The sequence below is a fragment of the Thalassophryne amazonica genome, chromosome 3 (assembly GCF_902500255.1).
Source record: "Thalassophryne amazonica chromosome 3, fThaAma1.1, whole genome shotgun sequence".
NCBI classification, from domain to species: Eukaryota; Metazoa; Chordata; class Actinopteri; order Batrachoidiformes; family Batrachoididae; genus Thalassophryne; species Thalassophryne amazonica.
In genome coordinates, this window is record NC_047105.1 from 109,925,540 (window position 1) to 110,043,875 (window position 118,336).

At 42.1% G+C, this 118,336-nt stretch overlaps 1 protein-coding gene across 1 annotated transcript; it reads left to right on the forward strand.

The window, feature by feature from the left end:
- Positions 1–20,447: 20,447 nt before the first annotated feature.
- On the forward strand, positions 20,448–99,408 carry grm6b (glutamate receptor, metabotropic 6b). The gene is made up of 10 exons (XM_034167299.1): positions 20,448–21,021; positions 42,077–42,293; positions 45,118–45,253; positions 54,913–55,067; positions 55,397–55,537; positions 55,631–55,831; positions 56,482–56,621; positions 67,034–67,657; positions 67,739–68,050; positions 97,938–99,408. Exons 1-10 carry the CDS (start codon positions 20,488–20,490, stop codon positions 98,175–98,177), a joined length of 2,700 nt encoding a protein of 899 aa, XP_034023190.1. The 5' UTR covers positions 20,448–20,487; the 3' UTR covers positions 98,178–99,408.
- Positions 99,409–118,336: the final 18,928 nt, after the last annotated feature.

Consider the following 118,336-nt stretch of genomic DNA (forward strand, 5'->3'; position numbering starts at 1 on the left):
TCCGGGGGTAGAGTGATGTACACATGCGCACGCATGCGCAGTAGCGCGACGCACCTCATCTCGACGTTCACCTCATCTCGACGGGACACCGGATCCGGATCCAGATTCTGGATCAAGTTTCAGTTTATATAGGCTTTGAAGGATTATGAACAAAACTACTTCACAGATTCTCACCAAATTTGCACCACAGATAGATATTAGACCATGGAAGACTCCACTGAATTTTGGAGGTGATCTGGATCCGGATTGGTGGACATCACAAATCTGTGATTGCTCTTGTTATTATTTTGTTACATCTTTGGGTCAGACTTGGAATCAGCACATAATCAGCATATGATACGATATACTTTATTGTCCCAAAGGGAAATTTGTCTTGGACTTGTGCTGCATACAATGCACCATAAAGACAATAAAAAAAATACTCCCAATATAAACATATAGCATAAATATAAATATAACACACAACCCCCCCTCCCCGCCACCACCCTATAGCACATATCCCATAATCATAAGTACCATGGAGCCATCACGTAGTTCCTGCCGCCTTATGCAGTCTTATTTAAAAGTATGATAGGCACAAATGACTTTTTAAACGGGTTCAACTTACACTGAGGAACTCTATATCGAAAAAGTTAATATTCTTTATAAAGGATCTGAGACCAGTCAGTCAGTATCCTGTGATCTTGCCTGAGGACAGACTGATCATTTAAAGACTGTAGACCCTGGTACTCCTTCCGTCCCATCACCTTCATAGCAGTGTGGATCAGACGACTGAGTTTGGTTTTTAGTTACACAGTGAGGTTTCCATACCACACTGATACTCTGAACCTTATCAGACTCTCCAGGACAGTTTGGTAGAATATAAACATGATCCTCTGGTCCACACCAAAAAGTCTGAGTCTGCGTAAAAAGTACGGTCTCTGCTGGATTCGAGTACACAGACTGTCAACATGGACCTTCCAGCTAAAAGTATTATCAAAATGAATTCCTAAGTACTCATACTTGTATGAGCAAAACTGGCTTATGTGTGTGCTATGTATGACCACCGGACTGTGGTCCCCTACAGACCTAGGGGCCAAGACCATCTCCTTAGAGACATTTAAGATGAGATGGTTGGTGTCACAACATTGAACAAAGTTCTCGATTTCTGAGCGATAAGCTGATGTACACGTGTCTTTGTGCAATAGGCTCAGGATGGCTGTGTCATCTGAAAATTTAAAAACATATTTTTCTGGATGAATGTGTGAGCATTCGTTTATGTACTGTGTGAAGAGAACTGGTGAGCTAACACAGCCGTGTGGAGCACCTGTGCTGATGGTTCTCACCTTTGACAGAGTGTTACTAACGCTAACACACTGACAGCAGTTAGTTAAAAAAGAAAAATACCATTTGATTATAAAGGGATTCGCATTCAACTGCTTCAGTTTCTCAAGAAGCAGATGAAGCTGGAGTGTGTTAAAAGCTGAACTAAAATCACTCACTCACTCATCTTCAACCGCTTATCAGGGATCGGAGAGAGGGGGGCCAGAAAAATAAAGTACCCAACAAAATGCTCAAATGAAGAACACAAGCAAGACCTGAAGAACAGTCCTGTTCTTCAACAGTCCTGCAAACTGTAATGTGCATGTTCTCATGGAACAAAGAGACCACTGCGAGGAGTTTTGGGGGACAGATAATCTGCTGCAGGAGTCTGAAGCGTCTGCTTTGACTGACCAAGTCGAAAGCCTTGTCAGGTCGATGAAGGTGACGTAGAGTGGCATTTGCTGCTCTTGACACTTCTCCTGCACCTGGCGTATTGAAAGATGTCCACGTTAGACCTCCCAGCTTAAAAGCTGCACTGGGACTCTGGGTAAAGGTTTGTAGATGCATGAAGGCAATACGGGCGAAGGCCTTCCCAACAGTGCTGAGAAGGGAGATGCCTCAGTAATTATTGCAGTCGCTTCTGTCTCCTTTGTTCTGATGCAAGGTGACAATGGTCGCATCTCGCATGTCCTGGGGAATGTGTCCCTCACACCAGTCTGTTGTTTTTGTGTTTGTTTTTCCCATAGGCGTTGATGGCCAAGTTGTACACAGCATCTCGGAGGTGGGACCACTTGGCATCAATGACACCCTCTTTACCTTCCAGTGTATCTTCAACTCCGGGCTTCTTGCAACTGGCTGATGAACTTCTGCGTTTTCTCTGAGCTGCCAACACAACAGGTGTTGATGCGTGGGCAACCCTTCTTCTTGGAGTGGTGCAGCTTCCTTGGAGCTACACGCACCTTGCTGGCCATGAGGGAGTGATCTGCATCACAGTCTGCACTATGGTAGCTGCGGGTGAGGAGAACAGTGGCAAGGTCTGCACACCTGGTAATGACTAGATCCAACTGGTGCCAGTGGCGGGACCGCGAGTGTCTCCAAGACATCCGGTGAATATCCTTGCATTTAAAGAAGGTGTTGGTTATGCATAGGCCATGTAAACAGCACAGTTCCATTGTTGGCCACTGACTATTGCCGTTGATCTTGCCCCTTCCATAGACACCTAGACATGTGGGCCAGTCCTCGTGATCGGCATCCACTCTGGTGTTGAAGTCTTCGAGTAGGTAGAGGCCTTTTGTGCTGGGATTCCCATACATCACTTCGTTTAGGGACTCATAGAACTGGTGTTTTTCCCCTGGGTTGGAGTAGAGGGTTGGGGCATATGCACTGATGATGGTGGCTGGGCCTGAGGATGGTGAAAACCGGAGGACAAGGATTCTCTCGCTGCCACTTGACGGTGGCTCAATGCCCGTGCACGGGGTGTTCTTCACAGCAAAACCAACCCTGTGCTGACAGGATTCGTCCAAGGACTTCCCTTGCCAAAAGAAGGTGTAAGTTGCTTCCTTGATGGTACTGCTGACTCCCAGTCAGGTTTCCTGGAGGCAGGCAATGTCAACATTTAGTCAAGAGAGTTTCTTGTCAATGACAACAGTTTTGCGGGCATTCTCAATTTGCTGCAGATCAGCAGAGAGGCCAGGGCACATGGTCCTGACATTCCAACTTGCAAAACAAAGAGCTGGAGTCTTCTTTCTTCTTTTGTTCTTGTTGCCTGGTGCAGAAGTTGTGGCCTGCCTTTTAAGGTTTACTCTAAGCATCACGGACCCAGTAGAGGAAGCAGGCCATGGCGAGACAGCATCTTACTGGCTGGGGGCTGCCCAGCTTGAGACAGGCTGTGGCTGTCTAATGACATGATGATCCCTCCCACTGTCAGATGTGACCCTGTCGCTCATTTCCTTCGCCAAACAGATGAGCTTATAACCGGTAAACTGCCACTTCTAGTGTTGTGCTTTCATCTTGTGATGACATTGGCGTGTCCTCTCCAGTGGAGCTACAAAGCCTGGGCAGGCTAAAATTGAAGATGCGCTGTTGTCCATGCAGCTGGTCCCCCCTCTCCATGCTGTCACTGCGGTCCAAAGGAAAGGCAGAAGCCTACGCAGTTAGGCAGTGGCAGCGTTGCAGGAGTTGCTGAGAAAGTGCTGAAGTTCAGCAGCAGACCACCTTAGGGGCTCCGACTCTGGATTGTTCCTCGAGGTTTACTCCTGATAGCCTTGTCCAAGGATATGGATCAGAGTTTCCTTCTCTTAGATGAACTGCCTTTCTAGGCTGACGAGTTTCATCTACCCAAGGCAACTGGTTTTGAGGCACCAGAGACCCGCCTTCGCCCATTCTCCTGTCAGTAGAAGCAGTTCCACCAGGATTAGTAGCTATGGCATACGAGCAGGTCAGGAGCTGGACTTGGTTGCCAAAGGTTATTTGACACACATGCATATTGGAGCACGTTTTAGGTAGTGGGAGATTGTCCCCACTACCACCCCTGGCTGTAACAACCTTGGAACCCCTTCACTATAGTGAAATATTAAAACAGTATAAAAACACAGCAAGGAATAAAAATGAGGCAGCATGTTAGAAACCAGCTACACATTATTGAAGAGTCCATTAAAACAAATAAATTCTGAGAAAATTGGAACAGCCGAAATACACAAAAGCATGAAGATCTACCCATACAAAATGGAGATGTGTGGGTAAACCACTTCACCAAGCTGTTTGGTCCAATAGAGAAAAACAAAGAGAAACAACACATACAAGACAAACTACAAAGCTTAGAGTCAGCCATAAAAGATTACCGGAACCCACTAGATTACCTCATTACCCTAAAAGAACTGCAGGACAAAATGAAAGCACTTGAAACCAAGAAGGCCTGTGGTTTTGACAACATCCTAAATGAAATGATCAAATTCACAGATTTCAAATTCCAACTGGCCATATTAAAGCTCTTTAACATTGTCCTTAGCTCTGGGATATTCCACAATATTTTGAACCAAGGACTGATAACGCTGCTGCACAAAAGTGCAGACAATCTTGACCTTAATAACTACCGTGGAGTCTGTGTCAGCAGCAACCTCTGGAAAATCTTCTGCATGATAATCAACCACAGACTCCTACATATCCTTACTGAAAACAATGCCCTGAGCAAATCCCAAATAGTTATTTTTTTGTTACCAAATTACCATACAACAGACCATATTTTCACCCTCAGCACACTGACTGACTACCAAATAAACAAAAACAAAGGCAAGCTATTCTCCTGTTTTGTAGACTTCAAAAAAGCATCCGATTCAATTTGGCATAAGAGTCTGCGGTAGAAACTGTTGGAAAGTAGGGTTGGAGGAAAAAGATATGATATCATAAACTCAATGTATACAAACAACATGTGTGCCATTAAGGACCCCTTCACACATAACACAAAGCTGGGCAAATGACGCCAAAACCTGCCAAAAAATGACAAAACAAACAAACAAACAAACAAAAAACCAAATGGGAGAACCTCAAAAAATTTCAGCTGCTGTCGGGAGGGACAGACGGGCAACAGCCATGTACGGGTGTTGTACGATCCCGCAGCAACAGTTTTGTCCACATGAGTGTGCACGAGCACAAACAGTGCGACCACATGAGAGATGTGAACCACATTTTAGAGCTTTGCACATTCAAACGCCATTTTACATCAGTGAACTCTTGCACATGTATGTGACAAGCATGTCTCTGAGATCCTCAGATCAGAACCTGTTAGTTGTACCCAGATCAATGCTGAAGACCAAAGGAGGCTGTATATTTAAGGTTGTGGCACCCAAACTGTGGAATGCACTGCCACTACACCTACGTTCCGTGGATTCCGTTCAAGACCTATTTGTACAGGCTTGCTTTTAACTAGTTTTGTTATTGCTGTTTTTAGTTTCTGCATTTTTATTTCTGTGTTTCTTATATAACTGTAAAGTACTTTGTGATTTTATTTTGAAAGGTGCTATACAAATAAACTTTACTTACTTACACAATGCACTCATATAGCAGCAACAGCAATTAAATTTTGGGCAAACATACATAAATGAACGAAAATATGTAAGGACAAAATAGTAAGAGAGCACAGAACATTATAAAAACAACAAATGTTCTGTTTAAATGTAAGCCAATCATGTTATTGGTAATGATGTGTAATTGATGCCTGATGACTTGATGATCTGTGCTGGAAATGATGAAACAAATGGATTTAATTTTGCCTGTCAAAAAATTCATTCCTGTTTGCATTCCTGTTATAATACAATATACAATAATTGACCCATGGCCATGGATGTAAACAAGGAATTCATGAACTGACATGAATGAATTGATGTGCTCATATCATGAACACATCAGCCAGCCCTGTGCATCCAGCTGTTCAGCGCACAGCGATCCAAAGGACATCGTGTCATGCGGACTATAACTCATGTGGTGGACGCGACATTTGGATGGCCAGCCATTCACATGATCAGACAGATAGTTTCACATGGGCCAGCATGGCTGATGGTGTCCAGTGCGTACTGAACATGTTGCAAAGGCACTCTGTGTTTTTATTTTTTACCATGTCAGGAGAACATGCTGACACATGTGCCTCACGTGTTGCACATGTTGAGAGGCGATGTTCTTCATTGCACGATATGTGTTCTCCAGCTGTGAATAGCTACGACACAGCAGTCAGCTGCAGCGGCTTGCCAGAGACACGCCCACCTGTCCAAAGCAGCAAAGTGCTCACATAAATGGGCTCACGGCTCCAGCATGTGGGGCAAAAGAAGCTGCCCATGCTGATCTGTCAGTGAGACTGTCACTCAGGCTGTCACATGATGGATGGAACATGTGGACAATGCGATCGCATGATACATGAGGCGCAGTTGGCTATTGAGCTGTTTTATGTTTGATGATAAGCCTGCCCACACATATGCATCGTGGTGGCATGTTGAGGGGTGATGTTCTTCATGGCACGATATGTGTTCCTCAGCTTTGCATTGTGGATACGGCAGCTGCGATGTGGAGCGGTGCAAGCTGTAGGAAGGCAGTCACTGGACCGCGGGACACTCCCTCCCTGCTTGATTTCTAATGACATCCAACCTATGACATAATTACATGTCAACCACAGTCCCCTGACAAACGCATAACTGTCGTGGGTGTGAGCGCATGTGATCATGTCAATATGGAGATATGGAGATCACATCACCGACAAGCAACATGGGCTCACAGTTTCAGGATGCTGCCGATCTGTTAGTTAGGCTGTCACATGACCATGCGGACATTGCAATCGCATATCATGTGATGTGTGAAGGCACTGTGACACACAGCCGGAGCGGTGGGGTTTTTATTTTCATCTCTGTTGTAGTGGTGTGGAAATGCTACTGGCCGGTGATTCCACCTCCAGCAGGACATGCTGGACATACCACGATGGGTGTTCCACAGCTCTCAGCTGTCCCATCATGGACAAGACAGCCGTCCAGATGTGCACGCTGTGTTGGCAGTGATGGCACTGTACTCCGGCCACCGTTCGAGCCTTCACCACATCAGCTGCACCATGACAATGCAGGCTCGTGGTGTGGGTGGGGTGGCACACTTGCATGCCATTTGTTCTGGGGGGGATGGCACATTTGCACATTTTTTGTGTTGTGGGGTGGCACCGCACACTCACACACCATTCGTATTGCTCGGGGAGAAATGGCACACTTGCAGGGCACATAGAAAATTCATGGCCATTCGCGCAGCCACCTCAAAAGTGGTCGCCTGCACTCTACTTTCGTGCTGGCTGTGCGAATGGCCACACCTTTAATAAGTGCCCTGCAAGTGGTGTTAGATGTTTGTGAGTGGCACCCACTCTTGGCTGGAGACGGCCGGAGTCCAGGTGCCCCTCACAAACATCTAACACCACTTGCAGGGCACATAGAAAATGTGTGGGCATTCGCGCAGCCACCTCGAAAGTGGTCACCTGCACTCTACGTTTGTGCTGGCTGCGCGAATGGCCACACCGTTAATAAGTGCCCCGGAGTGGTGTTAGATGTTTGTGAGTGGTACCTGGATTCCGGCGGTCTCCGGCCGAGAGTGGGTTGAATGGGCACTCAGCCACTGGTGTGAAGACTGCCTCGATTGCGCCATTCGGCCTCAACTTTGTTATGTGTGAATGCACCATAAGATTGGCAAAAACACACATAATTCATTCCCCAAAGCAGGGGAGTTAGACAGGAATGCAATTTGAGCACAATCCTCTTCAACATATATATCAATGAATTGGGCAATGCAGTCTTGTTTGAGGACAGGTGCTAAAGGGGAAAAAACAAAAGAGTACACCATTTATCCGTGTGAAGTTATGCTGTGTATACATTGCACAATGGAGCGCAGGTCCCCATAAGTGGTCCTGCTTGCTAACCAAGTTTTTGCAAAATGAGACAAACACCAGATTGAGACTCTGCGTCTAGAATTCTGCAAATCCATCCTCCATGTCCAACAGAAAACACCAAACAATGCATGCAGAGCAGAATTAAGATGATACCTACTAATTATTAAAGTTCAAAAGAGAGCATTTAAATGACCACCTTAAAAATAGTGGCCCCCAATACGCTCCACAACAAAGCCCTGATCCAGAGAGAGACTGTAGAGCCCCCTCAGCCAGCTGGTCCTGGGGCTCTGTACACAAACACAAGCAGAGCCACCAAACACAAACTCAATTAGACTAAACAAATTTTAAGAGACAAAAAGAAAACTATGTGACACAATCAAAAATATTAACCAAAAACCAGAGTAAACTGGAATGGTATTTGGCCCTAAACAGAGAGTACCCCATGGCAGAATACCTGAGCATTGTGACCAACTCAGAGTTTAGGAAATCCTTGACCATGTACAGACTCAGTGAGCTCAGCCTTGCCGTGGAGAAAGGTTGCCACAGACAGACCTGGTTGGAGAAAACAGGCTATGCAGGCGAGGTGGGGGTCTAGTGGCTAAGAGTTGGACTTGAGACCAGAGGATCCTCGGTTCCAATCCCAGCCTGACTAGAAAATTACCAAGGGCCCTTGGGCAAGGTCCTTAATCCCCTAGTTGCTCCCGGTGTGTAGTGAGTATCTTGTATGGCAGCACCCTGATATCGGGGTGAATGTGAAGCATTATTGTGTGAAGCACTTTGAGCGTCTGTTGCAGATGGAAAAGTGCTATATAAATGCAGTCCATTTACCATTTATGCACCTACTGCTCACAACACGAGGTGGAGACCGAGCTGCACTTCCCAACCACCTGCCCACTGTACCAAGACATCAGAGACATGTACGTCCCACAGAGCATGATCATCATTTAAAACTTCTATATCTGTTGGGTGAAGTCCAGCAATGTGCAAACACAGCAGCAAGGTTTGTGAGCTGCTGTGATAAGAAAAGAAGGAGCAATGGACATAACCCACCCTAAACCCAAGATAGGAGATTAAACCTCTATGTCACTTTATCTATGTATAATAAAACACATTTTATAGGATAGTATACTCTTACACAGAAAGCACAATTTTTACTAATATTTCAATCCCATATCTCCTGTTTACACATTTATTTACTGTAGAATATTGTTAATTGTATGTCTTCTTCTTCTTCTTTGTCTTTTGGCTGTTCCCGTTAGGGGTCACCACAGCAGATCAATCGTTTCCATCTCACCCTGTCCTCTGTATCTTCCTCTGTCACACCAACCACTTGCATGCCCTCCCTCAGCACATCCATAAACCTCCTCTTTGGCCTCCCTCTTCTACTCCTGCCTGGTGGCTCCATCCTCAGCATCCTTCTCCCTATATACCCTGGGTCCCTCCTCTGCACATGTCCAAACTATCTCAGTCTCGCCTCTCTGACTTTGTCTCTAAACCGTCCCACCTGAGCTGTCCCTCTGATATGTTCATTTCTAATTTTGTCAATTCTTGTCACTCCCAAAGAGAATCTCAACATCTTCAGCTCTGCCACCTCCAGTTCTGCCTCCTGTCTTTTTGTTAGTGCTACGTCTCTAAACTATACAACATAGCTGGTCTCAATACTGTCATGTAAACTCTCCCCTTCACTCTTGCTGATATTTTTTGGTCACAAATCACTTCTGCCACCTTTCTCCACCCACTCCACCCTGCCTGCACTCTCTTCTTCACCTCTTTACCACACTCTCCGTTACTTTGAACAGTTGACCCCAAATATTTAAACTCATCTGCTTTCACCACTTCTACTCCTTGTAACTGCACTATTCCACTGGGTTCCCTCCCATTCACACACATGTACTCAGTCTTGCTTCTACTGACTTTCATTCCCCTCCTCTCCAAAGCATATGTCCATCTCTCCAGACTAGACTCCACTTGCTCTCTACTCTCACTACAGATCACAATGTCATCTGCAAACATCATAGTCCATGGGGACCCCTGTCTGATCTCATCCGTCAACCTGTCCATCATCACTGCAAACAAGAAAGGACTCAGAGTTGATCCTTGGTGTAATCCCACCTCCACCTTGAATAGGTCTGTCATTCCGACTGCGGATCTCACCGCTGTCACACTATTCTTGTACATGTCCTGCACTACCCTAACATATGTCTCTGCCACTCCAGACTTTCTCATACAATACCACAGCTCTTCTCTTGGCACCCTATCATAAGCTTTTTCTAAGTCCACAAACACACAATGTAACTCTTTCTGGCCTTCTCTGTATTTCTCTAACCGTATTCTCAGAGCAAACATTGCATCTGTAGTGCTCTTTCTCGGCATGAAACCATATTGCTGCTCACAGATCTTCACCTGTTTTCTAAGCCTAGCGTCTACTACTCTTTCCCATAACTTCATGCTGTGGCTGATCAACTTTATGCCTCTGTAGTTACTGCAGCTATGCACATCACCCTTATTCTTGAAAATAGGAACCAGCACACTTCGTCTCCACTCCTCAGGCATCCTCTCACTTTCCAAGATTTTATTAAACAATCTGGTTAGAAACTCTACTGCCATCTCTCCTGTCCTCACCATGGTAAAACAACTTGTACCCACCGCCAATGCTCCTGCTCTTACTTCCCTTCCACTTGGTCTCTTGCACACACAATACAAGGTCTGTCCATAAAGTATCGTACCTTTTTGTTTTTTTTTTAAACTATATGGATTTGATTCATATGTTTTCACGTCAGACAAGCTTGAACCCTTGTGCGCATGCGTGAGTTTTTCCACGCCTGTCGTTGACGTCATTCGCCTGTGAGCACGCCTTGTGGAAGGAGTGGTCCCGCCCCGTTGTCGGATTTTCATTGTCTGGAAATGGCGGAATGATATGGGGTTTTTTTCCAACAGAATTTTTTCAGAAGCTGTTAGAGACTGGCACCTGGAAACCATTCGAAAAATTTATCTGGCTTTCGGTGAAAATTTTACGGGCTTCACAGAGAATAAGGTCTGTTAGTACAGCTTTAAGGACCCCTTTAAGGATGCTCAGCGCGCCGCGCTCCGAGCTGCGATGACACGGCACAAGCCACTGGACCATTTCTAAACGGATGGCTCTGTGGATACGAGACCGTCGTGTGCTCTTTCTGTGGTTATCACAAGAGCTGGACATCAGCCATTTTCCGGCAGATTTCACTTTTAACAAGAGATTTTGTCATGGAAAGCCGCGCGGAGGCTTCGCGCGTAAAGACCGATTCGCTTTGGAAGCGAGACCAAGGAACACCTCCGTTTCGGCGTGTCAGTGGACAAGTTTGGACATGTCCAGCTCTCCACAATTTCACTGATACTTACTGGACTGGTAAGCATTGAAAGCCGAGATAGACATGTCCGGTGGCTTGTGCTGCGTCGTCGCAGCTCGGAGCGCGGTTCTCTGTGAAGCCTGTAAAATTTTCACCGAAAGCCAGATAATTTTTCGAATGGTTTCCAGGTGCCAGTCTCTAACAGCTTCTGAAAAAATTCTGATGGAAAAAAAGTCCAAATCATTCCGCCATTTCCAGACAATGAAAATTCGACGACGGGGCGGGACCACTCCTTCCACAAGGCGTGCTCACAGGCGAATGACGTCACCGACAGGCGTGGAAAAACTCATGCATGCGCACAAGGGTTCAAGCTTGTGTGACGTGAAAACATATGAATCAAATCCATATAGTTTAAAAAAAAAAATTAAAAGGTACGATACTTTATGGACAGACCTCGTATGTCTACCTTTCTCCTCTCCATCATATCAGTCAGCTCTCTCCCTTTACCAGTCATACTACCAACATTCAAAGTCCCCACTCTCATTTCCACCCTTCTAGTTTTCTTCTTCTCCCGCTGTTTGTGGAGACGTTCTCCTCCTGTTCTTCATCGTCTTCGCCCAGCAGTAGCCCAATTTCCACCGTCACCCTGTTGGGCAACAGCACTGGCGGAAGACCCGGTAGACGTTGTTAAATCAGGCTGCGACGGATCCAGTATGGAAATTCGACTCTTAATCTTCATAGTTGCGTTGGCTTGTTTTACGCCGGATGCCCTTCCTGATGCAACCCTCCTCATTTATCCGGGCTTGGGACCGAAACTCAGAATGTACTGGCTGCACACCCCATGTGGCTGAGTTAATTGTATGTACATCTTCTTAAATTTTATTTTTTGCTCTATGTAACACTTGCTTTGACAATGTAAACATGTTTCCCATGTCAATAAAGCTTCAATGAAATTGAGAGAGAGAGAGAGAGTATGTTTAAGAGCAGTATGATTCAAATTGCTGCTCATCTAATCTCCCAAAGTGACAGAAGTCCACCATAGTGCCATGGGGGAGGATGTTAGTCCATCTGTATATAAAAAAAAGAGGCTGGTCCTCTTCGTGGTTTCTTCACAAACATTTGCATCATAATCCCAATCTGTGGCCAGTACCGTGTGTGTGTGTGTGTGTGTGTGAGAGTGAGAGAGAGAGAGAAAGGGGGAAATAGAGAGTTGGAGCAAGGCAGAAGTAATGATAGAGACACAGGAGGGGGAGTGCACACACACACACACACAGAGAGGAGAGAGAGAGAGAGGTAGAGAGAGAGGAGAGGAGAGGACGAGAGATAGAGAGGAGAGAGAGAGAGAGAGAGAGAGAGAGCTTTTAAAGGATTTGGCTCTAATTTGTACGTAGACCCTCCCTGAGCTTTATTCCACCTTCTTTCATTCTGCAGTGATGCTGTAACTTCAAGCTTCATGAATCAGTGTCATTATAAACAAAAAATCTTAATTTATTTTTCCAGCACTGTTTCAGTCTGCTGTGTGACATGAGTGAGGATTTGTTATTTGTGATGACAGGAGAGAACTGCCTGCACATACAAACACCTTTTGGACTGGAATGACGGCTTGTTTGGAAGTTTTTGTGTAATGGATAAAATCAGGAACGGTTGCTGAAGGATGGGCAGGTAAGAAGTGCGGCTGCATGACAAACCTCTCTGACACACATCGCTTATCAAAATGCAGAAACCCTGCTGCAGATGTATACGCAACGCATCTTACATTCAAAGCTGCTTCTTTTTTCTTTCCTTTTTGTGCTTTTGATCATGAACATACCTTTTAAACTGACAAATTTTAAAGTTTTTTTTTTTTTTTTGCTTTTGCATGCAATTTTTTTTTATTTCCATTATAGTTCACATTTCAATAAATTACAATGAGGTCATAAGAAGAAAAGTGTTAAATTATTCCCAAATTCTTTACAGTGAGCTGACTGTTTTAGGGGTTCTGAGTGACTTCTCATTAATTACTGTGGTTTTAGTGAACGATGTGCAGACAACATAAACCAGTTCCAGCTTTTGGAGCATGAAATGTGATGGTTCACTGGATGTTTTCTTTTTTGAAAAATTTATATCGTTTTCCATCATCATCTCTCTCTGCTCTCAGAACTCCATGATACAAGCTTCACTGTTATGTGTCGACGCGGGTTGAGGAGCGGACCTGCGTCTGACGGAACCCAGCGCTAAAATAACCAGAAAGCGGTTCCAATAACAAAAACAATTTATTTATTCACCCTCTGGTGCATAATAAAGTGTAAAAACTAAAATAGCGTCATTATGGTGGAGTGAAGGCTGGCACGCTCTCCAGCGCCCAAAAGGATCGAAGCCCGGCACTTCTGGACTCACAATTACCGCCAAACACCCCCAGGTGGACACGACAAACCGACTCTCTGCTAAGGATAGAAGAGGTGAGGTAAGTCAGCAGTTACAACTAATATCCTTCAAAAGACACACACCATCAGCAACACATTCAGGTCTGTATTTTAAGCTTTATGCAAATGAGCAGCTTCTCACAACAGGTGGAGGATCACTTGTCCGCACGCCACAGCAGAGAGAAGCAAGCTGCACAATTCTCATCACAATTCAAATATACTGCGTAACAAAATACCAAGTTACTATCAACAAGTAGTCAAACAATTAATCACCTCTGATGTGTGCTGACGGCATGTGTCCCTCACCCTTCCTGCTTCACAGGCTCGATGTGTCAAACCCAGGCGCGGTCCTCAGCGTCTCACAAACGAACATCACAAGGTCGAGTTCCCGGCAATTCTGCTTGAATCACACATGACTTAAATGCAGAACGCCATCCAATTATCTGCTTCAGCTGAAAGTCTTTAAGGCTGCACGTGAGCACCATTCACAGGTGCTGCACATGATGTTGATGAGGGTGAAGGACTCTTCAGCCAGCACCATCTCCACAAACAAATCAGTTTTCATGCCACCTGGAGAGCAAAGAAAAGAAAAGAACACCAAAATGTCCAGCCACACCCCCCAACACACAACATTCACATTATTTAAAATGTTCTCTAAAGCCTTTTATTTTGTCTCCTTTCCCCATCAAATGGAAACAGTTAAGATTTAAGAAATGTACAGTTCTTACTGTAAGATACTCATCTTACAGTAAAACCTTTCACAGCTCTATTAGTACTGTCTGTGCTGTGCATACATATAATGCAGAAAAAAGTTGTGCACTTTAAAAACCACAAAAAAGTTAACATTCCAGGTCAGATCGTGAAGATTTAATGATGTTAAGTATGCTTTTAGGAATTCTGGAAAGTATTCACAGCGCTTCACTTTGTCCACATTTTGTTATGTTACAGCCTTATTCCAAAATGGATGAAATTAATTTTTTTTCCTCAAAATTGTACACACAGTACCCCATAATGACAATGTGAAAAAAGGGTTTGTCTTTTTTTGATTTTTGCTAATTTATTAAAAAATTTTAAAAACTAAGAAATCACATGTGTATAAGCATGCGTAGTCTTTGCCATGAAAAATTGAGCTCAGGTGCATCCTGTTTCCACTGATCATCCTTGAGTTGTTTCTACAGCTTAACTGGAGTCCACTGTGGTAATTCAGTTGATTGGACATGATTTGGAAAGACACACACACAGACACCTGTCTACATATGATGTCAGAGCACAAACTAAGCATGAAGTCAAAGGAATTGTCTGTAGACCTCCGAGACAGGATTGTCTCAAGACACAAATCTGGGGAAGGGTACAGAAACATTTATGCTGCTTTATAGGTTCCAATGAGCACAGTGGCCTCCATCATCTGTAAATGGAAGAAATTTGGATCCACCAGGATTCTTCCTAAAGCAGGCCACCCATCTTAACTGAGTGATCGAGGGAGAAGGGCCTTAGTCAGGGAGGTGACCAAGAACCCGATGGTCAATCTGTCAGAGCTCCAGCATTCCTCTATGCAGAGAGGAGAACCTTCCAGAAAGATAACCATCTCTGCAGCAATCCACCAATCAGTGGTGGGCACAGATAACCAAAAAATTAACTTTGATAACAGATAATAAGATAACTGAAAAGTTATCTTTGATAAAGCTAAACCAATAAACCGCCCAAAAATGTCGGAAGTTACAGATAATAACTGATAAATTCCGGTGTTCTCTATGGGACATCTGCAGTTACTAAAGAGCTGAAATTGATTTTTGACACAATTGCTTTTGAAAGCATAAAAGACCTAAAGAATAACCAAGAATGTTTGACTATGCTGCTCCCTGCAGGTAACAGCACAGACAAATCCTAGGAACACCCACAAAATCAATTCTTTACTAACCATAATAATTTTTCTTTCAACATTATGTCCCTGCTGGAAGCTCTTGTTTACCACAGCGCTCCCACCACAAAGGCATACAAAGAGCAACCATAAAGCCAGCTACCATTCAATTTCAACACTCCGGTCAGGCGGAGGTCTTGAAAAATAAAGTCATACTAACATGTTTTTTTAAAAAAATACTGATAGAATAACTCCATTAATGTCAATTCGGTCATTTGTACAAAGTTAAAATATAACATATATCTTTTAATGTTGAATAAGGCACTAATTCTGAGGTTTTGTAACAAACACAGACCGCAAAGCATTCTGGGTAAAAGTGCTAAACAGTGATTGGTTCAGTAATCCCTTATGTAAACCAACACGTTAATGTGACGTGTGTCGTGTGTTGGTTTAAAGAGAAATGTGCTTTTGTAAAATATTCCATTCTTATTTGTAAAAACAGGCATTTTTACGGAGCCCTGGAAGTGTCATCGCAATTGTATGTTTTAAAACTTTTATGATGTTGTAAAACGTGCACTCAATATTAGTAAGTAAGTAAGTAAATTTATTTATATGGTGCCTTTCACAGACATAAGGCCATGTACACACGTTGTCGGGTATTTGTAAAACCGAATATCTTACCCTTTCAGTTTGGGGAAAAAACTTCATCCACACTACGTCACTAAAAAAAAAAAAAAAATCCATCCACATCGAACCGTATAAATGTGTTGTAATTAGTCTGCCAAACCTTTGGATGGCGGTACTGATTAAAATTCTATCCAATCAGGAGCCTTATTCTCTTGTCGTCACTTCCACAAAAACTAAAAACATGGCGCCAACCTCGTTCGTGTGGACCGATAAGGAGTCGGAATTACTTCTAACCGTAGTTTTAGAATACAAAGTTAACAAATATATGCACACAAAAAGCGCCTGGACAATGGACAATACCAACACTTTGAGAGCAGCCAGGTACCCAGACGTTTAATACTGCCATGAACACTCCTGGCCAGTAGATGGCAGTAGCGGCCTTGAAAAAATGTCAAACAAAATTCCAGATAATCCTTGTCTGCTACATTTAAGATGTGTGGAATTTAACAAACGCAAATACACTAATGTCTATAAACCCAGAGAATATATTCACGAGAGTTTTAGGCACTAGAATTTAATGCTGTTATCTGTGGACCCTGAACAGAGTGTCTGAAATGCATTTGTCCTGTCGTGAACGTCTGAGATTACCTTATGCTACCCATAATGCATTGCTGCCTGGCACAGCATGTGCTCACAAAACCTTAAAAATTAGCACATTACTTTAAAACGAAAACATATATCTGATAGTTTCACTTTATAAACTTCAGACATGACAATAATTTTAAATAACTTGTCTAAAATGAGTGGTTAAAATTTGAACCATAAGTTAAACATGTATGCCTCTGGATGACTTGGTGACATTGGGAGTATATTAATATAGTGTTAAAGGAAATGACTTTTTTTGGTCACCAGTTCTCCTTTACTTACAGATGATAGAGTGGTTTCTGTTTGCAGAGAGTAGAACAACATTCCTATTAGGAAACTTTTAACAGGTAGGTCTCAACAGCTTCAACAGTTTTGAAAATGTTTTTCACTGTTTAGTTTAGTACGTTATCGGTCTAAAAGTTATCGGACGGTAGTTCATTGGAAGATAATTAGTCCGATGATGGTTTTAAAATTTATCTAAAAAGATAATCCGATAATGAAAACATTATCTTTGATAATTATCTGTTATCGGATTATCGGAAGTGTGCCCACCACTGCCACCAATCAGGCCTGTGTGGCAGAGTGGCCAGACGGAAGTCACTCCTTAGTAAAAGGCACATGGCAGCACACGTAGAGTTTGCCAAAAGGCACCTGAAGGACTCTCAGACCATGAAAGACAAAATTCTCTAGTCTGATGAAACAAAGATTAAACTCTCTGGTGTGAATGCCAGGAGTTATGTTTGTAGGAAACCAGGCACCATCCCTACAGTGAAGCATGGTGGTGGCAGCATCATGCTGTGGGGATGTTTTTCAGTGGCAGGAACTGGGAGACTATTCAGGGTTGAGGGAAAGATCAATGCTGCAATGTACAGAGACATCCTGGATGAAAACCTGCTCCAGAGCGCTCTTGACCAAAGATACCTATCTTTGGGCACCAAGCTGGCAAAATTTTGAGGAGCAAAAAAAAAAAAAATTAATTAATTAATTAATTAATTAATTAATTTACTCCATTTTGAAATAAGGTTGTAACTTAACAAAATGTGAAAAAGTGAAGTGCTGTGAATAGTGTGAATACTTTCTGGATGCACTTATGCCCCATATGCCCACACCGATGCTTTCTTTATTTGCCTTTTGTTGACACATGCACACAGAAAAAAAAAAAAAACATCTTTAAGAAATACAACAGTGTGGTATATCTTTCTGGAGCAGACAGTTCTCAAAAGGAGTGGCTGTGCAACAAGGAGACTGGTGAGGGAAGCCACCCTTTTCCTCTTTTCTCCTCTCTTTTCCCCTCCACCATACAGCTATGAGTCATTATGCAACAGACAGAAGTTGCACTATGCACAGTCTCACCAATCACAGCCACAGGATTCCATAAAGCCTTCAGAGATGTCTGAGTGTCTTGGTGACTTCCCTCACTAGTCTCCCAGTCTTGCAGTCAGTGCCTATGCCAGACAGATGTAGTTCCCAACACTGTCTGAGTTATTTTCATTAGTTACTTCATCCAAACCATCAACATGTCTATTAGACCCCATTCCTACCAGGCTGCTCAAGGAAGCCCTACCATTATTTAATGCTTCGATCTTAAATATGATCAATCTATCTTTATTAGTTGGCTATGTACCACAGGCTTTTAAGGTGGCAGTAATTAAACCATTACTTAAAAAGCCATCACTTGACCCAGCTATCTTAGCTAATTATAGGCCAATCTCCAACCTTCCTTTTCTCTCAAAAATTCTTGAAAGGGTAGTTGTTAAACAGCTAACTGATCATCTGCAGAGGAATGGTCTATTTGAAGAGTTTCAGTCAGGTTTTAGAATTCATCATAGTACAGAAACAGCATTAGTGAAGGTTACAAATGATCTTCTTATGGCCTCAGACAGTGGACTTATCTCTGTGCTTGATCTGTTAGACCTCAGTGCTGCTTTTGATACTGTTGACCATAAAATTTTATTACAGAGATTAGAGCATGCCATAGGTATTAAAGGCACTGCGCTGCGGTGGTTTGAATCATATTTATCTAATAGATTACAATTTGTTCATGTAAATGGGGAATCTTCTTCACAGACTAAGGTTAATTATGGAGTTCCACAAGGTTCTGTGCTAGGACCAATTTTATTCACTTTATACATGCTTCCCTTAGGCAGTATTATTAGACGGCATTGCTTAAATTTTCATTGTTACGCAGATGATACCCAGCTTTATCTATCCATGAAGCCAGAGGACACACACCAATTAGCTAAACTGCAGGATTGTCTTACAGACATAAAGACATGGATAACCTCTAATTTCCTGCTTTTAAACTCAGATAAAACTGAAGTTATTGTACTTGGCCCCACAAATCTTAGAAACATGGTGTCTAACCAGATCCTTACTCTGGATGGCATTACCCTGACCTCTCGTAATACTGTGAGAAATCTTGGAGTCATTTTTGATCAGGATATGTCATTCAAAGCGCATATTAAACAAATATGTAAGACTGCTTTTTTGCATTTGCGCAATATCTCTAAAATTAGAAAGGTCTTGTCTCAGAGTGATGCTGAAAAACTAATTCATGCATTTATTTCCTCTAGGCTGGACTATTGTAATTCATTATTATCAGGTTGTCCTAAAAGTTCCCTGAAAAGCCTTCAGTTAATTCAAAATGCTGCAGCTAGAGTACTGACAGGGACTAGAAGGAGAGAACATATCTCACCCATATTGGCCTCTCTTCATTGGCTTCCTGTTAATTCTAGAATATAATTTAAAATTCTTCTTCTTACTTATAAGGTTTTGAATAGTCAGGTCCCTTCTTATCTTAGGGACCTCATAGTACCATATCACCCCAATAGAGCGCTTCGCTCTCAGAATGCAGGCTTACTTGTAGTTCCTAGGGTTTGTAAGAGTAGAATGGGAGGCAGAGCCTTCAGCTTTCAGGCTCCTCTCCTGTGGAACCAGCTCCCAATTCGGATCAGGGAGACAGACACCCTCTCTACTTTTAAGATTAGGCTTAAAACTTTCCTTTTTGCTAAAGCTTATAGTTAGGGCTGGATCAGGTGACCCTGAACCATCCCTTAGTTATGCTGCTATAGACTTAGACTGCTGGGGGGTTCCCATAATGCATTGAGTGTTTCTTTCTCTTTTTGCTCTGTATGCACCACTCTGCATTTAATCATTAGTGATTGATCTCTGCTCTCTTCCACAGCATGTCTTTTTCCCGGTTCTCTCCCTCAGCCCCAACCAGTCCCAGCAGAAGACTGCCCCTCCCTGAGCCTGGTTCTGCTGGAGGTTTCTTCCTGTTAAAAGGGAGTTTTTCCTTCCCACTGTTGCCAAGTGCTTGCTCACAGGGGGTCGTTTTGACCGTTGGGGTTTTTCCGTAATTATTGTATGGCTTTGCCTTACAATATAAAGCGCCTTGGGGCAACTGTTTGTTGTGATTTGGTGCTATATAAATAAAATTAATTTGATTTGATTTGATTTGACTGCTCCTCAACCCATGACCTGCACATTTTCCATCTCTCCCTGCTTTGCCAACTACTGATTGGCTCCTTCAGCTGACTGTTAGCTCATGATTGGCTGAGCATGCTAAATGAGCTAATAAGCTATTGGCAGAGGAAGGAGCGATAGAAAATCTGAGGACCAGGATTGGGGACCAACACGATTTGTATTTCTTAATGATTAATGGAAATAAAATCCAAGATGTATTTGGTGACCTGAAAATGGTCATGTGTCCATCTCCTGAGTTGTCTAAAGAAAACTGGCCCTGAAAGTGATGCTTTAATTGTTTTATTGTCATTTTTAGGAGTTTCAAAGCAAAGTGAGCAAATACTTTTGCTGTGTGTTTCAAATGTCAGAGAAGATGATGGGATGTGAATCAGTGAGATCTTTTCTGGCTGTGTCCAGGTGTCAGAGGTAGATGGGCTGTCAGTACCTCCACTGCTCATCGTCATGGCCTTACCATTCCATCCATCCGATCAGCGGCGCTGGTACAGTGCAACTGCATCCCGGTGGATGTCTGGGTTTCTGTGGGTCCTGCTCCTCTGCATCGATCCGGGTTCATTGTCACAGCAGAACACTCAGCCCCAATCCATCAAAATAGAAGGCGATATCACCCTGGGAGGACTGTTTCCAGTGCATTCACGGGGCCCTGCTGGGGTTCCCTGTGGCGAGATCAAAAAAGAAAAAGGGATCCATCGATTAGAGGCAATGCTGTACGCTTTGGACCAGATCAACAACGACCCAGACCTGCTGCCCAACATCACCCTCGGGGCACGGATCCTGGACACCTGCTCCAGGGACACCTATGCTCTGGAGCAGTCGCTCACATTTGTCCAAGCTCTTATCCAGAAAGACAACTCGGATGTGCGTTGCTCAAATGGAGAACCTCCTATCATCCCCAAACCAGAGCGGGTGGTTGGAGTGATCGGGGCGTCTGGTAGCGCCGTGTCCATCATGGTGGCAAATGTTCTCAGACTGTTTGCGGTGAGAAATCTCCAAACATCAGTTTTTTTGTGGCCATTTTCACAATCCATACACACGTATAAAAGAAGGCTCACTTCCTTTGTTGACGTGGATCCACATTAAAGGATTACTGCTTGAAAAATTGTATGTAAAACATTCAGAAAAAAGGAAATGGAGACATGATGTGTCACATCTCAGTGAGTACCCTGTAAAATAGATAGATAGATATATAGATAGATAGATAGCTAGATAGATAGATAAAGTATTTATATAATTAAATATTATACATATAATGAGGACAAACATGAAATTTGATGAGCTTTGATGCACCAAATTAATCTTAAAAGCAACTTTATTTTACTTTTGTAATGTCAGCACGGTGGCTTAGTGGTTAGCACTGTTGCCTCACAGTGAGAAGGTTGTGGGTTCAATTCCCATGGCCTTTCTGTGTGGAGTTTGCATGTTCTCCCCGTGTTTGCGTGGGTTTCCTCCAGGTGCTCCGGTTTCCTCCCACATCCAAAGACATGTGGGTTAGGTGGATTGGAATCTTTAAAATTGTCCATAGGTGTGTGTGTGTGTGTCTGTGTTTGTTTGTGTATGTGTGGCCCTGCGACAGACTAGCGTCCTGTCCTGGGTGTACCCCGCCTCGCGCTCTATGACTGCTGGGATAGGCTCCAGCCCCCCGCGACCCTTAATTGGACTTAGCGGTAGAAGATGGATGGATGGGTGGATGTCATATTAACATGTCTCTCACCTGCTGGATGGTGTGTGGATGCTGAATTGATGATGGATTAGGATCATGTGTGGTTGTCAGTGAGACAAAACTGTTTCTGCACAGAAATGAACTAAATCAGAGTCACCAGCTGTTACTTGCTGTTTCACGGTAGTCTCATTCTAAAAATACAAATTCCACAGTAATACCTGCACACAACCCAGCAGAAAGTGTTTTGTATTAATACTTCCACAAAAGAAATAGAGAGCAAAGATGATGGTTGAGCAAGATACATGCATTTACATGGATTTCATGTGACACAGAGAGAGAGAGAGAGAAAGAGAGAGAGGGAGGTAGAGAGGGAAAACTGGCACCATAAAGATATTTACTATGTCAGAGACACAAACCATTATTTTGCGATTGTTTAACAGAGGTTACATTCTAAAATAGAGATAACAGTCACAAGTCCACACAACCCTGCAGAAAGGATTTTGTGTGACTGTAGCCAAAGCAGATACCTCTTCCTTCACTTTCCGTCTCTATCAACATACAGGTAGGTGTGCTTATGATGTCACATGCAGCTTGAAATTATTCTTGTCAGTTTCTTTCACTGTCAAAGTTTAGGTCTGTATTTTATTTTCTGCTTGTCAGACACACTATTGTCAGCATGTGTCTGAACACACATTTGACCATTATAATTCATTTCTTGCTGAATATGGGAACATCCTGTGGGGTGTTGGAGATGCATCAGGCCTGTGGTGAGAACTTTGATGCATGTTGTGAATTTAAGGATCAATCTTGCATCAATACAATTACTGACTTCCTAAGCATTCTATTTGACTGGGACTCAAAACTTCACCTTCTGGTTGTTCAGCTGTTGTGATCTCTGGATTACACGTGGTTGTTTTGCTGCAGTTTTTCTGTTATTGAATGAGGTGACAATTTTGTGTTGTGCTATGCTCTGTTTTGTTAGTATGGCCACAGTAGATGGTCACCCCACTGACTCTGCTTGTGGTTTCTTCCTATAATCAAAAAACACCTAATGGAGTTTTTGTTGACCACTGTCACCAGTGTGCTTGGTTATGGATTTGGTGAAGGTTTTGACCTTGCTCGTTAGATCTGTTCAAAATATCAAATGTTCCAAAATCTTTTGGGCCACATGTTGTTCTTGTTCCACTAATAAAATAAAAGATCTGTGCCAAATTTTATTGTAATCGGACACTGTTTAGGGGTCCCCCACAAAGCAACAATTTTCCCCAAACACAAAATGTAGTAATCCAGTAATTCCAGTAACTGTTCTCCTCTGGGTGACCAATCAGCCACCACTTTTTGCAATTAGAAGCCATCACATGTACCTGTAAAAGAAAAATAATGTCATCAGAGGCCCTGTCCCAATACCCGCACTTCCACCCTTGTGCCCCTCAAATGCGCGTTCGTTGAGGACAAAATGTTTATTTTCTACCTAATAATATTCCACTCATTGATAGGCTTCATTGTAATGAGACAATGGCTGTTATTCATTCGACCTGTCAGTGGTCACAATGTTATGGCTGATTGGTGTAGTGCACACTGGCCCACTGAATGTGTCAACTCAGTACATACTGTACCTGCTGCTATTTTCTTGTAGAAAACTGAACTCCCAGTGGGAATACTTTAATTTGATCATTGTAGATTAATGACACATATCATGTCATTGCTGTTGTGTTGAGACAGACACAATGTACTTTACAGGTCTATAATTAAATTATTTGAGTTAACAGTTAACATTTAATAGGATTGTGTCTTAATTAGTCAATCAATCTCATGGTGCACAGACAGATTTTGTTTTAGACTGTTGATCTATAACAGCTGATTCCACCGCTTACCTTGATGACTGGACACTCAGATTGAGTAAATCCTGCATTATTTCACACTCATAGCAACATACAGCCAGAATACTTTCAGTATCTATCAAAAAATAGTCTTGCACTGAACAAATTAGCCAAATATTTGATACCATTTTCATACTGGTTGCTACTTGTAGCTTTGCTGTTCATGATGTGAACTAAGAGCCAACGCTGCAGCCTGCACAGAGGGCAGATGTTAACTATAGGATTATGGATGCCAACCTCAGCTAAGCCCCTCTCAGCAGCTCAGGACCCTTGTCTGAAAATAGACCATCACAGCAGCAGGATGACATTAGTTCTAGGCTAACAGCAACTTGTGGCCTGGCAGGTGTAGCGTAGCATTAACTTCTCTCTGGACTGCAGATGTTCTAGAGGAGATGTTTCATTATCTGCCACACACGTGATTATTATAGTCTTTGTCCATCGCATAAAACAAGCACAAACTTTGCACCCATGCCTGGGCCATTTTATATAATCAGTAGTCTATTGGTAATCTGATTAATGAGTTGCATTAGTTTCATGTTTTATGATGCAGCTGAAGTTGGTAGGTTGCATGAATTTCACTAGAGCCAACCACTGCCTTTGTTGAACATTACTAATGGCATCACCAGTAGCATTTAAGAATGTACATGGTTGACTAACTTTTGCCTTCATTGCCCGTTTTCTATACAGCAACTGTTCAAACTGAATGGACCATTACTTTTAAAATTTTAAGTCTCCTGCTGCAAGTAAATAGACACGGTGGCCATTAAGGTCAGGGGAACTTTAGACCATTTTGTTTGAATTTTTTTAACCACACTAAACATTGTACAGAGACCACATCTCCACTAACATAACAAAACGAACCCAACTCTTTCTCCCAACTCAATTTCCATCTTCTTTCTCTTAAAAAAAATACTGTATTGTAATGTGTTCTGTGTTCTTAGACTGTTCAGTGCTTACATATTTAACATCTGCATTACGTATGTTGTCTCTCACTCTGTTGCTCCACTCTCAGGGTGACTCCTGCTAGCCTCCGCAACACATGGACTGGCAGTTTCCATAACAACCAGACCATGCAGTAGATACCTTTGTCAATGAGGAAAGGTTTACAGACCTTGACATCATGGACAATGCCATGATCTTACTGGAATCAAAGGACGCCGTTTTTGTAGCACTTGAGAAGATGAACAATGAATCAGAGTGCCTGGACTTGAGATTGTTCTGGATCATGACTAAGGTCTAGGCTTTCAATGACTTCCTGGACTTAGCCATCAGAAATGTATCTGTATGTGGTAAAAGTGCTGAATTTGTAGAGACATTCACTTATCTTGGCAGTGAATCTTTGGTCTTTGAGATCGAGAGATGCCTGGAAAGAGCTTATGTCATTGGAAAGAGGTATTTGGCAATGCTGATGTTTTTGCTGGAGAGAGAAGGTCCAAGTCTTAAGGTTCCAGGTGATGTCTGTCATACCGAGTATGGTTGTGAGAACTAGCTGTTAAACAGTGACAAAAGGTGATGCCTGGATGTCTTTGGTATGAGATGAGTTTAAAAGATCCTTGGGTACCACTGGAATCACTTTGCGTCAAACAAGCAGTTACTTACGGTGACTCAGATGAGGAGTATCAGTGACATTGTGAAAGAGCATCAGTCAGCTAGGATATTTTGGACATGTGGCATGGTTTCTCGGTGCATGATCCAGCATCCAGGTGCCTACATGTTGAGCATCCCAGGGATGGGAAAACCTTAATGTAAGGAGATGCCCCTGTTTCACATGGCTGCAGCAAGTGGATTTTTACCTTCGAGTTGTGATGATGGGTCATCATGTCTTTTACTGACAAACTGGAGCTCCTTCACCCAGCTTTGCTCCTCAGTGTCACAGCCTTGGAAATTGGACAGTGTGTACCATAGTGCTTTGCGTTTTATCACTGGTTGTGGAACCCGTATTCACCACTGTACACTGTATTCTACAGCCGAGTATCCATCTCTGTCTGCTCGTAGATTGTCACACTGGTTTTTATTTGTCTATAAATGTATTCTTGGGCTCCTGCCATCTTATCTGTGTGTATCTATGTTTAAAAATCAACCATCCTACGGCCTACGTTCCCAACAAACATTTCAGATGTCAGTTCCTCAGGTGAGAACTGAACTGGGAAAAACTGCTTTCAGATATGCTGCCCCCGCTTCTTGGAACAAACTCCAAAAGGATCTGAAATTAACAGATCCTGTGACTTTGGGTGAATTTAAATCTCTTTTGAAGGAACGTGAAACTAACACTATTGGACATTGTGACTGCTTCTAGTACATGCTGAATTTCACTGTGGTTTTTAATGGTCTTAATGGTTTTAATTGTTTTACTCTTGTGTGAAATTGTGTTTGATTGTTGTCTTGTCTCATCGCTGTAACAATGTTTTGGCTGCTGTCTTGGCCAGGTCACTCTTGGAAAAGAGATGTCAATCTCAATGAGTTTTTTACCTGGGTAAATAAAGGAAATGAATGAAATGAATGTCTGAAATTCGTTCCCCATAAACAGATGAGGTAAATGGGAATTCCTTGACTGCATGTGAGACTGATCTGCTTGCCTCACATATAATAAGCAACCAAACAAACCAATAAATAAATAAAATGTGACACACACACACACACCCCTATACAGTGCACCTGGAAAGTATTCAGAGCGCTTCACTTTTTCCACATCTTATGTTCCAGCTTTATTCCAAAATGGAATAAATTCATTTTTCCCCTCAAAATTCTCACAACACCCCATAATGACAACGTGAAATTTTTTTATTTTTTTTTATTTTTGCAAATTTAACAAAAATAAAAAAAAACCTATGAAATCACATGCACATAATTATTCACAGCCTTTGCTCAGTACTGTGTTGATGCACCTTTGGCAGAAATCACAACCTTGTCTTGTTGAACATGACGCCACAATCTTGGTGCACCTATCTTTAGACAGTTTTGTCCATTCCTTTTTGCAGCACCTCTCAAGGTCCATCAGGTTGGATGGGGAGTGTCGGTGCACAGACATTTTCAGATCTCTCCAGAGATGTTCAATCAGATTCAGGTCTGGGCTCTGGCTAGGCCACTCAAGGACATTCACAGAGTTGTCCTGAAGCCACTCCTTTGATTTCTTGGCTGTGTGCTTAGGGTCACTGTGTTGCTGAAAGATGAACCTTCGCCCAAAACTGAGGTCAAGAGCGCTCTGGAGCAGGTTTTCATCCATGGTGTCTCTGTACTTTGCTGCATTCATCTTTCCCTCAATCCTGACTAGTCTCCCAGTTCCTGCTGCTGAAAAACTTCCCCCACAGCATGATGCTGCCACCATTATGCTTCACTGTAGGGATGGTGCCTAGTTTTCTCCAAACATGACTCCTGGCATTCACGCCAAAGAGTTCAATCTTTGCCGCATCAGACCAGAGAATTTTGTTTCTCATGGTCTGAGAGTCCTTCAGGTGCCTTTTGGCAAAGTCCAGGTGGTCTGCCATGTGCCTTTTACTAAGGAGTGGCTTCCATCTCGCCACTCTACCATACAGACCTGATTGGTGGACTGCTGCAGAGATGGTTGCGCTTCTGTTAGATTCTTCTCTCTCCACAGAGGAATGCTGGAGCTCTGACAGTGACCACCAGGTTCTTGGTCACCTCGATGACTAAGGCCCTTCTCCCTCGATCGCTCAGTTTAGACAGGCGGCCAGCTCTAGGAAGAGTCCTGGTGGATCGGAACTTCTTCCATTTATGGATGATAGAGGCCTTTGCACTCATTGGGACCTTCGAAGCAGCTGAAATGTTTCTGTACCCTTCCCCAGTTTTGTGCCTCAAGACAATCCTGTGTCAGAGGTCTACAGATAATTCCTTTGACTTCATGCTTGGTTTGTGCTCTAACATGTGCTGTCAAGTGTGGGACCTTATATGTCAGGGGTATTCAGCTTGTTCCAGAAGAGCTGAGAGGATGCAGGTTTTCTTTGCAACCACTGACTCCACCGTGTGATTTCACAGATTAACGTCACTTTGAGCAGATGGAATCAGTTAATCAGTGAAATCATTTGGCTGAGTCTGGTTGCAAAGAAAACCTGCACCCTCTCAGCCCTTCAGCAACAAGCTGAATACCCTGACATATAAGGTCCCATAACTGTGGGACCTTACGTATGTGTAGACAGGTGTGTGCCTTTCCAAATGATGCCTAATCAACTGAATTTACCACAGCTGGACTCCAGTTAAGCTGAAGAAACATCTCAAGGGATGATTAGTGGAAACAGGATCCACCTGAGCTAAATTTTGAGCTTCATGGCAAAGGCTGTGAATACTTACGTACATGTGATTTCTTTTTTCTTTTTTTAAATTTATAATAAATTTACAAAAAAAAATTTCACATTGTCATTATGGGGTATTGTGTATAGAATTTTGAGGGGAAAAATGAATTTCATCCATTTTGGAATAACACTGTAAGATAACAAAACATGGAAAAAGTGAAGTGCTGTGAATACTTTCTGGATGCACCGCACATGCACAAATGCACAAAGTCTGAATATCTTTCATTTTAGGTCTTCAAAAATCATTCATTAGGGACACCTGCATGTGTGCTTCATAATACACACATCTACCCATCAAAGGGCAGCAACAACATTGTAAGCATGGTCAAAAATATTCAGTTGTTTAAGAGGCTCTTGCTTGCCTCTACTGGTGGTTGGCTCTCACTGTGGTATTGTATCACTTCCTGTTCCGGAGCACAGCGGTGTTTTGCTGTATCTGTTAGCTGTTTATTCTGCGCAGTTAGATTGATCTAGTTAACTAGATAACGATTTGTTTCACAGTGTAATCTTCACGTGCATTAACTAAAGCACTCCCGCCGGTATTTGGTTAGACTCTCTCTCTCCGATTGTTCTGTCTGAGTTATTTTCATTAGTTACTTCCTCCAAACCATCAACATGTCTATTAGACCCCATTCCTACCAGGCTGCTCAAGGAAGCCCTACCATTAATTAATGCTTCGATCTTAAATATGATCAATCTATCTTTATTAGTTGGCTATGTACCACAGGCTTTTAAGATGGCAGTTATTAAACCATTACTTAAAAAGCCATCACTTGACCCAGCTATCTTAGCTAATTATAGGCCAATCTCCAACCTTCCTTTTCTCTCAAAAATTCTTGAAAGGGTAGTTGTAAAACAGCTAACTGATCATCTGCAGAGGAATGGTCTATTTGAAGAGTTTCAGTCAGGTTTTAGAATTCATCATAGTACAGAAACAGCATTAGTGAAGGTTACAAATGATCTTCTTATGGCCTCAGACAGTGGACTCATCTCTGTGCTTGTTCTGTTAGACCTCAGTGCTGCTTTTGATACTGTTGACCATAAAATTTTATTACAGAGATTAGAGCATGCCATAGGTATTAAAGGCACTAAGCTGCGGTGGTTTGAATCATATTTATCTAATAGATTACAATTTGTTTATGTAAATGGGGAATCTTCTTCACAGACTAAGGTTAATTATGGAGTTCCACAAGGTTCTGTGCTAGGACCAATTTTATTCACTTTATACGTTTCCCTTAGGCAGTATTATTAGACGGCATTGCTTAAATTTTCATTGTTACGCAGATGATACCCAGCTTTATCTATCCATGAAGCCAGAGGACACACACCAATTAGCTAAACTGCAGGATTGTCTTACAGACATAAAGACATGGATGACCTCTAATTTCTTGCTTTTAAACTCAGATAAAACTGAAGTTATTGTACTTGGCCCCACAAATCTTAGAAACATGCTGTCTAACCAGATCCTTACTCTGGATGGCATTACCCTGACCTCTAGTAATACTGTGAGAAATCTTGGAGTCATTTTTGATCAGGATATGTCATTCAATGCGCATATTAAACAAATATGTAGGACTGCTTTTTTGCATTTGCGCAAGATCTCTAAAATTAGAAAGGTCTTGTCTCAGAGTGATGCTGAAAAACTAATTCATGCATTTATTTCCTCTAGGCTGGACTATTGTAATTCATTATTATCAGGTTGTCCTAAAAGTTCCCTGAAAAGCCTTCAGTTAATTCAAAATGCTGCAGCTAGAGTGCTAACAGGGACTAGAAGGAGAGAGCATATCTCACCCATATTGGCCTCTCTTCATTGGCTTCCTGTTAATTCTAGAATAGAATTTAAAATTCTTCTTCTTACTTATAAGGTTTTGAATAATCAGGTCCCATCTTATCTTAGGGACCTCATAGTACCATATCACCCCAATAGAGCGCTTCGCTCTCAGAATGCAGGCTTACTTGTAGTTCCTAGTGTTTGTAAGAGTAGAATGGGAGGCAGAGCCTTCAGCTTTCAGGCTCCTCTCCTGTGGAACCAGCTCCCAATTTGGATCAGGGAGACAGACACCCTCTCTACTTTTAAGATTAGGCTTAAAACTTTCCTTTTTGCTAAAGCTTATAGTTAGGGCTGGATCAGGTGACCCTGAACCATCCCTTAGTTATGCTGCTATAGACTGCTGGGGGGTTCCCATGATGCACTGAGTGTTTCTTTCTCTTTTTGCTCTGTATGCACCACTCTGCATTTAATCATTAGTGATTGATCTCTGCTCCCCTCCACAGCATGTCTTTTTCCTGGTTCTCTCCCTCAGCCCCAACCAGTCCCAGCAGAAGACTGCCCCTCCCTGAGCCTGGTTCTGCTGGAGGTTTCTTCCTGTTAAAAGGGAGTTTTTCCTTCCCACTGTTGCCAAGTGCTTGCTCACAGGGGGTCGTTTTGACCATTGGGGTTTTTCCGTAAATATTGTATGGCCTTGCCTTACAATATAAAGCGCCTTGGGGCAACTGTTTGTTGTGATTTGGCGCTATATAAATAAAATTGATTTGATTTGATTTGATTTAAATATAATATTTTATTATACATTGCTAACTTAGTTTCTGGACAGTCTGAGGTGCAACTGAATGGCATCTGAACGGCGCTGAAACATAATGTCCCAGAGAGGTGTCTATTGGATTTAGTTCAGGTGAGTGTAGGGGATAGTCAGTGGTATCAATTCCTTCATCCTGCAGGAACTGCCTGCATATTCTCGCCACATGAAGCTGGGCATTGTCATTATCTCCAGATCCTTTCATGCCTGTCACATGTGCTCAGGTTGAACCTGCTCTCATCTGTGAAACGCATAGGGAGCCAGTGGCGGACCTGCTAATTTTGGTGTTCTATTGCAAATGCCAAAGCAGCTGAAACTGATTAACAACCCCCTCTGCTACTTAACGCATCAGATGAATATTCCATAAGTTGAATTGACTTGACGCTATATATAGGATGTCTAAAAAAAAATGTACCCAAAAGTACTCTGAAATATGAATACCAGGAAATGGTTTTACTGGGAAATAATGGTGTTTTTCTCAATTCAGGAACCCTAAAGTTTGTTCTCCAACACATTAAAGTCCAGGAAAAATGCTGCAGTTGACCCTAATTCAGAGAACAAATATTGCCGGGTTCTGTCCAACACATCCTAAGGGCTGACTTGCATCTTTTTCCACACAAAATTCAGTCTCAGAGCAAACGAACTCCCCAGCAAATGGCAGGGAGACCTGAATTTGCTAGGTGGTTTTCCAGAAAACTCGAGACACATGATTTGTTTCTTAGGAAACTTCAGACGAGGAGGTTACATTGATGATGATGTGTAAAAGATAAAGGGTTAAAACATCAAAAAGAAAAGACTGAACTAAAAACTGAGCATTGGGGAGAAACATTACATGCTTCAGCCACATGGTCATGCAGAAAACATCTGATAATATTGATTAGTTTTTCTGTGCTGTCAAAATACTTTTGGGTACATTTTTTAGACACTCAGTGAGGAAAATAAGTATTTGAACACCCTGCAATTTTGCATGTTCTCCCACTTAGAAACCATGGAGGGGTCTGAAATTTTCATTTTAGGTGCATGTCCACTGTGAGAGACATAATCTAAAAAAAAATAAAAATATCTGGAAATCACAATGTATGATTTTTTTAAATAGTTTATTTGTATGTTACTGCTGCAAATAAGTATTTGAACACCTACCAACCAGCAAGAATTCTGGCTCTCACAGACATATTAATTTTTCTTTAAGAAGCCCGTTTATTCTGCACTCTTTTCCTGTATTAATTGCACCTGTTTGAACTTGTTACCTGTATAAAAGACACCTGTTCACACACTCAATCAATCACACTCCAACCTGTCCACCATAGCCAAGACCAAAGAGCTGTCTAAGGACACCAGGGACAAAACTGTAGACCTGCACAAGGCTGGGATGGACTACAGGACAACAGGCAAGCAGCTTGGTAGAACAACAACTGTTATGATTATTTATTAGAAAGTGGAAGAAACACAAGATGACTGTCAATCTCCCTCAGTCTGGGATTCCATGCAAGATCTCACTTTGTGGGGTAAGGATGATACTGAGAAAGCTCAGAACTACACAGGAGGACCTGGTCAATGACCTGAAGAGAGCTGGGACCACAGTCACAAAGATTACATTATAACACATGATGCTGTCATGGTTTAAAATCCTGCAGGGCAGCAAGGTCCCCCTGCTCAAGCCAGCACATGTCCAGGCCTGTCTGAAGTTCACCAGTGACCATCTGGATGATCCAGAGGAGGCATGGGAGAAGGTCATGTGGTCAGATGAGACCAGAATAGGGCTTTTTGGAATTAACTCCACTTACCATGTTTAGAGGATGAGAACAACCCCAAGAAAACCATCCCAACCGTGAAGCATGGGGTGGAAACATCATACTCTGGGGGTGCTCTTCTGCAAAGGGGACAGGATGACTGCATCATATTGAAGAGAGGATGGATGGGTCATTTATTGCAAGATTTTGGCAAACAACCTCCTTCCCTCAGTAAGAGCATTGAAGATGGGTCATGATTGGGTCTTCCAGCATGACAATGACCCCAAACACACAGCCAGGGCAACTAAGGAGGGGCTCCGTAAGAAGCATTTCAAGGTCCTGGAGTGGCCTGGCCAGTCTCCAGACCTGAACTCAATAGAAAATCTTTGGAGGGAGCTAAAACTCCAAACCTGAAAGATTTGGAGACGATCTCTATGGAGGAGTGGACCAAAATCCCTGCTGCAGTGTGTGAAAACCTGGTGAAAAACTACAGGAAACGTTTGACCTCTGTAATTGCAAACAAAGGCTACTGTACCAAATATTAACATTGATTTTCGCAGGTGTTGAAATACTTATTTGCAGCAGTAACATACAAATAAATTATTTAAAAATCATACATCATTGTGATTTCCGATTTTTTTTTTTTTTTTTTTAGATTATGTCTCACAGTGGACATGCACCTAAGATGAAAATTTCATACCCCACCATGATTTCCAAGTGGGAGAACTTGCAAAATCGCAGGGTGTTCAAATACTTATTTTCCTCACTCTATATACTGTGTTTTAAAGTGTTCCTTTAATTTTTTTTAGCAATATAATTTATAAAATTATGGTGTTAGCCTTTTCTACTTATTTACCAATGGAGGTGCTCATGACCTCTTGTGATATTTATTTTAAAAAGCTGAATTGTTATCTCTTTTTCTAGCTTTTATTTCTTGGTATATATTCATTTTGATTATTTATTAATTTATTTTTTCTATGTACTTCAGTGGACCTGGTGTTTGAAATAAGCTGACTGAGTTGAATTTCATGTTAATGTCTGTAGAAGGGTGGTTGTTGGTGATGATGAGACGATGTAGTTTGGTTAATCACTTCTTATTGAAGCATTTTCCCCCAAATGTAACAGGCTCTTCAACAGGGTGCAAGAAATGCCAATCTAAGCACACTGAATAATTAATCTAAGTCTGTGTTAAACCCCAGTTTTATTTGGTTGGTGTGAGTGGTTTTGAGAACACATGTTCAGCACAACTCACCTGCAATGACACTTCTGTAACTGATGTGGCTCATTGATTTTAAACATGCATGGGCAAAAATTACAGTCTGAAGAGGTGATTATAGATATCTTATACACACATTTCACTCTTCTGTTATCATTTGCTATTGACAGTCAACCGTCAGTCACGTGCTAAATAAAGAGTTCATATTTGAAAACAAAACCACTGGTAAAAAAATGTTTCAGCTGAACCTGCTATGGGGTCGCCACACCAGATCATCTGTTTTCATCTCACCTTGTTCTCTGCATCTTCTTCTGTCATACCAACCACCTGCATGTCATCCCTCACCACATCCACAAACCTCCTCTGCACGCCCAACCACTTCAAACTCACCTCTGTCAGTTTGTCTCCATTCCATCCAACATGTGCTGTCCCTCTGATATGCTCATTCCTACGTAATCCTGTTTGCTATCGCTATCAGGAAAAATTTCAGCATTTTCAGCTGTGTCTCCTGTCTTTTTTTTATTAGTGTCACCACCGTGAAGCCATAAAACATAGTTGGTCTCACAACTACCCCGTAATCTTTCCCTTTCAGTCTTTCAGATACCCTTCTATCAAAAATCATTCCTGCCACCTTTCTCCACCCTGCCTGCACTCTATTCTTCACCTGTCTACCACACTCTCCATTACTTTGGACAGCTGACCCAAGTTTTTAAACTCATCTACCTTCACCTCATCTACTCTTGTAACTTGTAACCACACTATTCCACTCATTCATACACATGTACTCAGGCTTGCTCCAACTGACTTTCATTCCCGTTTCCTCCAGTGCATATCTCCACTTCTTCACATTCGCTTCAACCTGCTTCTTTTCACTATAGATTATAATGTCTGCAAACATCATAGTCCTTTGATCTCTTGGCTGTGTGCTTAGGGTCACTGTGCTGCTGAAAGATGAACCTTCGCCCCAATCTGAGGTCAAGAGCGCTCTGGAGCAGGTTTTCATCCAGGATGTCTCTGTACTTTGCTGCATTCATCATTCCCTCAATCCTGAATAGTCTCCCAGTTCTTGCCGCTGAAAAACCTCCCCACAGCATGATGCTGCCACCACCATGCTTCACTGTAGGGATGGTGCCTAGTTTTCTCCAAACATGATGCACCTCTTGTCTGATCTTGTCAAATCTGTCCATCATCACAGCAAAAAAGAAAGGACTCAGAGGCAATGCTTGATGCACTCTTACCTCTACCTTGAACCCATCTGTCATTCCTACAGCACACCTCACTGCTGTTATGCTGTCCTCATACATACTCTGCACCACCTGCACATACTTCCCTGTCACTTCTGACGTCCTGATACAATACAATAACACCTCTCTCAACACTCTGTCATAAACTTTCTCTCACCTGGCAGCCACACAATACAGTTCCTTCTGGTCTTCTCTATACTTCTTCATCAGCACTCTGAAAGCAACCATTGCATCTACGGTATTCTTTCTCAGCACAAAAACATATTCCTGCTCATAGATCTTCACCTATCATCTCAACGTAGCTTCCACTACTCTTTCCCATAAAACCACATTCTGTGACAGATCATTTGTATGGCTCTGGAGTTACTGCAGCTCTGCACATCAACCCCTGGTCAAAAATGTGGAGCTGAACAGTAAATTTGACCCTGAAGAGATACAACAAATTTAACCTGTGTGTGGATATCTAAATTAAATATATTGTATGGCTTACAGATGAGAAATACATTTTTTGAGTCATTTTATCTCCCACTGTGCTTCATGTAATTTGACTAAAACCTTTATAATCCTTCTGTATAATCTGTGAAATGGTACTCTTGCTCCTCTCTCCTCTCCCCTTGTCTACCTTTTGCTCCTAATGTCTCTAGAGGACTGAACTTTAAACTGGAGGAACCTGTGTTAGATTTGTCAGGGCGGTAAATGTCAACATTTAACTGTCATTAAAGAAGAAGCATACTCAAAAAATTAATCTCCTCATCCTTTTGTTCAAAATAAATGCTTTTACAGATGACCGTCTGTGTCCCACTGTGATGATGGTTATGTCAACACAAACCAGCTCAGGGCAGAACGAAATGCCAAAGTTCCAAGATCAGAGCTACTTGTTGTAGGTGGCAGTGGCTGCTTTTGCAGATTGAAATATTTTAACTTCATTTTAATATAGATCTGTAGTAGCTGACATAGTAAATACATACTGATGTGGACATTAAATTTTAATGAAAAACAATAAAAAAAATACTGACCTTTGCAATTTTTGAATCAGGAAACATGGCCTTCATCAAGTCTGTAAAATGATCTGCTGCAGTGGGAGTGTCATGGTTTGGCCCTGTTCAAGGCTTTGATTCCTTCTTTCTTTACATCCCCTTCGGCTCCTGCTTTGTTTTATTAGTGGATTATTTTCATCATGTGTTTATTCTGTGTTCCATTTTGCTTTATTACTTGGTCTCTTTGTCACTTTGTATTTCTTTGTCATGATTCAGTTCCATTCTAGTGTTGTCCTGCCAGTTTGTTTTCATCATGAGTTTATCACATTTATTGTATATGCTTAGTCTCATGTTATTTTTTTTTACTTTGGTGTTGCTCATCAGATTATGTTCCATTTGTTATTCATGGCATTTTCTGTTCATCAGTTATCTTGTATTATTTATTGCATTATTCTGTATTCTCTGGGTTTTGGTTATTTGCAGTTCAACCCATAGTCGTTGTGCCTTCATCAGTTGTTGTATTCTCTTGTCTGCCAGTATCTGTTTCATCCTAGTTTGTTTTAATTCAGAGGTCCTTGTTTTTTCTCTCTTTAGACTTGCCACCGTATTTCTTAGTTCTGCCCCTTTTGGTTTCACTCACGCATTATTGTTTGTCTAGAACATGTCAGGTTATTCAGTTAGTTTTTCTGTCACCTACTTATCTTGCTTAGCACCGGCTTGTTTTGCCCTCCTGCACTTTCTTGCCTTTCTTCCCTCTTCTTTGTTCACTAAACCGCACCTCCTTCCATACACCTGCTCCACATCAACCTGATTAGTTTGCTCCTCTTTAAAACCCTCACAGTTCTACAGCTCATGGCCTGATTGTTGACTTTGTACACTTTCTCGCCTCACGTTCTTTTCCAGTTTGCTCTTGTGTGTTTTGACCTTGCTTTTGCGCTCCAATCTCCGCCTTGCCGTATCCTGAACTCTGCTTGTATTTTGACTCTGCCTTTGCTTTGCCTGCTATATTCCTCGACGCCGTGTGAACGACCCCGGCCTGGTTTATGGACCACGTCCCAGCCTATACCATGTCTGACTACCAGTGTACTGTACCTAATGCCTGGTTTCAAGATAAAGCCAATTATTCATCTAAACCAACCATGCCTGTGAGTCTGCATTGGTCTCCTACTACGTCTTGCATCAAACCAGCACCCGTCCAACAGGGAGGAATATTGTGCTCCACGAGAAACTGGCAAAACATCACTTCTGCTGTAGTCACATTACATCTACTTGAAAGGTCTTTAACCTGACTTACTAAATATTCATCCAGTATTTTCTGCTTCTTGCAACATTTTCCTTTCCTTTGAGAGTTTCCCACTCCTTGTGATGTTTTCCATTACTAGTAACCTTTCTTGTCTTTGCTCGTGGTTCCATTTACACACAGACAATCTGAGACCGGTGTCACAGACTGAACGGCCCCCCCCCTAAAAATTGGTCCGCCTTTCCTTCACTGCGCGTCATTAGCCACGGTTCACCAATTATCACCTCGTTTCTGCTTAAAACTGCACTCCAGTCATCATCTATCTCAGTGACAGATATCTGAATGTAGCAGGATGAAGGTCCTGGGTCCTGATTGATAAAACGTTCCCGCCAGCTTGGCTAACAGGGGAATTCCCCTTTGGCTGACCTGGGAGAGGAATGGTCTTGAGTGCGAGCCATCCGGAGTTCGGTCCAACTGCCGTCCTGGCCACAAAAGGTCCTACAGTCACAATTGGCATTGTCGGCAGGATGTGGGTTGTCACGGAACATGCTTAAATGAACCTGTGACTTTGGGACAAAGTCATAAATGGTGGGGAGATATGTAGCAGGAAGAAGGTCCTGGGTCCTGATTGAAAAGACGTACCTGCTAGCTTGGCTAATGGGGAATTCCCCTTTGGCTGACCTGGGAGAAGAATGGTCTCGAGTGCGAGCCATCCGGGGTTCGGTCCCACTGCCGTCCTGGCCACAAAAGGTCCTACAGTCACAATTGGCATTGTCAGCAGGATGTGGGTTGTCACGGAACATGCTTAAATGCACCTGTGACTTCGGGACAAACTCAAAAATGGTGGGGAGATATGTAGCAGGAAGACGCATGCGCCTATGTAGCATGCTCCTTTTCATTCTTGTATTGTGGTGCTTTGTTTTTGCTTTTCTGTTTTTCTTTTAAATGAATTAAATAAATATTAAAGAAAGAAAGAAAAGGTCCTGGGTCCTGATTGAAAAGACCTACCTGCTAGCTTGGCTAATGGGGAATTCCCCTTTGGCTGACCTGGTAGAGGAATGGTCTTGAGTGTGAGCCAACCGGGGTTCAATCCCACCGCCGTCCCGGCCACAAAGGTCCTATGGTCACAAAGCTAGTGGGAACGTCTTTTCAATCGGGACCCAGGACCTTCATCCTGCTACATATCTCCCCACCATTTTTGACTTTGTCCCAAAGTCACAGGTGCATTTAAGCATGTTCTGTGACTACCCACATCCTGTTCATGACGCCAGTTGAGACCGTAGGACCATTGTGGCTGAGATGGCGGTGAGATCGAACCCCGGACGGCTCACACTCGAGGCCATTCCTCTACCAGCTCAGCCAAAGGGGAATTCCCTGTTAGCCGAGCTAGTGGAAACGTCTTTTCAATCAGGACCCAGGACCTTCATCCTACTACATGAAGCTTTTGTACAACAATCATTTCCACATAAATTCAGCATTATTTCATAATAAAAGATGGAGGAAGCGATCAGAGCACCGCAGCTACATGAGCTGCTGGTGCTGCATTCACTGCGTCTCCGTCATTTCAAAGCCTCAGTAGTGACTCACCTATTATTCCCTCTTTTCTGCTTAAAAAGGGCTTTGTTTCTGCTTAAAACTGACTTTACAATTATTTAAGAGGTTAAATAATCACATTACTCCCTTTGATTGCTTTGGGTGAAGAGAGTCAGACTAAGACAAGCTGCTGTGGTCCCAAATGATGCATGCGCAGTGAAGATAGGGCGGACCGTTCAGTCTGCGACACTGGTAAAAAAACCCCCACAAAATGTTTAGAAATAAACACACAATTTTTCAATAGTATTTGTTGGTGGCAGGCAGCTGCTTGAATTCTTATTCTTCTTTCACTGAGTTTGGCAGTTGACAAACAACACAGTGCAACACCGCCACCAACTGTTTGGGTCTGGAACAAGGAAGTCTCGGGGGGCATTTCACTGTACACCTTACACATATAAAATAGGCAATTTTCTGTACAAATTACAGGTAAAACATACAGGTTTACAGGCATGGATGTATGATGTTAGACATATAACGTAATTTGTGGCAAAACATTTATTTTCAGGTAAAGTGCAAACATAATTTTTTCGGAAATAACATTGGAACAACAACAACAAAACAACTTCATCATCATTAAACAATGCAACAATCTCTTCTTTGTTTCTGAAAATAACAGAGAAAGGAAAAATGCACTGCCACCTGCTGGTCGCACAGAATAATGCTAGTGCAGGTTTTTTGATTGCTTCTAGGCTCCTGCAGCCAGTGCACTAAAATCTACTTCAACACATCACGGGTGGCACATTCTGTTGATGATTTTCGTGTATTCATCAAATTTATATTTATTTCATCAAAATTTGCTTGAAACTCAAAGGGGCTCATCTTGTGTGCAGGGGTGAAAGTTGCTTTTCCGAGGCATAGAGGACAACAGGAGTCACAGTCTCAGCGCTCCCCCAGTCTGAGCAATCCCATTTATGAGTGTGTATGGCATACCGCTGCGTTTCGGCTGTATAGTTGTAGCGGCTGCACTCTGCGTTGTTGTTATGACTCCGCCCATTCGCTCCCCTCGGGACGTGAACTCACGAGCTCCGGCATGGGAGTCGGACTCTCTAACCAGAAGGCTAACACCCAGAGCTCTGGCCTTGTGACCAGAGAATCCTTTTGAGCTGTTGGGAGTGAGGTTTACTAACTACATCTGCACAGTGACACCTGCTGGCCTCCGTTATATAGGACTGTATAACCTGGCAGTGTTTTTTCATGGTGACGCTTTCAGTACAGAAAGCGATTTAGGACAGAACAGTTCAGTAGCAGGTTGTTAGCCTGACACCACTCTGACAGGTGCTAGACCTCCTCCCTGTAGGCGGTTTCATCTCCCCTCAAGATGAATCCGATCACCGTCATGTCATCTGCGAACCTGATGATGGTGTTTGTGGAATGACAGGGGACAGTCATGAGTGTACAAGAGTGGACTCAGCACACAGCCCTGTGGTGAGACTGTGCTGAGTGTGAGGGGGGAGGAAAGGTGAGGGCTGAGCTTCACACATTGTGGTCTGTTTGAGAAGAAGTCTTTAATCCAGGCACAGGTGGAAGGTGGAAGGCGCAGGTCCAGTAGTTTGATTATCAGAATATCCAGAGTGATAGTGTTGAAGGCTGAGCTACAGTCTATGAAGGGTAATCTTACATAGCTGTCAGGATGTTCCAGGTGGCTCAGCATGGTATGTAAGGTGATGGCAATGGCATCATCAGTGGAGTGATTGCTCCTGTAGGCGAAGTGGTGGGGCTCAAATACAACAGGGACACAGGCCTTGATGTCCTGCAGGAGCAGCCTCTCAAAGCATTTAATCACCACTGATGTTAGGGAGATGGGCCTGTAGTTGTTGAGGTCACTGTTACCTAATGCCTTGGGTATAGGGATGATGGTGGCTGTTTTCAGGCAGGTCGGGGCAGTGGCTTGAGTCAGGGAGAGGTTGAAGATTGTAGTGAGGATCCCTGAGAGATGACTGGCACAGTCAGCGAGTACCTTTCCAGTTACACTGTCGGGTCCAATGGCTTTCCTCTGGTTAGTACTCTTCTCACATCATGTTGTTCAAGAGTCAGTGAGATGGTGCTGTAGGCAGGTGAGGGCATCAGTTGTCTGCAAGAATCAAAGTGTGCCAGCGAGGCATCAGCACTGATGGTGGGGGCGTTGGTGCCCTTGTACTTTGTGATGCTCTGGATTCCCCGCCACACCTGCCATAAGTTGTTGTCCATGAGGTGTCTCTCTTTTCCTCTTGTATGCATCCTTTACAGCCCTGATGCCTCTGTTTAGATCTGCTCTGGCCCTGGAGTACAGCTCTTTGTCCCCTAATCTGAAAGCACTGTCGCGGCCTCTGATGAGGACCTTCACGTCATTCATCATCCAGGGTTTCTGGTTTGCAAAAACCCAAGAGCGTTTTTTCACGGTGATGCTTTCAGTACAGAAAGAGATGTAGGACAGAACAGTTTGTGTGTACTCCTCTACATTTTGACTCTCAAACAGGGACCAGTCAGTCGTCTCAAAACAGTCCTACAATTGAGAGTCAGCATGTTCTGGCCAGGTGTTGATGTATTTAATGAGGGGTTTGGATCTCCTCCTAAAGGGGATGTAGACTGGAACAAGGTGGAGTGAGAGGTAGTGTGATAGTCCTACATGAGGCTGAGGGACTGCTCTGTATGCCTGTTTGATGCTGCACGGTCTAGTATGTTGTTTTTCTCCATAGAGAATTTGGGAAGGAGTGACTTTAGGCAGGCTTGATTAAAATCACCAGCAATTACATGCACACCACCTGTAGTTTCATGGCTCGCTTGTGTTTCCTGTCCCTCCACCGTCTGTGCCTTTTGTTGGGGATGACAAAAGACAGACGCGAAGAGCTGAAGCATGCAGCATCTACGTGCACCACCATCATGGCAGCAGACATGCAAGTTAGGTGAATTGGATGCTTTAAATTGACTGTGAATGTGAATGAGTTTGCCTCTCTATATGTGGCTCTGATGGACTGGTGGCCTGTCCAGTGTCCAGTGGCGGCGCCAAGGTGGGACTTGGAGGGGCTTAAGCCCCCCAATAATGAGCCAAGCTCCCCCTCAGCCCCCCCAATAATTCTGCCAATAACATGAATAGCGAATGACATATTTGTGGATCTCAACTGCAGTTTTGTGCTGAGAATGTCTCAACATTGCGTAACTGAGCAAAGTGATGAATGCAATCATTCTAAGTGATGTGTGTGTGCATTGATACCACATTTTAGAGGAGCACAGGTGACTAAAACATATACCTTGGTATTTATAAAGCAATTTACTATATATTGTTCATTTCAACGACATTTTGTGGAGCCCCTCCAACTTTTACCTCAGCCCCCCCTCAGACCCCCCAACAAAAATTTCCTGGCGATGCCACTGCCAGGGTCTACCCTTACCTCTTGCCCTGTGACTGCTGGGATAGGCTCTGACCCCTCTGTGGGTCTTGATTGGAGCAAGCATGTATTGAAAATTAATGAACATCTGAGTGTTCACAGTATTAAAACAGAAGGCCTTTAGGCTTTTGTAAATGTTGCATCATTATCCAACATGGCTGCCTACTAATGTGTCATTTACAGTTGACCTAATAATCAGTGCTTGTTTTAAACTTCATCACATTTGATTCATTGTTGTCTCTCAGATCCCACAGATCAGCTATGCCTCCACTGCCCCAGAGCTGAGCGACAAAAGCCGCTATGAATTTTTCTCCAGGGTGGTACCGCCTGATTCCTACCAGGCCCAGACCATGGTGGACATTGTCAAAGCCATGGGCTGGAACTACGTCTCCACCCTGGCCTCTGAGGGAAACTATGGAGAAAGCGGTGTGGACGCCTTCCTCCAGATATCTAGAGAAGCAGGTTGTGTATCTGACTGATTTATGGAGCCACACTGTCTTCTTTTGCATATTATGCAGATCTATTTGGGAAAGGAAAAAAAATGAAATCCTTTAATACACAAGGCCTGAAGGGGCAACACAAGTATCCACCTCAACTTAGTTTAAATAAAACAGTTCAAATGTCATTACAGTACAGTATTTAGATTTCATAATGTAAAGTCAGTGGTGGAAAGAGTACTAAAAAATTGTACTTAAGTACAAGTACTATCACTTTGCAGTGCTGGTGTTAAAAAGTAGTTAGGTAAAAGTACATAGTGCTCTTCCCAAAGACTACATAGAGTACTAGTTACTTATTAGCCATTGTCATTTAATGAATTAATAACTAATTAAATAAATAAATAAATAAATAAATAAAAGATCCGTGCAGAAAATAGTTACTTTTAACTAAACACATTTCTACCTCATTGATGAAGTTATGACAGTTGGGCACCACAGTCTCGTTTGAGGGCGGGCGCTAAAGGGGTAAAACATGATGCATATGATGTAATTTCTCTTTTTCTGGGGACAAAAACAGTATTTTCTCTGAGTTTTTGGGCAAATTGCACGCAAACAAAGTGAAAATGGAGCACAAACATGTCGAGGCGGTTCTGCAGGCAAGAGAACGTAGCTACTCTGGTTAGGTGTGTAGGCTAACACTTACCGACTCAACGTCTCCCATTTGCCTCCTCTTCCCTTCTCCACTGGGAACTGAAAAAACAAACAAACAAAAAAAACACTTTTCGCAACTGCTTCTGTGATTGCAGCTGAAAACAAAACAGTACACCATTTTTCCATGTGAAGTTATGCTGTGTAAACGTATATTGCACAACAGGAGTGGCTGTCCCCATAAGTGGTCAAATCCCACCATATCACACAGGGTTCAAACGAGACTGTGCTGCCCTGTTCACTGTTAGAAGATCAAACTCAATTTGTGTTTTGACAAAAAAAACACATTAAACAGGACTTTTTTCTGATTATGGAAGCTAAAAATATTTATGAACCTGCATAAACAGAATGAACTGTTCCCAGTGCAATGCAACCATGGAGCGCGACACAGGCCTTAACCTCTTGGATATGCTAAGACGTCTTATGCTAACACATTTCTTCGACTGGACTGGGTTGATTGACGAAGAAATTTCTTCTCGAGAAGAACTTTCTTCTCTACAAGAGTCAAGACAGAAATCAGACTACCAGTGCAAGAAATTTAGCTGAGGAAGCTTCTGCGATTAGAAGCGAAATGTCCTCGCGTCAAGCAACCCAGTCCAGTTGAAGATTCAAGCTTCTCTACTATGTTTCCTGGTTCTTCAGCTTGGTAAAAACTGCATAAAACCTTGTAACTGTTAGAATGGCCTAAGCAGTGGGTCACCCCTTTGAGTCTGGTCTGCTTGAGGTTTCTTCCTCAACATCATCAGAGGGAGTTTTTCCTTAACACTGTCAGCTGTGTGCTTGCTCTATGGGTTGCTAAGGTTAGACCTTACTTGTGTGAAGCGCCTTGACGTAACTTTGTTGTGATTTGGCGCTATATAAATACATGAATTTGAATATTATTGTATTACACTCTGTAAATACAGTTCCGTTTTTCCCCCACAGCAAAAATATTTTCATACTCCCCTGTACACTCATTAAAATATTTAATATAACAGTAACTAACAGATTAAAGAAATTCTTATTTTATTTATCAAATAGATATTTATTCTCAAATGCCAATTGCCAACAGAGACATTATTCAACACTAACTGAAGAATTGAAAAATGACTGTCTTCAGAAATTACTTCAGAGCTGCTACTTTGCCGTATTTGATGACTTGTAGAGAATTTTCTCCATCCATTGTACAAGTGACATTTGACTGTGAACATCTTAAGATTAAATCACATGAATAATATAGAGATGTGCTGAGTGTTGTTGATGAGTTTCTGCCAGCTGGTGCAGTTTTGCCACCCAGAAGTAGGTGCGCCGTCAAGATGAGGAACTGGTGTATTCAGTAATTTGCTGTGATTTTAATTTTAATTTATACTAAGGTACAAGTAAATTTACAGACTTAAAATATACTCAGAAAAGTACAAGTACCTCCAAAAATTCCTAATTACAGTAACTTGAGTAGTTGCAATTAGCTACTTCCACCGCAGTATTAAATTACAAGTACACTAGTTGGACTCCTCACCTCTGTCAACACCTACCACATCCTTATTTCCTGGTTCCTTTGAATAGATCTGCCCCTAAATTTAATATTGTATATTCCAAACCAGATCAAACCTTTCACTTTTCTTTCTATATTTTTATCACGTTTTTTGAGGGGTCAAAAGGGCGGTGATATGGACAAGGATAGAGCGTTTTTACGGGCTCAGTGTCTCCATCAGTGTCTCACCCACTATGATGACCAAACTACAGTATAGCCACCCCAACACCTGCCATTTCTATAAATTGTATTGCCATTTATTACTTCCATCAAGAAAGTTACATTATACTTGTATTTTCACCACTTGTTTGCTGCAAAATTTAGTGATACTCAAGCATCTCATTAAACTGTACACAAATCTGCTAACACTCCAACCACAAAATAACCACTGGAAGCATAACCATCTTTATGAAGGTAATAAATCTTAGTTTAGCACCAGAGTTTTACACACAAAAGACAACTTTCCATCATCACTAAAGGATGAAATAATATAATGTGCACTAATGTTTTTAATCTCATCGCTGTGTAATCTGCTTTTTTAAACAGTGTTTGGTAAAATTAAGAAGTACTGTATACGCAAAGTAAAACTGTAATGCACACAAACTTTATGTTTCCAATGTGTCTGCCACAGGAGGGTTGTGCATCGCACAGTCCATAAAGATACCCAGAGAGCCAAGACCAGGGGAATTCGACAAGATCATCAAGAGATTGATGGAGACCTCTAATGCTCGTGGGGTCATCATCTTTGCCAATGAGGATGACATAAAGTGAGTTACACACCGCTGCCCTGAAAGCCACATGAATGACTACCCTAAAGTGGCAAGCCCAGATAATCTTGTTTTTTTTTTTTTTTTTGGCCAAAACACTGAAGGTGTGTAATCAAGACATTTTAAAATTTACATCAAGATGTGTTAACAGAAAACAGTGTTTTGTGTGTGTGTGTGTGTGTGTGTGTGTGTGTGTGTGTGTGTGTCAGGCTACCCACTTTTTGAATGAGCAAACGTGCCTGACAGGTGTTTCTTGTGTCTCAGGTGTGAATTGACAGATTGGTTAAATGTTAAAAAGCTTTAAACAGCTACTCTAGATTATATTCTTGGGTTCACCTATGAAGATGCCAGGCATTGCTAAAAAGGATGAAGACCATAGAGCTGTCGAAAAAGTAATTTTGAAGCTGAGAAAGGAGTGAAAATCAACCAGGAGCATTGCACTAACACTGGACAATTTGGAATGTTCTGAAAAAGAAAGAGACCACTTACGTATGTGCGCAGTAACATACATCTAGGGCAGGGGTGGGCAACCTGTTTCAGAAAGAGCCATGAGGGTGCAGGTTTTCTTTGCAGCCACTGACTCCACCAGGTGATTTCACTGATTAACTGATTCCATCTGCTCAAAGTGATATTAATCAGTAAAATCACCTGGTGGAGTCAGTGGCTGCAAAGAAAACCTGCACCCTCATGGCTCTTTCTAGAACAGGTTGCCCACCCCTGATCTAGGGCTTCGGCCAAAGAAAACAACTGATAACAGAATATTTGTTATAAGTATATATATAAGTTACTCTCACAAAGAAGGTGTGTTAGTGGCAACCACTGGCATGCTATATTCACTGAGCTCTCGGCAACTGCTGCCGTGTGTCCACTGCATTTGCATGGCACTCAGTGTTGTTGAACATGAGTCGTCTGCTGCTTCCTAGCTAGTGTTTTATCAACTTTGTCACTATTTTCTGCCATTTTATTGCAGATGTGGCATTTCTGAAGAAGCTGGTGGTTTCTAGCCTGTCACACTGATGCTGTGTGTGTGTGTGTGTGTGTGTGTGTGTGTGTGTGTGTGTGTGTGTGTGTGTGTGTGTGTGTGTGTGTGTGTGTGTGTGTGTGTGTGTAAAGCGGCAACCATGTGACAAGTAAAGTTGAGTGGCGAGTGTTTTGAACCAAAACACAAGTATTGGACGTGTTTGTGGCAGATAGTTGATAGTTCAGTGGCGAGTGCTACAGGCCCCCCTAAATGCCATGCAGCTTTAGTGTGGGAGTGGCTAAAGAACTGTGAAGATAAACCCCACAACAAATGTCAGTGATGTTAACAACTTCCACAAGGCAGGAGTGAAGTTGTCACAATTCAGTTTGAAGAAGCTTTGAGATTAGGAGTACAGAGGCCACACCACAAGATGTGAACCAGAAGCCCAGAGTGGAATTTGCAGAAGAGTGCAAAAATGAGCCACTGTGACTCTGAAAGAAAGTTTTATGGACTGGTGAGGCCAAGATTCACCTTAAGCAAAGTGAAGGAAAGTCTAAAGTGTGAACAAACAATTGATCTGCTCATGATCCAAAACATTACATTCTTAAGTTAGTGTTATGATTTGGGGCTGTATACGGCTGCTTCTGGAACAGGTTCACTCATTTATAACTATCAATCACCAGACCAAAGCTCAATTCATCAAGCATCTCACCTCCTGAAAAGTACACCAAAAAGAGAAACCCCTTGAAAACAAACAACAACTGAAAGAGGCTAATGTCAAAGAATAAATGAATTATAATGAAACCGACTTAGTGATGCCAGTGAGTCACAGTCACAGGTTTGGTGCACTTATTCAGAGGAGGGGACACAGAAACAAATATTAAGTGTCATTTACTTTAAGACTTACTGTATCTTTTCCAGAAATGTTCATGTTAAATCAAGGAGTATGCACAGGCATTGCTGTATCCAAAACACCACAGAGCCACCTTAGGTCCTGGATCTCAACTACCCAGACAAACAACCTGCCCATCCCCACCTCTCAAAAGTATCCATCTATCAACTGCAGCCTGGTGAAATGGAGGTGTACCCTTGGACTTCTCACCTTCTGGTGTCCTCAACACTGAGGCAACTATGTGCTGGATTCATGCACTGAGATACATGCCAAATGACCAAAATGTCATACCTGACACTCCCTCACAAAGAAAGTGCATTGTGGTAATCCCTCGAAGGCGAGGAACATTGTCTGTTAGTTGTTTCCTGGATGGGATGGTAAAAATCTACATCCAGAGTCATTCCAGAGACATCTGTGCTTGGGACTGTTTAATGTAGGAATGTCGTTGCACACTTACAAACACACTGTCCTTGATGGATCCTGACGCTGGTCTTATTGTCTGGGAAGTCCCAAACAATCAGGGTCTGAGGACCTACTGCAGCCAACATCCACCTGCACAGCCATTGGGTTACAAGCCATACTTCCTCCACCTGACCCACAGTTAAGGCTGTCTTGTTTCTCCACAGTCTTGTTAGCGATCTCGTGTTCAGGATTCCTGTTGGGCCTTCATGGCTACTGTAGCGGCCAAGGGGTACACAAGGTCACCACTGTATTTCACCTCAACAATCAATCCCATACTTGATCCGTTACCCAGAGGTCACAATGCAGACAGGAGGTTGGATTTTGAGGTCCAAATGCAAGAATGACGCATCATCTGAGCCTCCATAAGTAAGCATCTGACACAAGTCATTCCATCCCTAGGATCTTACCAAGACACCTAGCACCAACGACATCCAATTGTCACATTATGTCACTGATTAGCATCCAAGTCTCATGACCATACAGTAAGACAAAAATTTGCTCACCCAAAAATTGGTGATATGGTCTTCAATAGCTAAAATATTTAGATGTAAATGCCAGAAAATTAAAGGCAAACTTCTACACTACATCCTCATATTCATCTTTTATCGTGACACCTCAAACTCAAGCATCTTCAGTCTATGTTGTGAAAAAAGGGAGAATTGATTACACTCTAAAAAATAATGTACTGAGTCTACTCAAAAAAGTGTGTTAACTATTTCCATGGATCTTTTTAACTTGTCCCAACTTCAGTATTATTAAATAACTGTTACTAGCATATCACTATTACACCAACATTAAATACACTGAAAGCTATATTAAGTTAAATCTACTTGATATTCAGTGGGTACTGTTTGAATTTTCACATTGGCTGTACTTAATACCTGTGTTAGTTACACCATTAAATTAAGTATACTAAACATGTTTTACTTATATATATCCAAAAGCTAAATTAAGTAATACCTACTTAATATTAATTTAATATGCATTGAAATATTAACTTGTCCCATCATTCAAATAAAGCTGCTCTAACTTAATTTGTTTCTTGTTTTCTACTCAGAAATGTCCATGCAAATAGTTAACATACCTTCTTTAGTACACTCAACAAAAATATAAATGCAACACTTTTGGTTTTGCTCCCATTTTGTATGAGATGAACTCAGGAATCTAAAACTTTTTCCACATACACAATATCACCATTTCCCTCAAATATTGTTCACAAACCAGTCTAAATCTGTGTTAGTGAGCATTTCTCCTTTGCTGAGATAATCCATCCCACCTCACAGGTGTGCCATATCAAGATGCTGATTAGACACCATGATTAGTGCACAGGTGTGCCTTAGACTGCCCACAATAAAAGGCCACTTTGAAAGGTGCAGTTTTATCACACAGCACAATGCCACAGATGTCGCAAGATTTGAGGGAGCGTGCAATTGGCATGCTGACAGCAGGTATGTCAACCAGAGCTGTTGCTCGTGTATTGAATGTTCATTTCTCTACCATAAGCCGTCTCCAAAGGCGTTTCAGATAATTTGGCAGTACATCCAACCAGCCTCACAACCGCAGACCACATGTAACCACACCAGCCCAGGACCTCCACATCCAGCATGTTCACCTCCAAGATCGTCTGAGACCAGCCACTCGGACAGCTGCTGAAACAATCGGTTTGCATAACCAAAGAATTTCTGCACAAACTGTCAGAAACTGTCTCAGGGAAGCTCATCTGCATGCTTGTCGTCCTCATCAGGGTCTCGACCTGACTCCAGTTCGTCGTCGTAACCGACTTGAGTGGGCAAATGCTCACATTCGCTGGCATTTGGCACATTGGAGAGGTGTTCTCTTCACGGATGAATCCCGGTTCACACTGTTCAGGGCAGATGGCAGACAGCGTGTGTGGCGTCGTGTGGGTGAGCGGTTTTCTGATGTCAGTGTTGTGGATCGAGTGGCCCATGGTGGCGGTGGAGTTATGGTATGGGCAGGCATCTGTTATGGACGAAGAACACAGGTGCATTTTATTGATGGCATTTTGAATGCACAGAGATACCGTGACGAGATCCTGAGGCCCATTGTTGTGCCATACATCCAAGAACATCACCTCATGTTGCAGCAGGATAATGCACGGCCCCATGTTGCAAGGATCTGTACACAATTCTTGGAAGCTGAAAATGTCCCAGTTCTTGCATGGCCGGCATACTCACCGGACATGTCACCCACTGAGCATGTTTGGGATGCTCTGGACCGGCGTATACGACAGCGTGTACCAGTTCCTGCCAATATCCAGCAACTTCGCACAGCCATTGAAGAGGAGTGGACCAACATTCCGCAGGCCACAATTGACAACCTGATCAACTCTATGCAAAGGAGATGTGTTGCACTGCATGAGACAAATGGTGGTCACACCAGATACTGACTGGTATCCCCCCCCCCAATAAAACAAAACTGCACCTTTCAGAGTGGCCTTTTATTGTGGGCAGTCTAAGGCACACCTGTGCACTAATCATGGTGTCTAATCAGCATCTTGGTATGGCACACCTGTGAGGTGGGATGGATTATCTCAGCAAAGGAGAAGTGCTCACTATCACAGATTTAGACTGGTTTGTGAACAATATTTGAGGGAAATGGTGATATTGTGTATGTGGAAAAAGTTTTAGATCTTTGAGTTCATCTCATACAAAATGGGAGCAAAACCAAAAGTGTTGCGTTTATATTTTTGTTGAGTGTATTAATACCTTAATTTACTTAAGTCAGGGGAAATAAAAAAGAAGAACCATATTTCACAAATCAACATTTAACAACATTTAAACAAATGTCAAGACAGCTTCAGTTATGGTGTTGCTTCAAAATAATAGCATGCGACAGGGTTTGCCTTTTAGAATAAATAGTTGTGTGCCTTAAGGGCACCAAAATCTGAAAAGTTTGGTGCCCCTCAGAAAAGTTCGGTGCCAAACCATCCCTGACTGACAAACTTTCTTGGGGTCCAGATTCCCATACTCGGCTCGGTAGATCTTGCAGAACATCTGTTCACCATCATACAATAGCCATTTAAATTCCCTCCTACCAGCGCTGTTTGAAATTTGTCCGTCGGATCTTCTCGTATTCCTTTTGTTTCTCCTTCTTTTCCTCTTCTGTTCTAGCGAGTTTTTTGGGCGATAGCTGACCCCCTGTGTCCACATTTTGCAGATTTTCTGCCCACAATTTACCGGTTTTCAGCCACGCACCCAACATGTTTGAACGTCTCTACGGAAGTAATTCCTTTCAAACTGCCTTTCATACACAGGTGCTGATTGGCCGATTCACGCTCACTGGAGCGGCTGCAGCCAATAAAGTCGCGTGTTAGAAGCAGAGGAGAAGAACATTTTTTGATGATGTTTTGTGTATGTGTAGGTCTCAGAAAGTCAAATTCTGTGCAAATTTTGTCCAAATTTGATAGATTTCTGTACAGTTATCGAATAAAAAAGGTGGATTCCAGTCAGGAATGCAAGTCTAGAGAGTTGTGTGCCCGCCCCCAAAGTAGGGTGCCATGGGTTCCCAGGTAACCGCTAAAATCGAACCCTGGTGTGCGAGCTTATATACGATAAGAAAATACTCTATTACCTTTTTTCACTGGAAGCTAAGAGCTGTGCCTTTCCAGTGTACGGCCTGATCGCTAGTCTGATGTTCAGAGGCTTCACAATACAGCCTACAGATTTTATAGCCTAGAAACTGGCGGTAAATATGCCATTTGCAGGCGTCTTGCATTTATTGGTGCATCGCATTGTTGCCCGAGTTAAAAAAAAATTCTCATCTCCTTAACTTGATGTAATAAACAACCACAGAAAACACACAAATTGTGTACTTTACATAGCATGTGTGTGGATGAGCGAGCGAGAGAGAGAGAGAGGCTCAACAGCTGATCAGAGAAAAAAGTTAGCAGTTTGTAGGCAGTGCAGCAGACTGTATGTCGGAGTTTATAGCTACATGTTGTCAGTGTGACAGCGAAGGTTACATTGTGTCAGTTAATAAATACTGCAACTCTCGAAGCCAGGAAAAGTTTTATCTGTTGTTTCCAAACTGCTGGAAAAGTGAAATGATTAGTACTTCTGAACAACCCCATTCTACATTTAAGGTTATTAGGCCTCATGTATCAATGTTGCGCACTTGTGGTGTAAATTTACGGCGTAAACTTGAAATACACCAAAGTTGCCGTGACATGTATCAAGCAGTGCGCACCTGACCATTTCTGGCGTACGCCTTACGTGATATTGATAAATGCGGCGGGTGGAAACGATCGTAATTATAATAAACGCTCATAAATATTCAGGCTCCGCTTCAGACACAACCTCATTTTACGACATGGAAGCCGGGAAGACGGCAATGAAAAAGAACTTCACCAATCACGACGCGTGCCAATAGAGCGCCAAAAGCGGCTGTCGTATCAATTGTTTTGTAGTATATAATCAATAAAGTGTTACAGTGGTCCCTCATTAATCGCTGGAGTTACGTTCTAAAAAATAGCCCGTAATACGCGAAACTGCGACGTAGTTAGCATTATTTTTTACAATTATTATAGACATTTCAAAGCTGTAAAACCCCTCACTACACAGTTTATACACTTTCTCAATCAGGCATGAACATTTTCTCACTTTTCTCTCATGTGTAAACACTCTCAAAGTTCAAACCTTAGTTGGAAAATAATACCAAACTGTTTTCAGGCCCAAACATTTGTTTGAGAAATAAAAATAGAACGTTTTCCTATAAATAATTATGATGGCATTTAGAACTAACAAATTAATTTTAACGATCAACGAACGAGGTCGGACACATAAGAAATTATTAATAGTGACTCACCAGTATGTCACAGATCGGGCCTCTGCGTCCTGACGCTGCGCCTTTTCCCACTCACATCTTGCTGCAGCAGGTGTTTGTTTCTGTGTGACAAACACAGTTATGAGTAGTTGTTTGGCACCCTTTTCTCTTCTGGGCAACAAGATTCTTCTAAACAGATACGCAGAACACAGAACACTGTAAAAAAAAAAGGCATGCAAAATTGGACTAAATACTCCGCGAGACTCCGAGGCCACGACAGGTGAACGGAGTTATAGCGAGGGACCACTGTATTCTCTTTTCACATGTCAATAATTCTTGACATGTGGATATTTGCTCGCTCAATTAATAAGACACTCCTAATCTGTCAGATTTCTTTATTTTTTAAATGTATTTCTGTATTTATTTTATTGTGACAACCGAATGGAGACGAGAAAACCTGGTTGCAACACAGGCGAATTAAGGGAATGACGAAACTACAGTTGTTATTATCAATTTCATAGTCTACAACAATCACACCACATGAAGTTAAGCTCAGTGCTGCTCTGGCTCCAGGCTCAAAGTCTGGAGAAAAAGGCGAGCAGCGCTTTCTTTGCAGTCAGCGCTGTGACCACGGATCGTGCTCCATAACAATCCCGCAAAGGCAGGATTTGTATTGATTATTATATAGTATAATCAGGAAAGTGTTATTTATGTAACATATGCATTGATTTGTATAATGGCACTGTTTATCATGTTGATCATCTTCATTTTTATGTGGATTCCAGCGCTGGTTCCTTTTGGTGTATAATTTACGCCACCTCTTGACCTGGTGTATATTTTCAGCGCAGCGTATGCCAACAACCGCATTGATAAATGCCAAGTAGCGCAGCCGTTTTGGCGTACACCCCATACACACTCAAATATCGCCGTACGCAACGTTGATACATGAGGCCCACTGTCTGCGGTGGAAACTCAAGGGGTTAAGTACATTAAAATACTGTTAAAATAACAAACTAAGCATTTAGATTGAGAGAACATTTTAAGCAGTAAGAAAAAAAAAACAGTAAGAATTTTTTTTTAAATAGTCTGTTTATTTTGCATAAAACATTTTTTTCTCATTTAAATTGAGAAACCATTTGAAATGGTAATGAAAAACAGAAATTGTAGGTATAAATAGCGAAAATAAAGGCCCACGCATCTAAAATACAGATGTGTAATGTAGGGCGACAGAGTGCAAGACTGGTCAAGAAGAGGATGCACTGAATGCCAGTCATTTCAATAAGACTCATGAAGGTCCCCACAAGTGCTCAGAACATACTGTAGATATTGTAGTTGAGCCAGCACAATATTATGACTTGTTGAGTTGACACAACATTGTGCGCTTAAATTACATTTAAAAATAAGTAAGGACTTTTTAAAATGTTTGAGTTGGTTTGACTTGCTGAATTAAGTAGATGTACCAAACGTAAACGTTTAAACTAGAATTGCATATTTATTTTAAGCTGGAATTACTACCCCCTTGCATGATTTTTCAGAGTGTAGGATTGAAGATGCAGTGAGGCAGAGAGCTAATGTAAAAGAAATACACATTTACTATCCAATTGGTATATGCAGTCAATGGTGGAGGCCATGAAGGAGGACACTGGAGGGCTGGAAGGTAGGGAGTGAAACCAGGTGGACCAGTGGAGCTGGTGGTGGCTGTAAATCTGCAAGGTAACAAAGTATCAAACAAGATAATGATTTAAGGAATGAATGGATGGAACAAGACACTAGAGGCCAACTGTACCACACAGAGTGGAATAATCTGGCGGCATCCTCCTGCTCAGCCAGGTTTTAAGAAGACGCCGCTAATTACAGACAGACGTGTCGCAGCAGCTAAGTGTTTCTCAGATCCACTGGAGGAAAGGAAAGAAAAAACAACACAGGAGGGAGGAAAGGAAAACCGACTACAACAACTACCCCCAACTCTCCAATACTAGACGTAACTGTATGCCATCTTTTTAAAACCTTTTTTTTTTTACCCACCGCAGTCTTGTTTGAGGCCGGATGCTAAAGGGCTAATATATGACGCATATGAAGTAATTTCTCTACTTCTGGGTTTTTGGGCAAATTACACATAAAAAAAATTAAAATACAAAGAAAAAGTGATGATGTAGTGGTTAAATGGACATGTGTTGTGGTTTGTTTATGACCCGGAGCCCAAACAAGTTGAGGCGGTTTTGCAGGTGAGAGAACGGAGCTACTCTGGTTAGCTGTGTAGGCTAACACTTAGCGCCAGGACGTCTCCCACTCGCTTTGTCTTCCCTTCTCCACTAGGAACCGGAAAAAATACTTTTTGCGACTACTTTGGTGATTGCAGCCAAAAACAAAACAGTACACCATTTATCCGTGTAATGTTACGCTGTGCATTGCACAACGGAGCGGAGGTTCCCTGTAAGTGGTCAAATCCTGCGATATCACTCAGGGTTCAGACGAGACTGCGGTGCCGTATTTCATAAAAATCCACCAGCAAATGTGTAAATTTGAAATGGTTCTGACGCACAGTTCTCATATGTCTTCCAGGCGAGTGTTGCAGGCTGCCAAAACAGCCAATCTGACAGGTCACTTCCTGTTTGTTGGCTCTGACAGCTGGGGGTCCAAAATTTCTCCCATTCAAGACCAGGAGGAGGTTGCCGAGGGAGCAGTTACCATCTTGCCTAAAAGAGCCTCTATTGATGGTAGGCCATTGTGGCTGATTCAGTGGGTCTAATTGTGACAGTTGTTATGGGGATGTATGCCACCCGGTATGACAGTGACAAATGAGTATAATAACACAAAATGAAGGCAGTTAATGTTGCTTGACGAGTCTGGTGGTGATAATTTCACTCTGTCACTGTTGTTTTACAGGGTTAGTCTTGTAAATGAAAAAGGTGTATGACAGCCGTAACTTGATTCTTAACAGCTTCTGATGATAATGCTACACTAATACCACAATCCCTGTTCTCTCACTGGCTGCATGACATTTCCATAAACAATGCAATAAAACCTGATCTGTGCAACAACAAAGGGTTCGACGAATACTTCACAACAAGATCTCTAGAAAACAACCGCCGGAACATCTGGTTTGCAGAATTCTGGGAGGACGATTTCAAGTGCAAATTAACCCGGACTGGTATAAAGTCTGAACCCGGTCGAAGAAAATGCACAGGTGAGTAAGTGTAACAAACGGAGGAGCGTTTGTAGAAAGTCCATTTGTAACATGGTTTGTTTCTGTAATCACTGAACCTTCTGTCTCTGACAGGCGAGGAGAGAATCAGTCGAGATGCTCAGTATGAGCAGGAGGGCAAGGTGCAGTTTGTGATTGATGCTGTGTACGCCATAGCCCATGCCTTACACAACATGCACGTGGACCTGTGTCCTGGCTCCATGAGTGTCTGTGAGCAGATGGACCCTGTGGAAGGAAGGATGCTCCTCCAATACATTCGTTCTGTCAACTTCAACGGTAAGCACTTATAAAATCACCTGACTTCCACCTGACAGCTAAATTGCTGCTGTGTTGCAGAGGGCTTAAAATGAGATGTTTGCAAATGCAACAGCAGGGAAACCAGCTTGAAGACAACACTGAGCCCTGAGATGCTTCTGCTAATGCACCCAGTTATAGAATCTAGTGCATTTCTTCAAAGCACGTCGCCTCCTTCAGGCTGCCTCTTTTACGCTTCTCTGTATCTGACATTGCTGCTTTTCATCCTCGTCTTTCATAAAAAACATCATGGTTATGGTGGGGAGAAAAGTGTTCTCTGAAAGAATCTGCTGGATGACATTGGTTTGTAAGGAAGATATTTATTTATTTATTTATTTTGAGCACCTGAAGGGACTGCAGAGGAATCACGTTAGGGTAACAGAGTAGAGTGCACTGAAAGAGTGTGCACACTGAGGAAAACACACTGGAATCAGCTTTCACATGACTGCACAAGTCTGGAGAAAGCAAAGACCAGCTGTACTCAAGAGTGTGGGGATTTTTTTCATTGCTATTATGATGGAGGATGCAAAACTCCAGCTTAGAATGCTTGTTTTGTCATTCTCACTGACCATGTTTGTGCTTTTTTGACTGCATATTCTACAGGTATTTAAAATTCTCTATGCTCCAAACAGGCAGTGCAGGAACTGGAGTGATGTTCAACGAGAATGGAGATGCTCCCGGTCGTTATGATATATTCCAGTACCAATTTGCCAATGCCACCAACCCAGGCTACAAGGTCATCGGCCAATGGACAAACCACCTCCGACTCAATGTAAATATTTGTTTGTTGTCCACTTGAGGTCCAAAGTCAACAAAACATCCATCTTTACATGACTTCTCCATGTTTATGTGGTGGTTGTAGGACAGTACTGACAATCTTGATGTTTTTGCGCTGTACAGTTACCACAGACAGTATTCCTAATGGATTGATGGATGGATTGATGATGGATTAAGAGCAGGTGTGGTTATCAATGACAGAGAAATATCGCTTCCAAAGAGAAATGTACTAAATCAGAGAAGTAAACTGTTGCTTTCTGACTGTTCCACAGTGGTTATGTTCTAAAACTCAAATAACATAGTAATAAGGCCACACAACCCTGCGGAAAGGATTTTATAGGAATGTAGCCAAAGCAGACACGTCTTCCTTCTTGCTCTGTCTCTCTCAACATATGTGTGGTTTTGAGTTTAGATGGCACTTGAAATGAGCTCATGTGTCAGACTCTTTCATTCCCAAAGCTTAGTTCTGCTGGACACCAAAAGCCACTGATTGTATGACTGGTGGCAATCATTAGTCAAAACATATAATTGTAATGGTGATGTTAAAGGACAGATATTATATCTCTTTTACACAACTTCACATTTCTTGAGGCTTTACTTAATGTCTCTGACATGCATTGTTGAAAATACCACAAGGTTCATGCTCCACGGCATCCTTCTTGCCCTGTAAACAGCCCTGTTCAGAAAGGCCTGTTTTTGAGCATGTTCCTCAATCTACAAAGTGAACCATGACACGGCTGCTATTTGTTTGCTGAATCACACTTAAACAGAATTTTCAGTTTTGCAAATGCTTTTTGTTTACAAATGAAAAAATGACATATTTACAAATACACATTTATTTGTAAAAAACAACACACACATTACAGTAACTTGTGTGTTGTTTTTACAAATAAATTAACCAACCAACCAACCAACCAGTGATGAGTGGAGGCTCATTTTCCCATAATGCCTTTTGGCATCTGTGTGTGTTAATGATCAAACCTTCAGAATTAGCACATTACTTTAAAACTAAAACATATGTGCAATATTATTCACTTTGTAAAAATGACAGAGTTGACGTTAATTCAATAAACTTTCTGGAATTAGTTTGGTTTATAAATCAAACCATAAGTGAAAACTACTTTGCTTTTGATGTCTCCTGCCACACATCTGGGTCACTGTATGTAAATGATTTATTTTCTTTTTTTTGCAGTCTCGTAGTCAGGCTCCTTCTGCTGGGGTAGCATTGAGCTCAGCTCCTCACAGTTGCCTGATTGCTACAAAACACATAAGACAGGAATTAACATGTATGATTTCAAGGTTTAAAATGTTTTTGATTGTTCGGCTTTACTAATTATTCCAGCAAAAAAAAAAAGAACCCCTTAGCAGACTAAAAGTTTGCGGAACTAAATTTATCGGAAGCTAATTGGTCCGATGATGGTTTTCGAAGTTAGCTGAAAAGCTTATCCACTAACAAGAAAGTTAGTTTTGCTAATTAGCAGTTAGAGGAACTGTGCAATCCCAACACTGGTATCAGGATTGTGCATCCGTAATCTTTATATTAAATGTGTGAGTGCATGCATGCCTGCGTGCATGATTTTATTTAGTAAGTTCAATGTAAGTACATAATATAACTGGAAATATTTTAAAAATACAACCCCAATTCCAATGAAGTTGGGATGTTTTGTGAAATGTAAATAAAAATAGAATGCAATGATTTGCAAATCCTCTTCAACCTACATTCAATTGAATACACCACAAATACAAGATACCTAATGTTCAAACTGATAAACCTTATTGTTTTTGTACAAAAATTTGCTCATTTTGAAATGGATGCCTATAACACATTTCAAAAAGGTGGGACAGTGATATGTTTACCACTGTGTTACATCACCTTTCCTTCTAACAACACTCAATAAGCATTTGGGAACTGAGGACACTAATTGTTGAAGCTTTGTAGGTGGAATTCTTTCCCATTCTTGCATGATATACGACTTCAGTTGTTCAACCATCCAGCGTCTCCGGTGTCAAATTTTGCGCTTCATAATGCACCACACATTTTCAATGGGCAACAGGTCTGGACCGCAGGCAGGCAACAGTCTAGTACCCATACTCTTTTACTATGAAGCCACGCTGTTAAAGAATGTGCAGAATGTGGCTTTGCATTGTCTTGCTGAAATATGCAGGGATGTCCCTGAAAAAGATGTTGCTTGGATGACAGCATGTGTTACTCCAAAACCTGGATGCACCTTTCAGCATTGATGGTGCTATCAGGGATGTGTAAGTTGCCCATCTCATGGGCACGAACACAACCCCCATACCATCACAGATGCTGGCTTTTGAACTTTGCGCTGGTAACAATCTGGATGGTCTTTTTCCTCTTTTGTCTGGAGGAAACAATGTCCATGATTTCCAAAAACAATTTGAAATGTGGACTCATCAGACCACAGCACACTTTTCCACTTTGTGTCTGTCCATCTCAAATGAGCTCGGGCCCAGAGAAGGCAGCAGCGTTTCTGGATGTTGTTGATATATGGCTTTCGCTTTGCATGGTAGAGTTTTAACTTGCACTTGTAGATGTAGCGACGAACTGTGTTAACTGACAATGGTTTTCTGAAGTGTTCCTGAGCCCACGCGGTAAGACACACTGATGTCAGTTTTTAATGTAGGGCTGCCTGAGGGATTGAAGGTCACAGGCATTCAGTGTTGGTTTTCGGCCTTGCCGCTTACGTGTAGATAGTTTTTCAGATTCTCAGAATCTTCTGATTACATTACGGACTGCAGATGATGGAATCCCTAAATTCCTTGCAATTGAATGTTGAGAAACACTGTTCTTAAACTGTTTTTTTGACGCAGTTGTTCACAAAGTGGTGATCCTCGCCCCATCTTTGCTTGTAAACAGCTGAGCCTTTTGGGGATGCTCCTTTTATACTCAGTCATGACACTCAACAATTAGTTTCCTCAGTTCCCAAATGCTTATTGAGTGTTGTTAGAAGGGAAGGTGATGTAATACAGTGGTAAACATACCACTGTCCCAGCTTTTTTGAAACGTGTTGCAGCATCCATTTTAAAATGAGCAAATATTTGCACAAAAACAATAACGTTTATCAGTTTGAACATTAAATATCTTGTCTTTGTGTTGTATTCAACTGAATATAGGTTGAAAAGGATTTGCAAATCATTGTATTTTGTTTTTATTTACATTTCACACAACGTCCCAACTTCATTGGAATTGGGGTTGTACATGGATGGCACAAGAACGTGAAAACACTTATTTCCATTGTGGTCCATTTAAAAATCAAATGACAAAATAGAAGTAAAAATAATATAATAATACTAATAATAATAATAATAATAATAATGCAAGTGAAGCTTCGCGCAACAACGCGAAGCTCGCTTATGGTATGGTTAAGTGCCAAATTTTGAATCCACAGTAAAACAGGAAATGTTCAAATGTCAAACACATCCTGGATTGACAGACGAAATCCCATGGAATCTCGCAGGAACTCAGTGGCAAGCTCACACTCAAACAGTAAGTGCCAAATTTTCAGTCACAGTTAAACAGGAAATGTCAAATGTTGAACACTTCCTGGCATGGGTGGAACTAAAGTGGAGGCCAGGGTTTCACTGGACTCCCCTGAAATCTGATTGGACACAGATGATTGACATGTCACGGCAGTTGGTGCTGTGTACCACAAAAAGGTATAATCCACCTTAGTAAAAGAATGTTTGCCTCAGATTTGAACTGAACACATCGTTTGAACTATGGACTTCTAATCACACCAAAGTTATATTGGTGAGTAAATGACCATATTTTATGCCAGAAATGAGGTCCAGGTTGTTAAAAGCAGAATTTCTCCTTTAATTTGGGTTGCCTCATATATACATGGATATGAGGATATGGTGGATTAACTCGACACTCTGCAGCACTCTTGGATGTCTTCAAGTCTCACATTGTGGTTTGTGCTCGTCAACAACCAGTCAGTATTTTAGTTTGAGGCTGTACGATTTTTTTTAAACTTGTCAGTTTGCGACGAACCCGTGAGAGGCCCCAGCCGGGACCGGAGTTCGGCAGAGGTTGCTATTAGCCTGCGGCTCGTTGGAGGCCTCCAGCTAGGGCCAGATCTCGACATCAGTCCACAGTTTGTGGGAAGTTCCAGCAAGGACCACTTTGTCGGTGGGCGACAACGGCCCGCAGCTTGTTGAAGGCCCTTGCCATGACGGTGACCCGTCGAGGGCCCCAGCCAGGACTGGAGTTGAAGGAGGTCGCCATTAGCTTAGTCTAGCCTAGCCTGCAGAAGCAGGCCTTCAGCTTACGCCAGAGGAGGGAGTAGCAAGATGGCTACCAAGGAACCATACAGTTTCGCAGATACTGTGCATGCACCTCACAAACTGTTGAAATCCATTAAAAATCCAACAATCCCTAACAGAATATGGATTTTGGGGGTTATCTTAGCAATTTTTCAGCTTTTTTTTAATCAATGCGGGGTCGGTTTACAGCCATAAACTCATACCGGCCTTCTTTATGTACAAGAAGTCATTATCTCCTGCATTCAGCTTTGCTTGACTATGAATCTGAAAAGATTCCGTCGAAGCCAGCCAAGTCAAAACATGTAAGTGCTTCTACAAACTTGCTTTACCTGGCTGTTATTGTACTGCTGGCGGGGGATGTTGAGATCAACCCTGGACCGGAGTCACAACTGTCTAGGCTTGATCTCGATATGCAGTTAGCCAGAAATTTACAGCCATTTCAAGCATTCCACTTTCCAGCAGTGCAGTTCCCACTGGCTGCTCCGTGGGTGCCGAGACTGTTGCCGGAACTGCCGGGCCTGTTACGATTCGCTTTGATGGTGTGCGCCAGTTTTACAGCGCGTGTGGTTACCAGGACTGATGTTGGGAGCCTTGCTGGGTCAGGGGGAGATCATCTATGCCCTGGCTCTCCCTGTGTCAGCGGGGACGGTGTGTCCCGAAGGGCCTGTGCTGGGAGTCCACCCCTCTGCTTTACGAAGGAGTGGTGTTGCTCTTTTGTGTGCAAAGTGTGCATGTCCTGCACTGCCTGTGGAAGGACCTTGACCGGCGGGATGGATCTCGTTTGTCGCTTCGAGTGACAGCACAGTGGACGTGAGCCTTGTGGAGTCCATTCCAGAGAGCTACACACAAGCAGTAACAGCGCTCTCAATGAAGATAGACCTCAGACAAGTGCATAGTCTTTCGAACTGTACTAATATAGCAACAACTGCTGGACCTCAACCAGACCCCATAACATCTACGTGCAGAAATCCAGTATTCAAGAAGCATAGGCGTTCAAAATTGTTTACTACTCTGAACCACGCCGGGATTATGTGGGATCCAAGTTATAAGAAAACTGGCATGCTCGGAGGTCACTTAAATGTGCGTAGTATGGTATCAAAACACGAACAATTAGAATATTTAATGTGTGATTCAAATCTTGATTTTTTTTTTGGTTTATCAGAAACATGGCTTACTAGTGCCTCACCAGATTCAGCGGTACTGATACCAGGCTATAATATTTTTATAAAAGACAGAGATCAAGGAAAATTGGGTGGGGTACTGCTAAATGTCAGGAGTAAATTTAAATGTAATCAAATGGTATGGCCCAATAAGATTACACTAGAAGGCACTGGAGTAAACATTTCTCTTTCTGTGGAAATGTCACTGACTGTAATCTGTCTCTACCGTAAACTCTCTTCCACAAACGAGTTTTATGATCAACTGCGGGATTTACTTAAAACATGTGATCATAAAAAAGAAATGATCATATTAGGAGACTTCAATGTAAATTGGGATGACAAAAAACACAGGAAAAATCTGAAATTAGTTACTGATCAATTTAATTTTACACAATTAATTGAGAATCCGACCAGAATTACAAATCGTTCAGAATCCCGAATTGACTTGCTTTTCTCAAATAGGCCTGAAAGGATTACCAAAACATATAATTTATTGACTGGTCTCTCAGACCATAATGTTATTCTTTGTACAAGAAAATTAACTAAGCAACGTTTTGAGCATTCATACTCCAATCATGTTAGGAAACAAATGTCTAAAGTTATACCAAAGAATCAACAACAAAACGTGGGAAAAGCATTAAAGGATCTCACTTGGGAAAGTGTAACCTCATGTGACAATATTAAAATATGCTCTGATATATTTCTTAAAATTCAAAATGTATGTAGTTCTTTTACAAAAAACATGAATTATAGGAAAAAAAAAATCTTACTCTGTCCCATGGGTAGATTCAAATTGTATAAATTTAATGAAAAAAAGAGACCAGTTATTGAAAAACTCAATAAAATCCAGGTTGACAACAGACAGACAGAAATATACTTCAATGTGAAATAGAGTAATATCAGAAATGCAAAGAGCAAAAGCAAATTTTTTTTATCACAATAATGCAAAACGCAAGCAGAAATGGAAAACAAATATGGCAGAATATTAACAAACTTTTAGTGAGGCAGAAAAAGAAAGATGCAAATGATTTGGAATTGAAAATTAATAACCAGCTTGTGAATGATCCTATGATCTTAGCAAAAGAGCTGAATTTATAATTTCTACGCTCTGTTGAAGAGATGGCAGCAAGTTTCAAATCGCCTGAAATAACCTACAATATTCCAGTACACAGTCAAACTTTTAATATAGAACTAATATCAGAGGTTGAAACTTTAAAAATTATAAATGCCATGAAGGAGTCCAAAAAATAAAGATCATCATGGCTTTGATGTTGGATTCCTAAAAACACATAAAATGGCTCTAGTACATCCAGTTACACATTTAATAAATTTGTCAGTTGAGCATTCCATTGTACCACAGATATGGAAGATGGCCACAGTTACCCCAATTTTTAAGGGGGGTGACAAAAATAATATTAATAACTACAGACCAATTAGCATACTGTCAGTCTTTTCTAAAGTCCTTGAAAAGTGGGTTGCCAAGCAACTGATTCAACATCTATAAAGTGGCCAAACTACTCTGCATCCCATGCAATTTGGTTTTTGTACGTTGCCAAGCAACTGATTCAACATCTACAAAGTGGCCAAACTACTCTGCATCCCATGCAATTTGGTTTTCGTACCTACCATTCAACTGAGACTGCCATAACAATGTTCATGGAAAAAGTGAAAAGTCTTTTGGATAAAAACAATTGTGTAGGAGCAGTTTTCTTAGATTTGCGTAAAGCATTTGATCTAGTGAATCATAATATTTTATTATTAAAGTTGCAATCTTATAATTTTTCTGAGCATGCCATAAAATGGATGGCATCTTATTTATCAAATAGAAAACAAGCCACCATGGTAAATGGTATTAAATCCCCCTACTTAGATTGTGCACTAGGAGTCCCCCAAGGATCTATCTTGGGGCCCATTTTATTTTCATTATTCATTAATGACCTACCAAGTGTTTGTGAAGATGTGGACATACAACTTTACGCTGATGATGCGGTAATCTACAAAAGTGCAAGATCACCTGAGGCAGCAGCTCAAACTCTTACATCAGCCCTAAAGTATATTTCAGATTGGCTTAACGGATCATGTCTGAAATTAAACATACAGAAAACTGTCTGTATGTATTTTTCAAAAAAGGCTCCCAATATAGAGCGCTCCAATGTGTACATCGGAGATGATGAACTGCAGTTAGTTAAAGAATTCAAATATTTGGGAGTGTTGCTGGACTCGACACTCTCCTTTAAAAAATCATATTAAAATGATAACTAAAATAATCAAATGCAATGTGTTTAACTTCAACCAAATAAGGAGATCAATGACAGATCAAGCGGCTATGATGTTCTTGCACTGTATGATTTTTTCTCATGTAGGTTACTGCATAACCAGCTGGTCTCTCACAGGTGTGACAATTTTAAAATCGATTAAAAGGCTTTATAAAAGAGCACTGAAAATTTTAGATAAAAGACCATTTTCATATCATCACTGCAAAATTTTAACAAAGTATAACTTTAGTTTTGAAAATTTTATAAAATTTAAAAATGATTGTCTAATATATAAAATTTTACATGGGTTGGCTCCTCCACCTCTTACAAACTATATTAAATATAGAACAGTTGGTCTGAGGGTCACCAGGGCTATGAGTAGAGGGGACTGTGAAGTGTCTGTGCGAAAAACAGCTTTTGCACAAAATGTTCTGTCGTACAAAGGCAGTGCCCAGTGGAATGCTTTGCCAACTACAGTGAGAGAGGCTCCAAGCTTTAAAGCCTTCAAAGTCACTTAAAGGAGTGGCTCAAATCAAATAAAAAAATGTGAGCATTATGAACTCAATTGTAGAAACTAAGAAGAACTGTAGGGAATGTGCAATGCACTACAGCACTTTATAAATTATTGTTTTTAAAGTTATGGTTTTTAAAATATATAAATGTATGAAATTAGACTTGCAATTTTAATTAACTTATTCTAATTGAATTGTACATATAGTTTTTTTTTTTTTTTTTTTAACTGTGTCCTCCTTTGACTGAATTTGTGTAAGCTAACCTTCATGCTCAGATCATGTTAGTATCCTTTTGTTTCCTGTTTTTTGTCTAGTTAGTGTCTTGTTGTAGTAGTTGGTGACCCCTATGTAATGTAGTCTGTTGTATTGTAAGCTCCTGTGATGTTTGTGTGTTTTTACTGTAAATTGTTTAATTCTTAGAGTCTTTCAGGGACTACAGATGGAAATTAGCCCATGGCTATAATCTGACATATTTACACTTTATGTGTTCATTAATATATTAATATTATATAATATTATATTAATATGTGTTGTCCCTTTTAAATAAATAAATAAATAAATGAAACATGTATAAGCTAACAGACAGCAGCTGGTTGATGCTCTGTTGGCTTATTAGTGCAGCAGATAACTGAAACAATCCATCGGTATTGTTTTTTTGGATTGGTTTATTCTGTAGAATCTGTGATAGTTTGATCATTTCAATGCCTTTGTTGTGAAAAGAAATTGTCAAGAAAGAGTTATTGCTATCTTTGGTTATTGTAGTTTTTTTCTGTTTTATTTAAACCAGAGGTCTCAAACCAGTTCCAGAAAGGGCCGAGAGGGTGCAGGCTTTCTGTGCAACCACCCACTCCAGCAGGTTATTTCACTGATTAACGTCACTTTGAGCAGGTGAAATCAGTTAATCAGTGAAATCACCTGCTGGAGTGGGTGGTTGCACAGAAAGCCTGCACCCTCTCAGCCCTTTCTGGAACCGGTTTGAGACCTCTGATTTAAACCAAACCTAAATCTAGCTAAATCATTTATGACAAAAGGAATATATATGGGTAATTTTTGTTCTAAAAGTATTGTGTTTGCTAAAGCTATTAGAATGCCCAGTTTTCGTTGTAAAACTGAAAAAATTAGTGTGATAAGTTCGTGTATCTACTGTGATTGTTAACTAGATCTCTCAGTCTAAGTTCTAAACCTGTCTTTGTGGTAGTATGTCCTCTATTGCGCTTACCTGATCTTTTTGAACTTATGTTGTTTTTTGTTAAAGTATGCCCATATTACAATACTTTCAATATCTTTTTAGAAACATTACCTAGTTTTTTTACATTGTCATTAAGTGCATACGGATAACTTGTGGCTAGTTCCTTGTACCAATATTCCTCCGTTTGTAATCGTTTTGAAACTAAGCTCAGACATTCACCTTCTTCCAAAAATACTTCCTCTGTAGGCATTACAGCTATGTCATCTACACTATGACCATTTGAGCAAAAGTGTTGGTATAAAAATAAATCACACATTTTACTAAGCCGCTGTCTATGGTTGTTCACTCTACTCCTAAGGGTTTGGCTAGTTTCTCCCACATATTTGATTCCACATTTTTTACAGCTAATCAAGTAAATTATATTTTTTGTGGTGCATGTCATTTCTGTTTCACATGAGCTAACCTAGTATTGTCTACCTGTGGTGTTACTACTGAAGTTATTCCCTTCTACTATGTATTTGCAAGTTTTATGTCAGGTTTGCAATGACGGATTACTTATCCAAAGGACATTTAAATCATCAACACGTAACTTAAATAGCACACAAGAATAAATATAACCCAGTGACACCCAGCAAAAGCAGGGAAAATGAGTTTTGTCATCATTGGTCCACTAATATGATTTTAAAAATTATTGGTAATAATTTAATATGTATGGTAAGTATTTGTGTGTTTTGAGTTACAACATCAAAATGGCCAGTCTGGTCATATATATAGTAAAATCACCAGTGTAAAACGAACACTGACCGTGTTAAATTAACACTGCCAGTGTACATATGGTCCTACTCTGGTAGGACCATATGTACACTGGCAGTGTTAAATTAACACTGGTGATTTTACTGTGTAATGACAACGGTTTCATCCATTTGATATGTTATAAAATGATGTTGGTCCTTCTCATACTTCTTCAGTCATACAACTGTTTGTTTATGTGTTCATCCCAGCCAGAGGAGATGCTGTGGTCAGGGGGCGAACACAGGATCCCTGATTCGGTGTGCAGTCTCCCCTGTGAGTCTGGTGAGAGGAAGAAGATGGTGAAAGGCGTACCCTGCTGCTGGCACTGTGAGCTCTGTGATGGTTACCAGTATGTGATGGATGAATTCACCTGTGACACTTGTCCCTTCAACATGAGGCCCTTCAAAAACCGCACTGGCTGCCGACCCACACCAATCATTAAACTGGAGTGGAGCTCTCCCTGGGCCATTATCCCCGTCTTTCTGGCCATCCTGGGCATCCTCGCCACCTCCGGGGTCATCGTCACCTTTGTCCGCTTCAATGACACGCCCATTGTCCGAGCTTCAGGCAGGGAACTCAGTTATGTGCTGCTGACGGGCATCTTCCTCATCTACCTCATTACTTTCTTCATGATCGCTGAGCCCAGTATAGTGGTGTGTGCCTTCCGCAGGCTGCTGCTGGGGCTCGGCATGAGCATCAGCAACTCAGCTATGCTCACCAAGACCAACCGGATCTACCGCATCTTTGAACAGGGGAAGAAATCAGTCACAGCGCCAAAGTTCATCAGTCCCACCTCTCAGCTCATCATCACTTTTATACTCATCTCTGTGCAGGTAAGCAGACAAATTCCTTTCACACAGATCAATGGGATTCTTCCTGCTGTGATAGGTCCACTAATGCTGCCATCTCGGCAGGTACTTGGGGTAATCATCTGGTTTGGTGTAGTGCCACCTCACACCATCATCGACTACGAGGAGCAGAAACCACCAAACCCAGAGTTTGCCCGAGGAATCCTCAAGTGTGACATGTCCGACCTGTCCCTCATCTTATGTCTGAGCTACAGTATCCTCCTAATGATCACTTGCACTGTGTACGCCATCAAAAGCAAAGGGGTTCCTGAGACCTTCAACGAGGCCAAGCCCATTGGCTTCACCATGTACACCACCTGCATCATCTGGCTGGCCTTTGTACCCATCTTCTTTGGCACAGCACAGTCAACAGAAAAGGTGAGATATCAAATATGTGTGTGTGGTTTAATGCACCTTTATCCTATTACTGGATCACATGCAGAGCCTTTGTAGTGATTGTAAAGCAGCAAGTAACAGGTAAACTTGTGGCATGCATGGATTTTTGAATTGTACTTTTTGCTATTAGTTATTAATTATACAATAACATGATTTTGGAGGGTGTGATGGTTGATTATCAGCCCTCTATTTATGGGTAGTTACTAAAAATTCATTATGGACACCAGTAATCAACCACGGGGTCTGGAATAAATCATGTTATTTTCATTATTGTCACTTACACCATATGACCACACAGAAAACACGCTGAACGATGGAACACGGCGACTGCCAAGTCATTTAAAGGTGTGAAGGCAGCGTGACAACAGGGTGATGTTCGTTGGCTGATTGCTCAAAAAATAATCCAAGATAGAAGAATATGCTCTGAAACAGTTGAATTTCTGCAGACGATGGTATGATCAGCCCACCCTTCGAGAGCCATTATAGAATGTCAGTGTTTATGCAAAATAATGGGAACCTCCAGGGAACACCCTAGTAAGTGACAATAATAATAAGGCATGGAATAAATTCATTTTAAATTACAAAGGACTACACCATATACATAAGGGACATTCTACCAGAAATGCATCTTTCCACTTCCAAAAATCTTGAGGAAAAAACAAACAAACAAACTTTATTTTTAGATCTGAACATCAAGTCATATGGAGGACATATTACACTGTGAGAAATGCCTATTGTGCCATCTCAGCACGTTTTTGCATTCATATAAAATACATTTTTATGCATGTTTCACTGCTAAAATGTCAGGCCCCGTCACAGACAAATTTGTGTATGGTAATGGAATGTCCTTGTAAATTTCTTTGTCATAAACAACATTTTCTTATGTGTCATGTGTCCCTGATTGTATTTAACATAGTTTTGTAAACCCCATAAAATATATATACGATTTTGAAAGATAACCACATCATACCCATTGGGCAGTCATGATTGTGAAGAAACACCCAGTACTTGGGAGATTGTTACAAACATATCACATAATCATGAATATATATATAAATGCAACACTTTTGGTTTTGCTCCCATTTTGTATGAGATGAACTCAAAGATCTAAAACTTTTTCCACATACACAATATCACCATTTCTCTCAAATATTGTTCACAAACCAGTCTAAATCTGTGATAGTGAGCATTTCTCCTTTGCTGAGATAATCCATCCCACCTCACAGGTGTGCCATATCAAGATGCTGATTAGACACCATGATTAGTGCACAGGTGTGCCTTAGACTGCCCACAATAAAAGGCCACTCTGAAAGGTGCAGTTTTATCACACAGCACAATGCCACAGATGTTGCAAGATTTGAGGGAGCGTGCAATTGGCATGCTGACAGCAGGAATGTCAACCAGAGCTGTTGCTCGTGTATTGAATGTTCATGTCTCTACCATAAGCCGTCTCCAAAGTCGTTTCAGAGAATTTGGCAGTACATCCAACCAGCCTCACAACCGCAGACCACGTGTAACCACACCAGCCCAGGACCTCCACATCCAGCATGTCCACCTCCAAGATCGTCTGAGACCAGCCACTCGGACAGCTGCTGAAACAATCGGTTTGCATAACCAAAGAATTTCTGCACAAACTGTCAGAAATCGTCTCAGGGAAGCTCATCTGCATGCTCGTCGTCCTCATCGGGGTCTCGACCTGACTCCAGTTCGTTGTCGTAACCGACTTGAGTGGGCAAATGCTCACATTCGCTGGCATTTGGCATGTTGGAGAGGTGTTCTCTTCACGGATGATGCGAAGGAGATGTGTTGCACTGCATGAGGCAAATGGTGGTCACACCAGATACTGACTGGTATCCCCCCCCAATAAAACAAAACTGCACCTTTCAGAGTGGCCTTTTATTGTGGACAGTCTAAGGCACACCTGTGCACTAATCATGGTGTCTAATCAGCATCTTGATATGGCACACCTGTGAGGTGGGATGGATTATCTCAGCAAAGGAGAAGTGCTCACTATCACAGATTTAGACTGGTTTGTGAACAATATTTGAGGGAAATGGTGATATTGTGTATGTGGAAAAAGTGTTAGATCTTTGAGTTCATCTCATACAAAATGGGAGCAAAACCAAAAGTGTTGCGTTTATATTTTTGTTGAATATATATATATATATATATATATATATATATATATATATATATATATATATATATATATATATATATATATATATATATATATATATATATATATATATATATATATATATATATATATATATATATCTCACCACCTTGATCTACACACTTGAGGAGAGCAATTCTTATGAAAAATGTCAAATAGTTATCTTTTTATTCATAATACCTTGTGCGGCAGGATGGACTGTGCTGTGACAGGACTGACAGTGTTGTGACAGAGCTGATGTGTTTTTTGTTACAAGGAATTTTTATTTATTTATGCTCTTTACACAGGTTTTGATAAATATTCCTGATTACATTTCTTATTTTGATTTTATTTTCAAGTAGAATAATGCTAAAACTCAACCAAAGACTTTATTAGAATAGGACTGACAAGTGATATTGCCCAATGAAATGTGTTTAAAATATTGCAAAATAAATAAATAAATAAATAAAAAATAAATAAATAAATACTTTTATGGTCCATTTAAATCATTTCCACTCAACATTAACGTGGTCACCGGTGTTGGGGAAAGTAACTTTGGAAAGTTACTTCATTAGTTAATCTATACAGTTATATTTTACAGTTACTTCTTACATTTACTTCATTAGCAGCTGCGGACACCTTGTCGGCAGCTGCTGAATGTAATTAATAAAGTTACACATAATCTAATTTGGTTATTTTTAAGATTTAGTACTCAGAAAAGTAACTATTAGTTACTTTGCTGATTAGTTACTTTTCTGAGTTAGATTACTTGTTACCTTATTAGTTACATTACTAATGTGTAACCTGTAACCAGTGTAACCTACATTAGCTACATTTTATGAAAAGTAACTATTAGTTACTTTGCTGATTAGTTACTTTTCTGAGTTAGATTACTTGTTACCTTATTAGTTACATTACTAATGTGTAACCTGTAACCAGTGTAACCTACATTAGCTACATTTTATGCAAGTTGGTGAGTTGGAATCAACTATCGGGGAGAGATTGTACGGTTTGTACGGCGTCAGTCACAATCAGTCAGCGCTGCGTGTCGTCAGAGCGAGCTGCAAAAAGTTTGTACCTGAGTTTTCAGAGGTGGTGTTTGTGGTTGCCATCTGCCACGCCGGTGTTTGCCAACCCGGACACCTCAACCGGCAACTTAGCCCCGCGACTGGACAGCAACAACGTCCGAGGCCCAACGTGGTGAATTCACTGAGGCCGCGCGCTGCGTCATTAGAGCCGCGCGTCACGAGTGCCGCTTCCCCGAGCCCTCGTGCAGCCACCGCGGATCCATCAGCGCGGAAACACCGAGGCCGCGCGGCACCAGCGCACTGCAGATCCATCCCGGTGACAAACAACGCAGGCTGTTAACATCGGCGATCGACAAGCTGCTCATAAGCCGACCATGGGGCCTAAGAAGGTTCTGACAGCGGAGGAAGGTGACGATATTAAAAAATCTCTGGACTTTCTATCAGAGGAGATTTCTGTTGTGAAGCAGCAACAGAAATCAATTATGGATCTGGTGGAGGAGGTGAAGGCATTACGGCTCCAGAATGCCGAGAAAGACCGGCATCTGGTGCAGCTGGAAAATAGAGTAGCTGAATTGGAGCAGTACACCAGAATTAACGACGTCATCATCACAGGTCTTCACATCAAACCACGGTCCTACGCACGGGCGGTAACAGATGAGAGCGGAGGGGAGCCCAGTGAACAGGAGGTCAGCTCTGTGGAAAAACAGGTTGCTGATTTCCTCCTATCTAAAGGTATAGAAATGGATTTAAATAACATTGAAGCGTGCCACCCTCTGCCCGGGAGAAATGACGGTGATAAACGAACCGTCATCATGAGATTCATCAACAGAAAACACAAAACAGCACTGTTAAAACAAGGAAGAAAACTGAAAGGGACAAATGTATTCATCAATGAACATCTCACCAAACGGAATGCCAACATCGCCAGGAAAGCACGCTTCTTGAAGAAACAGGGAAAAATCCAGCACACATGGACTTCAAACTGTAAAATATTCATCAAACTGAACGGATCACCAGAACAAGCAAAAGTCATGGCAATAAGGAACATCGAGGAGCTGGACAAATATGAACAATAGTGTTTCTTAAAGCGAGGATCTGGACAAATATGACCAATAAGGTATTAGGACATAAACACATCACAACACCATGACACAGACCAGAGGAACCTATTCATCTACTACCTATTCATCTACATCTGGAGACAAGAAGGATATAACTCAAAGGATTGCTGATCATGGAAAAGTAGAACTGAGAACATTTAAATACACAGACCACAATGTACTGGACTTGGAGCACGATATAGACCCGGACAATAATTTCTTCTCAAATATCAATGACAGTTGTTGCTATTATACAGATGAACAGTTTAATCGGATCATTAGAACGGATAACAAATTATCAATAATCCATTTCAACAGCAGAAGTCTATATGCAAACTTTAACAACATTAAAGAATATTTAAGTCAGTTTAAAAAAATATTTAACATAATTGCTATATCAGAAACATGGATCAATGAAGATAAAGGAATGGATTTTGAACTGGATGGATATGAATTTAATTGTGTAAACAGAAAAAATAAGAGTGGAGGAGGAGTGGCTGTGTATGTGGATAAGAACATGGATTATAAAATAGTAGACAATATGACAACTGTGATTGATAACTTATTAGAATGTATAACTATTGAAATATGTGAAGAAAAAAGCAAAAATGTATTAGTCAGCTGTATATATAGAGCACCAGGATCTAGTATTGAAACATTCACTGACTGTATGGGAAAAATGTTCTCAAAAACTAATCAAAAAACTGTGTTCATTTGTGGTGACTTAAATATTGATCTGCTCAATCCAAATAAGCATAAAATAACAGATGAATTTATCAGTATAATGTACAGTATGAGTTTATATCCAAAAATCACCAGGCCAAGCAGAATTACATCCCATAGTGCTACCTTAATTGATAATATATTCAGCAATGATACTGAGAATAACACTGTGAGTGGATTATTAATCAATGACATTAGTGATCATCTACCAGTTTTCATAGTTTATAATAGAAACCATCGGCGGAATCAGCCAGAGGACAAAATAAAATACAGGCGAGTGCGGACAGAGGAAAACATGAACACACTAAAGAAGGATTTACAGGAGCAAAACTGGGAAAAGGTATACAGTGAAAGTGATGTTGATAGTGCATATGAAACTTTTTTACAAATATTTATATCATTATATGATAAAAATTGTCCAATTAAACAAGACTACAGAAAACAAAAAATCCAAGCTCGACCATGGATGACGAAAGGGTTACGAAATGCATGTAATAAGAAAAATACACTGTATAGAGAATTCATAAAACTAAAGACTAAAGAGGCAGAAAATAGATATAAGAAATACAAAAATAGATTAACTAATATTATACGGGTATGTAGGAAGGAATATTATAGTAACATATTATATAATAACAAAAACAATATTAAAGGAATATGGGATATATTAAATAGCATTATCAAAAATGGTAATAAAAAACAGAGTTACCCTCAGTATTTCATTGATAATAATGTCAAGAAGGAAAATAAGGATGAGGTAGTCAACGGTTTTAATAATTTTTTTGTAAATATTGGACCAAGCTTGGCAGAAAAAATTCCTGATTCCCAATCTGAGGATTGGGATAATAATCTTATAGAAAGAAATCCCTGTTCAATGTTCCTCACAGCAGTGGATGGAAATGAAATTATAGACATTGTGAATAATTGTAAATATAAAACATCTACCGATTTAAATGAAATTGATATGGTGGTGGTAAAACAGGTCATTGAATGGATTGTAGAACCATTAACATACATCTGTAACTTATCATTTCAAACCGGTAAATTTCCCAATCAAATGAAAATAGCTAAGGTTGTGCCGCTGTATAAGACTGGGGATAGACACCACTTCACAAATTATAGACCTGTTTCTTTGCTTCCACAATTTTCCAAATTATTAGAAAAGTTATTCAATAATAGATTAGACAAATTCATAAATAAACATAAATTACTTACTGATAGTCAATATGGATTCAGAGCACATAGTTCAACATCACTTGCATTAATAGAATCAGTTGAGGAGATTACAAACGCCATAGACCACAAATTACATTCAGTTGGAATATTTATAGACCTTAAAAGGCTTTTGATACAATTAATCATGACATATTAATCAATAAACTTGAACAGTATGGGATTAGGGGGTTGGTGTTGCACTGGGTGAGAAGCTACTTAAGTAACAGAAAACAGTTTGTGAAGTTGGGGGAATATACATCATCATGCTTGGACAATGCTTGTGGCGTCCCACAGGGGTCAGTATTGGGTCCAAAACTGTTTCTAATTTATATAAATGATATTGTCAATGTTTCCAAAATATTAAAATTAGTATTATTTGCAGATGACACAAGCATTTTTTGTTCAGGGGGGGATTTGCAGGAGTTACTGAGGAGGATCAGTATAGAAATGGGAAAATTGAAAATATGGTTTGACAGAAACAAATTATCATTAAACTTAAGTAAAACAAAATACATGTTATTTGGCTATTGTAATACAGACATACAGGTTCAGTTACAAGTCGAGGGGGTAGATATTGAAAGGGTACATGAAAATAAGTTTCTGGGGGTGATAATAGATGATAAGATAAACTGGAAGACTCATATAAAACATATACAAAGTAAACTGTCAAGAAGCATTTCAGTTCTAAACAAAGCGAAACATATTCTGGACCACAACTCACTCCGCATTCTTTACTGCTCACTGGTTTTACCATATTTACAGTACTGTGCAGAGGTATGGGGCAATACTTATAAAGGTACAACACAATCACTATCAGTAATGCAGAAAAGAGCTATAAGAATTATTCCATAATACTGGCTATAGAGATCATACAAATCCACTATTTTTACAATCCAAATTCTTAAAATTCACAGACTTGGTTCATTTTCAAACAGTACAAATTGTGTATAAAGCAATAAACAATTTACTTCCAGCAAATATTAAAAATATGTTTAACAGATCAGGGGATTACAGTCTGAGGGGGAAATTTAATTTAAAGCATCAGTGGGCACGAACAACATTAAAAGGTTTCTGTATTTCTGTCTGTGGGGTGAGGATGTGGAACAGATTGGGAGTGGGGCTCAAGCAATGTCCAAGCATGACCCAGTTCAAACAGCGGTACAAAAATATGTTTTTTTCTGGGTATAGGGAGGAGGAAGGGTAATGAGGGTTAGGGTGTTTTTGTTTTTTGCTTCGGCTTGTAAATATATAGTATTTTGTATGTAAGTAGGTATGTGTAGGTGTATATTTATGTTTGTGTATATATATGTGTATATATGTATATGTGTATATATGTGTATGTATATGTATATATATATATATTGATATCGGTTTAGGTGTGTAGGAATCTATGTGTATATGTGGCAAAGGGTATTACTGGTTGTGGGGAAGAAGGGGTAGGGATAAATAAGCTGATGCTTCACCCTACCCCTTTTCGAACATGTTGGGTACACAGTAGGAACTTTTTTGTTGTTGTCTTTACTGATCTATCTTGTAATTGTTGTTGTATCAAATGTTCGAAATAAACAGTTTTCATTCATTCATTCATTCATAAAGGCAGTGACAGGGCCTGACAGTCGCAGTGTTGCCAACTCCTCAGTAAGAAAAGTAGCTATTGGCTGCCCTAAAAGTCCCCAGAAGTCACAAAATGACATCATCATCATCTAATTTGCATATTATTTACATACTATGATGTCGTCACAGATGCTATAGAGAAAAAAAAAACGTGGGAGAGACCATTGAATACATTATCAACGTTTTAATATTGTTTGTTAAATTCCATATTCTTAAGAGTATTGAAAAGGAATTTACACGGACTTCTGGCTGAATTTGAACAATATATAAGCAGTATTAAGCTTATTACTCTCCCAAATGTCAGAAAACTGTCACACTCTATAAGGAACTTTTTGAAAAGAATTAATGTTGAAAAATGCCTTTACATTTGTGATTGTACAATTTATTTTTTTCTATCTCTTTCTCTTTAAAAAAAAAGTTGTGACAGACAAAAAAAGTGAGTAAAAACACCTTAATAATATTGAACTGCAAATAAACTTGATTGTTGATTTGTTTGTTTATTTTGCCATTAAAATTGGCTGTCACTTTTCAAAAAAGCATAACTTCTCAAGACCAGGAATCCTCAGTTTGGAGACTAATTCGACAGCGCAGCAAACAAGGTAAGTACGCTGAGCAAGTCAGAGTCAGGTTTGTCATTCAATGTGGGAACAGCCGCGGAGGCATCGCGCGTGCATGTTTGGACGCGGAGGATTGTAGATATCCCTCCGCTCAGAGCCGGTGTCCCATCGAGATGAGGTGAACGTCGAGATGAGGTGCATCGCGCTACTGCGCATGCATGCGCACATCGCTCTACCCCAGATTTGAAGACATCACCCGTCGAGATGAGGTGCGTCACACAATTGCACATGTGGAGATGATGCAACTCGCTCGATGTGCAACTGCGCATGCGCATTTTGTTTTTTTTTTCCCCCTCTACCCACCACGGAGAAGTGCGCTTCATCTGCGGAGGTGAACAGCCAGTGGAGCAAACAACGTTTTTAAAAAATATATATAGAAACACACTGCTTCACTTTAAATGCACAAGTCCGTTTCAGACGATCAGCACAGACCCTTTCTCTTAAAAGGCTTTATTTTACTCAGCATGTGGCTTTGTAAACTTGTAGCATCACCTGCTACATTGATTAGCGCTTACATTAGTTATGGACATGCTCAGATAAGTCTGTCGAGATGAGGTGCACCGTCAAGATGAGGTGCCTCACGTAACTGCACATGCATGCGCTGAAAAAATTACTTGATGAAGTTCGCTTATTTTGGGTGACGTCTTCAAATCTGGGGTGGAGTGATGTGCGCATGCACACGCATGCGCAGTTGCGCGACGCACCTCATCTCGACGTTCACCTCATCTCGACGGGACACCGGTGTTCCGTCGAGATGAGGTGCGCCGTCGAGATGAGGTGCATCGTCGAAATGAGGTGCGTCGCGTAACTGCATATGTGTGCACTGAAAAAATTACTTGACAAAGTTCGCTTATTTTGATGGGCAAGTTAATGTATAAATTGTTCATCCGAATGTAGTAATGTATAAAATCTACTCACTATAAAACGATAAGTATTTTTAACCTGGAGTTAGCTTATTTTGACAGGCAAAATATACATATACATACATTTATGCACCTAACATAAAATACAGAAAATGTTTTACTTACTACGTTATAAATACACTGAATACAATTAAAAAAAAACTTTGACAGAAAAAACAAAAAAAAACAAAATGCGCATGCGCAGTTGCACGTCGAACGAATTACATCATCTCCCCATGTGTAGTTGCGCGAGGCACCTCATCTCGACGGGTGACATCTTCAAGTCCTGGGTAGAGCATACTGCGCATGCGCACCTCATTTTGACGTTCACCTCATCTCGACGGGACTCCGGCCCAAGGCATACGCCAACTATGCGGTCGCTTAGGGCCTCCACGCCACCAGGAGGCCCCGAGAGCTGAGCATCCACAGACTTCAATAGCGACACAAAGCATGCAGTGAAACGAGACGAGTCATTGGATAAATGCTGGGCTTTGTTCCACCCATCGGACGCTCAGCGTCTTTGGGGGTCTATGGGGCAGTGGGCGGGCCTCAGCTGGCCCGGATGCTCAGCTTCTGCATGATGATTGGATGATCTGTCTGAGGCTGAATCCCTTTTTGATTGACAGCGAAATGAGCGAATCAGCGATCTTTTGGTGTAAACATCCGTGGGAGCATTTTCATTCTGTTCTGAGTTGAACCGGAGACTTTCCTAATCCTCTTAGCGGCATTTTCTTTGTTTAAAAACGACTAGCGACAAATCGAGCTTCTATTTCTGGTGGGGGTTTTTTGTAGCTGCTTGTGTTTGGAGACTGACTTCTATCACTCTTTCTGACTTCTATCGCAGTTTCTGTCCCTACCGAGCAGCGGGTGCTGCTGAGCTCCTCCACCGTCACAAAGCACTCAGAGGTGGACACACTTCACACTAGCCTCGCGCCAGTCCCAGCTAGCGAGCTAGCTAGGTAGCAAGCTGCACATAATGGCAGACAATTTGAATGTTGTGGACCGGATTTTGGCGAAGCCATTTGATAGTCTTCCTTACGAAGAAAAACAGAGTTAAACAGCAGGGCAGATAAACTCAGATTAATTTGGTGCAAAAGGTGGGGAAAAGTAGCTCAGCTCTCAATGGTTTGCAGGCCAAAGTTAAAGCAATAGCCCCAGTGCAATTTTTGTGCATTGCTATGCACACAGACTGAATCTGGTTCTGTCTCAGGGGGCTAAATGCTTATCTGAGTGCAGAATATTTTTTGCATCACTCTCTGGGTTTGCCACATTTTTCTCAAAATCCACAAAGAGAATGTCTTTTCTTGAGTCTGCAGGCTGCTCAAGGTTGCCCAGAAATGCTCCTACTCGATGGAATTTCACATCACAGATAGTGAGCACTGTGGCAAACAGTTATGATGCCCTCCTGCAAACTTTTGAGATGATCATTGCAGATAAGTCCATGGATGATGACACAGAATGACAGACATGACATGACTGTGCCAAAGGCCTTCTGATGAAAATGGAGGATTTTGAGTTTGTGTTCATGTTGTACACATATGAACAAATCTCTGAGACTGATGTGGTGTTTGACATTGTCCAGCAGAGAGCTATGGATGCTCTGTACTGTACTGTTGGATATTGAACATTTTGCACACCATTGCACATCTGAAAGAAATTAAACTATTTAACGTGTTTACTATAAATGCAGTCTCCTGCCTGCTGATGTTATTTTCAAATAGTTAAATTAATGAGCCATACTTATACATCACTCTGTATGTAGAAGTTAATTAAAACATATTTATGAGTTTGCTACCCCTTTAAGGTTAAAAACAAGAATGACACCTGTATGATGTAAGATAATTACAAATAATGCTAATGATTGTGGGTACGTTACACACATAACAGTGTAGCCTATGGAATAATGAGGCATCTGGTGCTGAGGTGATGGTAGGGGGGCCCCCAAATGAAATTCTGCTTAAGGCCCAATAAAGGCTTGGGCCGGCCCTGCCTCCGCTCAGTGCTTTGGGCTCTGTGGTTTTGCAGCAGCAGTGGAGGTGTGGAGACCTGCTGCCGAGGAGCCGCCAGGAAAAGTAACTAGATTTGTCGCTAGTCGCTTTTGAGAAAATAAGTCGTCAAAAGGATTTGGAAAGTCCCAAGATTTAGCGAGAAAGTCACCAAGTTGGCAACAATGGACACTCGGCCATTTTAACTTCCATTTCTCTGTTTGCTAATCTGCTACCATCAAAAGTGTTTGCATGCTGACAGGAATTTTAGCAAGCTTTTTTTTTTTTTTTTAATATAAACCAATCCATTCTTGTTGCGGACAAATTAGTGTGACAGGACCTGATCCTTAGCTTGTCCTCCTTAAATTAAGTGTTGTGTGGGCCGCCTGAAGGAGCACCTGGTGGCTAAGGAGGAACTGCGGGATTTGGCTGAGCTTATCGATTTGGTTATACGATTGGACAATCGGTTAGAAGAACGCCGACGGGAGCGAGGCGAAGGGCGTGGTCAGGTACAAGCCGTCCCTCTTCCTCCCAGGTCCAAAAGGGAGCCGTCTTCCCCACGCTCCACAGCCACAGCACTCCGTGTGGCTACAGCTCCCCCTGCTGACGATACTAAAGACACGAGCAGGGCCACATTCAGACAGAGGAGGCTGGTCCGTGGGGAGTGCTTTGTCTGCGGCTCGAGTGAGCATCAGCAGAGAGACTGCCTCAAATGGTCAAAACACAAACGTCCGCCCTTAGAGACTGGGCTGACGGGGGGTCAAAACATTCACGTGGGTCATACACATCTTTCAACACGACTCCCAGTTACAATCCTGAGCGGGGATTTAACCCTTCAAGCCCCAGCACTGGTGGACACGGGGTCAGAAGGGAATCTGCTGGACAGCAGATGGGCAAGGGAGGTAGGGCTCCCTCTGGTGGCGCTTTCTTCGCCAGTGAGGGTGCGAGCACTAGATGGCACTCTTCTCCCTTTTATCACACACAAGACACTACCTGTAACCCTGGTAGTGTCTGGGAATCACCGGGAGCAGATTGAGTTTTTTGTAACTCCTACCTCCCGCGTGATTTTGGGCTTCCCATGGATGATTAAACACAATCCCCGGATTGATTGGCCGTCTGGGGTTGTGACTCAGTGGAGCGAAACCTGCCACCGGAATTGTTTATGATCCTCGGTTCCTCCTGGTGTAAAAGCTAATGAGGAGGTTAAAGTCCCTCCCAATCTGACGGCGGTGCCGGTTGAGTACCACGATCTTGCTGATGTCTTCAGCAAGGATCTGGCGCTCACCCTTCCCCCGCACCGTCCGTACGACTGTGCCATTGATTTGGTCCCGGGCGTTGAGTTCCCGTCCAGCAGGCTGTACAATCTCTCACGTCCTGAGCGCGAATCAATGGAGACCTACATCCGGGACTCATTAGCTGCCGGGCTGATCCAGAATTCCACCTCTCCGATGGGTGCAGGTTTCGTTTTTGTGGGCAAGAAAGATGGCGGACTCCGTCCATGCATTGATTACAGGGGACTGAACGACATAACGGTTCATGATCGGTACCCTTTACCCCTGTTGGATTCAGTGTTCACGCCCCTGCATGGAGCCCAAATTTTCACCAAACTGGACCTTAGGAATGCGTATCACCTGGTTCGGATCCAGAAGGGAGACGAATGGAAGACGGCATTTAACACCCCATTAGGTCATTTTGAGTACCTGGTCATGCCGTTCTGCCTCACTAACGCCCCCGCGACGTTCCAAGCTTTGGTAAACGACGTCTTGTGGGACTTCCTGCACCGATTCGTCTTCGTATATCTAGATGATATACTCATCTTTTCCCCGGATCCTGAGACTCATGTCCAGCATGTACGTCAGGTCCTGCAGCGGTTGTTGGAGAACCGGCTGTTTGTGAAGGGCGAGAAGTGTGAGTTTCACTGCACCTCTTTGTCCTTCCTGGGGTTTATCATCTCCTCCAACTCCATCGCCCCTGATCCGGCCAAGGTTGCGGCAGTGAGAGATTGGCCCCAACCAACAAGCCATAGGAAGCTGCAACAGTTCCTTGGCTTTGCAAATTTCTACAGGAGGTTCATTAAGGGCTACAGTCAGGTAGTTAGCCCCCTGACAGCCCTGACCTCTCCAAAAGTCCCCTTCACCTGGTCGGATCGGTGCGAAGCCGCGTTCAAGGAGTTGAAATGCCGGTTCTCGTCTGCACCAGTTCTGGTGCAGCCCGACCCTAGCCGCCAGTTTGTGGTTGAAGTGGACGCCTCTGACTCAGGGATAGGAGCCGTGCTATCCCAGAGCGGAGAGACCGATAAGGTTCTTCACCCGTGTGCCTACTTTTCTCGCAGGTTGATCCCAGCTGAACGGAACTATGACGTCGGCAATCGAGAACTCCTTGTGGTGAAAGAGGCTCTTGAGGAGTGGAGACACCTGTTGGAGGGAGCGTCTGTGCCATTCACGGTTTTCACTGACCATCGGAACCTGGAGTATATCAGGACCGCCAAGCGGCTGAACCCCAGGCAAGCCCGCTGGTCACTGTTCTTCGGGCGTTTTGACTTCCGGATCACCTATCGCCGCGGGACCAAGAACCAGAGATCGGATGCCTTGTCCTGGGTACACGAAGATGAAGTCAAGACGGAGCTGTCGGATCCACGGGAGTCCATCATTCCTGAGTCCACTATCGTGGCCACCCTCACCTGGGACGTGGAGAAGACCGTCCGGGAGGCCCTGGCACGGAGCCCGGACCCAGGAACCGGTCCGAAGAACCGTTTATACGTCCCACCAGAGGCCAGAGCTGCAGTCTTGGACTTCTGTCATGGTTCCAAGCTCTCCTGTCATCCGGGGGTGCGAAGGACCGTGGCAGTTGTCCGGCAGCGCGTCTGGTGGGTGTCTATGGAGGCCGACGTCCAGGAGTATGTCCAGGCCTGTACCACCTGTGCCAGGGGCAAGGCAGACCACACGAAGACACAAGGACTTCTGCAGCCTCTACCGGTGCCTTGTCGCCCCTGGTCCCACATTGGCCTGGACTTTGTCACGGGTCTCCCACCGTCCCAGGGCATGACGACCATCTTCACGATAGTAGACCGATTCTCCAAGGCGGCCCACTTCGTGGCCCTCCCGAAGCTCCCAACGGCCCAGGAGACAGCAGACCTCCTGGTCCGCCACATCGTGAGTCTGCATGGGATACCAGCGGACATCGTCTCGGACCGTGGTCCTCAGTTCTCCTCACAGGTGTGGAGGAGTTTCTGCAAGGAACTGGGGGCCAGCGTGAGCCTCTCGTCCGGGTATCATCCTCAGACGAACGGACAGGCAGAGCGGGCCAACCAAGAACTTGAACAGGCCCTCCGCTGCGTCACGTCCGCACACCCGTCGGCCTGGAGTGACCATCTGGCCTGGATCAAGTACGCCCATAACAGCCAGGTGTCCTCTGCCACCGGCCTCTCCCCATTGGAAGTGTGTCTGGGGTATCAGCCCCCGCTGTTCCCCGTGGTGGAGGGAGAGGTCGGTGTGCCCTCGGCCCAGGCCCACCTGCGAAGATGCCGACGGGTGTGGCGCACCGCCTGCTCTGCCTTGTTGAAGGCCCGGATGAGGGCTAAGGCCCATGCAGACCGCCGGCGTTCCCCGGCCCCTGCTTACCAGCCCGGCCAGGAGGTATGGCTATCAACGAAGGACATCCCCTTACAAGTGGACTCCCCTAAGCTGAAGGAACGTTACATTGGACCATTCCAGATCCTCAAAGTCCTCAGTCCGGCCGCAGTGAAGCTGAAGCTACCAGCTTCACTGCGGATCCACCCGGTCTTTCATGTCTCACGTGTCAAGCCATACCACACCTCCACCCTCTGCACGCCTGGACCGGCGCTGCCTCCTGCCCGGATCATCGACGGGGAGCCTGCATGGACAGTGCACAGGCTCCTGGACGTCCGTCGTAAGGGCCAGGGGTTTCAGTATTTGGTGGACTGGGAGGGGTATGGACCAGAGGAACGCTCCTGGGTGAAGAGGAGCTTCATCCTGGACCCGGCCCTCCTGGCCGACTTCTACCACCGTCACCCGAACAAGCCTGGTCGGGTGCCAGGAGGCGCCTGTTGAGGGGGGGGTCCTGTTGTGTGGGCCGCCAGATGAGGAGGTACTGCTGGCCCACCTCCAGAGGGCACCCTGCCTGAAGTGCGGGCTTCAGGCACGAGAGTGCGCTGCCGCCACGGACACAGCCCGGGTTGACAGCTGTCACTCATCAACTCATGACAGCTGTCACCCATCTCCACTTCATCAATCCACTCCATAAAAGCCGAACGTCATCTCCACCTCGCTGCCGAGATATCATCTACCTGTGAAGGTAATTGTCTCTGCTGACTTAAACATTGAGTAATAATAAATGAACTTCTTTGCAGCCATATTCCTGTGGCATTTCCTTATCTGTGGGATTGGCGTCAAGTGTGATCAGCGACGGCTTAGCTTCACACTCCAGCCAGATAAGTGATTTAACAGGAGCTGCACGAGTGTGTGATTAGAGGTGGAGGTGACTTTCCACCTTCGGACTGTTTTTGTTACTGGGTGTGCACACACCCACATCTCACTTTTTGCGCTCCTCGCCAGCAGTATCAGATCCGACAGTCGGGGACGGTGACCACCTGGGAATTCGGGACTTGGCGGCTCCAGTATTCACCAGGTTCGGTGGCGGTGAAAATCGTGTGGTTCCGGCTCTTCTCAGGACAGACGTCTTCTATCCTCGAGCCTGCCCACACGTCACCTTTGTGTATTGACTGCTACCAGATTCTGTGATTGTCTGTATGATCATTGTGCACATTCACAACATTAAATTGTTACCTTTTGGCTCATCTATTGACCGTTCATTTGCGCCTCCTGTTGTGGGTCCGTGTCACTACACTTTCCACAACATTAAGGATGAATAAAACAGTTTAAAGTCAAATAATTCAATGAAAGGACTTAGTGTTGATCAATATCACCTTCGCCTTGGTCAAAGGGTGTCACTTCCTGAGAATAATATACTTAATTTTATTTTTTATGTTGTGTTTAATATAAATTTGACAGGGCATGATTAAAATGTGGGGACAGTTATAAAATACGTCCATCCATCCATCCATTTTCTTCCGCTTTATCCGGAGTCGGGTTGCGGGGGCAGCAGCTCAAGCAAAGCCGCCCAGACCTCCCGATCCACACACACCTCCCCCAGCTGCTCTGGGGGAACCCCAAGGCGTTCCCAAGCCAGCCGAGAGATGTAGTCCTTCCAGCGTGTCCTGGGTCTTCCCCGGGGCCTCCTCCCAATGGGACGTGCCCGGAACACCTCTCCAGCGAAGCGTCCAGGGGGCATCCGGAAAAGATGCCCGAGCCACCTCAACTGACTCCTTTCGACGTGGAGGAGCAGCGGCTTGACTCCGAGCTCCTCCCGAGTGACAGAGCTCCTCACCCTATCTCTAAGGGAGCGCTCAGCCACGCTGCGGAGGAAACTCATCTCGGCCGCTTGTACCCGCGATCTTGTTCTTTCGGTCATGAGCCAAATCTCATGACCATAGGTGAGGATCGGAACGTAGATCGATTGGTAAATCGAGAGCTTTGCCCCCCTACTCAGCTCTCTCTTTACCACGACGGTCCGATACAGCGACTGCATCACTGCAGACATTGCACCGATCCGTCTATCGATCTCACGCTCCATCCGTCCCTCACTCGTGAATAAGACTCCGAGATACTTAAACTCCTCCACTTGAGGCAAGGACACTCCACCGACCTGAAGAGGGCAAAGCACCTTTTTCCGGTCGAGAACCATGGCCTTGGATTTGGAGGTGCTGATTTTCATCCCGGACGCCTCACACTCGGCTGCAAACCGCCCCAGTGCACGCTGAAGGTCCTGATTTGACGAAGCCAACAGAACCACATCATCCGCAAACAGCAGAGACGAGATTCTGTGGTTCCCAAACCAGACCCCCTCTACACCCTGGCTGCGCCTAGAAATTCTGTCCATAAAAATAATGAACAGAACCAGTGACAAAGGGCAGCCCTGGCGGAGGCCAACGTGCACTGGAAACAGGTTTGACTTACTACCGGCAATGCGAACCAAGCTCCTGCTGCGGTCGTACAGGGACCGGAAAGCCCTTAGCAAAGGACCCCGGACCCCGTACTCCCGGAGCACTCCCCACAGGGTGCCCCGAGGGACACGGTCGAACGCCTTCTCCAGATCCACAAAACACATGTGGACTGGTTGGGCGAACTCCCATGAACCCTCAAGCACCCGATGGAGCGTGTAGAGCTGGTCCAGTGTGCTGCAACCAGGACAAAAACTACACTGCTCCTCCTGAATCCGAGGTTCGACCATCCGTCGAATTCTCCTCTCCAGTACTCTGGAATAGACCTTACCGGGGAGGCTGAGGAGTGTGATCCTCCTATAGTTGGAACACACCCTCTGGTCCCCCTTCTTAAACAGAGGGACCACCACCCCGGTCTGCCAATCCAGAGGCACTGTCCTCGATCGCCACGCGATGTTGCAGAGGCGTGTCAGCCAAGACAGTCCCACAACATCCAGAGACTTAAGGTACTCAGGACGGATTTCATCCACCCCAGGAGCCTTGCCACCGAGGAGCTTTCCAACCACCTCGGTGACTTCTGCCTGGGTAATGGATGAGTCCGCCTCTGGGTCCCCAGTCTCTGCTTCCTCTTCGGAAGACATGACGATGGGATTGAGGAGATCCTCGAAGTACTCCTTCCACCGCCCAACAACATCCCCAGTCAGAGTCAACAGCTCCCCACCCGCACCGTAAACAGTGCCGGTGGAGAGCTGCTTCCACCTCCTGAGGCGTCGGACAGTTTGCCAGAATCTCTTCGAGGCCGACCGATAGTCCTCCTCCATAGCCTCCCCAAACTCCTCCCAGACCCGAGTTTTTGCCTCTGCGACTGCACGGGCTGTGGCACGCTTGGCCTGCCGGTACCTGTCAGCTGCCTCTGGGGTCCCACCTACCAACAAAGATAAGTAGGACTCCTTCTTCAGCTTGACGGCATCCCTTACTTCCGGTGTCCACCACCAGGTTCAGGGATTGCCACCGCGACAGGCACCAGAGACCTTGCAACCACAGCTACAAGTGGCCACATCAGCAATGGAGGTGGAGAACATGGTCCACTCGGACTCCATGTCTCCAACCTCCCCCGGGATCTGGGAGAAGCTCTCCCGGAGGTGGGAGTTGAAGACCTCCCTAACAGAGGGTTCTGCCAGTCATTCCCAGCAGACCCTCACGATACGTTTGGGCCTGCCAGGTCTGACCAGCTTCCTCCCATCCCAGCGGCTCCAACTCACCATCAGGTGGTGATCGGTCGACAGCTCTGCCCCTCTCTTTACTCGAGTGTCCAAGACACGTGGCTGAAGGTCAGATGATATGACTACAAAGTCGATCATCGACCTCCAGCTCAGGGTGTCCTGGTGCCACGTGCACTTATGGACACCCTTGTGCTCGAACATGATGTTCGTGATGGACAAACTGTGACTAGCACAGAAGTCCAACAACTGAACACCACTCGGGTTCAGATTGGGGAGGCCGTGCTTCCCGATCACCCCCCTCCAGGTCTCACTGTCGCCGCCCACGTGGGCATTGAAATCCCCGAGGAGAACAATGGAGTCCCCATTCGGAGTGCTATCTAGTACCCCTTCCCGGGGACTCCAGGAAGGTCGGGTACTCTGCACTGTTGCTCGGCCCGTAGGCCGAGACAATGGTGAGAAACCTGTCCCCGACCCGTAGGGACGCGACCCTCTCGTTCACCAGAGTGAACTCCAACACATGGCGACTGAGCTGGGGAAAAATAAGCAATGCAACCCCAGCTCTCCGCCTCTCCCCGTGGGCAACGCCAGAAAAATGAAGCGTCCAGCCCCTCTCCAGGAGTTGGGTACCAGAGCCCATGCTGTACGTGGAGGTGAGCCCGACTATCTCTAGTCGGTATCTCTCAACCTCCCGCACAAGCTCAGGCTCCTTGCCCCGCAGCGAGGTGACATTCCACGTCCCAACAGCCAGGGGCTGTGAGCATGGACCAGGCCGCCGGGCCACCCGCCCTCGACCGCCACCCAATCCTCTCTGCACCCGACCCCCATGGCCCCCTCTGCAGGTGGTGAACCCACAGGAGGGTGGACCCACGTTGCTCCTTCGGGGCTAAGGCCCGACCACCAGGCGAGCCCCAACCCCAGGCCTGGCTCCAGGGTGGGACCCCGGCTCCGCCATACCGGGCGACGTCTCGGTCCTTGATCTTTCACTGGTCATGGAGGAGTTAGAAAATACGATTTATTTAAAAACATCTTGCATATAGTGAAGAAAATAAGTATTTGAACACTCTGTGATTTTGCAAGTTCTCCCATTTAGAAATCATAGAGGGGTCTGAAATTTTCATCTTAGGTGCATGTCCACTGTGAGAGACATAATCTAAAAAAAAAAAATCTGGAAATCACAATGTATGATTTTTTAATAATTTATTTGTATGTTACTGCTGCAAATGCACCTGTGAAAATCAATGTTAATATTTGGTACAGTGGCCTTTGTTTGCAATTACAGAGGTCAAATGTTTCCTGTAGTTTTTCACTAGGTTTGCACACACTGCAGCAGGGATTTTGGTCCACTCCTCCATACAGATCTCCAAATCTTTCAGGTTTGGAGTTTCAGCTCCCTCCAAAGATTTTCTATTGAGTTCAGGTCTGGAGACTGGCCAGGCCACTCCAGGACCTTGAAATGCTTCTTACGGAGCCCCTCCTTAGTTGCCCTGGCTGTGTGTTTGGGGTCATTATCATGCTGGAAGACAGAGCCATGACCCATCTTCAATGCTCTTACTGAGGGAAGGAGGTTGTTTGCCAAAATCTCGCAATAGATGACCCCATCCATTCTCCCTTCAATATGGTGTAGTCGTCCTGTCTCCTTTGCAGAAGAGCACCCCCAGAGTATGATGTTTCCACCCCCGTACTTCACAGTTGGGATGGTTTTCTTGGGGTTGTTCTCATCCTCTAAACATGGTAAGTGGAGTTGATTCCAAAAAGCTCTATTCTGATCTCATCTGACCACATGACCTTCTCCCATGCCTCCTCTGGATCATCCAGATGGTCACTGGTGAACTACAAACGGGCCTGGACATGTGCTGGCTTGAGCAGGGGGACCTTGCTGCCCTGCAGGATTTTAAACCATGACAGCATTATGTGTTACTAATGTAATCTTTGTGACTGTGGTCCCAGCTCTCTTTGGGTCATTGACCAGGTCCTCCTGTGTAGTGCTGAGCTTTCTCAGAATCATCCTTACCCCACAAAGTGAGATCTTGCATGGAATCCCAGACCGAGGGAGATTGACAGTCATCTTGTGTTTCTTTCACTTTCTAATAAATAATCATAACAGTTCTTCTACCAAGCTGCTTGCTTGTTGTCCTGTAGTCCATCCCAGCCTTGTGCAGGTCTACAGTTGGTCTTGGCTGTGGTGGACAGGTTGGAGTGTGATTGATTGAGTGCGTGAACAGATGTCTTTTATACAGGTAACAAGTTCAAACAGGTGCAATTAATACAGGTCAAGAGTGCAGAATAAGAGGGCTTCTTAAAGAAAAATTAACAGGTCTGTGTGAGCCAGAATTCTTGCTGGTTGGTAGGGGGTCAAATACGTATTTGCAGCACTATCATACAAATAAATTATTAAAAAAATCATACATTGTGATTTCCGGATTATTATTTTTTTTAGATTATGTCTCTCACAGTGGAGATGCACCTAAGATGAAAATTTCAGACCCCTCCCTGATTTCTAAGTGGGAGAACTTGCAAAATCGCAGGGTGTTCAAATACTTATTTTCCTCACTGTATGTTCATGTTTTAACACGTACTTTTATGAATGACAACATATCCATCCATCCATTTTCTATACCCGCTTACTCCAATTAAGGGTCACGGGGGTGGGGGTGGAGCCTATTCCAGCAGTCATAGAGCATGTGGCATGGTACACACTGGACAGGACACCAGCTTATCGCAGGGATGAGAACATATTGAAGGTTAAATTTTGTTTATTTGTTTTGGGTTTTTTTTTATCACTTTTTATTTTGACACAACTGAGAAAAATGAAGTTGTGCTTTGTTAAGGGACAGCCCATTTTCCAGTATTTAAAATTTAGAAAAATGCTTTTAATAAAGAAAAAAAAAAAACATCTGATAACTTAATAACTGGTATATTCCTTTTCAAAACATCTCTAATAGTGTGGTCATCTAGCCATTTTTAAAGATTTTTGGGTTGTACCCACTTTATTCATCAAAACAAAACAATTCAACGACAGGTTATACATATCTCTGGGAGAAAGTGTCATAAGTGAATGGAATGTGTCATACTTTTAAACACTGTGTAAAAGATTATGAAGAAATAATTATTTTTAAAGGGTAAAATGGCTAGTTGCCTGAGAAATAACCTCACTTTATTCATATACGAGATCTAATAGAAAAGTATCCGACCTTATTATTTTTTTCAAAAACCATATGGATTTGAATCACGTGTGATTACATCAGACATGCTTGAACCCTCGTGGGCATGCAAGAGTTTTTTCACGCCTGTCGGTTACGTCATTCGCCTGTGGGCAGTCTTTGAGTGAGGAGTGGCCCACCCTCTTGTCGTTTTTTTCATTGTTTAGGAATGGCTCAGAGACTGCTGCTTTGTTTGATCAAATTTTTTTCAAAACTGTAAGGCACAACTGAGTGGACACCATTCGATAAATTCAGCTGGTTGTCGGTAAAAATTTTAACGGCTGATGAGAGATTTTGGTCTGGTAGTGTCGCCGTAAGGACGGCCCACGGTGCCTGACGGCGATCTGCGCTTTGAGGCGGCAGCGTCTCGCCGTTTCAAGTTGAAAACTTCCACATTTCAGGCTCTGTTGACCCAGTAAGTCGTCAGAGAACAGAGAACTTTCAGAAGAAGTCGGCATGAGGAGTTTATTCGGACATTCCATTGTTAACGGACATTTTGTAATGAAAGAACGTGCGGGCAGAGTCGCATGTCGGGCTGGACCCGACCGCAGGGGGTCGCAACAGGAAAAACACCTCCGTTGGAAACCTTAACGGGCAAGTTGGAACATGCCCAAGCTGTGAAACAATTTCTCAGTTACTCACTTGTTGAAAGCCATCAAAAGCCGCCTGAATTTTACAAATGGTTTTCAACACGGAGGTGTTTTCCTGTCGCGGCGCACACAGATTTGACGAGTCGTCATGGAAACGACTCGGCGAATTTGCGCACACGTCTTTCATTACAAAATGTCCTTAAACAGTGGAATATCCGCATAAAGTCCTCATGCCGGCCTCTTCTGAACCTTCTCTGTTCTCTCACGATGTCCTGGGTGAATTAAGCCTTAAATTAGGATGTTTTCAGGTCAAAACAGGCCGACGACGGCGCCTGGAAGCGCTGCATGACGTCCCGCTCCGTGGGAAGTCCTTACACCGACAGAAACACCCCATAATCTCTCATCAGCCGTTAAACTTTTCACCGAAAACCAGCTTAATTTCTCAAATAGTGTCCACTCGGATATTCCTCACAGGTCCAGAAAAAATTTTGATAAAGCAACGCGCGCCGTCTCGAGCAGCGTGTGAAACAAAGGAATTCAGCCGAGAGGGCGGGACCACATCTCACTCAAGGCCTGCCCACAGGGAAATGACGTCACCGACACGTGTGAAAAAACTCACGCATGCGCACGAGGGTTCAAGCATGATTGGTGTAATCGCATGTCATTCAAATCCATATAATTAAAAAAAAATAAAAGGGTCGGTTTATTATCTAATAGACCTCGTATGAGTGCATACCCAGATTACATCATGCTTTCACTGTCACATCATAATGAATTATTGATGTCTCCAAACCATGAAGAACACTTCTTGCAAGTGAGGAAGGGTCAGGTGTGGGAACAATGCTCTGCTGCAGTGCATTGCCACATCCACCACAGTCTGGAAAGTAATGAAAGTAACCAGCTATTTGCCACCACCACATGTGAGTGGTCCCTTTTCCAGCTGTTGGATCCTCACGTAGCTTGTTGAATCATGTCCAAAAGAAACACGCCACATGGGCAAAAGGCTGCAGCTGAATTTCCCTCACTAACAAACGATTACTGTAGGAGAGTATCACTTGCCTTGTGAGGGAACGTCAACAACAATATTTTGGCCGTGTGGCTCATTCTCTGTCCACAATTCAACAAGAATTTGATCGGACTGGTCTGCATGTGTGGTTGCCATCCAGGATCCTAGGTGGTTCCATGGCGTAGTGGATGTGGAGACAACAAATGCTCCTAGACTTGACTTAATAATATCAACAGCAATGTTTTAAATACTATGCTGAATTAACAGATTATGAGTGAAATTTCAGATTATTGCCTGTCATCTTACATTTTCTTCCCGCCGTCTTACCTTCATCCTCGAAGCCTGAAGCTCTTTCTGCTCATGGGTTATTTCTGCTATTACAAGGTCTGAGCCTAATGGGGGAATATGAAAAATATAGATATGCTTTGACTAAAAGAGAGCTGTATTATGAATCGCTCAGGCTGAAACAATTGAGCCCTGCGGTGCTTTCAAAGTCTTTTCACCTCCTTTAAATGTACCAAAGTGAATTAAGAAAGCGAGGAAGGAAAAGAGGTCATAAGGGACAGTCAAAACCCCTAATGGACTAATTCAGCTATCTCATTCAATTAATCATCACTTTGGCAAAGATTTAAATATAGCCAGAAACTTTTTCGTGCCACATCAGTATGGCATGGATACATGACCATGTGTAAGAAAGTGACAGATTACCTGAGTGTCTTCAGCAGATCTTCTGAATCTGAATGGAGAACAACATAGTACATATACAACCCACTTTTAACGTGCTCATAATTTAGCACAGCTCGTTTTAGAAATGGAGAGATCACTGATTAAGGTATCAGTATTAGCTACCGAGCTACCAGGATGTGCTGCTGCTAAGGAAACAGTCTTGGTTGTGTGGTTTCCAAGTCATTGTTTATTTATGGTACAAATATCTTATTTATTGCACATATGGGCTGATTTATTCATGCACAGTTTGACTGAACAAGGTTGGAATTTGGAAGAAGCAAATCTCGGAAGTCAGTTTTTGTTTTAAGGGAAGTGGGGGCACAGTGGATCAGAAATGTTGTTTTGTGGCAGCATAAACACATTTTGTGTAGGTTTAGGTCATTCTATTGTGGATTTAATACAGCAAGTTATTGTTTATAAGGCTGTGTTATTTATGTCTCCCCAAGTGTAATTTACAGGTGTTTAAAATCAATTTTAAAATTTTTGATTCACTGTGCCCCGGACACTAATTCACGAGGCACAGTGAATCAACTAAGAATATAATAAAAAAAAAACACATGATTATGAAGATTTCTTCAAAATTATTAAATATATGCTGATGCATATACAAATTACAATCCAGCAAAGCAGCTATGTAATGTGTGAGTGTCTTATATAGTGATATAAGTCCTTTACAAACTATTATAAATACAACTGTCAGAATTTCTGTTCAAACGTGAAAACACTTGCTTATATACACAAATTATATAAATAATTCATGGAAAAATAAATGTATAAACTTCAACAAGTAATATTTGTCATCCACTTGATACTGGGGCTTAGTAATTCACTTTCTAGACTGATTCATTGTGCCCCAATTCACTGTGCCTCAGGTGCATGTGACACACGAGTCATGTTATCAAATAGCTGATAGTCTGGAGAAGACATAACACATGCTCATCAGTTAGACGGGGTAGTCTTCTAACTAATAATTTTTTTGGGCCACCTTTCCTCTGTTGTGAGAAATAAATATTTGTAAGATTTTACAATACAAAATTTACTTTTGATAGAAAAAACTGACTTCACTTGCCTCTTAGTTTTACCCTTAATGTATCCAAAAACAAAACTTATTTATAAGGGGATGTTTTTATGCATAAAAATATGGCATAACTGTTGCAAATACAACCCCAATTCCAATGAAGTTGGGACATTGTGTAAAATGTAAATAAAAACAGAATACAAAGATCTGAAAATCCTCTTCAACCTATATTCATTTGAAGACACCACAAAGACAAGATATTTAATGTTCAAACTTTATTGTTTTTGTGCAAATATTTGCTCCTTTTCAAATGGATGCCTGCAACACATTTCAAAAAAGTTGGGACGGGGCAACAAAAGACTGGGAAAGTTGATGAATGCTCAAAGAACACCTAATTGGAAACAGGTGAGTGTCATGATTGGGTATAAAAGGAGCATCCCCAAAAGGCTCAGCCATTCACAAGCAAAGATGGGGCGAAGATCACCACTTTGTGAACAACTGCACAAAAAATAGTCCAACAGTTTAAGAACAATTTTTCTCAATGTTCAGTTGCAAGGAATTTAGACATTCCATCATCTACAGTACATAATATAATCAGAAGATTCAGAGAATCTGGAGAACTTTCTACATGTAAGCAGCAAGCCCGAAAACCAACATTGAATGCCCGTAACCTTTGATCCCTCAGGCAGCACTGTATTAAAAACCGACATCATTGTGTAAAGGATTTTACTGAGTGGGCTCAGGAACACTTCAGAAAACCATTGTCAGTTAACACAGTTCATTGCTACATCTACAAGTGCAAGTTAAAACTCTATCATGCAAAGCAAAAGCCATACATCAACAACATCCAGAAATGCCGCCGCCATCTCTGGGCTCAAGCTCATTTGAAATGGACAGACGCAAAGTGGAAAAGTGTGCTGTGGTCTGATGAGTCCAGATTTCAAATTGTTTTTGGAAATCATGGACGTTGTGTCCTCCAGACAAAAGATGAAACAGACCATCCAGACTGTTACCTGTGCAAACTTTAAAAGCCAGCATCTGTGATGGTATGGGGGTGTGTTAGTGCCCATCGCATGGGCAACATACACATCTGTGATGGCACCATCAATACTGAAAGGTACATCCAGGTTTTGGAGCAACACATGCTGCCATCCAAGCAACGTCTTTTCAGGGACGTCCCTCCTTATTTCAGCAAGACAATGCCAAGCCACATTCTGCATGTGTTACAACAGCGTGGCTTTGTAGTAAAAGAGTGTGGGTACTAGACTGGCCTGCCTGCAGTCCAGACCTGTCGCCCATTGAAAATGTGTGGCACATTATGAAGCTCAAAATACCACAATGGAGACCACGGACTGTTGAACAACTGAAGTCGTACATCAAGCAAGAATGGGAAAGAATTCCACCTACAAAGCTTCAACAATTAGTGTCCTCAGTTCCCAAGTGCTTATTGAGTGTTGTTAGAAGGAAAGGTGATGTAACACAGTGGTAAACATATCACTGTCCCAGCTTTTTTGAAACGTGTTGCAGGCATCCATTTCAAAATGAGCAAATATTTGTACAAAAACAATAAAATGTATCAGTTTGAGCATTAAATGTCTTGTCTTTGTGGTGTATTCAATTGAATATAGGTTGAAGAGGATTTGCAAATTATTGTATTCTGTTTTTATTTACATTTTACACAAACTCCCAACTTCACTGTAATTGGGGTTGTATATTTGTAGTTTTGCAGATATTGCTACTGATTCACTGTGCCCTGTTTCCCCTACTGTTGCATTTGAGTTAAAAGATGAGCAACAAGGAGCACATATGTTCAGAGCCCATAAATAGAGCCCTATTCCAGGAATATACACCAAGCCATAAATCATTCATCACAGGAAAACACTGCCTCATGTGCTTTGAAATTAAAATGGTAAAACGCCTTAAGGATTTCCTTATACTACATTTTCTTGAATATCTGCACAGTGAGCACAGGCTCGAGATGGTGTGCAGGTGTAAATATCATCATAACTTTGTTAAGTTCATCAACACTTTAAGAACCACAGGTCCACAAATACAGAGTGGGAAATTTGTTGAAATGTGAAGACCTGGAAATGGCAAGATCTCTGTGGATGGATACACCAATTTTTGGTCTGGTCATCCCAATGGTCGGTGTATGGAGCCAGTGGCAGTTGTTGTAGCAGACCAGCTTTTTCCAATGGTGTTTGATGTCATTCGTGTCAATGAGCATATTATGAGGCTCAGACTCAAGCATTCACTGGGTGTTATGTCTGGTCTCTCAGTCTATATTCCAACTGCAGTGAGCGATGTCTTGGTGAGGGAGACCATTTATTTGCAGCATCAATTGGTGATTGACTACTGCTCCAGAGATGACATGGGTGATTTCAGTATGACCAGTGCCACCAACAGGGCTGACTAGGAGAATTGCATGGTCAAAATGGCTCAATGCTCCTCATCTTTGCAAAACATCAGGGGCTATGAGTTGCTGAATCCTAGTGTCTGTGTCCAGATGCACTCCACTGGACATTCTAACATCGGCAGTGTTGCAAAGGGGATTGACCGTGTCCTTGTGGGAAAATGCTGGAGAATTCTGCAGAACTGGTGAGTTCGTAGAAGTGCCCACTCTGTGAATACTGGCCACAGACTTACTGTGGCCTCCTTGAGGATACAGGTGAAGACTAACTCTGAACAGACCAGTTCTATGGAATTTGCATGCAAGCTGAGGACTTGCAGACATGGACACAACTCACAATCCAAATGGATTGTGGGATTTCTTTGACAACCATGCCATGAAAGTTACTGAGGATTGCATTAGAGTCAATAGTGCCCATAGGTGGATGTGTTTCATATCTGAGGGCACTCTAAATATTATCCGTAGGAGTTGTAGTGCACGGCTTGATAGAAACTCTAGGTTGTACAAAGCAGCTAAGAAAGCGGCCTGTGATTGCCCTGAGATTGGACAAGGAGGTGTTAGAAGAAGCTGTGATCAGGTGACTCACCATCTGTAGTCTAGTGACCTTCAACCTGCCTAAAGAGGAATCAAAGTACTTTGTTCTCTCTCCCCTCTCAACACATGTGGCCTGCGTGTGTATTGCACATGTGCGCATGTGTTGCGCCTCGCCCCCCCCCGCAACACATGTGGCATGCGTGTCTATTGCACCCCCTCACAACACATGTAACGTGCAATTCTTTTGCGCCCCCCCCCCCGCAACACATGTGGCATGCAGGGGGGGAGCACGCTTGCATGAAATGCTGATATGTATGTACAGACATGATCGCATGGAGACCGGCCAGCACACACAGCACAGCAAGGCGCCTCTCACTTGATCGCGGGCCAGCGACTCACTGACAGCTGGAAATGATGGCTCAGTGCACGCGATGTGTTACATTACAAACACAAACACCAGACAGATGCAGGACAAACCCATAATAATACATACATACAATAAAAAAATCACAGAATGAAGGTACAGAGAGTAAGCTTTTCTTTCTGTGAGCTGCCGAGGTCCGCTGACAGAGATCGGCGTGTCCCCCTATGACATTCAGCTGTTCAGATATCTGTGCTCGCAAGTCACAGCTTGGGAACACCTGTCATGGCTTGTAGGATATGAAGTTGCATAACTACAGCGTGAAGCACAGACGTCGGCATGCTGTCCTCAGGTGGAAATAAATTAAAACACATATTACCTCAGATGTTTTGTACAGATGAATGCAAATTAAGCCTTTGTGATTTGATGTTACCATAATACATGCTGGTGTGTGGCCTTGACATTTGATCCATTTGCTCCCAAATTTAACCACTTTATGCTTAACTAACACACTACTATTCCTTAATTCTTACTGGCTCTAAACTGAGTTATAAAGTTATAATCTTGAGATTTACCTTTCAGTTTGCCCCAAGGCCATATGATCAAGAAAAAGGTCGTATATGACTTCAAATTAGTATGCATGAGCAACCATAGTAATTTCTGCAACCATTTGCACAAAATACCAAACCTTCCATATATTCCCTATATATAAGCACTGGGCCAAAAGTTGACTTTTACCTATGACACTGATTTTTCTACATGACTTTGGCCTTGGCTGATCAGTCTTTTCAACAAGTTTCATCAACAGAACTAAAAACAATGTTCCCACCCCATGCACCATCACTGGATGTTGGGAGGTATACATGCAAAAATGAAATTACTTGGTGAATACCTACAAACCTGTGCTATATGTGTGCTGGGGCAGCAGACTGAATGCAGCTGACATGAACAGACTCAACAAGCTCATCAGGAGAGCTGGCTCTGTTCTGGGGGTTGAGCTGGAGTCTGTGGTGGAGGAGTCAGAGAGGAAGATGCTGAGGAAAATGCTCAGCATTTTAGACAACACCCCCCACTCCCTGCATGCCACACTTACGTCCTGTGAGAGTACCTTCAGCAATAGACAGATTACCGAGGTGCACCACAGAATGCCACAGGAGGTCTTCCTACCTGTGGCAATCAGACTGTGTAATTCCTCTCCCTTCTGCAGGATGAATACATACATACAGAGTTATTCAGTTATTCAGAGTTTTGTAATATTGTTGAACATCTTGTGTGAATGTCTTCCAGTCATTTTGCATAAATTTGTTGTACTTATTGTAAAAATAAAATAATAAATGTTCACGGTTTACTGATTCTATACTCTTGCAAGATAATTTCCTTTGGGATAAATACAGTTGATCTTATTTGATCTTAAAGTGTCCTACCTTGTGACTGTTGCAGATGTTCATCCAGACCACCACCCTGACGGTGTCTTTGAGCCTGAGCGCCACTGTGTCCCTGGGCATGCTCTACATCCCAAAGGTCTATGTGATCATCTTCCACCCAGAGCAGAATGTCCAGAAGAGGAAGCGCAGCTTCAAAGCTGTGGTCCAGGCGGCCACTGTGTCCACACGCCTGTCGCAGAAGGTCAGCGAGAAACAGAACGGAGAATCCAAGACTGAACCTGAGAGAGTGGAATGAAATGACACAAATGGCATGAGTCTGTGTACTCCACACATCTTCACAAGTGGACAAACAAACATTAACATCTGGTTTGGCTGGAGTGCCCTTTTCTCTCCTTTAATAAAGATGGTCAGAAGACTCAGCGATCACACATGTAGGTTACTCAAAACTGCTGAATCTGGAATGAAGCATGAAAGCACCTAAATATGGGCCTCTTTTGAAAACGCTTACACAACTACAATGATGGTGCACCAAGCAGGCTTCAAGGAATGTTAAAGTTGTTTGTTTTGTTTTTAAATGACATTCATGTATATATTTCCAACTGACTGACAATGTGAATTTAGCAGAAGAAGAAGAAAAAAAAAAAAGGGCACACGTTATTCTCCGTGTGCTTCCCAAACTGTCAGGAAAAGTGGAGCTCTTACAGGAGGACAGAAGAAAAATGTGAAGCAGAAATGAAGGTGAATGAATCTTTCATGAGAGGGATAGTGAAGAAACAAGATGCTTTATGACTGCCAGAATGATCAAACAGCAACATAAGGCTCAGAAAGCAAACGCGTCCATTATAACCAAAGTACAGTAACACTTTACTCTCAGGTTCAACATATGTGGTTACGAAAATCTCAGGCAGGTTGACCAAGTTGTGCCAATAACTCATTTATTGAACATACACTTCGGTAAAATTGTTGTGAGCCTTCGACCTCACGGAGCCGAGCGTAAACAAGCCACTACAAATAATACCAGTAAGAACTGTCCTCTAATCAGTCCCTATTGGTGCAAATTCATTTTATATTCTCTCACAGCAGAAGATGAAAGGTTTAGGACAACAACTACAATGTCTGGAATTGAAATCCACGCTAAATAGACATTTAATACTGAGGCACTAGCTTGTATCAGATTGTGATTTCTACATGACGTGATGTTTGAAGCTTTGGTCTTCACTGAAACGCTGATTAAGGTTTGATTGATTTGATGTAAAAAAAAAAAAAAAAAAAAAAAAGAGTATATGCAAATCAGACAAGCAAAATGACTTCCAAGAATGGTACATCTGTGATTACAAGCAAAAAACAAACCCAAGAAGCAAGAAAATAAAAGCAAAACAAAGCACAACACAGGAAAAAAGCAAGATCTACATTTATCAATTTCTGCCAGGGGTCCAAACAAATGATACAACAGATATTCACACAATAAAGAGACAGTAACACACACAGGGTGATTTTCAGGAATTTACATTTCTAAATGGAGAATGGACTGCATTTATATAGTGCTTTTCCATCTGCATCAGGCGCTCAAAGCGCTTTACAATAATGCCTCAGATTCATTTATGTAGGACGTTTTTTTTCCTATAATCAAATTATTGTAGAACAACTTCATTTTTTTTGTCCTCCATTATTTGACCAATTATAATATTACTATAATTCAGTTTGTGGAAAAAGAAAAATTATTTATCAAAGCCCACTTGTGAAAATCCATCCATCCATTTTCTGGACCTGCTTATTCCAGTTAAACGTCAAGGGGGTCCCAGCAGTTATTAGGCAAGTCTGATTTATCCTACAGTCCAATGAAATAGAAGTCAACATAAATCTATAAATCACTGGGGATATTTTTTATTTTTTTTCTACTCGTCCCAACTTTTTCTGCTTTGTAATGTGTACACTGTAGGTTGTACATGCAACTGAACTCATCATAGTCCAAAATATTACCTCTGTTAGATGTTGACCAAACCATATCCTGTCCTCCATTGATTATTTTAAATAAAAAAAATTATCAGTATATATCTATTGTTCCAAATGGCACAAATCCAATCCAATCCAGAATTATTCTGTCAACTTGCAAAAACAGTCTGATAGTTCAAAAACAATCCTGACAATGCAGTCTGTAGCTGATACTGTGCATTGACTTCTCCGCGTACAGACTGTCGTCTGCTGTCCTGAGTCCAACAAAAAATCTCGACATATTTGTTGAGCTTTTCATCCGAGAGCTCTTGCAGTTCAGCTACAGGCGTCCCAGCAAATACTGCAAATAACTGTAGATGGTTTACGGTGTACTGATAAAAATAATAACAAGCTTGTTCAAATCATCATCTTTGAACCCAGTCTCACATTTTTTTGTGCTCCTGTCACGGAATTATTCAAATTTTTGTGACAGGTTTTTTTTGCAACTCACTATTACGAACCCTACCCCTACCCCCAACCCTAACATTAACCTTAACCTATCCCTACTCCTTCCCTTAACCCTAACCATAACCACCCTGACCCCCACTTCACTTTTAATTTTGTGCAGCTGTCACTGAATGTATTAGAATAAATTTGTGCTCCCATGATGAACATTTTGTACTTTTTGTGACAATATCACGAACCAGTAGAATAGGGGGCAGTAAATATTTTAAAAAATTGATTTTTGAGGACCAAAAAAAAACAAAAAAAAAACAACATGAAAGTTTGCCAAATATCCGCATCAGACTTACAGAGTTGTTATTTAGCACTGACCGATTAATTACACCAAATACCACTTTCCACTCCCTGATTTTCTACTAGTGCACAAAGTGGCACCCTGCTGAATTCGGCTCAATGGAGTTGATGGCTCTCAACAAAATAAATTCAAATTGGTTTTTTTTATTTTTTTTAATAGTTTATCTATTATTATGATTAATAACATATAACTAGTTTTGGGAAAATCTACACATTAGTAACATTTACAAAAGCAAAGCTGTCTCTTGAGGATCCTGTCTGAAAAATTTATGGTTTCAGTTAGAGACTATGGACTTAAAAATCAAACAAATAAACAAAGCTAACTTGCTTGTTAACAAACCAACAGACACAAGCGAAACAATAACCTTGTCTGAGGTAAAAGTAAAATTATTTATGGAAAATGATGAAGGGGCATGTCAGAAAATACTTCTGGAACCACAGACTTTCAGAAAGGTGCACAGGAAATGTGGAATCTGCTGAGATTAAGGTTTTACTTACTGGCATTGCATGTGTGTTTTATGTATATGTGAATGTTTTTAAATGTTAATATACGCTCTTTCAAAGTTTTCTGTCAGCTTTTCCTTCTGATGGCATTGGAAGGATGAACCTTTGAATAGATAAGTCCAGTTTTTACAAACCTAGTCACATTAAAACATTGCTAATCAGTTAGCACTCGACTCACCTTTGATTAGTGCTTCCTCTGTCAGAATTCTTTCTGGTATATTTGATGAGGAAGGAAGGAATGACAGTGAATGGACCAGCTGAAAAATAATTCACTCTAAACCAGTTTGTTCTAAAGTTAGTAGCACTCATGTGGTAATTGGGAGTAAGTACTGGTGACTATAAGTGCAAAGTATCGTAACTGAGTAAATTCTATGCACTTTTAAATTCAGAATATTTTGTGATTTACACAATTTTGCTTACAAAGACATTCCAGAAAGGGCCAATTAACTCAACACCTATCTACTCAAAGTGATGTTAATCAGTGAAATCACCTGTTGGAGTCAGTGGCTGCAAAGACAACCTGCACCTTGTTGGCCCTTTCTGGAATGTCTTTGGACACCACTGGCTTACATGTTGCAAGAACGGTTGAGCATATTTTTTAAAAGTCTTTATTCCAACAGAACGAAGCCAAACCCAATCAGTATTTACATGCAGAAGAGTAAAATGATGAAAACACACACAGGTCATCTCAAGGCACTTCAAAAGTGCAAGGTCAAATAGCATGGACCCAATTCAGTTGGGTGACCATCCATTCTGGCAACCACAACAATATACGAGGTCTGTGAGAAAACTATCCGACATTTTTATTTTTTTCAAAAACTATATGGATTTGAATCATGTGCGCTTGCATCAGACAAGCTTGAACCTTCATGCGCATGCGTGAGTTTTTTCACGCCTGTCGGTTGCGTCATTCGCCTGTGGGCAGGCTTTGAGTGAGCACTGGTCCACCCCCCTCATCAGATTTTTATTGTCAGGGAAATGGCTGAGAGGCTGCCGCTTTGCTCCATGAATTTTTTTTCAGAAACTGTTAGAGACAGCCAGTTGGAAACCATTCAAAAGATTCAGATGGATTTCGGTGAAGATTCTGTCGGCGTCACACGGATTAAGGAGTGTTAAAACCTTTTTAAACACGGCCCACAGCGGCGGAGGGCGCGTGGCGCACCGAGTGGCCATCAACAGGCTGGAACGACCAGATCATTTCTAAACTGAACGCTGTGTTGATCCGGGACATCGTGTGACTACCACAGAAATGGCAAGAGAGCTGGACATAGCACTTTTGCGGCACATTCCACTGTTACAGGAGATTTTGTAATGAAAGACTTGCGGAGGATTTCGCGCATCAGCATGGAGCCGACGCGCTCAACAAAAAAAAAACGCTCAACAAAAAAACACCTCTGTGTTGGAAACCATTCATAAGATTCAGACAGCTTTCGGTGGCTTTGCAGTTGAGTGAGTATCGGACGCGCGAATCCGTCCACATGTCTTTCATTACAAAATCTCCTTTAACAGTGGAATGTGCCGATAAAGTGCTGATCCCGACCTCTTCTGAAACTTCTCTGCTAGTCACACGACGTCCTGCATCAACAGAGCCTTAAATTTGGAAGTGATCTGCTCGTTCCAGCCTGTCGTTGGCCGCTCAGGGTGCGGTGCGCCCTCCGCCGCCGTGGGCCGTTTTTAATCCAGTTTTAATGGTCCTTAATCCGTGTGATACCGATAGAATCTTCACTGGAATCCATCTGAATCTTCCAAATGGTTTCCATCTGGCTGTCTGGCAGAGTTTCTGAAAAAATTTTCATGGAACAAAGCGGCAGTCGCTCCGCCATTCCTAAACAATAAAAATCCGACGAGGGGGGTGGACCAGTGCTCACTCAAAGCCTGCCCACAGGTGAATGACGCAACCGACAGGCGTGAAAAAACTCACACATGCGCACGAAGGTTCAAGCTTGTCTGATGCAAGCGCACATGATTCAAATCCATATAGTTTTTGAAAAAGATACAAAGGTCGGACACTTTTCTCACAGACCTCGTAAAACAGAAACAGAAAGCAATACAAAATACAAGACATTTGATTACAACTAAATGGAGTAAAAATTTGATAAAACAAATTTTATTGAAATTCAATAAAATACAATTCAAACAATTACAATGGGTAAAAGTACAAATCAAAATGACTAAATCAGTAACAAATGTAAGAAACAGAAAACAGTTAAGTCTTTAATCTAGATTTAAATGAGTCCACAGAATCAGTCGGTCTTATCACAATTGGCAAACTATTCCATAAAAAAGGTGCTCAATAAGAAAAGGCCCCATAACCAGCTTACTTCTTTTTCACCGTCGGGACACACAGCAAACTGAGATCCCAAGAACGGACAACACAACCAGATACATATGGTGTAAGTAAATCAACCAAATATGAGGGTCCTAGTCCATGAAGAATGTTATATGTTAATAACAAAACCTTAAAGTCAGACCTCACATGAACAAAAGGTTAGTCAGTGGCGGCTGGTGAAAAAAATCTTGGTGGGGCTGGTGTGCCAATAGATTTCCCTGCCTAGTCCAGTACAAGCATTCAAATGAACACCTGGAAAATTACTACAATTCCACAATAATCATTTAATGTCCTTCTCAAAATCAGCAGTTTCACAGATAAAGTTAACCATTTACAGCTATATTAGGCCTCATTTATACTTTGGAAAGGAACAGTATCAAATACAACACAACACTCAAGTTCTTGAGCAAGCAACATTTTACCATTTAAAACCAACAGATAACGGGTTTCACAGTGACACCCCCTGAACAGAATAGAAAATTTCACCAAATTTAGACTCTTTCAAAATATGGAAAAATTCCTCAGTTGACAAAAGAACATTACATACTAAAATGTTCACACCACCTTCCAAAAAAGAGAGGGAGAGAGAAAGAGTGTGTGTGTGTGTGTGTGTGTGAGGGATTGAAAGAGAGAGAGAGAGAGAGAGTGTATGTTATGTGTTTGTGTGTGAATGAATAAGTTGGGGGGGTCTAAGATGAGTGGGGGTCTGGGGGGCTGAGTGATTGTATGAAAAGAGAGAGAGAGAGTGTGTGTGTGTGTGTGTGTAATAGGGCTAAAATGATTAGTCGAGTAACTTGAATAATTCGGTTACAAAAAATGTTTAAGGCAAATTCTGTACCTCGAAGCTCCGTTTAACATTGTAGTACATATGCCAGGCCTGTGTGTGGTGCTGTAACGTCCCCAGAAAAAAACAAGACTAGCGCATGCACATCACACTCTCACGAGCGGCACTAGCTTAGCTTATGGCAAGCTAAAAGTGGACGCTCTTGTTATCAGTTTCTGAGTATTCTGTGCTAGTACGCACCCACGCCCGACCTGCTTGATGAATTCCTGCGCAAAAAGTAGTTCCCAGATAATTGATAATGAGTATATCTCATCTACATGAATTCTAAAACTTACCAGTAATAAAATTAGAAGATAACTGAAGTTTTAAGAGTGGCTGTAATAAATATTTAAGAAACTTAAACTTTATGAGCAACTTCACCTGTTATTATTGTGAACATTGACACGATGGAGTCTGATGCGGAACAGTTCAGAAGGATGCGATTGGAATGTTTTGATTATCATTTACAGTTGGCACTGAAAGACTTGGGTGTTAACTTCGTGTTAAAGTCAGAACAAGAAGCTGCACTGAAAGAGATCTATTTGGGAAGAGACACATTCTGTGTGTTGTCGCTCCATTGAGAGCAGCACGCTGAGCAGGGTGGAGAAAGTAGTCCGGCAAGGTCAATCTGTGGGCGAGGAGCTATCCTACAGTTCCATAATAGCAGAGATGTCGGTCCAGTGAGCGCGGCACTCTGAGCAGGGTGCATGCAGTAAGCCGTGTAAGAGCTAATCAATGTAGCGCCAAAACCTGCAGCTTTCCAATGCGACACACAGAGTACAATAAAGCCTTTTAAGAGAAAGAGGGTCCACGCTTATTATCTGAAATAGACTGAATGTGCATTTAAAGCGAAGCAGTGTGTTTGTCTATTTTTAAAAAACACGGTCTGGTCCGCTGGCTGCTCTCCGCTCTACGTGCACTTTAAGTCAAGTTTATTCAAAATCCGCCTTTATTTGGAGTTGATCAGAGTTTTCTTCGACAGGGTGCTGAGCAGATTTATCGATGTGGCTTTTGTGGAAAAGCTGCACTCCAGAGCCCAGTTTTTCATAGGCTGTGCTCACATTCACATGCAGCCTGACTGAGGATTACACCAACTGCCTGCGCTTACGGTCCGGACACCGGGAAAGATCCAAACTTTGTAAAGATGTGAAAAAATAAATAAGGGATACACTAAATTTGACAATCTGCGTGATTGCTTAGGGAGATCACTGGACTGCTGATGTTTAAAAACGCAAAAGTACTTTCTTTCCGATTAATTGATTAAAAAATTGCTAGAATACTCGATTTCAAAAATATTTTACAGCTGCAGCCCTAGTGTGTGTGAGAGAGAGAGAGAGAGCGAGAGGAAAATCGAGAGAAGTGACTCACCTTAAAGAGGCAAAGAGCTGCCAAACAGTCTAATCTACAGCTGTGACTCGATCCAGAAAACTTTTCTCCAAATCCTCACACCTTGTCCCCATTACAACAGTCGTCCAGCTTCGAACTATTCCATGAAGCAGTTTGTGTATTTTTTTCTTCGCAGACTTGAGCACAATGTGCGACCACACGCCTCCTTAAAAAAATAAACTCAAAACTCAAACAGACTTGGCTCCAATTGTAAGAAGTGAGGCTGGGAGCTGGTTTTAGTTGATATCGTGCTGCTTCTTTTCCACCTACCAAACTCCAAGTTGGAGCCACCTACGCGAGTGCAGCCAGTGTGCGGCAGTTTGTGGTCACTCCTTTATCCCAGGTTCCCCTCACCTCCAAAAAACTGCGCCCCAAAGTTCTTCAAATTACTCCAGCAAAACACACGGAGACAAAAAACAAAAGCAAACAAAAAAACAAATGTTGGTGGGGTTTTTGTTTCCGCCAAAAACAGCAGCATTCTCAGGGGCGACCCAAGTGATTCAATTTGGCAATGCTGATTGGCCAAATATTTATTATTTTTCCTTAGCAACCATACATAATTGGTCCAGGGGTGAAAAATTCTATTGGCCCCAAGCCATTAAATTTAACAATGCTGATTGGCCAAATATTTATTATTTTTCCTTAGCAATCATACACAATTGGTCATTTCATTGCACTTTAAGGGGCTCTCTGAGTGATTTTGAATAGAGAACTGATGCATTCTGTCTGTGGAAATGCACTGTTGAATGAGAGTCAGTTGGTGGAAATGTTGTTTTAATAATTCAGATTACATGTAGCCACATACTATTAAGTAAAACTAACTGACAATGATAATACTTTAAAAAATATATATTTTATAATTTTTTTCCCCTCCACATCTGGGAGGGCAGCGCCCGAGTGCCCCCATGGGCTAGCCGCCACTGAGACTAGTGAAGGAAAAATAGCACTGGAATAATATAATTAAACTTTCTTCCCCTAGCAGCAGTATTCTGAGCTAGCTGGAGACCCTTGATGCTTGAATGAAGCAAGACAGAAAACAAACCATTGCAACAGTCAATTCTTGACAAAACCATGGCATGAATCAGTGTCTCTCCCTCCTCCACTGACAGCATGGGTCGAATCCTTGCAGTATTATGTAGATGAAAGTAAGCAGTCTCAGTAATCTCTCTAATGTGCAAATCAAAGGACAAGCTAGGATCAAAAATCACCCAATTTTTTTTTAACCTTATTACTCTGTTTAATGACATATGCATCCAGATTCAAAGATGAATGGTTAAACTGACTTTTGTGCCTCAAGCGCCCAACGACTACTAGACAACTTAGTAGATGTCCCACTGATGCTAAACAATCTAAAAGTCCTAATTTGACATGGATTATCAGCACTAATCAGCATATAAAGATGGGTGTCATCAACATAACAACAAAAAGTAATTCTGTAGCTTTGAAAAATTTGTCCAAGAGAGAATCTAGAGAGAAAACAACAAAGGTGCCCAACACAGAACCCTGCGGGACCCCATATTTTGGAACAAGTTTTGAAGTGACATTGTACGAAACACACTGATATCTTGTGGATGTATATGTATGATATCTGTGTCCTGAGTGTACAACAAATGTTTCACTTGGTTACAAAAATCACACAGAGTATCACTTGAAGAAAAAATATGATGAGCCTAAATTGCACTTGATGCTAAATAAAACAAACAAACAAAAAATATAGATAAAATAAAAAAGTTGGACAGCAACTCTTTTCATACCCGGAATGAAAACATTACACCAAGGAGATTTTATTTTTAGTAACATCCGCCAACTCATTTCATATTTCAATACTTAAAACAAGTTCAATTTTATGTCGAAGTTGTGGTGTATTTTGAAACACCGTAGCAATAATATTTATTTCACTGCATGTTGTTTTTTGTTTTAACATGTTAATATGGCCATAACAGGTGGCCATCCCACAGAGTCTGGTGTGGTTGAGGTTTCTTCCTACAATCAAAATATACTGACAGTTTTCCCTCTGCCACTGTTAAAACACTGCTTGGGGTTGGTAAGGCTGAGAACTAACTCACCATGTATTGCGCTTTCTGGTAATTTATGATTTGGTACAGTGTAAATAAATTCAGTTGAACTGACTGATACGAAATCTGCTTTCATATGTACATAACTGCAAAGTAAGCCAGAACATGGTAGACATGCACTATAGTAACCAACAGAATAAAATAACAGGAAAAACAACAAAATATTTGCAAACCTCTTTGGTAAACTACCCAAGAAGAAGTGATACATCTTTACTATTAGCCAAAGTAGTTAACATCCTTTTTTCGTCAAACTTACAATGAACAATAGGTTTTGCCTATACTGATGTCACATACCCACAATTCCATGGGCAACATACAGTGGCTTGCAAAAGTATTGGGCCCCTTGGTATTTCATGCATTTTAATTTGTTTATGGCATTTCAAATACAAAAGGTAAATCAGGCTTCTCAGTATATTATCTTCCTTAGATTCAAACTGAAAGTAAAGCTCTAAAACTTGATATAAATTACATACAGTGAGGAAAATAAGTATTTGAACACTCTGCGATTCTGCAAGTTCTCCCACTTAGAAATCATGGAGAGGTCTGAAATTTTCATCTTAGGTGCATGTCCACTGTGAGAGACGTAATCTAAAAAAATAAAAAATCCAGAAATCACAATGTATGATTTTTTAATAATTTATTTGTTTGTTACTGCTGCAAATACAGTAGTGTTCAGAATAACAGTAGTGCTATGTGACGAAAAAGATTAAGCACTCCATGATTTCTAAGTGGGAGAACTTGCAAAATTGCAGGGTGTTCAAATACTTATTTTCCTCACTGTGTATATATATATATATATATATATATATATATATATATATATATATATATATATGAGGTCTGTTAGAAAACTATCCGACCTTTTTATTTTTTGCAAAAACCATATGGATTTGAATCACGTGTGATTGCATCAGCTAAGCTTGAACCTTCGTGTGCATGCGTGAGTTATTTCACGCCTGTCAGTTGCGTCATTCGCCTGTGAGCAGGCTTTGTGTGAGCAGTGGTCCACCCCTCTCGTCGGATTTTTATTGGGAATAAAATGTCTGAACGATTTGGAGCTTTGCTGCATCAAATTTTTCCAGAAACTGTGAGAGACCTCCAGGTGGACACCATTCGGAAAATTCAGATGGCTTTCAGTGACGATTTTATGGGGATTACACAGATTAAGGAGTGCTCCAGCCGGTTTAAAGACCACCCACAGTGGCTGAGAGCGCGGTGCACTCCGAGCGCCGATCGACAGGCTCAAACCCCGCTGAAACAACCAGATCATTTCCAAAGTGAAGGCTTTGTTGATCCAGGACGTCATCTGACTTACACAGTAATGGCAGAAGACGTGGACATCAGCACTTTTTCGGCACATTCCACTGTTCCACTATGTGACTTAAAAGATTAATCCAGGTTTTGAGTATATTTCTTATTGTTACATGGGAAACAAGGTACCAGTAGATTCAGTAGATTCTCACAAATCCAACAAGATCAAGCATTCATGATATGCACACTCTTAAGGCTATGAAATTGGGCTATTAGTAAAAAAAAGTAGAAAAGGGGGTGTTCACAATAATAGACACGTGGAAGAAAACAGAAAACAACCATCAAAATGTAGAAGAATAACCAGAATGGCAAAGGCTCACCCATTGATCAGCTCCAGGATGATCAAAGACAGTCTGGAGTTACCTGTAAGTGCTGTGACAGTTAGAAGACACGTGTGTGAAGCTAATTTATTTGCAAGAATCCCCCGCAAAGTCCCTCTGTTAAATAAAAGACATGTGCAGAAGAGGTTACAATTTGCCAAAGAACACATAAACTGGCCTAAAGAGAAATGGAGGAATATTTTGTGGACTGGTGAGAGTAAAATTGTTCTTTTTGGGTCCAAGGGCTGCAGACAGTTTGTGAGATGACCCCCAAACTCTGAATTCAAGCCACAGTTCACAGTGAAGCATGGTGGTGCAAGCATCATGATAATGGGCATGTTTCTCCTACTATGGTGTTGGGCCTATATATCGCATACCAGGTATCATGGATCAGTTTGGATATGTCAAAATACTTGAAGAGGTCATGTTACCTTATGCTGAAGAGGACATGTCCTTGAAATGGGTGTTTTAACAAGACAATGACCCCAAGCACTTGTCATGGTCTTTTTCTGGTCGTCTCAGGATGTCTTCGTTAGATAATACAAACTAATTGCAAGCGATTTGCTAGAAAAGGACACAACACTTTGGAATAATTCAGCATTAAGCAAGATAAAATGCACAGAGTTTTTAAGTTTATTTAAGCCTTTGACACAGAGCTTATACAAACTGAGTCCTCTAGAGAGACTGAATATGTGACGACCGCGCTCATCTATTTATTGGAGACCCGCGGGCATCGCTCCTCCTTCGACTTTTTTATTTATTTTATTCCCAAAACATGGTTTTCTATTGGAAGCGTCCTCTAGTGAACCCTAAGCAGGTGTTAGGCCATTATTTCAATGTGACAAACGCTCCGATTAAAACGTGAAGGATTTACAACTGATTTTTTTTAAAAGACCTTCGGCCACAGGTGCAGCTGGCCTGAGGCCCCCTGCACCTGGCCTGCGGGAAAGCACCTAAAAGGCCTTGGAAAGCCCCTGACAGACCGAATGACTAATAGAGCCCCTTTTTTGGGTTGAACACCTGCTAGTTCAGCCAGAGGACATACAGTTCAGATCAGGACACTTGATAGTTCATCACAGTTCAAATAAGGACCTAAAAATTCTTCTACACACTCTAGTAAGCCAGCAAAATCTTAGTTCCAAACCAACAAAATTAATGCCTCGCAGATGTAAAGAAATCATGAAAAACTGTGGTTATACAACTAAATACTAGTTTAGTGATTCACAGGATTGCTACAAAAGTAGTTTGAACATAATAGTTTTGAGTTTGTAGCGTCAACGGCAGATGCTACTATTATTGTGAACACTCCCTTTTCTACTTTTTTTTTTACTAATAGCCCAATTTCATAGCCTTAAGAGTGTGCATATCATGAATGCTTGGTCTTGTTGGATTTGTGAGAATCTACTGAATCTACTGGTACCTCGTTTCCCATGTAACAATAAGAAATATACTCAAAACCTGGATTAATCTTTTTAGTCACATAGCACTACTATTATTCTGAACACTAGTGTAAGTATTTCAACACCTGTGAAAATCAATGTTAATATTTGGTACAGTAGCCTTTGTTTGCAATTACAGAGGTCAAACATTTCCTGTAGTTTTTCCACCAGGTTTGCACACACTGCAGCAGGGATTTTGGCCCACTCCTTCATACAGATCTTCTCCAGATCTTTCTGGTTTGGAGTTGCAGCTCCCCCCAAAGATTTTCTATTGAGTTCAGGTCTGGAGACTGGCCAGGCCACTCCAGGACCTTGAAATGCTTCTTACAGAGCCCCTCCTTAGTTGCCCTGGCCGGTTTGTTTGGGGTCATTGTCATGCTGGAAGACCCAGCCATGACCAATCTTCAATGCTTTTTTTTTTTTTTTTTTGACAAAGTTTTTTTATTCGGCACACAAAATATTCAAATAGAAAAAAAAATGAACAATTCCACAAACAAACACAGACAAAACTAGTGAGTCCGAAAGGGTGTGGGCTGAAGCAAAGCTTATTAGCGCCCACCCCTGCTAGTACAAGTCCAACAATTCTAATCAGTCATATTTACATAAATACAAATTCACTACTACATGTCGACACACAGACATACACATCAATATACTATTCACTTATAATTATATTTATATAGTACCAGATCACAAGAAAGTCGAATCAAGGCACTTTACGCCAGTAAGGACTAACCTTACCAACCCCCAGAGCAAGCACTAGGCAACTGTGGTGAGGAAAAACTCCCTATAAGGAAGAAACCTCAAGCAGACCAGGCTGTTGGGGGTGACCCTCTGCTTGGGCTGTGCCATATATACCTATATACATACGTATATACTTTACAAACATAAATATATACATACAAATACACAGTCACTTATATACATATACATATACACCTACCCATATCTATATATCTACATACGCATATACATACCCACACATTCAAATATACAATAAGTCCCACTTGTAAATTGAACATTCCATATAAATCAAATTATATTTGCTTCTTTATGATACTTAGACATAATGTTCTTTTTGAGTAGTTTCTTAAATCTTACTAAGGTACTACTCATTCTAACCTCTGTTGAACATTTGTTCCATTTCCTCACCCCAACCACAGACACACAAAAACCCTTTACATTTGTTCTTACTGGTGGTTTCATAAAAATTGCACAACCTCTTAAACTATATCTGGATTCCCTCAATCGGAACAGACTCTGGACATGTCTCGGTAAGGCTTGGTTTTTCGCTCGAAATAAAGTTTGAATTGTAATGTAATCGACCAAATCTATGAATTTTAATAAATTTAAAGACACAAATAGAGAATGAGTTGGTTCACGATATTGTTTATTGCAGATGATTCGTATGGCTCGTTTTTGCAAAAGGAATATTGGATTGGTATTTGATTTGTAAGTGTTTCCCCATGACTCAACACAATATGTCATATATGGTACCATCAGAGAATGATATAAAGTAAGTAACCCTTCTTGCGGCAGTAGGTCTTTGGCTTTATACAAAATGGCTATAGTTTTTGACAATTTTGATTTCACATAATTTATATGTGGTTTCCAGCTAAGTTTATTATCAATTATAACACCTAAAAATGTATTCTCTGTTACTAACTCAATTTCCTTATTGTTTATAGTTAAATTTTTACATTTGGGTGCCTGTTTATTTCCAAATATAATACATTTAGTTTTCCCAAGGTTGAGTGACAACTTATTAGCATCAAACCAAACCTTAAATTTTTCCAGTTCTTTCTCCACTATGTCCAGAAGCTGTTCAAGATTTTCACCGCTACAGAACACAGTTGTATCATCCGCAAAAAGGACACATCTCAGTGAACTCGACACCCAACTTATATCATTTATATAGATTATAAACAACAAAGGACCCAGCACTGAGCCCTGCGGCACCCCACATGTGACATCCCTGAGTTCAGAATTTGTATTATTGAATTGAACATACGGAAATCTGCCTTGTAAATAACTAGCTATCCATTCATATGCCAGACCTCTGATTCCATATTTCTGCAGTTTAATTAATAGTATTCCATGGTTAATTGTGTCAAATGCTTTCTGTAAATCAAAAAAAACAAAAAACACCTATTGTGTATTGTTTATTGTCAATTGCAGTTGCTATACTTTCTACAAAGTCCATCAAAGCATGTGATGTAGTTCGAGACCTTCTGAATCCATATTGTTCTTCACAAATGATGTTATGCTTCAGTAAATAATCATTTAATCTTTTAGCAAATATTTTTTCCAAAATTTTGGAAAATTGTGGCAGGAGTGATATAGGTCTATAATTAGAAAATGTGTGTTTGTCACCAGTTTTAAACAGAGGAATTACTTTGGCTATTTTCATTTGAGAAGGAAATTTACCAGTCCTTTTACTGAAGGAAGGAGGTTGTTTACCAAAATCTCGCAATACATGACCCCATCCATCCTCCCTTCAATACGGTGCAGTCGTCCTGTCCCATTTGCAGAAGAACACCCCCAGAGTATGATGTTTCCACCCCCATGCTTCATGGTTGGGATGGTTTTCTTGGGGTTGTTCTCATCCTCTAAACATGGTAAGTGGAGTTGATTCCAAAAGGCTCTATTCTGGTCTCATCTGACCACATGACCTTCTCCCATGCCTCCTCTGGATCATCCAGATGGTCACTGGTGAACTTCAAATGGGCATGGACATGTGCTGGCTTGAGCAGGGGTACCTTGCTGCCCTACAGGATTTTAAACCATGACAGCATCATGTGTTACTCATGTAATCTTTGTGACTGTGGTCCCAGCTCTCTTCAGGTCATTGACCAGGTCCTCCTGTGTAGTTCTGAGCTTTCTCAGAATCATCCTTACCCCACAAAGTGAGATCTTGCATGGAATCCCAGACCGAGGGAGATTGACAGTCATCTTGTGTTTCTTCCACTTTCTAATAAATAATCATAACAGTTGTTGTCTTCTACCAAGCTGCTTGCCTGTTGTCCTGTAGTCCATCCCAGCCTTGTGCAGGTCTACAGTTTTGTCCCTGGTGTCCTTAGACAGCTTTTTGGTCTTGGCTATGGTGACCAGGTTGGAGTGTGATTGACTGTGTAAACAGGTGTCTTTTATACAGGTAACAAGTTCAAACAGGTGCAATTAATACAGGTAAAGCGTGCAGAATAAACGGGCTTCTTAAAGAAAAATTAACAGGTCTGTGTCAACCAGAATTCTTGCTGGTTGGTGGGGGATCAAATACTTATTTGCAACAGTAACATACAAATAAATTATTTAAAAAATCATACATTGTGATTTCCAGATTTTATTTTTTTTTAGATTATGTCTCTCACAGTGGACATGCACCTAAGATGAAAATTTCAGACCCCTCCATGATTTCTAAGTGGGAGAACTTGCAAAATCGCAGGGTGTTCAAATACTTATTTTCCTCACTGTATATATATATACACTCAACAAAAATATAAACGCAACACTTTTGGTTTTACTCCCATTTTGTATGAGATGAACTCAAAGATCTAAAACTTTTTGCACATACACAATATCACCATTTCCCTCAAATATTGTTCACAAACCAGTCTAAATCTGTGATAGTGAGCACTTCTCCTTTGCTGAGATAATCCATCCCACCTCACAGGTGTGCCATATCAAGATGCTGATTAGACACCATGATTAGTGCACAGGTGTGCCTTAGATTGTCCACAATAAAAGGCCACTCTGAAAGGTGCAGTTTTGTTTTATTGGGGGGGATACCAGTCAGTATCTGATGTGACCACCATTTGCCTCATGCAGTGCAACACATCTCCTTTGCATAGAGTTGATCAGGTTGTCAATTGTGGCCTGTGGAATGTTGGTCCACTCCTCTTCAATGGCTGTGCGAAGTTGCTGGATATTGGCAGGAACTGGTACACGCTGTCGTATACGCCGGTCCAGAGCATCCCAAACATGCTCAATGGGTGACATGTCCGGTGAGTATGCCGGCCATGCAAGAACTGGGACATTTTCAGCTTCCAAGAATTGTGTATAGATCCTTGCAACATGGGGCCGTGCATTATCCTGCTGCAACATGAGGTGATGTTCGTGGATGTTGGCACAACAATGGACCTCAGGATCTCGTCACGGTATCTCTGTGCATTCAAAATGCCATCAATAAAATGCACCTGTGTTCTTCGTCCATAACAGACGCCTGCCCATACCATAACCCCACCGCCACCATGGGCCACTCGATCCACAACACTGACATCAGAAAACCACTCACCTACACGACGCCACACACGCTGTCTGCCATCTGCCCTGAACAGTGTGAACCGGGATTCATCCATGAAGAGAACACCTCTCCAACGTGCCAAATGCCAGCGAATGTGAGCATTTGCCCACTCAAGTCGGTTACGACGACGAACTGGAGTCAGGTCGAGACCCTGATGAGGACGACGAGCATGCAGATGAGCTTCCCGGAAATGGTTTCTGACAGTTTGTGCAGAAATTCTTTGGTTATGCAAACTGATTGTTTCAGCAGCTGTCCGAGTGGCTGGTATCAGATGATCTTGGAGGTGAACATGCTGGATGTGGAGGTCCTGGGCTGGTGTGGTTACACGGGGTCTGCGGTTGTGAGGCTGGTTGGATGTACTGCCAAATTCTCTGAAACGCTTTTGGAGACGGCTTATGGTAGAGAAATGAACATTCAATACACGAGCAACAGCTCTGGTTGACATTCCTGCTGTCAGCATGCCAATTGCACGCTCCCTCAAATCTTGCGACATCTGTGGCATTGTGCTGTGTGACAAAACTGCACCTTTCAGAGTGGCCGTTTATTGTGGGCAGTCTAAGGCACACCTGTGCACTAATCATGGTGTCTAATCAGCATCTTGATATGGCACACCTGTGAGGTGGGATGGATTATCTCAGCAAAGGAGAAGTGCTCACTATCACAGATTTAGTCTGGTTTGTGAACAATATTTGAGGGAAATGGTGATATTGGGCCTCATGTATCAACGTTGCGTACAGCGATATTTGAGCGTATATGGGGTGTACGCCAAAATGGCTGCGCTACTTGGCATTTATCAATGTGGTCGTTGGTGTACGCTGCGCTGAAAATATACACCAGGTCGAGAGGTGGCGTAAATTATACACCAAAATGAGCCAGCGCTGGAATCCAAATAAAAATGAAGATGATCAACATGATAAACAGTGCCATTATACAAATCAATGCATATGTTACATAAATAACACTTTCCTGATTATACTACATAATAATCAATACAAATCCCGCCTTTGCGGGATTGGTATGGAGCACAATCTGTGGTCACAGCGTCACTGCAAAGAAAGTGCTGCTCGCCTTTTTCTCCAGACTTCGAGCCTGGAGCCAGAGCAGCGCTGAGCTTAACTTCATGTGGTGTGATCGTTGTAGACTATGAAATTGATAATAACAACTGTAGTTTAGTCATTCCCTTAATTCGCCCGTGCTGCAACCAGGTTTTGTCGTCTCAATTCGGTTGTCACAATAAAATAAATACAGAAATACATTTAAAAAATAAAGAAATCTGACAGATTAGGCGTGTCTTATTAATTGAGTGAGCAAATATCCACATGTCAAGAATTATTGACATGTGAAAAGAGAATACAGTGGTCCCTCGCTATAACGCTGTTCACCTGTCATGGCCTCTGAGTCTCGCGGAGTATTTAGTCCAATTTTGCATGCCTTTCTTTACAGTGTTCTGTGTATCTGTTTATAAGAATCTTGTTGCCCCGAAGAGAAAAGAGCACCAACTACTCTTAACTGTGTTTATCACACGGAAACAAACACCTGCTGCAGAGAGATGTGAGTGGGAAAAGGCACGGCGTCAGGACACAGAGGCCCAATCTGTGACATACTGGTGAGTCACTATTAATAATTTCTTATGTGTCCGACCTCGTTCGTTGATCGTTAAAATTAATTTGTTAGTTCTAAATGCCATCATAATTATTTATAGGAAAACGTTCTATTTTTATTTCTCAAACAAATGTTTGGGCCTGAAACAGTTTGGTATTATTTTCCTACTAAGGTTTGAACTTTGAGAGTGTTTACACACGAGAGAAAAGTGAGAAAATGTTCATGCCTGATTGAGAAAGTGTATAAACTGTGTAGTGAGGGGTTTTACAGCTTTGAAACATCTATAATAATTGTAAAAAATAACGCTGACTACGTCGCGGTTTTGCGTATTACGGGCTATTTTTTAGAACGTAACTCCAGCGATTAATGAGGGACCACTGTAACACTTTATTGATTATATACTACAAAACAATTGATACGACAGCCGCTTTTTACGCTCTATTGGCACGCGTCGTGATTGGTGGAGTTCTTTTTCACTGCCGTCTTCCTGGCTTCCATGTCGTAAAATGAGGGTGTGTCTGAAGCAGAGTCTGAATATTTATGGGCGTGTTTATTATAATTACGATCGTTTCCACCCGCCGCATTTATCAAGATCACGTCAGCCGTACGCCAGAAATGGGCAGGTGCACACTGCTTGATACATGTCACGGCGACTTTGGTGTATTTCAAGTTTACGCCACAAGTGCGCAACATTGATACATGAGGCCCATTGTGTATGTGGAAAAAGTTTTAGATCTTTGAGTTCATCTTATACAAAATGAGAGCAAAACCAAAAGTGTTGCATTTATATTTTTGTTGTGTGTGTGTGTATATATATATATATATATATATACACACACACACATAGTATTGATCAGAATAATAGTAGTGCTATGTGACTAAAAAGATTAATCCAGGTTTTGAGTATATTTCTTATTGTTACATGGGAAACAAGGTACCAGTAGATTCAGTAGATTCTCACAAATCCAACAAGACCAAGCATTCATGATATGCACAGTCTTAAGGCTATGAAATTGGGCTATTAGTAAAAAAAAAAAAGTAGAAAAGGGGGTGTTCACAATAATATTAGTGTGGCATTCAGTCAGTGAGTTCATCAATTTTGTGGAACAAACAGGTGTGAATCAGGTGTCCCTTATTTAAGGATGAAGCCAGCACCTGTTGAACATGCTTTTCTCTTTGAAAGCCTGAAGAAAATGGGACGTTCAAGACATTGTTCAGAAGAACAGCGTAGTTTGATTAAAAAGTTGATTGGAGAGGGGAAAACCTATACGCAAGTGCAAAAAATTATAGGCTGTTCATCTACAATGATCTCCAATCCTTTAAAATGGACAAAAACCAGAGACGCGTGGAAGAAAACAGAAAACAACCATCAAAATGGATAGAAGAATAACCACAATGGCAAAGGCTCACCCACTGATCAGCTCCAGGATGATCAAAGACAGTCTGGAGTTACCTGTAAGTGCTGTGACAGTTAGAAGACACCTGTGTGAAGCTAATTTATTTGCAAGAATCCCCCGCAAAGTCCCTCTGTTAAATAAAAGACATGTTCAGAAGAGGTAACAATTTGCAACACATCAACTGGCCTAAAGATAAATGGAGGAATATTTTGTGGACTGA

What these genes read in the sequence shown, in the direction of transcription:
- grm6b (XM_034167299.1), top strand. Translation starts at nt 20,488, where the DNA reads ATGGCCTTACCATTCCATCCATCCGATCAGCGGCGCTGGTACAGTGCA. An exon ending in ATGTTCTCAGACTGTTTGCG is followed by an intron (nt 21,022 to 42,076) that starts GTGAGAAATCTC and finishes GTTGTCTCTCAG; the next exon opens with ATCCCACAGATCAGCTATGC. An exon ending in TAAAAGAGCCTCTATTGATG is followed by an intron (nt 55,068 to 55,396) that starts GTAGGCCATTGT and finishes GCAACAACAAAG; the next exon opens with GGTTCGACGAATACTTCACA.